Source organism: Bos indicus, chromosome 24 (assembly GCF_029378745.1).
Source record: "Bos indicus isolate NIAB-ARS_2022 breed Sahiwal x Tharparkar chromosome 24, NIAB-ARS_B.indTharparkar_mat_pri_1.0, whole genome shotgun sequence".
Classification (NCBI taxonomy): Eukaryota; Metazoa; Chordata; class Mammalia; order Artiodactyla; family Bovidae; genus Bos; species Bos indicus.
Window position 1 is genome coordinate 60,622,350 of NC_091783.1, and position 144,179 is coordinate 60,766,528.

At 47.2% G+C, this 144,179-nt stretch overlaps 1 protein-coding gene across 8 annotated transcripts; it reads right to left on the reverse strand.

Moving 5' to 3' along the window:
- Window positions 1–28,932: 28,932 nt before the first annotated feature.
- RNF152 (ring finger protein 152) lies at window positions 28,933–108,175 on the reverse strand. Of its 8 annotated transcripts, none has more exons than XM_070779136.1 (2): window positions 108,091–108,175; window positions 28,933–37,181 (listed from the first exon to the last, which is right to left on the reverse strand). In XM_070779136.1, the coding sequence occupies exon 2, from the start codon at window positions 37,034–37,036 to the stop codon at window positions 36,422–36,424; it is 615 nt and encodes a 204-aa protein (XP_070635237.1). In that variant the 5' UTR covers window positions 37,037–37,181; window positions 108,091–108,175; the 3' UTR covers window positions 28,933–36,421. The 8 variants fall into 8 exon arrangements, 7 of the variants coding, with proteins under 7 accessions (XP_070635237.1, XP_070635238.1, XP_070635234.1 ...); XM_070779137.1 differs by lacking the exon at window positions 108,091–108,175 and adding an exon at window positions 107,663–107,795; XM_070779133.1 differs by lacking the exon at window positions 108,091–108,175 and adding an exon at window positions 107,659–107,773.
- Between the last annotated feature and the right edge of the window lie 36,004 nt (window positions 108,176–144,179).

Below are 144,179 nucleotides of genomic sequence, written 5' to 3' on the forward strand. Positions count from 1 at the left end.
CATGACCTGATCACCTCCCAAAGGCCCCACCTCCTAATACCATTGCACTGGGAATTAGAGCTTCAGCAGATAAACTTGGGAGGACATAAACATTTAGTGTGTAGTAAGTTTATTATTTTCTAGTGACCTTTAGATGGTTTTATCTCAAACAGCTGCATGTGAAGCTTTAAGTTAAGAAAATGCAAAAGGTGAAAGTTCAAGTGTGCTCTCTTGTCATCTTGTCACTTTGAGTAAACTTTTGATAAGATGTCACATCCTATCCCTCAGCTTCACCCCATATCTATCCCTAGACAGAGGGACTGTTAAAATAGCTTCAGACATCTGAAGATGGATGGAATGACTGTAAATCTCTTTGCTTCTCAAGAGAGGAACCTACCCAGGAAAATATAAAAGATACTAGTCTAAACATCTTTTTCCACTCCCTGTTTCCCAACCCCACTAGTATAAGCATCTTTAGATGGCTTTTCAAGAAATCTGGCTAACTATATCGTCCTCATAAAGCCCCTTCAGGTTATGGAGTCATGGAGGTTTAGAGTTGGTGGTTGTCACTCCAACATCCCGTTCAATAGCTAAAGATGCTGAGGTCCCAATGCCTCAGCTGGCACTAAATCTGCCCCTTGTACATCGCCTTGCTCACAGGAAGCAACTCGGTGTGGTTCAAGTGGACTGAACCCCAGTCCATTCTCTTTCCTCCAAGCCCCATTGCAGATAGCACTATTTATACAACCCAAGACTTGCTCTCTGAAGCTATCATGAGGGCTTTGTAATACGAACATCCCTCAGAGAAACTTCTTTCCATTACCTAACAAAACACATAGAAATGTTGTTAATTTATGATTTAGAGTGAATTTCAGCTTCTATTTTAGCTCACATCTCTGATGTGGCCACTCATAATTTTTATGTGCTATTAGTGCACTTTATAGCCCATCGAGAGCCTGTTGTATAATGTGCACTGTGCATTTATGACCAATTTATAGGCACTGCTATTTTAATTAATTGTAGAGGTTAATAGTTTTGTATATTTGAGTTTATAGCACATATTTTGCCTAGCCATTATTTATTTGATATTACATTCTGGACCAAAGATGGAACCCCCAATTATAACATGGTTCCTGTGGGAAAATATAACTTGCTTTATGACAGTCACTTTATGACAACAATTTCTAAAAATGAATTATGGTCTATATATAATGTGTAGCATCAAGTTTATGAGTAATGGGATTGGAACATGTGGCCTCTGTGCTATAATTTGAGAGGCAGTGTCAATAGCAGCAGGATCTTGGCTGTTTTCACTGAAATAACTAAGATTTTGTGAGAGAGCTGCTCAGCTGATGCCTGGATATAGGCAACACCTGCCGAAAAAGAAGTGATTTTTTTTTTTTTTTAAACTTTACAAATTGTATTAGTTTTGCCAAATATCAAAATGAATCTGCCACAGGTATACATGTGTTCCCCATCCTGATCTTGTTGTTCAGTTGCTAAGTCATGTCTGACTCTTTGCAACCCCATGGACTGCAGCACACCAGGCTTCCCTGTCCTTCACTATCTCCTGGAGTTTGCTCAAATTCATGTCCATTGAGTTGTTGATGCTGTCTTACATCTTATATACCTTCTTATATACTCAAAATAACCAAAAGCAGGGACTCGAAGAGATATTTATACATCTGTGTTCATAGCAGCATTATTCACAATAGCCAAAAGCTAGAAACAACTCAAGTGTCCATTGAGAGATAGATGGATAAATATAATGTGGTATACACACACAGTTAGACATGGAAAAACAGACTGGTTCCAAATAGGAAAAGGAGTACATCAAGGCTATATACTGTCACCCTGCTTATTTAACTTATATGCAGAGTACATCATGGGAAACGCTGGGCTGGATGAAGCACAAGCTGAAATCAAGATTGCTGGGAGAAATATCAATAACCTCAGATATGTAGATGACACCACCCTTATGGCAGAAAGGGAAGAAGAACTAAAGAGCCTCTTGATGAAAGTGAAAGAGGAAAGTGAAAAACTTGGCTTAAAGCTCAACATTCAGAAAACGAAGATCATGGCATCTGGTCCCATCACTTCATGGCAAATAGATGGAGAAACAGTGGAAACAGTGGTAGACTTTATTTTTGGGGGGCTCCAAAATCATTGCAGATGGTGACTGCAGCCATGAAATAAAAAGACGCTTACTCCTTGGAAGAAAAGTTATGACCAACCTGCTGCTGCTGCTGCTAAACCTCTTCAGTCATGTCCGACTCCGTGCGACCCCATAGACGGCAGCCCGCCAGGCTCCCCTGTCCCTGGGATTCTCCAGGCAAAAACACAAGAGTGAGTTGCCATTTCCTTCTCCAATGCATGAAAGTGAAAAGTGAAAGTGAAGTCGCTCAGTCGTGTCCGACTCTTAGCGATCCTATGGACTGCAGTCTACCAGGCTCCTCCGTCCATGGGATTTTCCAGGCAAGAGTACTGGAGTGGGGTGCCATCACCTTCTCCGGACCAACCTAGACAGCATATTAAAAAGCAGAGACATTACTTTGCCAACAAAGGTCCATCTAGTCAAGGCTATGGTTTTTCCAGTAGTCATGTATGGATATGAGAGTTGGACTATAAAGAAAGCTGAGCGCTAAAGAATTGATGCTTTTGAACTGTGGTATTGGAGAAGATTCTTGAGAGTCCTTTGGATTGCAAGGAGATCCAACCAGTCCATTCTAAAGGAGATCAGTCCTGGGTGTTCATTGGAGACTGATGTTGAAGCTGAAACTCCAATACTTTGTCCACCTGATGTGAAGAGCTGACTGACTCACTTGAAAAGACCCTGATGCTGGAAAAGATTGGGGGCAGGAGGAGAAGGGGACAACAGAGGAAGAGATGGTTGGATGGCATCACCAACTCAATGGGCATGAGTTTGAGTAAACTCTGGGAGTTGGTGATGGACAAGGAGGCCTGCTGTGCTGCGGTTCATGCAATCACAGAGTCGGACATGACTGAGCGACTGAACTGAACTGAACTGATACACACAATGGAATTTTATTCAGCCTTAGAAAGGAAGGGAATTCTGACATACACTACAAATTGATGTACCTTGAGGACATTACGCAAAGTGAAGTAACCCAGTCTTAGAAGGATAAATATTGTATGATTTTATTTACATGAGGTACCTGAAATAGTCTAACTCATAGAGACAGAAAATAGAGTGGTGGTTTCTAGGGGCTGGGGAGAGGGGTAAGGAGGGAGTTATTGTTTAATAAGAAGAGTTTCAGTTTTGCAAGATGAAGAGAGTTCTAGGCATGGGTGATGGTGATGGTTGCCCAACAATGTGAATGTACTTACTGTCACTGAGCTGTATACTTTCAAATGGTTAAAATGGTAACTTTTATATTAAGCGTATTTCACCACTATTTTTTTTAAAAGCAAAACAAAAGAAAGAAAGAAAAAGACATGACCTTAGTCCAAGCCTCTGAATCCCAGTCTCTCATCTTCTCAGGCTTTAACTGCATTCATCATTCTGTCTCTTTCTTTCCTGGACGTTCAAGCCTGTTTTTTCTGTTTTTTTTTTTTTTGTTTTGTTTTTCTTTTCTTCCCCCAACTCTTTCTCTCCATTTCCAGTCAATATTCTTCAAATAGCTTTGTGCACTTTATAGAAGCTGTTTTTTCACTCCCCAAACACTGTCTTCAGACTCACATCTTCTCCACTCAATCAGCAACCGTCCCTTTCCTAAAATGCTTTTGAGTTCTCACTGGCTGGCCCACCGAGCAGCCGTCTCTCCCACCTCACCCCTCCTCCTCCTTTAGATTGTTTCTGCCCCTCTTCCGGTCACACCAGACCCCCGTTCATCTGCTACTGGAGGGCTCGCCCCACTACTCCTGTTCAAGGTCTTTGCAGCCGCTCCCCCTGTGTTCACGAGTGCTGGGTCCCCCACCCCAGTGCCACCCTGAGTTCTCTTTTATTCCCACTCTGCACACTTTCTGAGTGATTGCAACCATTCTGGCCTTTTCCATCACACACAGCAGAGATCTCACGCCAGATCTTGGCACCCAGAGCTCCTGGTCTTCTGGACTGCTCCCCTTAGATGTCCCAGATGAATTTCAAATTCAACATGCCTACATGTGAACTCATTTTGGCCCCTCCTCATCACGCATATACAAACTCCTCCTACGTACCGTTGGTTGAAATGTCAGAAAGACCATTAAATATTCCAGCCAGAAAGTCCACGTTATCTTCTACTTCTCCCTCTCTCTCATGCCCATTTCTCACCAGTTGTAATCAGGTCCATGTTACTGATCTGGGGAAAGAGGAAATCCTTAGGTAGGCCAGTGCCCCTGAGAAGAAACTTTATAGTGTTCTGCCTAGCTGGGAGGTCACTGATAAGTTTAATCGTGTGTCAAAAAGAAATATTTTAATAGTGCTCTTTTCTGTGTGTTTGGAAAAAAGTTCAAGTCAATTGCCAGTCGTTGGTAATGTGTGTTTCCGGAGGACATAGTAATCCTGGTGCTGAGGATGCTCTCTAAAGGCTGCTTTTGAAGCATTCGAACTGTATTTGTTGTAAAAGTGTGTATTTAATATCAGCAAGAGTGATAAGTTATTTCTAGAAGCCCCAGGAAAAACATCTGTGGTTAGATGATAAGACATCAGTTCTAATGGCCAGAAGCCCTGTTAAGTAGCAAGGAGGTAGTCAGCTGAAGTTTTCCAGGAAGGGCTGGTTGAGGAGTCCTTATCTCTTCCTCTGAAGCCTGTTGGAAGTTGACCCAAGTTTTCAGAGCCCTCTGAAGTTCAGGGCTTCCCTAGTGGCTCAGATGGTAAAGAGTCTCCCTGCAATGCGAGAGACCCGGGTTCGGTCCCTGGGTCGGTAAGATCCCCTGGAGAAGGGAATGGCTACCCACTCCAGTACTCTTGCCTGGAGAATTCCATGGACAGAGGAGCCTGGCGGGTTACAGTCTATGGGGTTGCAAAGAGTCGGACACGACTGAGTGACTGACACTATTTTTGAAGTTCAAACACTTGGCTCACTCGATTCCTGAGGGAATTACATCATCATGTGAGCTAAGATCCCCATCCCTTCCCACACTGCTTGGAGGGAAGAAGGCAATTAGGGGGTGGCCGCAGTAAGATTCATGAAGGTGAAAGGCTGCTGACCACTGAATTATCAGCACAGTGATCAGACCTCTTGGAGAGTGTTGGCATAGGCTCTTGTTTCCAGGCTCCATGCCTGTGAACGTAAGCCGACTTGGAAATAGGTCTTCGAAGATGTCATCAAATAAGATGACGCCATTGGATTAGATCCTAATCCAAGGACTGGTGTCCGAATAAGAGGAGAAATCTGGACACTGAGAGACACACAAGGAGGGTCATGCAAGACGGAGGCAGAGACTGGAGTGATGTGTGTGCAGACCAGGGAACGCCAGGGGTTGCCGGCAGCAACCGGAAGCCGGGAGGGAAGCAGGAAACAGATTCTTCTAGCCTCCAGAACTGTGAGAGAAATGCATTTCTGGTGTGTGAAGCCCCCAGTTTGAGGTACTTTGCAGCAGCGGACTTAGGAAATGAAAATACTGGGAAACCCGTGGATGGGACAGAACAGGAGCCGAAAGGCAGGCGGCCGAGACCCACACAGGTGCAAACGGGCGCCGGAGCAGCGCGCCGCCGCCCAAACAGCACTCAGGTCCACCCGCTTCTCAGGTCTAGGCCTTCAGGCCCCTTTGACTGGACTCCAGTGGGCTCCTAACCCCTCTCTCTACTCTATTCTCACACTGCCACCTCAGGGAAACCCTACCAGGCAGAGCAGTCCCATGTACGGAGAGCTGCGCTCTCGCCACTGTCTGCAGAGGGCACAAGTCCGCGCGGCGCACACGCACAGCATGCTGGCGAGCATCCCCTGCTCCACGTGTCCCCTCATCCCGGTCCTCTGCGTGGTGCTTACTGTAAACCCCATTTGGGGGCTTGGGCAGACTCCAGCCCAGGGAAGTTGAGTCATTAGCCTGAGGTCACACAGCTAGAAATTGAACTCTGATCTAGCCGACCCTTTACTCTATCCTCCATACTGGATTTGCTTGGGTGGGGTGGGGAGGGGTGGGAACCACACTTCAAGGTTGGAAGGAGCAAGCAGAGCCCCTGAAAAAGACAGATCGTCCATCTCAAACAGTCATTTGAAACCAGGAAGAAGACGCCTCATCTTCATTTGGCAGTGGAGACACTGAAAGCTGAGATTCGCTTTGAGCTTGAACCGGAAGCACCCAGTTTCTACACTTTGTTTCCTGCACCAATCCGCAGGCCTCCCGCCATCCTCCTCCACCCTCACCCACCCTGGACTGTGAGGAGAACCCGGAGGGTCCCCCCAGACCCCACCCTGCTGCCGCCAGCCAGATGTCCTGGAGAAAGCGAAGGCTAAGCTTAGCGGCTCGATCGCCGGCTTGTCATCAGTAACTTTCCCAAGACCGCAGTGAGAGTTAATGTTTATAAAGTGCTCTGAAAGCCTCCATAAAAGATGTTCTATGGCGTTAATAGGTTCTGCAGGCTCCGCGTTTCACTCGGCTTGATGGATACCCGTCCCTCTTACGCCGCAGTAGGTGGATTCTGCTTCCGATGAATGGAGCTCATTAATTAGGATCCTGTCCGCAGTTTATTGTGAAGGATGCTTGGTTATTAACGCAGTTAGGACCCTCAGCCAACCCCCGGACTAGCTCACTGTACACGAGTTGGGGGGAGGAGGTAGCCTCCTTGAACTCACTGTGCTTATAGTTGCTATATTCAAGCCCATTATCTTGTGCTGACAGGCAGCTGCAGCTCTAATGAAATAAGGAGATGGCTGATCGAAGCCAGGCTTTCTCTAGGCAATCGGCAGATACGCACAGCAGTGATCAGCGCATCGCTTAGCAGTCCTTCACTGTTTCCGGATGTGAGCTCCATTCTGGACCTGCAGCGCCTCCATATCTCATTTCCACTCAAGATCTCATAGACGTTTTAAAGCAAAATCAAGTTTCTTTACCCATTTGCAATCAAGGGGCTATTTACATTAGTCAGAAAAGCTGCCATCCTTTTAAGGCAATTCTTCACAATGCTGGTGGCACATTAGAAGCCTCTTCAATTCAGTTCAGTCGCTCAGTCGTCTCCGACTCTTTGCGACCCCATGAGTCACAGCACACCAGTCCTCCCTGTCCATCACCAACTCCCAGAGTTCACTCAGACTCACGTCCATCGAGTCGGTGATGCCATCCAGCCATCTCATCCTCTGTCGTCCCCTCCTCCTCCTGCCCCCAATCCCTCCCAGCATCAGGGACTTTTCCAATGAGTCAGCTCTTCGCATCAGGTGGCCAAAGTATTGGAGTTTCAGCTTCAGCATCAGTCCTTCCAATGAACACCCAGGACTGATCTCCTTTAGGATGGACTGATTGGATCTCCTTGCAGTCCAAGGGACTCTCAAGAGTCTTCTCCAACACCACAGTTCAAAAGCATCAATTCTTCTGCACTCAGCGTTCTTAGGGAACTTTTAAAAATCAGGTACCCAGGCCCCAACCTCAGAAATGCTGATTCACCTGCCCTGCGGATCAGCCGTCGGTACCCCAGTGTTTGTGAGTGTGTGTCTCTGTGTGTTTTCCTTCTTTTAATCAACAGACTGTTTGTTGAAGCAGTGTTAGGTTTACAGAAAAACTGAGCAGCGTCTCCATATATGTTTGTTAGTCACTCAGTCGTGTCTGACTCTTTGGGACCCCACGGACTGTAGCCCACCAGGCTCCTCTGTCCATGGAATTTTCCAGGCAAGAATACTGGAGTGGGTAACTATTCCCTTCTCCAGGGGATCTTCCCAACCCAGTGATGGAACCTGGGTCTCTTGCACTACGGGCAGATTCTTTACCATCTGCGCCACCAGGAAAGCTCCTAATATACACCTATTAGCATGGTTGTGCACCACCAGGGAAGCTGCTAATATACACCTATTAGCACGGTCGAAATCCAGAACACTGACAATATCAAACCATACCCATAAATCATATAGAATATTTGTCAATGCCCAGAGTGATTCAGATATGCAAGCAGGACCAAGGATTTAGTTGTGTTATCATTGCCCTCACCACTGGGACTCAACAGCCTTTTAAAAAATATTTTCTGATTAAACCACAGCCCAAACTCCTTCAGGTTTTCCCAATACCTTTCCTTAGTAAGAGCCCATGCTTGAGAACGGGACTGGCATTCACTCAGGTGAAGATGGCGCTGCTCACCACCATGCTTTGTGCTTCCAGATCGCAAACCAGTGGCCTTATCAGTTGTTACAGGTCTTGGAGGACTCTTCCTTGTTAGATTAGAAAGCATATAAAGAGATAATATAATAGGGATGATACAGTGGGTTTTCTAGAACTCTTTGAAAATGATTGATGATTTTCAGAACTGAAGAAAAATTAACATATTACTTCTAAAAACAAGTTACTTTAATATTTTAGCATAAGTAGTCTTGCTGGAAAGATAATTAAGTAGAGTGAAGGCAGAAATCCATTTGTTAGAGAATAGAAAATATGAAAAAATGTTTTACACCATCCAAAAGATAGCTACACACTTAACCAAGTCTTTTGGGTCCCTAATCATTCACTCATTTGTTTATTGAACAAATATTTATTGAGCACCTACTATATTCCAGGTTTTAGGTGCTATGGAGAATTAATGAACCGAATAGGCAATAGAACTGCTTTTATAGAGTTTATATTCTGGTGGCATATTAGAATACATATCCACTTTCAAAAAAATTATTGAAATTGTCTAACAACAGTTGGATATTTTTGGAAACGTGAAATACTATGTAAATTCTAAACATTATTGATATTTATATCACTGTGGCCTTTCATCACACTGACATCAAGATACAAAGGAAACTCTAAACTTCACTATGAAATTTGCTTAATTGTTGAAATTTTACTTTAGAGAAAGCTGCTATGCTTTGATATCAGTGTGTTGTAACAGTTGGCTTGTTGAAGCATAAATCATAAATCAGATAAAGTGTGAAAGTGTTAGTTGCTCAGTTGTGTCCAACTCTTTGTGACCCCATGGACTGTAACCCACTAGGCTCCTCTGTCCTTTGAATTCTCTGGGCAAGAATACTGGAATGAGTAGCCATTCCCTTCTCCAGGGGATCTTTCCAACCCAGGGATCGAACCTGCATTACAGGCAGATTCTTTACCATTTCTGAGCCACCAGGAAAGCCTATATAATAAAGTATAGAAAAGAAATGAATTCAGTTTCCTTTCATAAGGTTAACAGCTCATGCATATCTTGGGTCTATTGAAGCTAACAGACATGTTTATAAACTTGTGAAGAGGAAATGCTGTCTTTATTTATTGAAGGGCACTAGTATCTAGCAGTTAGCTTATGCTGCATAACAAATTTCCCTGAAAAGAAGGAGCTTAAGGCACCCCCATTTAGCTCACAATTCTGTGCATCAGCTGGGAGCGTCTTCTCAATCGGCTCAGCTGATCTTTGTTGGTTTCATCGTGATTCTCACATGCTGCAGTCAGCTGGCGAGAGGGCCTCACTCACAAGACTGGTGGTTGGAAGACTGGTTCGTCTAGGGCCCCCACAGCCGGAATGGCTCATCCCTTCTCCATGTGGCTCCTCATCCAGTAGGCTAACCTGGGCATCTTCACATGGTGGTCTCAGGGTTCCACAAAACAGAGAGCAAGTCCCGATGTTCAGTTACTTTTTGAGTCTGTGATTGTGTCCCATTGACCAAAGCAACTCACACAGCCAAGCCCAGAGTCAGTGTGAGAGGGCAGAAAAGGAAATTATTATGGCCCTTTGTGCAAACAACTACCCCAGTATCCCATTACAGGATATGGGTTTTTAGGTGAGAATCTCCCAGAAAATGCTGTAAGAGAAGTTCCCTTCTTTGGTCCTGGGCCCCAAATCCATAAACACTCAGATACACTCAATCTATTCACTGTCCCCAGTGAACAGAGTCTGGGGAAGATTGTACCTTCTTGCATCACTACCCTTCATGCAGTCTGGCACCTGGAGATCTTAAGCCACTTTAAAGTGGCCTCATAAATTTCATATACACCCCTAATCTCCATGGGAACCAAACCCCTGCACTTTTAAGAGAAGAGAATGATGTCTGTGATTCTGTTGTGAATCTCTCTCTCCCAGAACTCAAACCTACACTATCGTCCTCTCCCTTAAGTCAAAAGTATGAGGGAATCACTGTTAGAACCTCTTGTAGGGAGAGGGTTGCAGACCTGGCACACGCGGAGACCAGGATCAAGAAGGAGGTTCAGGAGAAAGGACAGTACGCCTCCTGGGCCGACTCAGACTAACACACGGAGACCAGGATCAAGAAGGAGGTTCAGGAGAAAGGACAGTACGCCTCCTGGGCCGACTCAGACTAGAACTGAGAGCAGGTTTCTGTGTTAGTTGCTAAGTTGTGTCCGATTCTTTGTGACCTCATGGTCTGTAGCCCGCCAGGCTCCTCCATCCATGGGATTCTCCAGGCAAGAATACTGGAGTGGGTTGTCATTTTCTTCTCTATGGGATCTTCCCGACCCAGGGATCAAACCCAAGTCTCCTGCATTGCAGGCTGATTCTTTACCATCTGAGACACAAGGGAAGCTCAAGAGCAAGTATAACGAGGTAAGTAAAAACCCAAAGAATCTCCTCTAGCGCCTGCATCTCTTTATTTGAAAAATACATTTAAGATTTTGTTTCATCTGGGCTTTGTTACTGAGTTTGAATATTTTTTTTTTACAAGTAACTCTCTATCCTTGGACAGGAGGAGTATAGTCCACTCATTAGGAGGGCAGACCTCACTTCCTTTCCCTCCCTGCTTCTCCCACTTAATACTTATCATCTGTGTAACCTTGAACAAGTTAGGCCATGTGAGCCTTAGTTTCTCCACCTATACTAGGGTTCTCCAGAGAAACAGAACCAATATGTATAGATATGCGGATATGGATATAGACACAGATATTTTAGAGAGAGAGATTGCAAGGGACTGGCTCACACCATTGTGGGAGCTTGCAAGTCTGAAATCTGTAGGACAGGTTGCAGGCTGGGTTCCGATGAGTCGATGTTGAAGTTAAGTCAGGGCTGTCCAGGGCAGCAGGCTGGAAACTCAAGCAAACTTTCTGCGTTGCATTCTTGAGGGTGATTTCTTCTTGGAGGGTGACCTCAGTTTTTGCTTGTCAGGCTTTCAACTGATTGGATGAGGCTCAATCAAATTATGGAAAATAATCCACTTTACTCAAAGTCTGCTGTTTTAAATGTTCAGGTCAGTTCAGTCGCTCAGTCGTGTCTGACTCTTTGCAACCCCATGAATCGCAGCACGCCAGGCCTCCCTGTCCATCACCAACTCCCGGAGTTCACTCAGACTCACGTCCATCGAGTCAGTGATGCCATCCAGCCTTCTCATCCTCTGTCGTCCCCTTCTCCTCCTGCCCCCAATCCCTCCCAGCATCAGAGTCTTTTCCAATGAGTCAACTCTTCGCATGAGGTGGCCAAAGTACTGGAGTTTTCAGCTTTAGCATCATTCCTTCCAAAGAAATCCCAGGGCTGATCTCCTTCAGAATGGACTGGTTGGATCTCCTTGCAGTCCAAGGGACTCTCAAGAGTCTTCTCCAACACCACAGTTCAAAAGCATCAATTCTTCCACGCTAAGCCTTCTTCACAGTCCTACTCTCACATCCATACATGACCACAGGAAAAACCATAGCCTTGACTAGACAGACCTTCGTTGGCAAAGTAATGTCTCTGCTTTTGAATATGCTATCTAGGTTGGTCATAACTTTCCTTCCAAGGAGTAAGCGTCTTTTAATTTCATGGCTGCAATCACCATCTGCAGTGATTTTGGAGCCCAAAAAAATAAAGTCTGACACTGTTTCCACTGTTTCTCCATCTATTTACCATGAAGTGATGGGACCAGATGCCATGATCTTTGTTTTCTGAATGTTGAGCTTTAAGCCAACTTTTTCACTCTCCACTTTCACTTTCATCAAGAAGCTTTTTAGTTCCGCTTCACTTTCTGCCATAAAGGTGGTGTCATCTGCATATCTGAGGTTATTGATATTTCTCCTGGCAATCTTGATTCCAGCTTGTGCTTCTTCCAGTCCAGCGTTTCTCATGATGTACTCTGCATATAAGTTAAATAAGCAGGGTGACAATATACAGCCTTGACGTACTCCTTTTCCTACTTGGAACCAGTCTGTTGTTCCATGCCCAGTTCTAACTGTTGCTTCCTGACCTGCATACAGACTTCTCAAGAGGCAGGTCAGGTGGTCTGGTATTCCCATCTCTTTCAGAGTTTTCCACAGTTCATTGTGATCCACACAGTCAAAGGCTTTGGCATAGTCAATAAAGCAGAAATAGATGTTTTTCTGGAACTCTCTTGCTTTTTCCATGATCCAGTGGATGTTGGCAATTTGATCTCTGGTTCCTCTGCCTTTTCTAAAACCAGCTTGAACATCAGGAAGTTCACGGTTCACGTATTGCTAAAGCCTGGCTTGGAGAATTTTGAGCATGACTTTACTAGCGTGTGAGATGAGTGCAATTGTGTGGTAGTTTGAGCATTCTTTGGCATTGCCTTTCTTTGGGATTGGAATGAAAAGTGACCTTTTCCAGTCCTGTGGCCACTGCTGAGTTTTCCAAATTTGCTGGCATATTGAGTGCAGCACTTTCACAGCATCATCTTTCAGGATTTGAAATAGCTCAACAGCACATCTAAGAAGGGATTCCCAGATGGTGCAGTGGTAAAGAATCCGCTTGCCAGTGCAGGAGACACTGGAGACCAGGGTTCGATCCCTGAGTCGGGAAGATCCCTTGGAGGAGGGCACGGCAACCACTTCAGTATTCTTGTCTGGAAAACCCCAGACAGAGGAGCCTGGTGGGCTACAGTCCATGGGGTCGCAGAGTTGGACATGACTGAGTACACACACACACATCTAAAACATACCTTCAGAGCAGTATCTGGATTCGTGTTTGACCAAAGTAATTATCACACCACCCATCAGAAGGGAGAAAAGTAGTACATACATCAGAGAATTGTGATGCAGTGAGGCATACAAAGCAGGGAGGATGACTCCTAGCACTGATCTTGGTCATCATTATTCCTGTCCATATCCTGTGTTTACAGGAAAGCTGGCCATTCATGTAAATCGGGGCTGTCTAGTTTGAGGAAGGGGTGAGCAGAAGGCTTGATGGATTTATGACAGGTTGTTTTATTCCTTACAGAACAAGAGCAGGGCCTTTGGGGTTGGTTTGAAATTGATGTTTGTTTTCAAAAGAAAAGGAATTTTAAAAGAGCTCTGATCCTCTAAGACTGAACGATTGCTTTAGAGACCCATCACCTAGCAACAGAAAGATAATACCTTCTCTCCTCCAACAGGTAAACTTCTGGCTTATCTAATTGAAATTTCAGGCTTCCTGCTACACTCCTAAAAAAACGATCACTTTAAAGGGTTCAAACCATACAAACCAAACAAAGTCAGATTTGAATGTACCACTTTTCAAATGGCAGGCTAATGAGATTTTCATTGGGAGAAGAGATTTGAAGCTTTACAGCTCATAATTTGAGCAGCTTTGTTCCACTGGCATTCATTGAATTTCACCAAAAGACTCTGCAGTAAAATTCCTTTTTTGACTCCTGTCTGGGGATCAAAGATAAGTGTTAGAAAAAGAAACAAAGTATAAATTGGAAGAAAATAAAGAATTATCTAGACTTTTCACCAGGTTGAGTTATCTGCTATTCTTTCCTCCCAATCCCCTCCTGTCCCCTCCCGTATTCATTACAAATATCATCCATTCTACCCCTAAAATGACTGCTCCTTCATGCTTTCCCATTCCACCGACACTGCCATTGTCAGAGCTCCTGATCCATCTTCCTGACCAGACCCCAGTCTCATCTGGTCTTCACACACTAGGCTGGTTTATTCTAAGACATGGACTTTCCTCTTTCTACTCTGCTTAAAAGTTTTATTGCTTTTTTCCCCAACGAGTTCAAACTCCTTTACCTAGCATTTAAGACCTCCTGTGACCTGACCTCAGATTTTCTTTCCAAGTTTATTTCTCTTCTTTCTATCCAGCAATTCTATCCAAACACAAATTTCTTGTCCTCCCCAAACAAATCCTATGCCTTTTGACTCCACACCTGCTTGTACTTGAACCTTCTCAAATGCCCTCTCCTTGAGTCCTAGTACAGTTGACCCTTAAAAAACACAGGTTTGAACTGCATGGGTCCCCCCTGTATGAGGATATTTTTCAAGAGTCGTTGCTACTGGTAACACTACCCAGTCTTCCCCTGGTTGAATCCACGGGTGTGGAGGAGCCTCCAATGGGGAGACCGACTATGAACTACACAGATCAACCCCCGCACTTCTCGAAGGTCAACTGTAATTCGTCTGGCCCAGGTCAGATGCCACGCCCTCCTTGACGTTCCTTCTCCTAAGTAGTAGACTCACCTCTTGGTTACAACTCTGTTGTGATATTATTACATTTAGAGAAGTCAATGGGGCCCCAGGGTTAAGAGCACAGCCTTGGAGGTAGAGAACTGGGTTTGAGCCCAGCTCCGCTGCCTCCTAGCTGTGTTAGCTTGGGCACACTGCTTACCTTCTCTGAGTCACACCTCCATGTTTGTCTATTTTGAGACCCAAGGAAGCCCACGATTGTGAATGTTGAATAAATTAAATTATGAAAAGTGCTTAGCACAAAGCCTGGCGTGTGGTTGATAGGCTGTAACATTAACTCCTACTGTATAAAAACACATTTAACCCTGATTATAGTCTGTATCTTCTCCATCTCCTTCATCTGCTGTAAAATCTCTGTGCAAACTATACAGTAATCACACTGAGTTCTACTGCCCACAGCGCCTACCCTGGACTGATACTCACAAACAATTTTATTCCAAATCATGCTCCCATCAGCCTTCCCTAGGTGAGAGAAAGGAAGGCCAAGACTTGCATGTGAGAGAGGAATTCACATTCCACGGGGCAGAGCAGAGAACGTGAGTTGAGTGACGCCAGTACGGGAGAGAAATATTAATGCCACATGCCCATCTGCTGTGTAGGTGTGCAGAGACCAGGTTAATGGACCTTCAGATTATTCAAGAAAAGTTAGAAACCCAGATGTTTGGAAGAAATAACCAGATTTTAAAATAATGACAAGATAAACAGCATTGCTGGTCAAACAGAACAGTTTCTGGGGACTTCCCTGGTGGTTCAGTTGTTAAGACGCCATGTTTCCAACGCAGGGGCCATGGGTTCGATAAAACAAACCCATGCGGCCGAAAAACAAACAAACAACAGTAGCAATTTCTGGCCGAGCGGGACGACGGACTGCAATCTGACCAGTCAGTGGGGCTGGCGACTGGAGGGAAGTCCATGCTTCTCCTGTCACCTGAGCCCCTGCCTTTCAAGTGGCTCTGGTTTGACTCCATGCAGAATGTATTTAACCCTGGTTAAACTGAGCCTAGATGTCACGCATTTACTTTGCATAATTCCTTACTGTTGAGAGGATTTTAAGATATGCATCCCCCCATTAATTTTGCTCTGTCAACAGTAATTGTCCCGAGCAGCCGCCAGGCTGGTCAGAGCTGTGGAAGGGGGTGGGCTGTGATTAATGAAACTCTGTTTGCTGAGAGCAAATGGCAGAGCCCTCAATCATGCCTGAGGCCTCTCCGGCTGCCTCTGGAGAAAGCTCTTGTCCAGGATTATGAAATTGGAACGGCATTCCTCCCCATTTACATTTTATTTCCTTTTTCAATTATGGTAAAATATACACCATATTTACCACTGGAACCAGTGTAAGGTGTACCGTCCAGGGGCATTAAGTACATTCACAGTGCTGTGCACCCACCAGCCTCCATTTCCAGAACTTTCTCATCATCCTAAAGAGAAACCAGTACCCATGAAACAGTGGCTCCCGATTCCTGCCCCCCATCCCTGTGAATCTCTGTTCAACCCCCGTCTCTATGAACTTGCTGCTCTGGATCCCTCGGGGGAGTGGCATCAGGCACCCCGGCCTCTGGTCCGCCCTGTAACACTCGGCATAACGGTCTCAAAGTCCACCTACGCTGTAGCAAGTGTCCCGTCTACTTTTAACTTTGCTGCTTTCCCGTGTTTCCTTCACCCCTTTCCCTATTTCAGTGGTAAATATATCCCTCACGGCTCAGATGGTAAAGAGTCCGCCTGCAGTGTGAGAGACCTGGCTTCAGTCCCTCTGTTGGGACGATCTCCTGGAGAAGGGCACAGCTACCCACTCCAGCATTCTGGTCTGGAGAATTCCATGGACTATGTAGTCTTTGGGGTCGCAAAGAGTTGGACGTGACTGAGTGACTTTCACTTTCATATACAAAAAAGGATATTGCTTTAGCATAAAAACCACTAAGGATATAACATTCAAAGCTTTAATTCTCTTAAAGATAAAGAATCTTGATTTGAACCCTGGCACCACCATTAACTGGGGTAGCACTACTGATAAAGAGCCCACCTCCCAATGCAAGAGCAGTGAGAGATTCGGGTTCCATCTCTGGGTCGGGAAGATCCCCTGGAGGAGGGCATGGCAACCCACTGCAGCATTCTTACGTGGAGAATCCCATGCACAGAGGGGCCTGGCGGGCTACAGTCTACAGGGTCGCAAGAGTCAGACATGACTGAAGTAACTTAGCGTGCACGCACCACCATTAACTACTTGTATGGCTCCGGGAATGTTATCTGACCTTTCTATTCTTTAGAATCCTCATCTGAAAAACCACAGTAATAATTTGTGTGTGTGGTAGTATCCGGTGTTATACACAAGCATACATGAACGTTGCACACCCATTTGTTCTGAAGACTTTTAGTAACTTCATTTTCTTGAAAATTGACTAGGGCTGGTCATATACACTATGCACGTTTTATATATATTCCAAATAATTTTTAAATAATCTAAATAATTTCCTTGAATAAGTCCTTGTTAGTCGGACAGGACTGAGTGACTTCACTTTCACTTTTCACTTTCAAGCATTGGAGAAGGAAATGGCAACCCACTCCAGTGTTCTTGCCTGGAGAATCCCAGGGACGGAGGAGCCTGGTGGGCTGCCGTGTATGGCGTCGCACAGAGTCGGACACGACTGGAGCGACTTAGCAGCAGCAGCAGTAGACACTGACTCTTTACTAAGCAGGGACACAGCGATCCAGGGCTACGAGAGGCAGAGAAAGAGCCCAGGCGACCCCTGTGAGGCAGACGGTGGTCCCGTCCGTCTTCACACTGAAGGTTGGGAGCCGAGAACACACCACTTGGCAGGATGGATCGCAGTGACAACCATCAGTAAGGAAGTTGAAAGGAAAACCTGGAAGGAACGAAGCAAGGGAGGGAGAGATGAGTAGAGGCAGTGGGGGGGAAAGGCGGGACGGCACCCCGGAGCGGGGCAGAAATCCTGAGTCCCTGTCCATGAAGCCCCAGGGGCACCAGCGGCCTCTAGCCAACCCTGAACAGGACGCCGGCGGGACGCAGGGCAGCGGCGAGCCGCTCTCCCCAGACCCCCACAGGCCGCCCGCCGTCCTCGGAGAGCGGCGTGGGGGCCGGGGGTCCTCCATGAGTGACGGCACCAGGGCCCTGGAGGAGGCTGACGGACCGCTGCCCTCAGCTAAGGGCCCTTCCTGCCATGCGCGCCGTCCACACCGCAAAACCGCGTGGGAGCCCCCGGGCAGAGCAGCGTGACGGGGAGGAGGAGGCGGCGTGTGCCGGCGTGTGCCAGCTGCACTCGGGAGCGCACAGCACCCCTTACCACCGCTGGGGCCTGCGAACCGACTGGAATGTCCTGAAAAGCTTCTGAACTGTGGCTTTAGTGGCAAGGATGTAGAAGAAATCTAAGCAAATGGAGTGCTGCTTTTATTTTATTATTCTTTCTGGCCTTCACAGTCTTTCCCTCAACAGGTGCTCGATGAGCATCCACTAGCAACCAAAGTATTTCATTCACATATGACCCGTGTTTAAGCTTTCTGAGTCATTTTCACAAACTTCAGTATCATGTTCGCTCCCCAGGGTACCTATGTGAAGTAGTAAATAAGTGTTATTAGCCCATCTGACAGATGAAGAAACTGAAGATCACGAGAGTGAACTTAATTCCCCCCAGGGCCTCACAGATACCAAGCTGCGAAGGCTCAGCTTAGACGCAAATCTTCTTACTCTGGCCCAGCTGTGCCTTCCAACCCACCCCAGGACATCATGTTGTCGTTCAGTTGCTCAGCCGTGTCTGACTCACTGTGACCCCCTGGACTGCAGTGTGCCAGGCTTCCCTATCCATGACATCTTAGTCCAAAACAATCTCCCTATTTGTGCATCCCCAGGAAGTGAAAGTCTGCCTGGCAGTGGGCTCTCTGTCAGGGGAATGGAAAATCTTAAGGAAAAATGTAGGTTTTAGCAGTTTGTGGAATTCTCTAAGTCATTGATCTAGACACAGATGGGAAGGAATGCAGAGCTGTTTCTGGTCTGTTTTTTCAACAAGCAGTGAATCCACTTATTTGCACACGGCTCTGGCACAGTTGAAGCTGTTTAGTTGCTCAGTCATGTCTGACCCTTTGCGACCCCATGGACGGTAGACCACCAGGCTCCTCTGTCCATGGGATTCTCCAGGCAAGAATACTGGAGTGGGTTGCCATTCCCTCCTCCAGGGGATCTTCCTGATCCAAGGATCAAATCCACATCTTCTGAGTCTCCTGCACTGGAAGGTGGATTCTTTACCACTGAGCCACCGGAGATGCCCCTGGCACAGTTAATAACAAGGATTTATGGGGCCTTCCGTGGTGGCCTGCAATGTGGGAGACCCAGGTTTGATCCCTGGGCTGGGAAGATCCCCTGGAGAAGGGAATAGCTACCCGCTCCAGCATTCGTGCTTGGAGAATCCCATGGACAGAGGAGCCTGGCGGGCTACAGTCCTTGAGGGTCACAAAGAGTAGGACACATGACTGAGCAACTGACATTTTGGCTTTTTTTTCAAGGGGTGACTTCTTTCCCTGCTGCAGGAGTAAATATCTATAAAATCTCCGCGTTAGATGGAAAGGCTGATTGGGCTATGAAGATCTGTCTTGATCACTAAGGGAAACCAAAAAGCACTTGGTGACCCCTTTAGGCTTCATTCTCTTTCAATCTCCTCTGCCGTCTGCAGCACTGGGAGGTGAGCTGGTGTTCAGCCCATTTACACTCTCGCTGTGTTTGGGGTCTCCACTCACCTGCATCCCCGACACGAATCCCTTCAAAAAGGCAAAGTCACCTCTTCCCCTCTTGCTCTGTTCATTATTTATTTGTGGCTCCCAGACCTACTGTGAATGTCAAAAGACATTTTCCATTCAGAATCAAATCTGGCTGGTTCCACCCCTGTATTTATATGAGCAGGTCTGTGTTTTCTTGCTGTAGAAAGGGGTATTTTCCATTTAGAGAGCTCTTTGGGCTGAGTGCCCCACTCAAAGCCACACTGTTCTGATGATGCTTTTCTAAAATCAGTCCCTTTATCCCAACAGACTTTGTGAAAGTCTGTTGGGATAAATGACTTCGAGACACAGTGAACCCCCGCCCCCCACCCCCTCCCACCCCCATAAGCTGGCAGAGCAAACAGCCTTAAGGAAGGTTGTTGTTCAGCTGCTAAGTCGTATCCAACTCTTTGTGACCCCAGGGACAGCAGCACGCCAGGCTTCCCTGTTCTTCAATATCTCCCAGAGTTTTTTCAAACTCATGTCCCTTGAGTCACTGATGCCATCCAACCATCTCATCCTTTGTCGTTCCCTCCTCCTCCCGCCTTCAATCTTTCCCAGCATCAGGGTCTTTTCGAATGAGTCAGCTCTTCACATCAGGTGGCCAGAGTATTGGAGCTTCAGCTTCAGCATCAGTCCTTCCAATGAATATTCAGGGTTGATTTCCTTTAGGATGGCTTGGTTGGATCTCCTTATGTTGGCAATTTGTTCCCTGAACCTTCATGGGAGAGACTGCTGAAATCTGGAACCTAGACCCAACTGCATCAGTGGGGAAAGCCTGGCTGGAGAAAAAGCAGCGCAAGACTGGAAAGCACCTTAGAAATCACCCAGGAGAGTAAACCCCGAGCTCACTTCCTCTAGCAGAACTCCTTTCAGCTGACAAAACTCTCACTTGCTGGCTGGCCTGGCCGTTCTTACCCCGGTCCTCCCCTGCGGCCTCCCAGGGCTTCACCCAGGGAAGACTCTTCACTGCAGGGCAACTTCCTCACTTTACAGATAGGAAAACAGAGGTGCGGAGAGAGGGCGAGGCCTGCTCCAGGGCCGACAGCCAGTGAGTGACGAGGACGGCGAGCTACCTCCCGAGTCGAGGAGGGACTTGAAAGGAGGACCAGGGCCGGCATCCTCGTCCTCTTCGCTGGCTCTGATGTCAGCACCTTTCTCCTGAGTGGGAACCCCTGGTGGATCTTCAAGCTGGGTTCCTCTCTGGTTTGTTCGTTTCTGATCCCCTCTTCGTGGAGACCAGCGTCTTTCTTTTTTTCCTCCTTGAAGCAGGTTGACATACTAGAGACCTTCCAAGGCAAACCGATTCATCCACCTCCCAGAGCCTTTCCCTTTGTGAATCATAACATACGTAGACAGCGGCCAGGGTTTTGTCGAGTGGTCAGGGGCACACGTCACCTCTGGGTCACCGCCTTGGCCCTTCGAGGGCCTGTTTCTGATGCCCTCCTCACCCAGGGATTCTTCCTGGTGTATGTCAAATAAAAAGCAAGCGGCTCGAACCTAAAATGTCAGGATCCAAGCAAACTGCAAGACTAACCTGCTTAACCAAGCATTTCTGGGACGGAAGAGCCCTTTTGACGAATGCTTTTAGACTGTCTGCTCGCTCTCCATCCATCACCAGCTCTTGTTTGCCAACCCCGAGCAGATCATTTATATGTGCTCAGAATCCCGGGGTAATGGGCATGCTGTCGAAGTAAATGGAATAAACAAATCAGTGCTTGAGCTTCTCAAATAAATCCAGTCGCATTAGACACACCTAAAGTCACTCAGTCTTGAAGAGAGCAAAGTGGAGACGGTCAGGAAACGAGAGGCAGGTTTTTGTTTCAGAAAAAGCAAGAAGAGCAGAAAAAAAAAAATCTCACTCAAAAGGCATGAAAATGTTCAAGAGATAAAGCGGGTCATGTTTTCACAGGGAGATAGTCATGATTATTTTTGAGGCCTTGTCTCCCAACTGCCTTTTTCCGTAGCCTCAACTCAGCTTATATTTCTAGAGCCTTCCACTGAGATTTGCATTTCAGGTCTTTTAAAAAGCGGCAGTGACAGTTACTTGACAATGACTGCACGTGCCCAAAGAGAAGATAAGGCTGTTACGCCTCCGAAAGTCACCCTTCGGAGAGGAGGAAGTAGAGCAAATTTTCACATCCTTATTGTCTTTCCTAATACACTTCGACTGGCTTAGACACACGAGCTAGGGACACGCACGCCCAGGCACGTAATCGCGCTCGGCTGAGACCCCGCAGCACACCAGGCGCTGTCCTAAGGCCGCTGTTCGTACTCACCGTTTTGGTTCTCACAACAGCACTATACATCGTCGTCATCACCCTCATTTTCATATAAGGAAACTGCCAGTGTTAGACTCTTACGAGGTCACCCTAGAGCACTGTTCTTTAAAGAGGCAAAAGAGGAAAATCAACAAAGACTTGAAACGCATTGTACGGTTAAGGTCAATTACATTCAAAGTAAACATTTAGGGGATTCTCTGGTGGCCCAGTGGTTAGCACTCCATGCTTCACTGCCGGGAGCCCAGGTTCAGTCCATGGTCAGGGAACTAAGATCCTGTAAGCTGTGCAGTGTGGCCTAAGAAAATAAATAAATAAAGTAAATATTTGACATCTAGGCCTTTAAAAGTTTATGTATTTAAGCTGGCCTAAACTGCATTTTTATTTTTTAGATCTTTCAACCGGGAGGATAAAATGTGACCTTGTAATTGGGATTATTTTCTACTTCAGCATATGCAGTCTTGACTGAGCATAAACCATGTTTGGAAGACCCCGCTGGCAACAGTGGGAAAGCTAGTGACGTCATATTTGGATGTTACCGCCAATCCAGTTACAGTCAGGACTCACACACACACACACACACACCCTCTCTTCCTCCCCCAGAGCTGCGACTACAGTGAGGAAAGGGAGGCCTCTCAGAGAGTGAGCATCTCCTTAAACAGTCCACCCTAGATGACTTACTCGTCTCATCCTTACCCAGACCAGGCCCCCTTCTCTTCACTACAGACCACATGCCGCAGTTTAATGCAGCAGAATGCAGTGCGGTCGTATATTCCGGTAAACGGACTATGAGGAGCACACACATCTGTAGGTGGTCAAAGGGAGAGGGCTGGTGTAGACTTGACATCAGTGAATTCTGATGAGCAAGCAAAGCTGCCAAGTCAGTCAGCCTTGAGCAGGAACATTTCGAGGAAGAGGAAATGACTTTATTGCAGGAAGACAGCTGAACAGGAACAACTCATTAAAATGGGTTTGATGGGCAGGAAGGAGAAAGCAAACGATTCTCCAGAGCAACAGCAAGACTCGAAGTGCAGAAAGTAATGAGCTCTGCAAAGAAGAGCACCCCACCCACCCCGGGTGTCCCAAAGATGAGGGTGCACGGAGCCTAGGGTTACCGAGTCATCTCAGCAGACAGGGGACACACCCCCTCCTCCATTCAGCGCCTCCTCGTGGAGCACCGATCGCTCCCCCAGGCGCTGGAAGCATGGCAAGTGCAGAGCATGGGCAGACCCCAGGCAGGGTCAGCGGGGTCTCCCGGGTCAGCGGCACCGGGGCCTGAATCCCTTTGTCCGGGGTACCACGCCTGCTAGCCGCTTAGGAGGCTTCTCGGTTATTGGATTGACTCTCGCCGTATCAAATTGCTTGTGATCAGGTAACTCTTATTTTACTTAACAATGACCCCAAAGGCCAAGAGTCGCGATGCTGGCAATTCACATATGCCAAAGACAAGCCATAAAGTGCTCTAAGTGAAAAGGTGAAAACCTTCAACTTCACAGGCAAAGGTATGCTGAGGTCTCTAGACCTACAGTAAGAATAAATCTCTGTCCATGAGATCGTGAAGAAGGAAGAAAATCTGTGAGTCTTCCTGTTGTATCTCCAACTGCAAAAGTTATGGCCACAGCGCTTGATGAATGTTTCGTGAAGTTGGAAAAGGCACTGACTTTGTGCAACAAGGTATTTTGAGACAGAGAGAGAGGAGAGACCACACTCACATAACATTTCTTACAGTATGTAGTTGTAATTGTTCTGTATTATTGTATAATAATAATAGGATTGTTCTATTATTATTAGTTGCTGTTGTTAATCTCTTACTGTGCCGAATTTATAAATTAAATGTTACCACAGATGTGTATGTGCCAGAAAGTACACAGTCTCTGTACGGCCCAGTACCACCCGTGGTTTCAGGCTTTCACTGGGGGTCTGGAACGTACTGCTTCGCTGATAATCAGAGACTACTGTATTACAACTATTGATTTCATTCTGCGAAATTTGTATTTCTAATTAAAATAATATTCTATGAAATGGAAAAAAAAATTTTTAAGTGTTTTGTATATGTTTGTAAATTCCTTTGTTTGCCTACTTCTCTACCCAGTGGTTCTCAAAGTGTGGCCCTCTGCCCACTGTGCGGCCAAGAGGTCTTCCTCATGGGTGGCCTCCTCCAACCCCAAAACTTTTCCTTAAATGTCTGAATGAGAGCAACTCGTTAATAATTGCCTATATATGTTTCGATAAGTTCAGTATTTTTAAACTGAAATTAGCGCTTTTGCGAGTTGAGAGAGTTTATGCATGGCTCCAATTCAGTGTTTTACTAATTCTGTGTTTTATTAACGTCGCAAGGCTTCTACTGCACACGTGCATATGCAAATAGCTGAATTCCTGCAATTTGGGGGAAGGATGGGTGTTCATTATCAGCACTGCCTTGAATGATCATGTTTTTTAATTGCTGCTGTTCTTGCTTCTTAATAGCAAATTGTTGTTCGTTTTGCTCATCATTATCAATTTAGTTTGTTGTGTGTTGTTTTTAACCCCACAGTACGTAGTAATGAATATGTATGAATTTTTAGGCTGTAATTTTCCAAACTCTCTCTGCTCTCTAAGCACTGGTTGGAGTATGAATCATCCATACCCTTATCATTACAGCAGATGCATACATACTCCTCCCTGAGATTTGCTAACGTGAGAATATCTCATTGGTAATGTGGGCAGTACATGGAATCTTAGCATGCAGATTACTCACAATATACTATCAAGGTAAATCTAATACAAGTACTGGCTTATTTTACATTTGTATGTAAAGTAATTGTTTTAAAATTAAAGAAGCAAACATGAGTTACTGTTTTAAGTTTACTACATAACTAGTGCTCAGTCGTGTCCAACGAACTCTTGCAACCCCATGGACTGTAGCCTGCCAGGCTCCTCTGTCCATGGAATTTTTTCAGGCAAGAATACTGGAGTGGGTTGCCATTTTCTCCTTTGGGGATTTTCACAACCTAGGGATTGAACCTGTATCTCCTGCTTGTCAGGTGATTTCTTTATCACTCAGCCACCTGGAAAGCCTTATTACATAATAATAAACACTTAATGCATTTTTAAAACCAGATTTTGATGATGTGGGGTAAATCAAAATTGTGAATCATTTTCAAGGTCAGAATTCCCCAAAATGTGTTCTAACAGATGTTAATAGGTTTTCTGCAAATAATGAGTTTTTTACTCAGCTAAGTTGGGGCTAAGTGATGTGCACTGCGTTCCCCATTTACAGATTTGCAAGGCCCTTGAGCATCTTGTGATGGTTAATTTTACGAGTTAGCTGGGGTAGGTCACAGGATCCAGATATTTGATCCAACATCAGTTTTGATGTTACTGTGAAAGTATTTTTTGTAGGAGATTAACATTTAAATCAGTAAATTGATGAGAGTAAAGCAGACTGCTCTCTGTAGTGTGGGTGGAGTTGAGGGGTATTCAGTCAGTTGATGACTTTAAGAGAAAAAAGACTGGCTACCCTTCAGGAAGAGGGGATTCTGCCAGCAGGCCGCCTCTGGACTCAGTCTGCAGCATCAGCTCTTCTCTGGGTCTGCAGCCTGTTCCGAGCATTAGGGACCTGCCGCAGCCGCTGCAGTTCCTTAGAGTAAACCTCTCTCTGGATGATGCCTACAGACTTACAGATCTGTGTATACACATGTAGGTCTGGATGTATAATTGATACGCGTATCAGTTCAGTTCTGTCGCTCAGTCGTGTCCAATTCTTTGTGACCCCACGGACTGCAGCAGTCACATATGTGTATACAATACGTTGTGTGTGTGTGTGTGTGTGTGTGTGTGTGTGTGTGTGTAAATAGAGAGAGAGACCTCATATAGATACACATACACTTACATGTTTGAACAGCAAGGGTTTTGACTTATACACAGATTTTTCAATACATGTTTACTAGGGGACTATGTTGGAGAAGGAAGTGGCAACCCCCTCCAGTGTTCTTGCCTGGAGAATCCCATGGACAGAGGAGCCTGGTGGGCTGCCATCTAAGGGGTCGCACAGAGTCAGACACGACTGAAGCGACTTAGCAGCAGCAAAAGCAACAGCAGGGTACTATATGATCTGGTGATCCAGGGTTGGTTAAACCCACAGATGGGGAAACTGCAGATATGGAGGGCTGACTCTAAAGTTACAGACAGATTTTCAACCAAGTGGAGGGTCAGCCCCTAACCCCTGTGTCATTCAAGGGTCTATATCAAGAGAGACAGAATACACACACTCACACACACACACACACACACTCACACACTCACACATATTCTATTGGTTCTATTTCTCTAGAGAACTAATACATATGTTAAGTCTCTGAAAAGTTCTACAATTTTTTTTTTAAAAACCTATTTAACCTAGTATTTTCCCCATCTATTCAAATCATAGAACATTTTTCATATTACACCTGCTAATCTCGCAAGATACAACTTGGGGAATGCTTTTATCAGTCCTTACCGTAGGTTGGCAGCAGTACCTGACTCTGAATCCATTTGGTTCTGGAACAAATAACAGTGTCGGGACACAAGACCCCACGTCTTCTTCTGCACGTGGTGAAGGCAGCAGAAAATAACCGTGTGTCATGTGAGCACAAGGAGGTGAGATGTCCACGCGGTGAGGACAGGTGAAAATGCCTGCCCGTGGGATGGACCGCACGCCTGCGCTTTTGTCCAGGGTTCCTTTGAGGATGTTCTCGGGGACCGGGGAGTCATCCTTAAATACCATCAATCACGGTCCAGCAGGCACAGGGCGGTGCTCCCGCCGCGGGGGCCTAACAAGAAGAGCCAACTCTGTCTCCATACGAGCCTCCTGCCTCCTCTGTCTCCTATTGTCCCTTCCTGAAAGTGTTTCCACATACGGTCCTCACTGACCCCCATTTATGCTTCAGATCTGCCTTTTCGGGACTACATCTCCTCCCCGAACCCACCAGGTCAGCCCACCCACCTTCCGGCTTCAGCGCATACCTTTGCTTTGGAGGTAAACATTGTTTGTTAATACCTGTCTTCGCTACTAGGCTGTGAGGTTCAGGAGGACTGGGGCCCGTTCCCATCCCGTTTGTTTTCAGCAGCCCCAGTGCTCGGGGACTGTCAGTGGGAGCTCTTAGCGAAGGAAGGGCGGTTGCAGGGGCGGTTCCCTCTCCTCACTTCTCTCCTGACTCTACCCACGCTAGCCTTTCTTTGCAGCCAAACCTGAGTGCTTTTCTCTCCTCTTTCTCTAAACATCTTCACTTTTTCAACCTTAAGAAAAAATCTATACCAAGAGTCTATGAACTGTTCATACATGTGCGTGTGTGCACACACATTCAGAGGCATGCTTGCACAACATGCATCTGTACACCCAGTTACTCCAGCGAATAATAATAAAATAACAAAGCTTCCCCAGTGGCTCCAGGGTTAAGAACCCGCCTGCAGATGCAGGGGACACGGGCTCGACCCGGGATCCAGGAGGATCCCCGGGGCTGCGGAGCAACTGAGCCCACGCGCCACAGCTGCCGAGCCTCTGCCCGAGAGCCCAAGAGCCGCAGCGCTTGGAACCCCTGTGCCGCACGGGGGGACCACCGCCAGGAGGACCCGCGCCCCGCGCCTGCAGAGGAGCCCTGCCCAGTGCAACCGGAGAAGAACCCCCACAGCAGCAAAGCCCAGCACAGGCAGAAATAAAACAAAAAGTAAAATTTTAAAATAATAATACCAACTATCATTTGGCAAGTATAACTGTGAAGAGAGATGGGGAGTGCAGGGAGCAGTACGTCTGGGGAATGAGAGAGGCCAAATCCGATTTACAGCTGCGTCACTTTCTGGGTCAAGTAAAATTGTGCAGAAGTTTTCAAACCTACAGAAAGAAAAGCAGCGGCTCGTCTGGTTCCCGGTCAGTCCCTTCCCCACCCCCACCACTGTGGCCGTGAGCTCCACCGCGGACGCTGGACACGGTATCCTCCTGCAAGGATCATCCCTGGAAACAAAAGTATTGAGAAAACCAATGCAGTGGCAAATGGACAGGCCCTCATTTCAGGAAATGTGGCTGATAGCTGGAGGGGTGACGTACGTGAGGACTGAAGGTGAGGCTGGCTGTGCTGGACACCGGCCCGGCCCCGCTCCCGCCGTGCCCCTGGGACCTCGGGCTTCTCACACTCAGTCCCCTCGAGTCACAACGGGAGGGTGAGGACGGCAAGGGTCTTGGAGCCGACGCAGGCCCACCCTGTCCTTCCAGTCCTGCCCCTGCAGGCAGGCCACCCGGGCCGCCCAAACCGTGTCATCAGAAGAGGTTGCCGGCGTGGGCTATCCCCAGATGAGGCGCACATGTAGGGCTCTCCCGTGATCCCCTCTGCCTTGCCCTGGACCCCATCAAGTCTGCGGAGAAGTCTAGATCAGACTCCAGATGGGACCCAGTCCTGGCCAAACTCCTGGAGGAGCTAAGAGCATTTATATGCCTTCAATGCCCTCTTCGAGTCAACTCTTTCTCTAGCTGATACAAAAGCTCAAGCAAGAGCAAGCGGCTCTAACAACAATAAGCAATCTCTCGCTGGCCCCAGCACGCACGCTCACGCACGCGCGCGTGTGCGCGCACGCTCACACCCTCTGTTTGAGATCAGGGAGCTCCACACCAGAAATTCTAAAATATGTTAATTCAACTTTTATACTTTCAAACATCTGGACTCTCTAAAAATCTTGCTTTTTTGGTACAAGAAATGGACATTGAAGCCCAGTAATCTCTCAAGTTTAAACTTAATAAGGATCACTTTTTAAATTTCCCAGAGAGCCAGGGCATACCAACACTAGCATTCATGCATACCTGATCATTGATAATCCCTTAATTAGGTCACCTGTTCAACTGAACTGCAGTTCACTGATAGGATACTGAGTTATTCAAAGTCAGAATGCTTTTTACCAAAAAAAAAAAAGGCTCTTCAAACACCGTCTGTCCCGCTGAAGAAAACATTTGTTTTGTTTTGTTTTGTTTTTTGGTGGCTTGTGGGATCCTATTTCCCCAAGCAAAGATTTAACCTGAACCTTCGACAGTGAAGGTGCAGGGTCCTGATCTCTGGGAAAATGTGTTAAAAGGTGCTTTTCCAGACACAGAGCCAAGAGACCAGGTCGTGGCACTTTTCACTACACAGGGACCTGCACGAAATTGTTCTGCACAAGGTACATAAAGATGGTCCAAACAGCATCATTTCTAAATGGTACAGGATGAAGGTGGGGCCACCAGAAGTCACAAAAACCCCAACTGCACAAAAACACACTTGGACTTACTCATTAAAATGCATTCTTTAGCTTCTCAGAGGAGCCACTTAAAGGTCACCTCCACTTAAAATCCTTGGCTCAGGAGCTCCTTGTTGCTTTATGACCCAAGTCTATTAAAATTCTTAGAGTCTCTGATGATGAAAATTCCAGCCAGCTTTTTTTTCTCTCTCCGTGAGGTTGGGGGGAAGAAAACCAACACATGAGTCTATTTGAAATCATTTCATGAATTTTAATCATAGCAAATGTGTTTTAACAGTAGTCATAAAATCAACATTACCGCATATACAAAGGACAAGACACCAGATCGGCGTACAAAAATACCACATATTAAAATCGGGTTCATTGGAAAACTCAGGACTTGCTAAGACACCACCTACCACAGAGAGAGCAAGCAAGAATGCTTTTAAGACATTCAGATTGATAAACAGCAGCTTGATATCCCCCTTATGAAGTCAGTATTTGGCAACATTTGGACAATATTCTCTACACAGCCCAGCAGCTCACTTATCTGTAGGGCTGTTTGGCCCCTGAAAAAAGATTCTAAAATAAATAATCCATGGAACTGTAAATGAAACAGGTAAAGGACTTGCGTTAACAGCCTCTGAGCAGCATTCATCTAGCCATTTGACTGGAGTACTAGTTATCAAGAAGGCCAGGAACCCCACCAGCGGAGCCGTCCAAGGGGCTGTGTGGCTTATGCTGGGAGCGTGTAACCATCCCAGGCTGAAACCAGCCTCCTGCAACTGCCAATGGAGCGAAACGGGAACTAGTGGTAGAATAAAAATATGATAAATGACCACAACCAGGAGAGAAACCGAAATGTTCTTGAATGAGCCTTCCCAATAGTATCAACCTCCTCAAGTCAGGTTACACCCACAGGTGTGGGCACCGCACTCCTCAGGTAAGAGGACGTCACTGGAGTTTGTCCGTCATGACTGAACCGCCATCCCGAAAGCAGGTCCTGAAACTGTATGGTGTGCCGCCTGACACCCAGTAGGGCCTCCTCCGACGCTCCCATCAGCTGAGCACCTTCCCATGTCTTCAGTTGACACATCCTGAATTGAGTTCGCTGGGCTGTACTGGAACGACACATTGTGCTTGGCTAAGTTAATTCCCACTCTTCTGTATTCTTCCTTCAGCTGGTTTCTGCCACGACTGACCTTCAGCTTCTGTTTGGCTTAGGAGCTATAGTCTCACTAGGGCTTCCTCCCTTTGTGCCACTGTCTTCTCACTTCCTGGGCGTGCCTGCCTCTCTTTTGCTACAGACTCAAGGTCACATCCCCACCGCCACCACATAGGGCCTGCCTAAGAGTCCTCTTGTCTCTCAGCCAGGAAAATGCAACTGGGAGTTTTCTGCAGCACAGTGAAAGACACCAGCTCTTGTGTCCTCCCACTCTCGAAAGAGAGGTGACATAGTTGCCTCAACTTGTTCCCCTTAAGGGGCACCTGCCTCATCTATTTCCTCCTTTTTCAGCCCATGCTCCTTCACTGCCATCATATCCAAATGTCTACTTCTGGATTCTCAAAATGCAAATGTCAAATTAAAAACTGAGCTTCCCTTTGGAACACTCTCATTAGAATAATCCAGTAACACAGCCCACGGAGATCACAGAAGACCTTCACAGGGGCTACCAGCCCTGCACCCCATGATGAGCTTACAGCAGTGTTCTAGAAGAACCAGGCCAGCTATAAGAGAACATACCTCAGAAAAACAAACAGAAATACATGCTGTTGCAGACTTCAAGAGACCCCTCAGTACTTTTGCCCCAAATATTACTGATTGTCTCTAAAAAAGATCATAATATGAATAGTATCAAAAACCTTAGACTAGAATAATAAAGTCCAGCTAACGAGATGAGTGTTTTCAAGCACCACGACATCATAAGTGAGATATAGACAGGGGGATACCCCAGGCAGTGAATCCTGAAAAAAAAATCATTGGCCCAACTGTGCAAGGAAACTTGTGCAGAAAAATGGAGCCACATTGCAAGAGTTCAAGAATGATGGTGCTCTACTCACGACCACCTGCGCAGAGCCAAAAAATACGTCATTCGGAAGACAGAAATTAAATGTCCCACCCACTAATGTTCTTCATATGGTAGAACTCACCTCTTCATATATATGAAGTCTCGAGAGCTTAGTTATATAGACACTCCAAAGATAGCTGGTTTGACAAAATGGATGTGGCCTATAGCGTTTGTTGGAAAATTAATACCTAAATTCAACATTATATAACCCACATTGGAAAACATGACAAACATTTTACTTGACTTTTTAAGCTTCAGTTACAGCTAAATCGTGTGCCTATGTATACGCATATATTTATACCTGTATGTATAGACATATATCTTTATACAGTGAATCAATTGTGTCAGCAAAGTCAATGGCTTGAATTTCCACTTATTTTTTTTAGAAATGTTTCATGTTTAACAAAATTCCGCAACTGGTCATCATCTCTTGAAATAGACTATCACTTTCAAACAGTTACTGAATTATCTTGACTGCCTCATTCTTCTCTGCAGTTCCCGTTCTGGTAAGGATTGCTTTGTGGGTAACGTTTTCCTGAGAATGATGAAAACGGTAAGGGACAGCTTCGCCTTCTGGGTCCAGGATGACAGACTAACTGACTGATGACACGCCTCGTGTGGAAACAAAATGCTGACTAGCTGGCAGCATCACTTTTCTAAGAGAAGACAGAAATTCAAACCACTGGCATCTCACTCCTCCCATACCAATAATCTTTGGACCTCTAATTTCCTCATGAGTCTAAAGAAAATCTATTATTGGGCAAAAAATGTAATCATTTTTCAGGACAAACTAAAGAGTCTTGCTCATTGACAAGTTCTATATTTAAAAAATCTGCTAAATTGAAACAAATGCATTTGATTAACATTATTTTGGACAGTAAAAAGCAGACTAACCACTTTAGACATAGTGCAAGTTTTCAAATAAAACTATGAGAGCTCTTTAAATCAAAACCTAGACTGGAATAAATACTCTACTATCAGGAAGAGTCTGATCAATGAAAATATATCTCAAATTGAATTTTCTGCTTCCCTTTACTCACTTAAAAAGCAATTTTAGTAACTTTAATAACCTTCAGGTTTTTACATTCCATGGACGATGTTTTCCTAATGTCAAACAAAGTGTCATTGTGCAAGGATTCAAATCTTCAATTATTTCAGTGATGATGAAAAAAAAAGACTAAAACAATGTCAAATCTCACTCTAAAAATAGTACCTACATTTTAGTCTGGCATCTGAAAAACGATGCCCACCTATGCCCCCCTCAAATACAAGGACGAGCTGGCAGACTTCAAGGGCAAACAAAAACACTGCCTGTGAACATTGCAAAACAGGCTTGCTCTTATATTTCACACCTTACTAATGCAGTGATGAAGTTTGAGTAAGATGTTGAAAGTGAAGAGGGATTTCATTAGGCTTTCTTCTTTTTTTCTGTAACATTTACTTTTTGGCCACAAGACCCTAAACACAGTTTCCCAGTACAGGTCATGCAGGTCAAACATTTCACAGCTACTGTCTAACTACTTACTATTTTTGGACAATAGATTCCCATGCAGCTAATGATCCCAGAAAAGGGGCTTTATCAAGCACTCTTTTAAGCTTCACTGAGTTTTCCTTGGCCCAGAGTATCTAAGTAATGACCCCAAAGGGCAATCAATGCAGTTTTACTGTCATACTTGAGATCATTTATTTTTAAGCCCAGAAAGGAAAAAAAAAATTTAAGCCAACTGCATGTCACTAAACCACAAATTGTCTTCTCCACCTGCTGTTACTCCACTAACACCCTGACGCTAGATCCCACGGCACAGCCCTCCAGAACTCCGCTGTCCGATAATGGTGCCCACTTGCCACACGTGAGTGGCAGCAATTTAATTAACTTAAAATACAAAATCCAGTTCCTCATTCAGACTAATTTCATTTCAGTTGCCCAGTAACCAGTGTGGCTACTGTATTGGACAGCATACCTTCTAGAACATTTCCAGCATCACAGAACATTCTATTGAGCAGCGCCAATCATGAAGATCCCAAGGGCTGCACCAGTACAAGGTTTAACCATCAAGGGAACCACTCTTAAGTCACGTGCAAGATTAAACTTAACTATATTTTTAAAGGAAATATCTTATAGGTTTCTGATCATAAAGTATGACTGGAACAGAGAACCTCTTGCCTTTTCATCACAACCTATGCCCCAGGTCATTGTACAAAATTTTCCAAAACAATGCTTTTTGATAGCATACTTCACTCTACTTAGCATATTCAGCATTCTCTTGGTTATGTCAAGATCATTAATAAAGAAAAATCCATGCTTCTTATAGTTTACTATTTATACAACACTTACTGTCCTTTACAGGTAAAGTGGGAGGCAGGGGGGAAATCAATGTTTTGCAACTCAAAAAATTCAGATCACATGTTCTCTTTGTCTATACTCATCCCTAAATCAACCCTCCTTTCATTTCCCAGAGAGGTAGATGCTAACTAAAACGAATATATAAATCTACAAAAACAAAGACCTTAAACAGTAGTTGAGTTAGTAAAGGGTATTCATCCACCCTGAAAGGAGATCGTAGCCCAGCAGAGATGGCGACAGGTCTAGGAAGGAGCAGGAGGAAACCGTCGTGCAAAGTCCTGGTCCCCCTTTTGCTGCAGAACAAACCGTCTTGCAGCTCTGTGGGTCTGAGGGGAGTCATCTAAAAAATCAAGCCACCAGAGGTTGCTTTCAGATCCGACTTGCTGTGCTTTCCATTGTGAGTTTTTTCACTGATGTGAACTGTGAGTTCTGGCTGATGGTGTCACTGGGCTTGCGTCACATGGGGTAGACGTGTTCTCAGGGTCACGAGTAAGTGCCAGAGGCCAGAGCAGTGGATGCCAAATAACATTAAACAACACTAAGCCTATAAGATTCTATCCAGCAGGCTGAGACGTCGCATACATGCGCACACTCACACACAGGATTGCACGCTGATACACAGGTACACAAATAAATAACTAGCAGGCAGAATCCACAATGGCTTTACATCAGTAAGACTCACACAAAAATTCTGATTTGGGTTGCTATTGTACCTTAAATTGTAATGTCAAGAATCTATCATAGAGCCGATTAATTTTGCACTGCTAAACTGCAATTGGGATTTTAAGTAAAAAGTATGTGGACATTTGTACTATACGGGTTTGTGCTAAGAAACACAGGGCACTGCATCATCACATATGTCAGTGTCTATATATAACCTACAGACCATGTAGAATTCTATCACACTACACTCCAGGGCTAGTCATTTCATATAGGACATAAACATATGTAGATATCATTCACAAAAAATAATTTGAATATGGCATGACTTAACATTACAAGGGTAAAGTCCATTTGAAATGCAGAATCCTTAGTGTAACATTTCTGTGGGTTTTTTTCCCCAAGAGGAATAGAAATTAGGTCAGACATGCATCACAGCAGCCTGGGAGAGTTTGAGAAATTGAAACTAACCCAACAGTATATTAGGTTACGTAATAGAGGATAGTATTCAGCTAATATGATACCTAAATTATTAATACCAAACAAATCCTAGATTATTTGTTGTATAATGCCCAATAGCTTACACAATAAAATGGCATTTTAACCTAATTTCTAGTTTGAGATTTCAAATACATTTCCTAAAGGGCTAATGACGAATTTGAAAGATCTGAAAAACCCGAGTTCATATTTTTATATCAAATTCTCATGTCAATGAATATTAGCTTGGGATTCATTCATTATACTGTCATTTTATCTCAGTTAATGCCATAACTTTAATGTGCATATTTTGTGCTGCTTGAAGGTAAAGGTTGCTAAGTCACTTCAGTCGTGTCCGACTCTGTGCAACCCCACAGACGGCAGCCACCAGGCTCCCCCGTCCCTGGGATTCTCCAGGCAAGAACACTGGAGTGGGTTGCCATTTCCTTCTCCAGCGCATGACAGTGAAAAGTGAAAGTGAAGTCGCTCAGTCTCGACCGACCCTCAGCGACCCCATGGGCTGCAGCCCACCAGGCTCCTCCGTCCATGGGATTTTCCAGGCAAGAGTATTGGATTGGGGTGCCATTGCCTTCTCCGAGGTGAAAGTTAGCATGTAGGTAATTAAATTACCTCAGTCTTAAGGATTATTTCTAGCCTTACTTTTTGGAGGCAGTCACTGCTTATCTTTGTGTCCCATTTTCAGGAATTCAGTGGAACATGGACATATCTGTGAATGGGGGCGGGGGGGGCTTGGCACGCACCACTTGCTTCATGAATTCCATAAAAGAAACTAGAACTGTAAAGCGCACAGCTATGTCTGAATGCACACATATTCAGGCATAGAATGTATCATTTAAAACCAGCAGATCTTTCTTCATGAGCAACTGTAGGCCATTAAACATTTAAGAACGTTTCAGAATTTATGATGAACTGGTCCACTTAAACTGGGAATGTGAATTGCTAGTTCACCTTGCCATTTTTCTCAATAAAAACACATCTTGAAATACAAGAGAAGATCTCACTTCTGCCCACAAGAAGAAACTGGAGTGTGGAATGGATGAACTCCCGTGGAGCCATCTCTTTCAGGAAGTAACAATGGACTGTCTTAAAATGCCAGTGTAGGTTTGTTAGCAGTTACCTACACTCAAGGCTGTGAGAACACATCAAAACTGGGAGAAAAGACAGAATCTTCTGTATTCTCCGTTTGTGCCTTACAGAATACAGGACTTGAACACGCAGAAGAGGAGCAAGTATGGAAGCGACACGTCTGTGACACCTCGTGGGGGGCCCAGGCGGCCGCCGCTTCGGACTCTGGACCCGCTCACGCCTACAAGTCTCAGTCCTGGGATTCTTCTGAAAAGACTCAAGACCTGAGGTAAATCAAATGACACACACACACAAATACACAATATTTACATTTAAAATTCTTATTTGTGAGATGGCTTGAGAAAAATTGGCATGTGGGTTTCCTGTGGGATTAGGCATTTCTCATTATTACTCAGTTTATTGCTCCCCTGTCGGGCCTTCGGTTTAATAAGCACAATCGAGTTCTAATTGCAAGGGAAGAAAAGCGAAGGTACGTGACAAACACAGCACATTGGAAACGCTCGCTCAGACGTGTTCCTGAAAAGATAACTGTCCGCTTAACTTATTTTACTTTGGGTGCCATTCAAAACGGTATAAAAAGTCATACAACTAAATGGAGACAGGGTCTCATTTTCTCAAAAAAAGGAAAGAAACCAGCACTTCATGTTGCAGTTGAATTTTTACATGGATTTTCAGGTTTAATTCTACTTGTATGCAGAGCATCTTTGTTTTAATCTACCACATTTAGAGAAGATCACATGGTATGCACTTCCAACAGTTTAACGTCTAAGTAGAATAGGTCTATCTTGTAACATGATTTGGAGAAATGATAAATTACAGTCCGTTTAATAGGTGATTATGAGGATGCATGCAACCGTCTTCGAAGCTGTCGCCACCAGGGATCCGAGGGCTCCGCCTGCTTTCGGGCTGGGACCGCGGGTCTGCCCTTCGTGTCTGACTTCGGGTAATCAAATGGCGGCCCAGGGCCCGGGGGCCAGCACCGGGCCCCCCGGGGTCAGCGGCCCCCGCCTTCTCACCGCGATCCCCCCACCAACAGCTGCTCAGCCCCGAGCGGGCCCCCACGGAGCCCTGCCCGCGGCCCTTCAGCCGCAGGATATCACGGTGAAGCGCTTAGAAATGCAAGACATGTTGTGAAGCACGATGCCCAGGAGGAAGACCAGGACGCAGGCCACCAGAATGACGGTGCACACGCCGGACCAGGTGGAGCTCTTGGCCGCGCCCCGCCGCTCCGGCTCCTCGGCCGCCGCCTCGCCCGGGGCCGCGGGCTGCAGGGGCTGCTGCTCGGCCGCGGGGACGCTCACCATGGCCACCGCCTTCGGCTGGCCCCCGGGCAGCAGGCGGCAGCCCGCGTCGCCGGGCAGCAGCGCGCGCTCCTTGGAGACGGGCAGGGGCAGCATGTAGCACCCGTTGCTCGGGAGTCTGATGAAGACCGGCGTGTGCTCGGAGGCGTGTGGGATGGCAATGACCCCCAGCACCTCGGGGTCGTCCGGCAGCTGCGACACCGAGAAGCCCGGGGGCAGCCTGGTGGTGCCCCGGCACCAGGGGCACCGCACGTCCTTCTGGCTCGTCCGCATCTGCTGCAGGCACACGGAGCAGCAGGTGTGCCTGCAGTCCAGCAGCTTGGGCCTCCGCCGGGGGCTGTAGTAATTGAAACAGATCTGGCACTCCAGCAGCGAGTCCTGCGAGAGCGTCTCCATGGCGAGCGCCGGGCGCCGAGGGCAGGGCAGGGCCGGTCCCGAGTCAGAGTCCGCCGCTCAGCGCGCTTCCTCCGGAGGGCCTCGCCGCAGTCGCCGGGGGGTCGGGGCGCTCACGGGCTTCCAGCATACTCAGGCTCGCGCATGTCTGAAGGAGACAAAAACGCACACAAAGTGAATTACTTCCAGCAAGCCGAGATGGATGTATTTCACTGCTCGAAAGTCTGGATGTCGGGTTAAACGAGTACAAGTTTCCCGCTCCCGAGACTGAAAGAGTCCTGGGATGTCCAGTGGACAATGAGTGAGCAAGTCCTCTCCTCGAATACTTTTCTTATTTCTAAAGAAACAAGTATCTCTACAGGGTATGCAATGCCCCCCAAATGTTCTACAGAGGGAGCCTGCTGTTTCTGTTTTATTGTTCTTCTGAACTGTTCTTCTAAACATACTGCAGAAATTCTTTCATTTCCAATAAGCTTCTAGCATTTCCTAAATTTCTTTCCTGTGCGCCTCTGACCTTTTCCTGACTCTGCTCACCATCCTGTAAGTGCTCATTGCCAGATACAGGCACCTCTACAAATCTAGGTATGTCACATAACCAGCTCACTGGATGGATGTGGGTTAGGACTATTCCTCTCTCACGGGTTATTAAAATGGTGCCACCAAATAAGCACACACAGGTATTGGTTATCTTTCCCACCAAATCTCCTGAACCAAAGCAATTTTTGTCAAATGGCTCTAAAAAGAGTCAAAACAACCGCCAAATAACAACAATGAATCTTTAGGCAGTAAGGGTCACAAAAATACACAGGATCACTAGTATGTTTCAGTCAGTTCTTTTAATTTCATGATTATTTGGGACTGCATCAACAGGACCAAAAGCAATTATCATTAATTCACTGATTATAATCAAGTATTATTGTCAAAGAAAACTGGCAAACAGCCTTCACCAAAAAAAAAAAAGAGGAGAAGAAGAATGTTAGCCTTCTGGTATTGACAGGAGGCAGGATAACTTAGTTCAACTTAACTGGAGTTTAAGGAATCCATCAAATGTTTTAATAAATGCTGCCCAACACCATTTCCTATTGAAAGCATCCGAATTATGTGTTCTGAATGGAACCATGATGACTCTGGAAAAAACTGTTCAACCATTGTTGTAGAAATAATTGCTAGTCCTAGAACCCCACCTACACCTAGAAGCAGGAGCTAATAATATAGATAACCTCCTTCACATTTTTCTTAAAAAGAGAACCTTCTTTTTCATTCTGATTTCCTTTGTGAAATTATGAATACACCCCTCCACGGTGATTACGTTTTAAGATAAAAATCAAAATGTAGAAAAAGTTTAAAGTCAGAAATAATCACTGATAAAAATTAATGCTGACAATCAAAAGAGAAACATTTTAAAATATTTGCTGTAGTTCAGATCAGATCAGTTGCTCAGTTGTGTCCGACTTTTTGCGACCCCATGGACTACAGCATGCCAGGCCTCCCTGTCCATCACCAACTCCCAGAATCCACCCAAACTCATGTCCATTGAATCGGTGATGCCATCCGGCCATCTCATCCTCTGTCGTCCCCTTCTCCTCCTGCCCACAATCTTTCCCAGCGTCAGGGTCTTTTCAAATGAGTCAGCTCTCTGCATCAGGTGGCCAAAGTATTGGAGTTTCAGTTTCAACATCAGTTCCTCCAGTGAATACCCAGAACTGATCTCCTTTAGGATGGACTGGTTTTGCTGTAGTAAGAGGACTTAAATTATTGAAAATAAAATATAGTAACATAGCATTCAGAAGGTGCATATTATAATCAACTGCTCGTCTATCCGGAGAAGGCAGTGGCACCCCATTCCAGTACTCTTGCCTGGAAAATCCCATGGACGGAGGAACCTGGTGGGCCGCAGTCCATGGGTTCACTAAGAGTCGGACACGACTGAGCGACTTCACTTTCACTTTTCACTTTCATGCATTGGAGAAGGAAATGGCAACCCACTCCAGTGTTCTTGCCTGGAGAATCCCAGGGATGGGGGAGCCTGGTGGGCTGCCCTCTATGGGGTCGCACAGAGTCAGACACGACTGAAGCGACTTAGCAGCAGCTCATCTATCCACTACTTCAAGAAATAGTTGTGGAGTAATTGAAATCTGCTAAGTGTAGAACTTAAAATATTCTCACCAAAAGAAAAAAAAGATTAAGATGTGAGATGATGGATGTGTTAATCAATGAGATGTGGGGAGTCCTTTCACAATGCATACTTATTTCCGTACTTTAAAGCGTCCATTTTAAATGTCTTACAATCTATTTTGTCAATTATACCTCAATAAAACTGAAACAAGAAATTAAAAAAATAAATATCTACTGAGTATCTATCATGCAAAAAACACAATACTAGCCATGATAGATTAATAAGATGAATCAGACCCAAAAAGCACTCCTAAGCTATTTAAAGTTAGGCAAGAATGAACTCATGAACGTATTTTCTCTTCCATTCATTTATTCATTCAAATTCTCATTGAATATTTACCATGTGTCAAGCATTATGGTAGTTATTTTTGTCCTTTGTAACAAAAGACATTGTCACCACCCATAAGAAACTCCCAGACTAGAGGTACTTAAACAGCTATCCAATTAAATAGTTATAAATATAGTGATGCTTGCCTTACTGGAGCTGGATGGAGCAATCAAAGAGGCTCAGTGAAAAGTCTGGATTATGGAGAGGATTTAGACAGGTAAAATCAGGGGCAGGCTACTTTCAAGTTCAGAAACCAGCATGAGCAAAGGAAAAGGGGTGAACAATTAATTACAGAGTTACTTTTGTACTCTAGCTGTGACACTGGCTAGGTTTTCTCTAACACAAGAGTAACTTACAGATGCCATCTCTAAGAAAGAGCTTCACAGTTTTAGGCTAGAAGCGTAGTCTTTGATACAGACACCTTTGACTTTTTATTTTTTTAAAGCCTTTATTGCTTCTGTTTTTGGATTCTTGGCTTCGAGGCATGTGGATCTGAGCTCCCTGACCAGGCATCGAGCCCACACCCTCTGCATTGCAAGGCGAGGTCTTAATCACTGATCCACCAGGAAGTCCCTGGATGCCTTTTAAAGAAACAAAATTCACACAGAACCTGCACACACCCTCCCGCAGGTCCAGCTGGGGAGAGCAGAGCCCACAGGGAGGGGAGAGGTGAGTGGACCCAGGCCCAGGCCACAGGCCCCAGACCACAAACTGTGGACAGCCCCAAGTGCCAAAGACGCGGGATTCATCAGGGAGCCACGGTCAATAGACTGGAAAGAACTGCTGGGAAGCTACTGTAATATTAGACAAGAGATGAGGCGTGTGTGCATGTGTGTGTGTGTCTGAAGTCAACAGTGGTGATGAGGATGAAGAGATCAAAAGTGCTGACAGCTCGTACAGGAGTCAGGTGGGATCTGGCCACGTTGACAACGAGGTTGTAAGGGGAAGAGGCAAAGGCTGAGAGAGAGGAGGGTGAAACAGACACGAGAGAAACAGGAAAGGTGGAGAGAAACACAATGAGTCCTGTTTGGGATGGACTCCATTTGAGGTGTGGGGACGGTATAAGAAATCAGACACTCAGGAAGATGCTAAAGAATCAAAAGGAAGCTGAAAACATGGGTCTGATGTTGCAGAGCAAAGTCAGGACCGGGCCTGAGAGAGCTAGATGGCACCTCCAGAGAAGGGATCTCAACCAGAGACAGACACAGCAGACTGCAGCCAGGCACTTAGGGAGCACTTATTGTTAAGCCTGGCTGAACGGAAGAACAGGGGTGGCGAGGGAGGAAACCCAGGGACCCCTCCCAGCACGTCCCTCAGACGACAACGTTCCAGGCAGCCTGAGACTGTGAGGAGTGTGTGAGTGCTCGGTTGCTCAGTCGATTCCGACTCTGCGACCCCATGGACTGTAGCCCACCAGGCTCCTCTGTTCATGGGATCCTCCAGGCAAGAATCCTGGAGTTGGTTGCTATTCCCTTCTCCAGGGGATCTTCCTGACCTAGGGATTGAAACTGGGTGTCCTGCATTGCAGGCAGATTCTTTACAGTCTGAGCCACCAGGATACATACACACACACACACACACACACACACACACACACACACACATGGCTGAAGGTTTGTGGCTGAAGGGCGAGTTCAGGCATGGCCAGGCAGTGAAGGGCTAAGGTAGCCCTGGTGCCAATGCCTCCTTCCTTCCAACTTGGACACTGCCAGGTGTGGGCACAATCTGCCCAGGGCACTCCTGGCCCCTGAAGGGCAGCCGTGAGCCACAGCCCAGGGAGGAGGAAGGCTCGGAGTCCCCTGGCTCTGCCCCAAGACCTGCCACACGACCGTTTTTCAACAAAACCAACATGCACTTTATTCATGAATTTATGTTCCAAGTAACATTCACTTAATTGGTGTCGAGCTCCCTTAAGATTAGATTATATGACTCAATTTCCAACATATCCAAGTTAAAATTTCCAACTTTATCCAACAGTAGGCCTTAAAACAGAGGCCAAACACAAAAGCAGAGGGGAAACAGTTCCTCCCCTCTCTGCTCAGCTCTTCAAGTCTTTCTGATGACAGGACAGCCTCTTGATTTATAGGCTGATTTGCTCTATGTGAAGCCAGCCCGAACTGAATTCCAGTTTATTTCCTGTCTCATAATTAGTAATGATGATGATTAGTTAGGTAAAGAGTAGAAGATTTATGAGGCTCTGGACCAAAGCTAAAGATGAATCATTCTTTCTCTCTTTCATCTCCCTTTCTTCCTTTCATAAACCCAAAAGATGTGAGTCAACTATAAAAAAAATAAGGTCCACATCAGCTACACAAGAAACTCAAAATCCCCAGTCGAGCACAGGAGACACGAGCACCACAGGCAGCCTGTCTTGGCCATTACCGTCCTTACAGGAGCGAGACGCGACGCTCAAAGCAAACACTCAGAGTCCAGAGGAAAGAGTGTTTGGGCAGAATGCATGAGCACAGGTGCAAGCTGAAATACGCTGGGATGAGTTTTAAATGTCACTACAGTTTATTTTGAAAGAATGCAAAGGTTAAAAATAAAATAGAAACCAACCAGACAGACCACAAAAAGAGGAATAACAGCTAAGGGAGGGCCTTCTCAAACTAATATGTTTTACAAGATACAACTCATAGTCAAACATATCTTCATAAAACAGTAGTTTTGACACTTCCCTGGCAGCCCGTGGTTGGGGCTTTGAGCTTCCACTACAGGGGACATAGGTTCAATCCCCGGTCAGGGAACTTAGATCCCTGTGTGTTGCACACAGCAGCTAACAAGAAAAAGTATACGCCTTAATTTTAAAATACTTAAAAACAGTCTCATAAATAATGTCAATTGCACAATATACAAATGAAAGGCCCTGAATCATCATTGAACTCAAAGCTAATTCATGCCCTGGTTTTAAAACCGCTTAAAAAACTGGGATGCGTATAAACGGAGGAAGGTGTGACTTGGAGGGAAAATGCCAGAACCAGAGGGAGTGTACACCGTCCTTGTTGCTCAGGGTCAACCAACATGCGGTGCTTTACGATACCAGTGTATCTTCACAAAAGAAAATTTCTTCTTGTTAAAAAACTACATAATTTTAAGCATCTTTATTAAAGTGTGGGTGTGATCAAGTGCTCCCATGAATTTAGTGGGTGGTCTTCTACACTGAGTTTTTATAGTTTAGTGGCTTTCAGAAGTCCAGGCACATAAGGATAAAAAAAGCTGATAAAATATATCCATCCCTCGGTGTCTGTGGGGGACTGGTTCCAGAATCCCCTCTGCTGCTGCTTCTGCTGCTAAGTCGCTTCAGTCGCAAAATCCAAGAATGAAAGAAGAAAAAAAAATCCAAGAATGTTCAAGGTCCTTATTTAAAATGGCCTAGGATGCTGGCCCGGAGAAGGCAATGGCACCCAACTCCAGTACTCTTGCCTGGAGAATCCAAGGGACGGGGAGCCTGGTGGGCTGCCGTCTCTGGGGTCGCACAGAGTCAGACATGACTGAATCGACTTAGCAGCAGCAGCAGCAGCAGGATGCTGGCCCTCTGTATCCTCAGATATGAAACCCTCAAATATGAAACTCTGGGATACGGAAGCTGCCAGCTACAATCCAGGCAGTTTTTCCCTGCTTACACTTTCACGATTCTTCGTACACTGTGACTTAGGTTTGCGACCGTGACATCAAGTATGAAGCCTCTCCCCAGCACTGTGACATGAGCTGATACGGATTACATCTGACTGGCCTTGATGGTTCCATCTGCAGTCCACATGAGGATCTTAAATTCAGTGGTCGCACTGAAAAAAACCTCAAGGTCAGAGATTAAACTAGTCACTGTATGCTGCTGGGAGCCAGTGTGAGGAACTCCGCCCGTGGCAAAGGTCATGAGGAAGGAGGCTCGGCATTCGCAAAGGCGGGATCGAGCCTCAGGAGTCCCCCTGGAAATTCTCGAGCATCTACCCCCAAAACCAGAGTCTGCCTACTTTACTGCTTTGTGCTCTCACCTACACCTCTGACTTTACGGGGGGCTGTCCCCCACCACCATCTCTCTCCTGAATAGGTTCTTCCGGCCACATGTGATTGTTCAGAGCCTCCCAACTGTGAGAGGCATAAGATGTTCTAAACTGTCTAAATACAGATTCCTTTGAGCAGTTAAAAGATTGATTAGAAATTGTATTGGGGAAGGGTTTTTCACTTGTTGGGCCAATGTTTGCTGCTAAGTTTCCATATCCCTTACCTACTGTGTCCCTGGCAGTGTACTGATTACATTCAGGAATGTAAGTAGTAGCTTTAATATTTGTAACCTTGGACCCTTGAGTTAATTCTTTTTCTTGTTGTAGCCCACCACACCTTTGCCCTGTAGGAATGCAACTTTATCTAATGCTTTTGGAGGGTGGCGCCTGACTAATCACCTTTAGAGAAAAATAAGTTTTCTGAAGAAAGGGTCTTAAAATGTTAACAGGCCTCCGGGCCAGAAGATGATGCAAATCACCTAAACTTTATCATATGATAAGTTTGCAGGAAGGAAGCCTGGCTTGCTGCATGACTCTACCCCTTCCCCCATTATCCTCTATGCATAACTTAAGGTATAAAAACTACTTTGGAAAATAAAGTGCGGGCCTTGTTCACCGAAACTTGGTCTCACCATGTCGTTCTTTCTCTCACCTTCTGGCTGAATTATTCAGCCTCTTTTCTCCACTGAACTTCCTCACTGAGCTATCCTTATTTAACCACTCTTTATATCTTTAATTAACATTTAAATAAGCTGTTGTTTCCTGATCGCCGATGCCATCTCCCCTTCGAATTCCCTGGATCCACCGGGGCTGGACCCCGCAGTATGCTTTTCTTACTGTCTTAAAGTAGCATGTCTTTTTGATACAGGTCATTTACTTATTCAAGAAAATGTAAATATTTGAAATGAGATTAGAGAAAATAATTACAATTCCATTTAATCTGGCATTTTGACTGGCAAGACCATTTAGTTATACTGGATCTTGGCAAACACTCTGATTAATGGCAAGAATGGGAATGGCTTGGCGGTGGCAGGTGTGTGGCTGACGTTTGCTCCTCTGGTAGCAGAGAGCAACCCTTTCAGGACACAATTGCCTAATGCGTGTAAAGTCCAATTTGTGTAACAACTGTCTGTCTTCATGGAGAAGGCAGTAGATCCCAGGGCTCTAACAAATCTCAAATGAGAATTCTATCAGCCCAAACTTTAAAAAAAAAGTTGTCCTGTTTTCTCCCATGAGCATCATGGTTTGCAGTATTTGATGATACAGAAAACCTGGAGAGTAAGAATGGTTATTCAAAGTCTTGAGCAGGGACGTCTCTGGCGGTTCAGTGGTTAAGACTCTGAACTTCCACTTCAGGGGGCACAGGTTCAATCCCTGGTCAGGGAACTCTGATCTCACAAACAATGTGGTGTGGCAAAAAAACAAGTCTTGAGTGACCAGGGGGTACAGGGCAAAGGATGGTGCCAGTGGTGGAGGCAGATTGGCCGCAGTAGCAGAGGCAGGCGGGGTAGGACAGAGGTCACTGGCTAAACGGGCAGAGCAGCAGACCCAGCAGAAGGCAGTGGTCACCTGGGGACTCGCCACACAGCCGTGGGACTAGCACTGCCTAATGGGGTAACCACGAGCCCGAGGGGCACAGCCACAGCCTAGGTGCCGCACCCTCCACGTGTCAAAGCTTCTGCTGCAAAAGTGCAACTAACCAAGCAGCTGAAACGGAACCACAGCCTCCAGAGATGTATTTACTCAGGAGCATTTCATTTAGGCCAAGGTAGGGAAAAGAGGGATGAATCGGACCCATCCACAACTTGGTGATGAACATTTAAAATCAAAGCATATTGGAATCAAGACATTTTTAGGAATTAAAGCCAGATTTCAGGATAATAAGCACTGGGTTTTGTTGGTTTGTTTGCTTTAGTATCTATCAGACAATCACTACTATTAGGAATCGGGAGAGAAAGCGTTTAGCTCCAGTTCTGCCCTTAAGTAGATGGGTTACCTGAAGCAAGTCACCTCTCGGTGAGTGCAGGGTCCTCTCCTCCACGACACTGGACTCGATGGACCCTCGTGTCCCTTCTAGTGAAGAGAGTTCCTTGACCTGAGTAACTGCTAACCACACGTGGGTTTTCAGCAAATGACAGAGCTGTCAGGCTGCGTGTTCTACAGTCACTCTCATTATACCTGACAGATCATCTATGCATATTAACTGTCAGGGATCTCATGCACATATACACAAGACATCTAAAATGCCATCTGCAGTGGGCGTCTAAAATAAACAGGAACCGCTGGAAGCTTCTTCCCTACTGTACGGTATAGGGAACTCTGCTCACTTTTACACGGCAGCCTGGATAGGAGGGGTCTTGGGGAGAATGGATCCAGGTAGATGTATGGCTGAGTCACTCTGTTGTCCACCTGAAACTGTCACGACATTGTTAATCGCCTATATTCCCAATATAAAATAAAACGTTTTTTAAAAAAGAAGCTTCTTCCTTTATGCCTTGAATTTAATGAATGAGTATAAACAGAGCTAACACCCTAACAGAAAATAGCCACAACTTTGATTTGTAGCAATAATCAAAGGAATAACTATTTTATGTCTGATCAATAACCATCTCAGCTCAAGCAAGATATCCCTGTTATCCAAGCTTGCTACCAGGTGAGGGTGAGGTTCCAACTGTCCCCTGAGGAGACGCCTGCATACCTGTCTGGCTCATACAGAAGCCAAGGTTAACACTGGCTTCAGACATACAGTTGCACCTTCACTTGCTCTGATCACCCAAGGATGGTGAAGAAAGAAAGGTGCAGATGGTCACAAAGATAGAGAAGAGATATAAAGGACTGTCTGTGGATCCCCAGGCTCCCTGGAGAGATGCAATGATAAAAGATGCCATGAGACAGACAGGTAGAGCAGAGGGGAAAAGGTCAGTTACTTCAACTCCTAGAATCTGAGGAGAGCTGAAGGAGCTGGGAACCAAAGCCAAGGGGAAGGGTCGACACAGCACTAGAGGGAGACTCTTCTCCAAGTGATCATACAAATTCAGTTGATCATGCACAGGGCTTAGACAGAACGGCTAAGCAAAGAGCTATCATTGCCTCTTAGGGGCAGAGAGGATATCGGAGCCCAAGGAATCTAAGCTGGCCCACTATTCTTTTGACTCCAGACACTGGGGAGTAAGAGTCAGAGAGAAGGACACAGAAATATTCTTTATTTGATTAAGCACCCCATCCGACCCGTGCCAGCATTATCTCAGATAGCAAAGGCGGCTCTGAGCTCACAAGGCTCAAGAGATGCCGGAGTTTAAGGTGGTATCGCAAGGCGAAATCTAAAGATAGCCCAGTGCCAAGGAAGCACATTAAGTCACCTTCGGGGCAAATGGCTTGAGGGCCAAGACTGTGTGTTAAGGATTGAGGGGCTGTCAGAGGGGCAAGCGTCTTGGAGAGTGGAGGCCTCTCTCTGCCAAGGGCCCCCACGGCCCCTGCTCTTCACGTGCAGGGGACAGAGAACCTCTGAAGGCCCCGACAACAGCCAATGTAAATATCTGCATTTTCTTAAAACGAATCACACACGCACATCCCCACGCCTATTTCTTACCAAACCACAAATTCCAGCACAAATTGAAACCTTGAGGCAATTTGTTTTTTTAATGTTTTCCCATGATATGTCATCTACTTCAGGGCCCACAACCTTCCTCTGTAGGGCAAATGAGGCGTTTTTAGGCTTTGGGGTTCATGCAGGCTTTTTTGCAAATATTCAGCTCCGCCATCAAAGTGTCAAAACAGTCAGATCGAACGTCAAAGAGCAGCTGAGGCTGCGTTCCAATAAGACTCCCTTTACAGAAACAGGCCACAGATGGGATCCGGCCAACAGGACGTCATCTGCTGACCTCAGGCCTACATCGTTTCTCATCAGCTCTGCCCTTAATCCCTGAATTCAGTATATTACTCCGGAGACACCCATCCTCAAATCAGCTTATTGCTCTAACATGAGCTATCTCACCTGAGTTTTCTGTCAAGCCACAGAATGCAAAATATTTTCATAATTATTTGAGGAAGACATTAAGGGAGTATCAGCTTTACAACTGCGTTGTCCTTTTAAATGACTATTCCCAGACAACAGGAGGAAAGAGCTGAGCAAAGAACATTGGCAACGGCCAACACCTGTAGGGCCCACCCACAGCAAATATTCACTAAGACCCTTAGTGAGAACTTACAGTTAGGGCTCCAAACATTCTTCACACTGAAATACATGGTTCTACCGCTTCATCAAATAAGTGATGGTTCTAGAATTCCTTATGACAGCTCCAGACTAAAGACAACCCTCCATCTGATGGAACTTCACAAAGACCACGATAATGCCTCCTGATGGTCTGAACTTTGGATACAATGCTTGTTTTTCATCGGCATCGTCCTGCAGTAGCTCAACAAATTTAAACTTGGCCAGGTGAATCCTAGCCCTATACAGAAGCATCTTCTGATGGTTCAACTTTTGGATACATTTCCCAAATACATGGGCATCCCTTCAAAGTGAGATAGAACATGTGTGATTTACAATGAGAGAGCCATTCATCTGAGGCCTCTAAAGGCTGGAAGGAGATACAGGGCAAGAAAGTCTTGGCTCAATTTTTTAAAAACCATGTAATTGTTAAGACTCTCCCATTTTCACACATGAAAAAATTTAATAGGTATAGTTCTTTTTTAATTAATTTTTATTGGAGTATAATTGCTTTCCAGGCAGCTTAGTGGTAAAGAACGTGCCTGCAATGCAGGCGACTCAGGAGACAAAGGTTCAGTCGCTGGGTGGGGAAGGTCCCCTGCAGAAAGGAAAGGCAGCCCACTCCAGTGTTCTCGCCCAGAAAATCCCATGAACAGAGGAGCCTGGTGGGCTACAGTCGATGAGGTCGCTAAGAGTTGGACGCGTCTTAGTGACTGACACACGCACACTCACAGCTGCTTTGTGATGTTGTGTTAGCTTCCGTTGCACAGAAACGCGAACAGCTGTATGTATACATGCGTGCTGTGTCGTCTCAGGCGTGTCCAACTCTTTGTGACCCCATGGACTGTAGCCCGCCAGGCTCCTCCGTCCATGGGATTCTCCAGGCCAGAATGCTGGAGTGGGTTGCCATGCCCTCCTCCAGGGGATCTTCTCCACCCAGGGATGGAATCTGCAGCCCTGTGTATTGCAGGCAGACTCTTGACCACTGAGCCACCAGGGAAGCCCCATAATGTATACATATATCCCCTCTATTTTGAATTCCTTTATTTCTTCAGAGTTGCTTCAAGTTACCTGGAGAACATTCTATATTAAACATTTGAAAAAAGGATGGCATATTAAAAACCTGGTGGGCTTTATGGCCGTCACTTTAAATAAGTCTATTCAAAAACCATTCACGAGATGATTTTCTTTGAGCAGAGAGTGTTTATTGCTTCAGTCTCCCTACCTACCCTCAATATCGATGATTCATCGCATGAATTAAGCCTCAAACTGAAGTTTCAAAGAATTCCTGAAGGCATCAGTACTAAAATTAAGCGCCACAGGGAGTCAGCTGTCAGTCTGTTCATTACTTCTGCTTTTTCTTACTTCCAGCTGCAGTAACTCAATGAGCGTTGATTTTCCATTTAGGCAAGGTAAGAAAAAAAAGAAAAACGTACAAACCCCTAAACTAGATATTGAACGCTGCTGCAACCAAAGGCTATCAATCACTAATTCATCTTTCCAAACCAAACGATAAATCCAAAAGATTTTTCCTCTTGCTTTCTGATATTTTTAAGTCACTTTGAGGTAAAATTTATCAGTGATAAAATGCACATGTTTTAAGAGTACAGTTCAATGAGTTCTGAGCAGTGAGAAGCTGTGAAACCACTGTGCCAATCAAGCTATTTCCACCACCCAAAGCGGCCCTTGCCCTCACCCAGCCTGTCCCTCCTACCCCCACCCGGACCTCCAGCCCCTAAAGTCACTGCTCTGCTTTCTATCTTTGAATCTGTTTGTGTATTTAAAGCACTACCTGTGGGTTTTGACTTAGGGGAAAGTAGCGATATTTTGAGGGTACTTTCAGATTGTCCCAGGACCATGATTTCTGAAAACAAGGTGTTTATTCAACTTCACAGAGAAAACCCTAGAGTGACAAGCACTGCTATAAACGCATGCATTCAAACATGTACAGAGTAAGAGGCACTGCTCTCCGTTTGCGGGGTGGAAAAGGAAAAACACGGGGCTCATCCTTGCAAAGAAGCCATGCTCCTAGCTACAGGACCGTGTGACCTGGGCTTAAGGCAGGCGGGGTAGGGGATCGGGTAGACACGGAGAAGGAGCCCCTGTCCGTCTGGGGAGCCAGGACAGACGTTTACAGGAAAAGACAGCATCTCGACTCCAAGCTGAGGACACAGCATAGGCAAGAGGCAGAGTTCCACGCGGGGCAGATGGGGGTGGATAGGAACGGGGCCAGCGCCTGGGTGCCAGCACGCAGCTCCAGGACTCCTGTAAGAGGGGACGGGGACAGCCCACCGGCCGTCCAGAATGAGCTCTGCCAGCACCCGACAAGCCCTCGGTGCCCGCAGCTGGTGTGACCGCGTCCCGGGAGGCGCTCAGGAGAAGGCGGGGCCTGCGCAGGGCGGCGGGCTGGGGGCAGCGCTAGCTAACCACCCACCCCGGGCTCCCAGCTCAGCGGAGAAGCGGATGACGAAGCGGGGGTAAGACACAACCTTGGCCACACGGTTCTAAAGCACGACAGGAGGAAACAGCTGGGCCCCGAGCCGAGGCCACTTCCTCTCCCGGTCCTAACGACTGAGCACCTGTCCCCTCGGGGAGACGCGAGGTCACCGGGCGGCGAGACGCAGGCAGTGGCACAGACCCCACGGAGGCAGGGCCGAGACGGGGGAGGGGGGTCGGGGGGCAGGGGCCCCTCCTTCCTCCTACACAGAGCCTGGATTTTATCTGGGAGGTGAGGGGGCTTGTGAAGACTTCATAGGAGAGTTGTTATCCAGTCGCTCAGTTGTGTCCGACTCTATGACCCCATGGACTGCAGCACGCCAGGCCTCCCTGTCCATCACCAATTCCCGGAGCTTACGCAAACTCATGTCCATTGAGTCGGTGATGCCATCCAACCATCTCATCCTCTGTCATCCTCTTCTCCTCCTGCCTTTAGTCTTTCCCCAATAGAGTCTTTTCAAGTGAGTCAGCTCTTCCCATAAGGTGGCCAAAGTATTGGAGCTTCAGCTTCAGGGAGAGAGGTTTCCCAACCATAACTGCATTATTATTATGTTGAGCTAGTCTAAAGAATATAGCATGAAGTACATTCATAAGATTGAGTACATTCATAGAAGTGATTCATCTCCATGATCTATTTCCAGAACTTGTTCATTATCCCAAATAGAAACCCTATAGCCATTAAACAGGAACTCCCTACCTTCCTATTCCCCAAGTGCCTGGGAGCCTCTCTTCTGCATTTTGTTCCAAGGAACTACCTATCTAGGTAGGACCTCACGTAAGGGGAATCAGGTAATGCTTGTCTTTGGGTCTGGTCTGTTTCACTAAGCATGTGTTCAAGGTCCATCCAAGTTAAATTAAAGCAAGTTTCAGAATTTGTCCTTTTTATGGCTGAGTACTATTCCACTGTGTGTGTGTGTGTGTGTGTGTGTGTGTGTGTTTAAAGCTTCCCAGCAGTGGGGATGAATTGGCAGGAGTTCAGCTGAAAGAAAAGGATGGGTAAGGCTGGAATGAAAGCTGTGGGGATGGAAGAAAAGGGAACAGCGAATGAAGAGGACTTGGAGATAGGATAGCAGTACAGTGCGAGAGGAGAGCAAGGGAGAGAGCGAAGGAGGGACGAGCGAAAGATGCCCAGTTTCTGGTTCAGACCACTGAATGGAGGTAGCAACTTTGAGGAGCATGGCTCTGCTGGAATGCAGCGAGTGGGGGGCATGGTGCTGCTGAAATGCAATGGGTGAGGAGCGTGGCGCTGCTGAAATGCAGTGAGTGGGGGGCATGGTGCTGCTGAAATGCAGTGGGTGGGGGGCACGGCGCTGCTGAAATGCAATGGGTGGGGGGCACGGCTCTGCTGAAATGCAATGGGTGAGGAGCGTGGCACTGCTGAAATGCAGTGAGTGGGGGGCGTGGCACTGCTGAAATGCAATGGGTGGGGGGCATGGTGCTGCTGAAATGCAATGGGTGAGGGGCGTGGCTCTGCTGAAATGCAATGGGTGGGGGGCACGGCGCTGCTGAAATGCAATGGGTGGGGGGCACGGCTCTGCTGAAATGCAATGGGTGGGGTGCGGCTGGAGGTGGGGGGTATGGCTGGAGGCCACAGAGATGGCCAGTATACTCTACATTTTGAAACTGTCTAAGCACTGGAGTCCTGACTTCCACGGGGCGCTTAGACAACGATTGAGAAACTAGCTTTACCACATACTTTTATTTATATGAAGTTATATTTCACCAAGTCAATTATTAGACAACAAGGAAATACGTATTTTCATTAATAGGCCCTCTAGAAAAAATGGAGGCAAGGGAGGAGAACAGTGAATCACAGATGTTTAAGTTTATAGAGATTAAACCTTAACAGTATTCCCATTCTTTTCACCTTTGAAAAGCTACAGTCAAATACCCGTAAGGGGGTGTGCGGGGCCAAAATGATCACTAGGGCATCACATTGTCAAATAAGGACTGTCTCTGGGCCCACAGCCATTCCTTGCCTCGTAAATTCCTTTCTCACTCAACACCAGGCTGTGATCATAAAATCGACGCAGGGAAACGCTGGATTCAGCTTCTCTCCCTTTCTTATTTACTCATCAGAGCTCCTTGCTCCTCTGTGAACAGACACGTCTCTAAATGGTACAACCTTAGATGGTGGGCACTTCTTTATAATGACACAGCATTAAAGGCCACACCTACTCTCACTCATTCTTGTTTTATCTCAACTAAAACAATTCAACTTTCCAAGGAGGGGCAAACTGAAATGTGAAGTTATGAATGAGCCAAACCTTTATACCCAAGACCGTGCACAAAGCATTTAAGCTGGCTGGGAGGAAAAAAATTTAGCAATTTAGGACACAGTGTTCACCACCTACTCTCACAAAGTACCTTCAAAGCAAAAAACACTGTAAAAATACAATCTCTGTGTCAAATAAAAGTAATAACTCATTTTATTTTAAAACGACATGTAAATGACTTCTGTAATTAACAAAAATTCTTGTTAAATATTAAAGCTTAGAGGTCTCGTCATCAAATAAAGAACAATTTACTTCCAAAACTTTGAAAATTATGTAACCTTTTTAGAATATAAATACATATTCTAAATATAGCATGTATGTGTGGCAATATATATGTGTCATGATCTGTTAGGATATTTATATATATATATAGGTCACATAAGATCCAATCCATTTTGTGGAAACTAACAGAGACAGACAATTCTTAAGTCAAACTGGTTTTGTTACAGAATTACTGCAATTTTTCTCCATCACATCAAATACATTCAATTCTAGAGGAAGTAAAATATTTAAGCCAGGTTTTTAAACAACTGATAGTCACAACATCTGAGTTAATCAGTAATGGCCAAAACTTAAAAACAATTTCTACCAATGCCTTTTGCAATATCCTTTTCATACTTTTTTGGTTTGAATAAAGTCATCCTAGAGTATTTTGGACTTGAGTAAGTAGGGAAGTTGGTATTGTTAGTCACAATATTTGGATTTTTTTGTGTTAAGTACATCTGTATAGACATAATACTTAACTAAAACTACTTAAAACATAAAACTGTGTATCTTTATAGGATAGAATACTTATTTTCCAAAGCTAGCTTCCCTGTTGGCTCAGATGGTAAAAAATCTGCCTACAATGCAAGAGAGACCTGGGTTTGATCCTTGGGTCAGGAAGATCCCTAGAAAAGAGCACGGCAACCCACTCCAGTGTTCTTGCCTGGAGAATCCCATGGACAGAGGAGCCTGGTGGGCTACATCCATGGGGTCACAAAGAGTCGGACCTGATTAAGCAACTAACACATTCATTTTTCACACATGTATACACATATTACCTAATCAAAACTACTTAAAACATAAAACTATGAACCTTTATAGTACAGAATACTTATTTTCCAAAGCTAGCAGCTCAGTTAAATAAAGTAATTGATAAGTCTTATTTGGTGAAAACGACTAGCCCAGTTCACTAAGGCAAATATTACATTTACCAAATAGTCATGGACTGATACTACCCTGTTTCCTCAAGTCTATTTAACCTACCAATAACTTACTATAAGAGTTCCAGTTTCATTTAAGAAAAAAATCTCTATAACTTATCTTTCTTAGAATATTCATAAAATGTATCTAAAACCAGGAAGCTAATATTTTGTAAATTACCCAAACTCTGAGTTTCAAACAGTCTGATTTAATAAGCATTCATTTAGTAAGTAGAAAGCAAATTAAAATAGAGTCTTTCAGGCCAGAAAATAAAACCGATAGGATTTTAGAAGCCAACTCTCGATGGAGCCCACCTATGCTAGGTCCTGCCTGGTTTTCAAGCATTCATTTTCAACTACGAAGTGGTAATTTTCTATGCTTCACATTGCTGAGCTTTTGTCATTCTGCTCTTATTTTACGAGTACCTTTAATAACACAGTAAATCTATATCTGCTTAATTCAAGATACTCTTTCAAAGCAGAAGAAATGGTTAAGCATATTTCAAATCTTTATGCCAGTTACACAGTGGCAGCCAGCTTCCTCTGTTTCTGGTTCTATGCTTCTTCTAGTAAACTCAATGACTTTTACCAACAGAGAAAATAGCTGTTTCCTTGCTTCATGCATATTATGACATTTTTCATAGAGACATAATAATAATAGGAATAAAACAACAAATACAGATTTAAATGAAAATGGACGTCTCACTGGCCATTAGCTGATGTAGGTCATGGGAATCAGATTACATTGGTTTATTGAGACAGCCAGTCTATTTCAGAAAATAATTCTCTAATGCTCTCAAAACACCGAGTAAGTTAAAAGAAGGTCAAATTTAACCTACATCAAAAGGAGGGAAGAGGGAGCAAAGCCTTAAGGAAATTCAACTGTAAGGTGATTCACAGGGACCCACTGCTATAGCTGCAAACTCAATCCAACTTCCACCAGAACTCCTGTCCTTCACATGCTCGCTTGAACTGTTGCAACTGCTCGTTTCCAATCTAGTGGAATGTCAGTGAGACTGCAGATCCAGACTCGCACACAACACGGTTTCCTGAGGAAGCCATCCCACAGCTGACACCACTCAACCCGAGCACTGTCTGTGAGTCTAGCCCGTTTGTTTTTCTTTAGCTGATGGGCTCTCGGGGCCAAAAGGACTATGCATGTTTAAAATGCCATCTATCCCCGAAGCTGGATTATAATAAGCAGATAAAGAGACAGGAACATTGTGAAAACAATTTGAAGAGATTTTTCTTTCTGTCCATCAATCCAGAATAGGGCAATACATCATCCAGGTGACCCTTTCCAATCATGGCTACTTTCAAAATCTGATTGCCATCTGCATTAAAAAAAACAACTTTATTCATAAGATAAAGTATCAAATACACTGGGAACACCAACTCTGTTCATCTTGAATGTGGTTAGCAAAACACTCATGCAAAACTGCTCCGTTCCACAAATCAGCAAGTCTTCATTCGTGCGATCAGCCATCCAGTGACTTAACACCCACTATGCACCAGGCACCGGAGCAGATGATACGGCCTGTGGGTACGTATACAATCTTCTTTCTGTCGTGCCTGGCTTGAAGCCCACGCTCCAGCCACTCGGAGGCACTTGCGTTTCTCTAAAAGCTAATTCCTCTCTCACTGCTGAGCTTTTGCACACACATCATTCTTCTAGCTTGGGGTGCTGTCCCTCCCTCTTTCAGTAGGGCAACACTCAGCCCAAATGCCCACCACCAACTCCAAGAAGCCTCCCCCCATCTTTCCACCTGGGTTAGATGCTCCTGCCATGTGCTCTAAGGAGCCCTTTCTATAATGATCATATTTCATTTACTTGTGTCTGCCCCACTGGAAAGGGAGCTCGTCAAGGGCAAGAACCTACACGCAGCCCGTATTTGGCCAAGTGAGGGGCTCAGTGGCCTCTCCTCCACCGGAATGAATGCCCTAAGACACGACCTGTCTTGTATTCGTTCCTTAGTATCTCGGCAACGGCTGGCATTCAGTGAGTGCTCAATAAATGCTTGGAGAATGAATGAAACCTAATTGAAATCAGGTCATTTTTGAAAAATTGAGGATACATGGTCACCAGTGTGTGTAGGCAGTTACGAAACCATGAACATGACTGGATTCACCCATTAACAGTATGCTTGATTTTCTCTTCCCAGAATGGTGAGAATGGTGAGTTCACTGAAGAAGACAGTTACTATGTTGGTAACTAAACTTAGATGTTAAACTTGTACTTCGACAAAATAATTTAAATCTACGCCTCATAATGTCCACCGGAGGCTGAACAAATGAATTTCTGGGGTATGTGGTTCTGAGGCAAATATCTGCAAAAGCTCCCTGGGTGATTGTGTTGCCAAATAAGGGCCGAGAGCCACTGAAAACTCCTCACTCTACCTGAAAAAGGGCTCTAATCATCTACCCCCAACAGGCACTCCTTAACACTGCTCTTGAGAGAACAAATCAGGAGGGAAGTGTGTCATTCTCTATAAAGCTACTTATGACTTTACCTTCAACCCAGTATTTCTACTTTTAAATATTCAGTCTGAAAATATACCTCCAAAATACAAAATAACATGTTCACATGGTAGTTCCTTCCTTTCATCATTATCTGCAGCACCAGTATGCTGGGGAAAGTCATCCAAATCCCCATTCATGGAAACTAATTGTGTCTGTTCCCCAGTGAGTACCACGTGGCCATGCAGAAGGGGAAAGACGCTATGAGCTGCTCTGGACGAGGAGAGAAGACAGCAAGGTGAAAGATCAAGAAGGAGAGTAAAAATATTTTTTATTGCTTATTTATTTGCTTATTTCTATGCAAATAAACAAAAGAATAAATTCATTAATGTAAATGGTCATCAGTAAGTGGACAGATGGCAACGGAGAGAAAGGATACGGGGCTGCAGCCTCTCAGTGTATCTTTTGTACAGCTGTGACTCTTAGGTCATGTAAACATTTTACACATCCCTCAAAATAATTAAAGAAGACGGGGGGTAAAAGTCAACCCTAAAATCAAATATAAACAGAAACAAGGGAAGTGATCTCAGATGGACAGCACAGCTACATTCAGTAGGTACTGAACATAAACGCCTGGCAACTCTTAGTCGGGTGCATTCTTTACTAGTAATAATAATGATGATGATGATGATACCTGTCAAGCAATTTTGAACCTTACTTAATTGGTTTGTTGTTGGTATTGGTGCCAGTGTAGTAGTAATTCTGAAACTATTTTGTACATACTACCTGCTAAAATAAGCAATTATATTGCTGTTGTTAGGAAAGAAGGTTTTCACACGGTAGGAAAAGGGGATATAAAAAAAATACTGAAACCAGGGAAGGTAAAAAGGAATCAGTTGTGCTGAATACAAACTGGAACCACAGGCATACAATCACAATTTAAAATAGTACATATGTATTTCTAAGTTTTGTCCACTGTAAAAGTCTAGAAAAAATGACAGTCCAGTAACAATAAGCATGCTTCAACCCTAGATCGTGGTTTCTCAATACTATTTCTCACTAAAAAGAACCTGAAATCCTTGGGAAATGGCTGATTTCAGGTCCGGAGCAGAGAAAATACAAAGTGAGAGCCGGGATCATCCCACAGTGCCATCAAGTAAGAGTGATGGGGGTGTGTCAGAAGCCACAAGGGTTAGCCTGAAGGTGCTCAAACTGCCGCAAACCTGGCAACCTCTGAACATGGGGAAGAACGACCGTCTGAATGTTGGTGTCTCCCTGAAACTGAAGCTCTAAGCCCAAGGTGATGGTGCTTGAAGGTGGGGCTGCTGGGGGCAATTGGGTTGAGTGAGGCGGTAGGGTGGAGCCCTCATGATGGGATCAGTCCTTTCTAAGAAGAGGAAGATGGTAGAGCATTCTCTCCACAAAGCGCGGATGGTGAGAGAGCAGACGTCGGAGAACCAGGAAGCGAGCACTCACCGGGAACTGAACCTGCCCAGCCCTTGACCTTGAACTTCCCTGCGTCCAGACTGACCTTGAACTTCCCTGCGTCCAGACTGGGGGAAATAATTATTTGCTGTTCACGCCACCCAGTCATCCAAGATGACTAAGACAAAGCAACAGTTTACAAGACACTGGATTATAAAACGATCCGTGACTCCACAGTGATACTCAAACGGAAAAAAAACAGAAAGAGGAGTTAGGGAGGAAGAGTGTTGTTTTATAACTAACAAGTGCTAGTTTATAGATGAAAAAACCACCGATTAAACCTAAAGAACACCATTTTCCCATCTCCAGCACAGTGACTGATTTAGCCAAAGTCCATCAACAGATACTAAAATCACTGGTGGGAAGGTTTTTCAAAGACAGGGTATTTACTTGCCTCAAAGAATCAGTGCTCGGATTGCTTATTAAATGGTAAAAAGTCATCTTTACGATGCACAGATTGGGCAGACAGCACCTTTAACCAAAGATCTAATTCACCACACGTGTCACCGTCCTTCAGTGGTGACGCAAAGGAATATCGTTAATATCAAAATGTCACCAACTCCCAGAGTTCACTCAAACTCATGTCCATTGAGTCGGTGATGCCATCCAACCATCTCATCCTCTGTCGTACCCTTCTCCTCCCGCCTTCAATCCCGCGTCAGGGTCTTGATGGACAGGGAGGCCTGGCGTGTTACAGTCCATGGGGTCACAAAGAGTTGGACACAACTGAACGACTGAACTGAACTGAATCAAAATGTCATCTTGATTTCACCACAAGGGTGCAAGATATGTAGGGCTGGTATGGGCTCCTCAGAACGGTCAATGCCGTGGAAAGGCAGAAAAAGGGGGGGAGGGGGCAAGGAGACCATTCTGTAACAGATTACAAGAGACTAAGAAGATGCGTAATTAAATACAATGCCTGAACCCTGGTGTGATCCAGGATTGAGGTGGGTGTGGGGGGGAATGCTACGGTGATAAAGGATATTGTTGAATATGGACTGTATATTTAATGACATTACCAAATTAATGGAGAATTCCTTGAGTGTGGTGAGTGTGATTTTGCGGGAGCATGTCCTTACACATGCTGGGTTGAAGTGTCACGATGCTGCAAAGGTGGTGAAGCCTTAAACTCGTCCCATTCCACCTGTTTAGTTGGTCCTTTTATGTCTAAGATTATAGGTGAGAGGAAGCCTCGATATAGCTACAGCAAGTCTCTCACACTTCTAGAAAAACTGCCAATCACCCTTTAGAAATTAGCATGGTGATCCACAAAAATAAAACTCCCTGACTGAACTCTACTAAGATTCAAACATTCAAGTCTTGACCCTCAGCACCTCAGAGTGTGGCTGTATTCAGAGAGTCTTCAAAGAGGTGATTCAGGTAAAATGAGCCCACTAGGGTGGCCCTAATCCAGGGTGATGATGCCCTTATAAGACGGGGGAATTGGGGACGGGCAGGTATTTTGGAGACCACGTGAAAACACAGGGGAAAGACGGTCATCTACAAGCCAAGGAGAGAATCCTCCAAAGCAACCCACCCTGTGGACACCTTGGCTTGGCCTCCCGAACTGTGAGAAAATAAATTTCAATCTGTGCTTCTCACTGCGGCATCCAGAGCAAACTCACCCACTGAACGTGGTGCCTGTCTCGATTAAGCTTCTATTTTGCCAGGCAAAGGGTCTAGAGCAGCTCCTAGCTCACAGCGCCCAAACGCACTCTTTCCCTCGAGACTCCTCAGGGCTGGCCCGCAGGGTCCTTCCATGCAGGCGCGTTAATCACATCTCCCCTCATCCCCAGGCTCCGGGACGCCCTCCAACTCCTGGTTCCCACCTCTGTGCCTCTCTGAGGAAACATACAGGATGGTCCTCCTGCCTTGAAGGTGTCCCTTCACAACCTCTGCAAAATTGGAGGCTCTCTCCTCCTCAGCCCCTCAGCTCTTTGTCAGCACCTAGTAAGATCCTTCCCGTGAAGCATTAAAACTACATGTTCACTCACAACTCTTCCCCAAACTCTGGGGCCTCTAGAGCAGGAGGTGCATGTTCTTCATGCATAGACCACAGCATTTAAGCACACGCCAGGCATCTATATCTTCAGCAAATTAAGTTAACATGAAATACAAACAATCCTATACCGTCCATTTCAGCCTCGTCTGGCTTTTCACTTACTCAGCATGTTCAAGGGTCCGGAGCAGCAATCACCAAAAGGACTCTAAAGATCAGCCCCCTAACCAAAGGCAGAGGAGTAACACTTAAATCCCCCCATTTCAGCCTGTACTTGGAGCCAGCCAGATTTTCATTAGCATTAACAGAAATGAACCTCAGAGAACTGAGATTAAATGAAACATATCTCAGAGTGAGCTTAAACCAACCTCTCTTTCCAGAATAAACTGCTGTAATCCTTCTGAAGTGCCCGGCCAACCACTTCTCCTGTCCAACCTGGCTGCAGAGCATCTACGCACAGCCAGAGAGCGTCCCCGACGGCTGTACCACTGCGGAAAGCACGAGCTGGAAGAGCCACCACCGACGAGGCCGGCCCTGGAGGGCGCAGGGAGGGCAACATGCAGACTGGCGCCCAGACTCTGTTCAAAGCCCCCCGAGGCCCCTGCTCTCACTCCACATCCAGATCCATCAGCGTCTTAACCCACCCTTTCCTCGTGTCTCAACTCTTCGCCTCCCAACGACTCCCTCCTGGAGGACACTTGCCGTGTTAGAGCCTTTTATAGGTTGATGCTCCTTGATCCTCCACTGACAATTTTTCCCATTTACTCTTTCGTTCTTGTCCCCACTGGAATATGCCTTTGTGATAAAGACAACTGCTGCTGCTGCTGCTGCTGCTAAGTCACTTCAGTCGTGTCTGACTCTGTGCAACCCCATAGACGGCACCCTAACCCTGGGATTCTCCAGGCAAGAGCACTGGAGTAGGTTGCCATTTCCTTCTCCAATGCATGAAAGTGAAAAGGGAAAGTGAAGTTGCTCGGTCGTGTCTGACTCTTAGTGACCCCATGGACTGCAACCTACCAGGCTCCTCCGTCCATGGAATTTTCCAGGCAAGAGTACTGGAGTGGGTTACCATCGCCTTCTCTGGATAAAGACAATACAAGCTGCCAGTTCACCTTCAACCTCTTCACCCATCTGCAATCCAAGCTGACCTTTGCCATCTTACACAACTTCAATAAACATAATGATTATCCACCTTGTTGCAGAATACCAAATAACTTCCCCCTCCCCTAAATCACTTGCAAGTTTCATGCCAGAGGTCCCATGACCCTCGTGTACTCAACGTGTTTCCTAATTCACTGCAGTAGGACCACTGACATGAGGAAATTTACACTGATACGCTACCACAGACCACACGCACATTTAATCAAATGTCCTAATACACAAGGGTAGGACCCAGAGTCACAGGCTGTATTTACTTGCCATGTTTCTTTATTCTTCTTCCATCTGGAAGAGGTCTTCAGTCTTCCCTTTCCTTTATAACCTTGACAATCTGAAGATTACCATCAATTATATTTTGGAGCACAACACAAAAGTCGTGTCCGATTCTTTGAGACCCATGGACTGTAGCCCACCAGGCTCCTCTGTCCATGGGATTTTCCAGGCCAGAATACTGGAGTGGTTGCCATGTCCTTCTCCAGGGAATCTTCCTGACCTAAGGATCGAACCCGTGTCTCCTATGTCTCCTGCACTGGCCAGCGGGTTCTGTATCACTGGGGCCCACCTGGGAGTTTGTCTGATGTTTTCTCAGGAAGAGATTCAGGTTATACATTTTTGGTGGGGAGAGGGGAGATATTACAGAAGCAATGCTATCATCTTCCCCTTCTATCTTAGCACGTGATTGTATTATAGCTACTTGATCACTCGTGTCTCCAAGATTTCTCCAAAGTAAAGTTCCTCTTTAATCCCTCCTTTTGTATTTAACAAGTATTTTGTGGAGAGATAGCCTGAAGCTATGTAAATCCTATTCCTTATCAAGCTTTAACTCCCTGATTTTGTTTTTACTTTAACATTTCTTTCCTGAATTAACCATTACATGATGATTACCAATGATGACTGTTAATTCTACCTTTTATTCTACATTTATTAGTATTATCTATCTTTGATAGAATGTCTTATTTTCCTTATTTATTTTATTCATACTAGTATGGATTCACCGACTTTATATTACTCAATGAATTGTGATTCATTACTGCTATATTTATTTTGATGCTGAAAACGACCCAGGTTGGGCTACTGGGAGCTTCTTCAACCTGACTGCTATGTCCTTCTGAAATGACCCCACCATTCTTTGAGCACTTCTTACTTTCTGGCACAAAAAGGTGTTTTAGGCTCATCTTATATTTCCCCTCCCCCAGGCCCAGAATGGCGTTTAGAAACCAAGACTTGGCTAATAGGTGTGCTCATGGCCACTGGATATCTCTGCTCTGGGGCCTGTAAGTAGACACATCTAGAAAATACATGTAACCTCGGCGCTCTCCTGGAATGTTCAGAGTTTTGCTCCTATGAAGCAGAAAATCCTCAGCATCAGTCAAGCCTCCTGGAACCCTGCAGCCTGAACTGGCCTGTCTTTTCTCTGTAGCCCACAACCCTGAGGACCTGAGCCTGCAAAATGGGGTCCATCCCTCACAGCTCCCCCTCTTCCACAGCCTCACACTCTGGGGTCTGGAGCCGCCTAGTTCCACCTGATGAGTCGGCCTTGGTCTCGCTCCTAGGCATAGGAGCTCCTGCTTCTAACTCCTTGACTTCACAGGCAAACTTTCAGAGTCCCTGGGTCCCAGGCAGCCCAAGAGCCAGGCTTGCACTGAACACAACTCCATTTCAGCTCCCAGAATCCAGCATCTCAGCTACCTGTTTGCTTCAACCCTCGTTGAAAATCAGCACCAAAAAGTATTTAAATTCTTAATTGTAATCCACCTTAAACCTACATTAGGGGCTTCCCTGGTGGCTCAGAAGGTAAAGAATCTGCCTGCAATGCAGGAGACCCAGGCTCGATCCCTGGGTCAGGAGGATTCCCCTGAAGAAGGGAATGGCTACCCAGTCTAGTATTCTTGCCTGGAGAACTTCACGGACAGAGGAGCCTGGCGGGCTACAGTCCCTGTGGTAGCAAAGAGTCAGACACGACTGAGTGCCTAACACTTAACCTACATTAATCTCTAATGGATAAAAAAAAATTCAGTTGTGAAGCAAAGTATCTTTCTGGTTTGTGAGGGTGATATTTTGGATCCAAGGTCAGTGCTCCTCGACAGTTCTGAGCTTCTTTTCTTCTTCTACCTCTGACACCCCATTTTCTAAATCACTGTTATTCCTCCCTCTACTGATCTGCACAGCTTGTATCCCCGGAAGCACGTGTCTGTCCAGGTAACCTTGAGATGACCTGTAAGTCTTCTGGCCCTAATACCTACTGCAGGAGCCTGATTATGGGTGAGGAAGACAGGAGAAGCAGCCATTCATAGGAAAGGCGATCAGCAGTCAGCCTCAGTCCATTTTAGATTCCATCTTCTGCCTTTTAGAAATTCCTACAGGGTTCTCTACATGATGGATGTTTAATAACATTGTCAGGCTAACTAGCAGTGATTTCTAGTGGGTATCCATAAAAAGTCACTACGAAGGCCTATAATTTTGGCCCTTAGAGTTTTCATTTTTCCAAGGTGGGAGAGTCAGGTAATAAATATCTTCAGAACCACAATGTGATACGACAATAGCTATTAGGGCTCAAGGAACCAATATCCATGAAATAATCCCTTACCCATTAATAACAGTTACACAGTGTCATAGCCCAGAACTAGGCTGGGCTGCAAACCTTCCATCTTTACTGAAGAATAAATAAACAAAGAAGCACCAGCTGCGCCTGACTTTTCTTAGTGTGAAGTAGTAAGATCTTTGTTTCCATCACTGCAAACATGAATCCATGAATTCTGAGTCAAGGCCTCCCTTTTCTAGCCTAATGATTCTCAATTTTGGAGGGTTACAGATGGTTTTGAAAAAGTGAGGAAGGGTACATATCCCTCCATGTCTGAGAAGGTAGAGGTGCAGAAAAATACACATAAGCACACAAACAGAACTGTGTCTATAACTTCACGGAGTCTGATCACTGAAGCCCCGATAAAGAATGCCCTAGGCCATTGCTTCTCAGACTTCAATGTGCCAATGAATCACCAAGGCTGTTTTGAGTGGCTATATTCTAGAATAGAAATGAACATACTTTTTTCTGTACAGGGAGAGATGGTAAATTCTTTAGGTCCTGTGGATCTTACTGTGTCTGTTGCAACTATTCAGCTCTGCCGCTGTAGCAGGAAGCAGCCATATACAATAAGCAGCCATACACAACACGGTGCCTGTGTTCTAATAAAACTTTATTTATAGAAACCGGAGTCAGGCTGGATTTGGCCCAAGGGCTACACTGGAAGGTATTATTTTAAAGTCAGAACAAGGACAATAACAGCAAATCATAAAACTCAACTCAGTTATTTTTTTTAAGGATTCGCATTTATTTTTACCACAAATCTTGTCATAGTCACCCTGCTATGTACTTACCCAGCAATTCCCATCACTACATTTCTTCCTATTGAACAATGTGTTATGAACAAGCCATTGTTCCTTCTTCAGCCGACACAATAAGGATCAGAATAATTCCACATTATGAACATTTCCTGAAAGACCTCTTGCGGCCCAGCTCTCTGACTCGCAGCGAAGTTCTGTTAACTGACGGCTGACCGCGCGCACGATGTGGAAGCAGAGCGCAGCCTCTCGTGTTCCCAGCCGCCCGCTGCTTCTCTGCTGTCATTTCGTTAATAAGCCTGGCAGCTGTCAGACTCAGGCCAAGAGTCACAGGGCTGTTTCCCCGGAGACTTGTTTCCATAAAAATTAGGGCCCACAGGCAGCTCCTCTCTGGCAGACCCTTCCTTCGTGGCCAAAGGTTAAACGCGCGACTACGGAGTGCCTTCCCGGGCGACCGCCACCCAGTCACTTGGTTTCCTCATAGGCTCTGGACAGACCCGAACGGGCGTCCGGAACATCCATCAGGCACAGCCACCCGACTCCTCAGAACGGGAGAGGGTTAGGTGGGGTTTCCTCCCAAGTGTCCTGCATCGTAAAGCTCAGACCCGGCTAGGTGCCAGCCGACCAGCTCCGGAGAGGCTGATAGAATGGCTCACGCGGGCTTGTACCAGGGGAATGTGGATAACCACTTCTGAGCGATTGGTAAGACTGTTTTCTTTAGGACTCATGCACACTCCCACAGAAAAACCAGCTCCGGCTAGAAATGACTTAGGTTCCCAGTGTTATTTCTAGCCATTTCTATTGGTTTCTCAAGTCAAGCCTCCCCAAATTAGATATCAACTTCCCTTAGGAATGGCGCTCTGGTATAAAAAGCCCTGACGGTATTCCAGTAAGACTCTACAGAGCACAGATCAGGTTATCATTTTGTATGAGAGCCAAAGTCAAATTCATGAGCAAATGTCTTCCATAAAATCCCAAATAATTCAAAGAGTTATCAGGAACAGAACGCTGGAAATAATAAAAATGACCCCGTAATGCCCCCCTTCACATGGCAAAGGCCGGTGGTCGGCACAGCCTGGCGTGATGAGCCACACCTGCGCTGGTGGGCTCTGTGCGCTCGTTCTGCTATTCAGTGTCAGAAGCCTGTTTGGGTCTGCTGTGTTCACAGCAGAACGTTTTACCTGGAAGGGAAGCTCCCTTTCCTACACTCCCAGCACACACACACATCTCGCATCTACCCAGTGACTCTGGAGGGTGATGAGGAGTTAGAGGAATAAAGCAGCTCCAATACTATATATACATATTTTTAAGGCGTGTTGAAAGCATGGGTCTGTGGGTCGTTTGTGCTTAAAACTTTCACCTCCAAGGAGAGCAGTAAGATGCAGTGGAATTCGTTCTCTCAAAGGAATTCGCAAAATGCATGTTATCCTAGTTTTTAAAGCGCTGACGACCACTTTAGATATTCACAATGGCCTTGCAAAAAGGTATTTTATTCACCTACTCACCCTAGTGATGCACAATTTATGCAGGGCAAGTAACAAAGGGCCTATTTCATTCATTTTCTCTATTCCTCCCAGGGGCCAGAAGTGGATCTGAGGGCAGAACGATGCTGGTGACACTGTAGGATTTTTATGCCAGGAGAGAGGCTGGGTTAAGAAGATTTTCTTGTTCATTTACAGGGGTGACAGCTCTGGCCGTGCTGTGGAGGAAGGGAAATGCTAGGGATGTGAGATAAAACTCGGTGAACAATGAAGTCAGCTCAGGGTGCCAGCTATCTCGCCAAGCCCACACGCCAGCCCCATGCCAGCGGGGCATACAGAGCGTGCCCTTCAAGCCGCCACTCAAACCAGCCACCTGGGAGCGTCTGTGCTAGAAAACATCAACCTTTCATCTAATTAGGCGCTGAAATTTAACGTTTATCGTCAAAAAGTTTTCTTCCCTTACAACAGGTTCCGACAGCTTTTCTATCAGCTCACCTTACGTGGGTAGATACATTTATCTGTACTTGCCGCACTGCCCCGTTTGGGTGACTACCCTCCAAGCACTCACACACCCTACTCTTCGAGACACTGGCTTCCTACTGCAGAGGCAGAGGCAGCTGGGCTGACAGTCTTCCCAATTAAAACCATCTCCTAATAATCTCTGCATATGGTGAACCTGACCATGGTTGTCTAGTCCCGTGAAAAGTGCAAAGTGTTAGTCGCTGAGTCATGTCCAAGTGTTTGCAACCCCACGGAAATGGGTAGCCATTCCCTTCTCCAGGGAATCTTCCCAACCCAGGAATCAAACTGGGGTCTCCTGAATTACAGGCTGATTCTTTACCATCTGAGCCACCAGGGTAGCCCGTTTAGCCTTGAAAGCCTGCTCAAAAAATTTAGCCAATGCGCACTTTATAATTCTCAGTCCAGCAACGTTGGCTCAACGTGGGCTTTTTCCTAAGCCTTTTTTTTAAAATCCCCAAAGACTATCTTGAAAAGTGGCGACACTTTCCACTTCTCACGGAAAACCGAAACAACCAAAAAGGCACAAGGGTCAGTCTTCTCCACCTCTCCCACCGCTGTGCCCACACGATCTCATCGAATCCAGTCTCAGCCCAACCTCAGGCCTCGCTTGGTGCTGCTCCTACTGCAAAGAGCCTTTTCACCATCTCCTTGGCTGGACAACTCTTTGGCCGAGAGGTTGAGGTGGGGTGAAAGGTGGTCCCAGAACACACGCACCTTCTCGGAGCACAGCCTTCCCCTGCCCGCCACGTTCTCCCACGTCTTTCCTTACACGACGTTTGCTGGAATGGAAGTCCCAAGGACTCGTAACATCACCTCATCAGTAGGAAGGCAGACAAAGCGGTACACTGACATCCAGGAGCACTGAACTGTCCAAAGAGAGGACTCAGCTTGGCCCGAGCCGGGGCTCCTGCACCTTGGAAATTCACTGTTCAGAATCGGAAACTCAACTTTGGCGGCTAATCAGTTTCAGGCCTCCTGCAAGTCATTCGCCCTCACTGATTTCAGATGTCTGATAAGCAAAAACACTTACACCTATCTCAGAATGTTGCTCTGAGGATTGAACGGGTTAGGAAGGTACCCGCTGGGCAGCCTGTAACAGCTGCTCGAGAAACACTGGCGCTTCTCCCCGACGCATCGTCTAACTTCACTTTAGGAGTAACGGTGACATTGCCAACAAGAAAACAGAACTTTCAGAAATAAATAGAAAGAAAGAAGTGAGTGGGCGGGCACAAGGAAGACCTAACAGAATAGCACTAAAGAGAAAAAAACACCTCACAGGGCAGCAAAACCTCTAACACACCAGCAAACCGGCTTCGCTAAAAGAATGCTTTCCATTTGCAGAAGGTCTGCTTTTGTGGCTGGCCTGAAACCCTCTGCTTGATGGCATAACATGCAGCGTTGCTCTAAAAAGGTTTGGTGTCGTTATAGTCAAGCTGCTAAAAGTGCCCAAAGTCTCTTGGCTCAGAACAAATTCCTACAAGTGTCCTGAATCTGTTAACGACGCAAAGATGGTTTTCCATCAACGGAAAATACCGGCATTGCATATTCTGCCTTGAGGCTTACTCTCGAAATCACAACAGCCATGGTGTAAACATTTCTTTTTCTAAAACATACCTCAGAGGAAGCCAGCCAGCAAGGGTGATATAATTTGAAATGAAAAACTGCCATTCAAACATGGACAACAGTCACATCTGACTTCACCACTGGGGTTTCTCATAGACTTCTCATGGAATGGAATTCTTGCCCCCGCCCCCAGCCTCCCACAGACCTGCTCTCCCCACAATCCTCCCCATTTCAGTTACTGACTCTGCGTCCCCAGAACAGCTCCATCCTTCCAGCAGCTCAAGCCAAACCCCTCAGCATCCTCTGGGTTACCTCTCTCAGACACACCTCATATTCCATCTACCCCCCTCAGCTTCATCTTTTTAAGAAGGTCCTAAATCTACTCTCTGCTCCACTGACCCCACCTTGGTCCAAGCTCCCACCCCTCTCACCTGGCATATTGGTCCTGTCTCTCTGGCCCTGTCCCCTTCTTCACTCCTGCTGCCTGCTCCCAGTATCGCATCCAGAGGAATGTTAGCTGCTCGGTTGTGTTAGCTGCTTAGTCGTGTTCCACTCTTTGCAGCCCCACCGGCTGTAGCCCGCTAGGCTCCTCTGTCCATAGGATTCTCCAGGCAAGAAGATTGGAGTGGGTTTCCATGCCCTTCTTCAGGGGATCTTCCCCACTCAGGGATCAAACCTGGGTCTCCTGAGTTGCAGGTGGATTCTTTACCATCTGACCCACCAGCAAAGCCCACAGGGCATGACAACAAAAGTCAGAGCAAGGGCTTCCCCGGTGGCTCAGTGTCTGCCTGCCGATGCAGGAGACACAGGTTCAATCCCTAGTCAGGGAAGATCCCACATGCCTTGGAGCAACTAAGCCCAGGCGCCACAACTATTAAGCCTGTGCTCCAGAGTCTGGGAACTGCAATCACCGAGCCCACACACCGCAACCACAAAAGCCTGAACGCTCTGGAGCCCGAGCTCCTCGAGAAGAGCATATAGATCCACCCTCTGCAGCAGAGAAAAGAAGATCCAGCACAGCCAAAAATAAATAAATAAAAATTTAAAAAGTCAGAGGAAGCTGCAATAATCACCTTCCAGAAGCCCCACAACGGCCACTCGTGTGAAAAGTAAAACCCAAGCCCTTGCAGGGCCCGCAGGACGCCTGCCGTCCAACCTCACCGTGCGCCAGGGACCGCCCCCGCCCCGCCCACCCTGCTCCCTCCATCCCGGCCCCTGCCTTCGACCCCACCCACCCTGCTCCTTCCGTCCCGGTGACCCTGCCCTCTGCGTAGACTTCCCTAGATGCACGTGTGTCTTCCCGCCTGGGCTCCGGCAGGTCTGTGCTCAGCCCCCTTCTTAGACAGCCTCTCTGCCGGCCTGTGCACAGATTCCAACGCTCCCAGCATCCCCTCTCCCCCTTTGGCTATTTTTCCCCAGACAGGTACCACTTTCTAACACTTTATGTAAGCGATTTATTCGGTTTTGCATGGAGTCTAAGCCCCCAGAACACGAGTTCCCTGTACATCTTACTTGGTACCCCAGCATCCAGCACACCTAGACACTTGACTGAAAAACTGCTTCGGGGCTTCTGTTACATTAGCCAACTAAAGTCCGAGGAGACGGCAGGAAAAACAGGTTCCCATTGACTTTGTCCCAAGTCTCTCTCTGTCCCATGACACTAGTTAGTTTTGAAATTTTTCAACACTTGGCAAGAAATATCATTGCTTCCACAATTTTTCTGGCCACTAATAACGACACCGTGTTTGAAGGACCTATACCTTCTATGTCACATATGGGCAAAGAAAAAAGTTAATACCACTCCTTGACCATCATCTTCCCACATAGGAAGCTGGAAGTCAGTGACCGAACAGTGAGTCACATCCATGTTCACTGAACACACAGGGACCTACCTGTCTGTGTGTGGCTGAAGCTGGGCACGGCTGCGTTTTCCTAAGGAGGAGAGAGTTAAGGAAGGGGCTGTGTAGGGTGGAGGGTTCTATCAAAACCCCCAGGGATCAGCCTCCGTGGGAGACCCCACCACCTCCGGGGCTGAAGGGCGAAAGAAGCGTGTTGTCAGCAGTCTCAGCAAACGCTTGTCCTGTAGCCCCCAGCAGCAGGCGAGAGAGAGGCAGGGACACCGGGCTCGGGCAGGGTTAGTCCCCATCGAACGAGGTGGAGGAGCACCGGGCTTTTGGATTAAGTTCTATCAATGAATTCACTTTGAGGCCTCAGGTAATCCACAGTTTCTCAGCAGCTCTGTGTCCCTAACTCCGAGATAAATATGATGCTTCCTCATTCAAACCTGCCAGGGACAAACTGAGGTGAGTTAGCTAATATATCCTTCCTGTCTCCTTCAGAGGATCTTCGTTCCCAGCCTCCTAACTGTGGATTTTGTCCCCAGGCAATAATACAGCAGGATGGAAAGCAAGTCTGAGTCAGACTCCTCTGGAAATAAAATGCTAGACCCTTCCCTGACGAGCCATTTGAACTTGAACATCACTTGGGCTTAAACAGTACATCTAGCCCTGCTGTGCCTCAGTGCCCCTTCTCCGTAAAAAGTGAAAACCAAGAAAGCACGACCTCACACGACTGCTGGGTGACCACGTGAGAGCATGCGTGCAGAGCCCACGGGACACTGTCTGGCATGGAGTAACCACTCGAACGCAAACGTAATCATCGCAATCATTACCATCATTATCATTCTCTGTATCATTTTTCATAAGCAGCCTAAGTGGGTCTGGTGAAAGGACAGACTTTCCTTGCGCACGCTCTAGAATTCTTCTGTCTTTAAAATGATTCTCTTCTGGAAAAGTAGAGTTGAAAATAACACACACGGTTGCCATGATCCCACCAAACTTGTAGCTCTAATCGCTAACGAAACCCAAGTTGCTGAAAAGCAGGACCAAGCTCCGTAGGCTTGATTACAGCACAAGAAATGCATACCAAGGAAAATCTTGGGAAAAGAAGACTTCGTTTCAGACCACTTTCTATGAAAAAAAGATAGAACTCATGTCAGTAAGGGAAATCTGTTTGTGAATGGCACCTAAAAAGATAAGTTATAAAATAAACAATTCCATGAATCATAAAATAACCAAGTGCTTCTCTGAGCTCAGGGGTCTGGTGCAAGCTTCCTGAAGCTCCCACGTGGCTTCCGCACCCCACCTCTCACCCGTGAGGTCTCCTGGCTCTCAGGAATCTCCATCTGGGCAAGGACCAGGGACCCCAACAGCTGGCGCGGCACCTCGCAAATGGAGATGCCCAATCACCCGTCTGCTTTGACGCACGATTGACCATACAGCCAATCAGATCAGAGAACCACTTCCACTCCAGGGGACCACTTGGCCCCCAGCAATGGGCCAACAATCTTCCTCTGCCCTGTTCCCCAAGTCTCTCGATGGCCACCCGTGATTACAAGAAACAGCCCTTCCTCAGATCTCAGCTGCCTCCCTCTCTCCCTCCTATAAGGAAGCTGGTTAGTTGCTAACTCGTATACAACTCTTTTTCGACCCCATGGACTGTAGCCCGCCAGGCTCCTCTGTCCATGGGATTTCCCAGGCGAGCATACTGGAGTGCGTTACCAGGGGATCTTCCCAACACAGGAACCGAACCCATATCTCCAGGACTGGCGGGGAGGCTCTTTACCACTGAGCCACCAGGGAAGCCTTGTGAGGACCCTGTGGTCGTGCCCAACAGTTACTCAGATAACGCAGGGTAACCTTTCCATTTCCATACCCTTAATTGCCTCCACAGAGTCCCTCTTACAATGTAAGGCAACACTCGGGGATTTCAGGGATTAGAACAAGGACGTCTCTGGGGCCCACGTTCATTCTGTCAGAGTCAGGCCCGTGGAACCGCCATCACCACGATGCTCGCCCCTCTGCCCACCATCGTCACCTTTCAGTGGAAACTGAGGCTCAAGGCTGCATGCCTTACCCGGGTTCCCCGTCTGGAATGGGGCTGAATTCAAACCTGATCTCGTAATTTCAAGCCCTACTTCTTTCAGCCAGCCCTGCTGCCTCCCCAGATAAGGCAATGTTTGCGATATTATTTTCTTTTCCAGGCTCTCACCGCCCTGTTAACAAGAAGCGTTTCAACTCTGCCCCAGTCATTATCACTGCTCCTCAGCCATAAGTGCCAAGTGGAAATTTCCAGTTCTGTGCACCCTCGCTGGTAAGCCTGCCTCGAGCCTGGCACTTCCCTTTGGTCCAGGACAACCAACAGGGCACGGAGGCAGCGATTCATTGCACAGACTCCACCATAACCACCCTGGGAGAGATCGGCTTCACAAGAGAGTCTGTGCGGGAGGAGGACTTCGCTGGTGGCCCAATGGTTAAGACTTCGCCTTCCAGCGCAGAGGGTGTGGGTTCGATCCCTGGTTGGGGAACGGACTACCAAAACATAAAACGGAAGCAAGAGCATAATAAATTCAGTAAAACTCAAAGGAAGCAAAGAACGTGTATGGGCGAGGGAGCCGGCTCTCAGTTTTAAAGGAGGCGAGCGATCCAAACTTGCTGAAGCTGAAGCCCCAGCACTTTGGCCCCCTGACGCGAAGAGCCGACTCACTGGAAAAGACCCTGATGCCGGGAAAGACTGAGGGCAGAGGGGCGAAAGCGGATGAGGTGGTTGGATAGCGTCAGACTCAATGGACATGAGCTTGAGCAAACTCCAGGAAATACTGAAGGACAGGGAAGCCTGGCATGCTGCAGCCCATGGGGTCGCAAAGAGTCGGACACGACTGAGCGACTGAACAACAGCAAGGAGACCTACACATACCAGGAACAGTCTCAAGTAAAACTCATAGCGAAGGACTTCCATTTCTATCCTCCAGGTTTGAAACAATCTATTTAGAAAATGTGACCCCATGGACTATACAGTCCATGGATTCTCCAGGCCAGAATACTGGAGTGGGTAGCCTTTCCTTTCTCCAGGGGATCTTCCTGACCCGGAAATCAAACCGGGGTCTCCTGCATTGCAGGCGGATTCTTTACCAGCTGAGCTCTCAGGGAAGCCATCAGAGAGGGCTGAGGGGGTGGTATTTAAAGCCTCATGGCTGGTCCCCTGGTGTGCAGTGTGACTGCAGCTGGGTCATCAGGATATTCTAACACCGTGAAGCCTGGGATCTCCCATCCCCTCCTCTCACTCACACATCATGGAGGAGAGAACCTGATGCTGAATCACAGGCACTTTAACAATGGGAGAAAGTAAGAAGCCAAGCAAATCTCACCGCCAAGCTTATACCTCGCCTGTGTCTGTGTTCAATCTAATGTGAAAACGGCGGTGAAGAAAAAAAAAAATCAATGTTGCATTGCATCAGAATGCAACTGGTATAGTATCAGCAACCTACACGATTTTCCTGACTAAGAACTCATTGTCTCTGTCCCCAAAACTATAACACAGCAGCAAAACAGGGCTTGTAAAGGTCATGTGGAAGAATTCAAACCGCAGAGGTAAAGAATCCTCCTGCCAAAGCAGGAGACGCGAGAAGCTCGGGTTCGATCCCTGGGTCAGGAAGATGCCCTAGAGGAGGAAATGGCAACCCTCTCCAGTATTCTTGCCTGGAAAATTCCATGGACAGAGGAAGCTGGCGGGCTACAGTCCATGGGGTCACAAAGAGTTGGACACAACTGAGTGACTGAGCACACACACCCCTCCCAGGGATCCCTACTCCATACTTTATATGACCACACAGTGTTTCCAGGCCGTTAAAGAGCCCTGGGCCCTCGTCCTGACTCTGATCACTGACTCACTGTAGAACCTGGACCCATCATCTCTCAATTTCTCTGAATCTCAGAGTTCTCATCTGTACGGTGAAGAGGGCTGGTTAAGATGACCTCCAAGGGCTCCTCTAATTCCAACTCTAAAAGCTTCCAAAGATCCATTAACAAAATTCACCACTGGCTGACTTCTATCTGAAATTAGATTCTGATTGAGCTGGTGAGTAAAAAGAAGACAATGAAGCTGACGTCCGAGACTCTTTAACAACTAAAAGCTGGAGAACACAAGCAAGCTGGTGAGCAAACACAGTGAAATCCACATCAGGTCCCTCTGCTGGGAAAGCTACGAAGCCTGGAGGTCCTGAGAGTTTATCCGCAGGAGGGTCTTCATTCCTGCTGCCTCTTGCACTCAGAGCCCCCCAAGCACCAACTCGGAAGGGATGGGTGGAGGGGGCGGTTATTCTCGGGACTCAGATCCCACACGGACATCGTCACCAGGGCCCTTCTGGCCACTGAACACAACTTTCAGGGTCACCCTGATCCAGGGGTTCACTGGCCCCGGAGAAAGGGCATCACTTGGCTACTTTCCACGGAGAGGGGAGGCGACCTCTGTCCTCTCGAGAGCCCGGAAAGCAGCCACAGAAAAAAGAAAGCTGATTCAAAGAGCTGTTGAGCTCTCTCAGGACTTAGCTCCCTGAGCTGCTAGCTCCATGGAACAAATACACCAGCTTAAGTGGGAAAGCTCACGGGGGAAAAAAAAGTGACAGGAAAATTGAGGACTTGCTATAAAACTCATCTTCAAAAAGCCATGATTATCACAATAGTGTGTCACCTAAGCATTATTTACAAACATCCTTCTGCACAATCCCCGTCTTTGAACCGCCCTCATCTAGAGACACCGCTATTACTCAGGATAGCGTTTTAAATTAAGTAGTAAAACGAGGAGAAACCAGGATTTTTCAATCAAAACTCTGCCATGAATATAATTAAAACTGACACAGGGAAACAGGTATCAAAGAGAAGGAATCTGGCTTTTTACCTTCATGCTGGTAATTCCTACTCATCAGTTGTACAATTCAGCTTTCAAAGACTGTTTTGTGCATGACTCGTTGGATAACCCTCAAAACTGGAAGGGGAAGGCGGTGTATTAGAAATGGAAATTCTTATATTTTGCTGAAGAGAAAAAGGAGACTTAAGGATATTGAAAGGTGAGCGCAGTTGAGTCACAATGAACCCAGATCGCCAAACTCCTTATTTCAAACGCTCCTCCGGGACGCCACCCAGTAAGTCTCGTTGATTTCATTTCCGTGGTGAAACCTAAATAACTTTTATATCAAACGCTGTTATATATTTTGCCCGGGCTTCGCCTTTCAACTTCAGGGCCTCAGAACACTCTGATTTGAATCCGGGCAAAATGAAGTAAACAGCAAAAGACTTCCCTCATGGCTCAGCCAGTAAGGAGTCTGCCTGCAGGAGACCCGGGTTCGATCCCTGGGTTGGGAAGATCCCCTGGACAAGGAAATGGCACCCCACTCCAGGACTCTTGCCTGGAAAATCCCATAGACAGAGGAGCCTGACAGGCTACAATTCACGGGGTCTCAAAGAGTCAGACACGACTGAGTGACTTGACTTCATTTCAAAATGTATTTCCAACTGCCACGTAAATGGGATTTTTCTCTCCAAGTAGCCGCAGGTCCCTCGCAGTCCGTCGTCGTTCCTGCAGTCAGTCCGCCTCCTAACCCACTGTTACTTTGTATAAAGGACCACGCCTACCCTTCCAGGCAAGTTCTAATCACACCGAGGCACAAAAGCAGCAATCACCCCACTCTCCACTTCCAGGCCCTGGCCAGCAATCAAAAATCTGACTGTGGGTCTCTGTTCATTCTATTTCTGGGTGATACCATATCGCAAAACACCTCTCAGCCTCAGCCCTGTTGATCAATAGTCGTTTAAAAGTAAATTTGTCATGGAAGTGTATAAACATCTACATTCAATAGTGTTTGCCAAAGTAATGCATTTGCCCCGTGATTATAAATGATCAAATAAGTGAAACAACACAGCAGCAGCAAAAACTGCGCCAGTCTGATAGAGAACAGGCTTCTGGACACGGGGCGGGACTGGGGAGGAGGGGGGGTGCGGTGGACAGGGAGAGGAGCGTGGACACGTACACCCTGCCGAATGTGAGACCGCCACCGCTGGGAGCTCGCCGTCTGTCGACAGGGGAACTCAAACAGGGCCCTGTAACAGCCTAGAGGGGCGGGATGGGGAGGAGGGTGGGAGGGAGGTTCCAGCGGGAGGCGCCATGGGTGCACCTGCGGCTGATTCATGCTGATGTTTGGCAGAAACCACAATATTGTAAAGCAGTTATCCTTCAGTTAAAAACATATATATTTTTCAAACTGTTCTAGTCTGTGCTGAGGTGGTGGGTATGAGCCTGGCTTTATTTCTGCGATCTTCACTGTTACTAAATCTACTGAAATAAATGAAGCAGGGCTAGAACCCAGAGTGGAGCCGGGTAGGCAAATGCTCTGTCCCAGACATGGTCTGTCCCAACCCTCCTTTCTCACAGCCAGAATCCCCTCCCCCGAGCCAGCCACCCCAGTTTCCAGGACCAGCCCCACCCTCCGTGGAGACACCGGGGTGGTGTTGGTAAAGCCCCCCGGGACCACCCCCTCCCAGCCCCTCCGAGTGCTGGCTCCGCTGTGACCTCCTGCCCCGGCTCCACTGCCTATACCTGAACCCTCTCTTGGTTCCTTAGCCCTCGGCTCCGAAGCTCACTGGACTCCTGGCTGCCTCTCTGTCCCTTAAGCCACCTGGACCTGCTGTCCCTACAACCATGTGACTCTGAAACGAAATCAACTCCAAATACTCATTGGAAGGACGGGTGCTGAGACTGAAGCTCCACTACTGTGGCCACCTGATGCAAGACCCGACTCACTGGAAAAGACCCTGATGCTGGAAAGACTGAAGCAGGAGGAGAAGGGGACGACAGAGGATGAGGTGGGTGGATGGCATCACTGACTCAGTGGACATGAGTTTGAGCGAGCTCCGGGAGTTGGTGATGGACGGGGAGGCCTGGCTTGCTGCAGTCCATGGGGTCGCAAAGAGTCAGACATGACTGAGCGACTGAACAACAACCATGTACCCCAGCTCAGGGAGCCTGTCCTGAGATGCTGGAGACTCTAGAAATAGTCTCCAATTCTGTCTCCCTCAGCCTCCTATTGCAACCCCTGCCACGCCCTCCCCCTTACCTCCCACCCCCACCCCTGGTCCCAACCTCCTGCAGCTCCTCCAGTTTATCTGGAAGTGGACTTCCGCCCATGGCCCTCACCAGGCACTCCTTCCAGGCCGGGCCTGACTCTAAGAAAAGATCAGCGGCTTCTTCTCAACCAACGCTCTGCACTTCAGACCTTGTTCCTGCTTAAGTGCCTCTGTCTGAGCCTAACTATTGACTCGTGGAGACAGAGCTCTTGAAGGCTGTCCTCCTCCTCATCCTCGCTGTTTACCTGGGATCGGCCAGGGGCCTGCACACGGCCGTCTATTAATTGCCTGTAGACACCATGATGCAGCAGATTGCACTCTTTTCACACAGAGACGAGGAACCTGGGATCCCATTTTAATAAGAAATGTGCTCAGGTTCGGCTGGCAAGACTGGGGCAAAAGCAGGACCAGATGAGGCTGACCTGGCCTCCTTCTTAACGTATGAATCCTATCTGGGGAAACCCTATGCTGGGTCAGTTACCGAGTGCAAGAGGACGGGGAGGCACTTTCTAAGCCACGCGGGCTGCTCCGATGCCCCTCGGACACGAGCCCATTACTGAGGGGGGCTGGGGCTCCCCGGCGTCCGAGTCACCTGCGTGCCCCGTTCAGAAGCCGTCTCGAGCTCACTCCACCTCGCAGAGCAGGACAGGGTAGGCATTTGCTCAAATTCCCACTTGAGTACTTCTGATAAAACCAACTGTTTCAAATAAAACTGGAAGGGCTTTTGTATTTCGCACTGGTACCATCTAAGTTCTGGGTTTCAGGCTTAGTTGACTTAAGTGAAATCAGCAACAGAGCAGGAGAGGGCTGTCTGGGTGCTGATCCAAACCCTAAGCTGCTTCCAAAGCGCTGCATGACTCTCAGAGACCGCGTTCCCAGGGGCTCCATGACGCAGTCATCAGAGACGCTCCATCACAGCTCCCAGTTCTGGAAAGCTGAGCTGCATCCCTGTCCAGCGGGAGCATATGCCACCCTCTGAAACGCACTTGAAGCTGTGGCCTCAATGAGCATCAAGCTGTCTGCTGGGGAAGAAGGCAATGTTATGGGTTGAACTGTGTCTCCAAAAAAGATGTCCAACGCCCGGGAGCTCAGAATGCAGCTGGAGTGGGGAACAGGGCTGCTGCTTGTGTCATCAGCTAAGATGAGGTCACACTGCATTAGGGGGACCCCCTAATCTAATAGCACCAATGTGTTTAAGAGAAGAAACACGAGGAAAGAAGGCGGTGTAACGACAGAGGAAGAAGACATCAGTGATGTATCTATGAGCCAAGGTTGCTGGCAATAGCAGACGATGAAGAGGCAAGAAAAGATCCTTCTTTACAGGTTTCAGATGAAGTGTGGCCCTGCCCACACCTTCAACCTGGACTCCCAGCCCCCAGAAATGCGAGACAAGATTCTCTTGTGTGAAGCCACCCAGCGTGTATGACTTCGTTACAACAGCCCTGGGAAAGGAGAGCACAGGGTAACCGAACAACCGGGGGATCACAAAGACCTCTTGACTGAGAAGCAGCACCAAGGAGGAAGGAGGAAATACAGACGGTCTCCAGCTGAGGATGGTTCGATTTAGGATTTTTTGACTTTACAACGGAGTGAAAGCAATGAGCACTTGGGAGAAACCAAACTTTGGATTTTGGATTTGCTCTTTCCCCAAGCGAGCAATTCCAGGTCCGCTCTCGTGGTGCCAGGCAGTGACGCTGAGCATGGCTGCACGTCAGCCACGTGACCAAGGGCAAGCAGTCACTCTGTACCCAGACAGCCATTCTGCTTTTCACTCTCAGTACAGCATTCAATAAATCATATGAGACAGTCAAAACTTTATTACAAAATAGGTTTTGTGGGGGGCTCCCCTGGTGGCTCAGATGGTAAAGAGTCTGCCGTCCATGCAGGAGACCCAGGTTCCATCCCTGGGTCAGGGAGATGCTCTGGAGAAGGGAGAGGCTCTGTGTGCAACGGTTTTGCCCAACGGTGGGCTCGTGGAAGTGTTCTGAGCATGTCTAAGGTGGGCGAGGCTGAGCTACGGTGTTCAGCAGGTTGGGTGCAGTCAAACCACTTTTTACTATGATATTTCTGACGTACGATGGGTTGATTGGGATATAACCTGGCTGTACGTGTTTGTGACCAGGAACGCCTTTCATAGTGTGGCCGCCTACCTGGCTGAACTGGAGGGAGACAGACAAGGCCCAGCATCCCTGGAAGGAGCCTTCCTTCCCCTAAGAACCTAGACCATCTAACTCAGGCCCCGAGGAGGGGAAGGAGCAGGGCAGGGGTGGGAGCTCAGAAATGAAAGGTTTCATTCCTCCCCAGTTAAGCCAAAACCCTGCCTCCTGCATCCCGGCCCCCAGTCCCTTCCCTGCTCACATGCTTACAGAAGGACCCTAATGGGTGTTTTCACAGCCATGATCTGGTGTAATCTTCATACGACAGGGAAGGAGGGAAAGTATTATCACTCCCATTTTATATGCAAGGAAACTGAGGCTCACACAAGATCACAAATGCAATGACCACCCTGCAAAGAGGGTCAGTTAACAAAGCAAAAGGCATGGGAGTGGGCATGGGGAGTGGGGGTAGGAAAAAAGCTCTAAATTTCATCTTAAAAAAAAAAAAAAAGACGGGGTCAAACGAAAGTTCCAAAGGGAATCAGATCTGTTGGCCTTGGAAAGCGGACCTTCATCTGTTCAGTCGTTCCGACAGCGCTGCTGCGGACACGACCCGCTGATTCTTTGACCAGATTGGTCGAGGGTCTCTGAGGAGAAAGCCCAAGCACGTAAGAACCCTGGCCTTCTGTCTCATTCGGGGCTTCGCTGTCTTCAGAAGCGTCTGCGCAAGCAGAGGGCCCTTCCCCGACCATCACCCTGAGCAAGCCAGGCCTCAGGGAGTGAGAGGCCGGGGGACCACAGACCCGCGTCCAACAGCCCGTGATGACTGACGGGCCAGCCCCTTCCCCGAAGTATCACCCTGCACAAGCCAGGCCTCAGGGAGTGAGAGGCCGGGGGACCACAGACCCGCGTCCAACAGCCTGTGATGACTGACGGGCCAGCCCCTTCCCCGAAGTATCACCCTGCACAAGCCAGGCCTCAGGGAGTGAGAGGCCGGGGGACCACAGACCCGCGTCCAACAGCCCGTGATGACTGACGGGCCAGCCCCTTCCCCGAAGTATCACCCTGCACAAGCCAGGCCTCAGGGAGTGAGAGGCCGGGGGACCACAGACCCGCGTCCAACAGCCCGTGATGACTGACGGGCCGGCCCCTTCCCCAAAGCATCACGGAACAAGAGCAGAGATGGCAGGGATGCAGCGGGCTGGCAGGCACCCCAGGAAACGAGAGGGTTATGCCACAAAGCACTGGGCAGAAGAGCTGGGTGGAGAGCTCTGACTCCAATCAGCGGACTCTTCCATGTAGTATAATCCTCCCCCTCTGGAAAACACCCGTCACTGGTCACCGAGAAAACGTGCCTTTCCCACCCCCAAACCCGTGGCCAAGATGTCAGGCACAGAGACCTCAGGAGTCACCACTCACCACCCCGAGAAATTTCCTCTGCGAAGTGCCCTCACTCCCCATCTTGTCAGCTTGAAAATATTAAACACCACTGAAGGAAATTTAAGGTTTCTTTTTCAGATTTAAATGTCTACTTATTTCAAAATGAATTAGTAGTTCTCTGGGTTTCATAATGTTTAATTCATTAATGATAACTACAGCTCGAGAATTTGAAAGGGAAATTGCTTTCAGGATAAAATTAAATCTGAAACGCTGAGCGGTGATTCACGGCTGTTCCTATCTAAATTACTAATCCATGTGACAGACCTGGTTGGCAGCACAAAAAAGCAATACTCTTTTCCCCCACTGCCTCAGAGACTTTGCCGAATTGTTTTGCAAACCGTCTAAACCCAAGTCCTAAATAATCCCCTGCCAGCAGCCTCCATTTCATTGCAGAATCTAGTTCTTAGCATCTCTATTGCCTCAGAGAGGTTCAGGATGGACTAATACTTCGGTGCCTCAGAAAAAAGAGTTTTCTCCACATTCGAGTCTAGATGTACAGTCCGATGAATTTCCAAGGCAACTCATTTTAAATTTAAGGCAAGTATCTAGGTGGTATCTGTCCTCCTGAAAGAAACCTCCATAAAACTCTAAAAATGAGAGCTTTCTTTTAGTTTGCAAGGAAGGCTGGCTAGCTGAGAGTCAATTACGTATACCCCTGCTGGAACAACTGGGAGCTGGAACAAACCCTGTGGTCCAAAAGACAAGATAATATGAAGCTTCCAAAGCTTCCTGCAGCCCAGGTTATGCTGCCTCCTAGAACGTCACCTAGGTCTGCTCCTGCGCCAGCAACAGGGTTCACACCCTGACCAGGGTGGAGAAGCAGGGATGCTTCTGACCATGTGCCCCCAAAGGAACTCAGAGACCAAGGTCCCACAGGGCACATCTCCCTGGGAACTGTGGTCCAGACCACCCTGAAAGCCCAAAAACTGGATTCCCCCATCTCCAATCTCCCCCTCACTCCCCCCCACCCTGCATGCTGGTCCTCAGTGGCAAGTCAGACCCCAGGCAGCCCTCAGGAGTGCTCCTCCACGCCAAAGCTTTAATATGATGCTGCCTTAACCCTGGGGACAATCCACGGAAGGCGCCCTCAGGGTCCCCATACTGCAGGACAAGGCGAGTCAGCAGACATGCGATGCACTTGCCCAAGTTACAGGCCAAGAACATAGCAGAGCCAGGACACACACCACACTTTCTGCCCCGTTGCCCATGCTGTGGACTCTCTGAGCACGCCACCCTCAGCTTTGAATATCCGACTTACTCCTTACGACCGGGCAGTAGGCCCACATGCCTTCCGAGGTCTGCAGGCCCTCGGGCGGCTTGGTTCACTTCCAGCTTCTCCATCTTCCGCACACTCTGGCTTCTCCAGACTACGCACCTGTTGTTCTCCACCTCTCCTCCCAGGAGGGCTCCCGAGACCCCCTTGGGTATCCCTCCCCTCCCCCACTTTCTGCTCCTGCAGTGCTACGTTCATTCCCGTCGTCAACCACTCACGGCTTACTGTTGACACTGGGGCTTCCCTGGTGGCTCAGCTGGGAAAGAATCCGCCTGCAATGCGGGAGACCTGGGTTCAATCCCTCGTTGGGAAGATGCCCTGGAGAAGCGAAAGGCTCCCCACTCCAGTATTCTGGCCTGGAGAATCCCACGGACTGTACAGTCAATGGGGTCACAGAGTCGGACACGACTGAGCAACTCCACTCTCACTGACACTGAGGGCACATGTGGGTCTCCCCGTCAAATCCACGAACTGCTTCTCCAGGGCAGCGGCTCTGGCTCTTCCATGACCGGCCCCCGCACCCACAGCAGGGCCGCAGAGAGGCAGTCCCTAACCTTTGCAACTGACGAATGTGCCATGACAAACGTGTTCAAAGCCAAAGCAGACCACAGACCCAGGGGCTTGTGCCACATTGACTCAGGACCCTTACAAGTGGAGAGGAAGAGACGGGCAAGGGGTTTTGTGCACTTTTTCAAAGCTCTGACTGTCAGGGAGCTTTTTTTCTCCATCAAGCATTCAAACATGGCAACCACGTGCTGGAGAGAACACCTAGCTGTCTGCTCACTAGCTAATGGGTTTATGAAGCAAGCCTGTTTCCGATTTTAAATCAGCAAGGGATAATCTTTAGAGGGGGAACTCAAGAGTCACCCATGTGTTACAAAAGCAAAGAGATGACAAACAATCCCAGCTCCAACTGGCTTTTATTGTTGCTTCCTGGCAGCAGAAGCGAGGGCAAAGAGATACTTGGAAGCAAGAGGTTTTGTAGCTGTCGGCGTTTTTCATTTTAAGGAGAGAGTGTGTCCACTCCCCACAGCTCTTCTGTCGACCCTTCTGCAGGGATGAGTTCATGCAAAGCAGCCGGGACTCCCCACAGCACCAGTCCCGACCATTCAGGTGTCCATTCCTGACCACGAACTTGGCTCAAATAAACCCCGATGCCACTGACATACAAAAATAACAACAAAAAAAAACAATAAAAAAACAAAAAAAAATAACAATTGCAACTCATGGTAATCGCTTAAATTATAAGATAATGTTCCTAAATGTTCCTCAACCCCTTAGAATAGTTGCGAATGTCCAGTGAATGCGATTTCTCTGCTGCTGCTGCTGCTGCTGCTAAGTCACTTTAGTCATGTCCGACTCTGTGTGACCCCATAGACGGCAGCCCACCAGGCTCCCCCGTCCCTGGGATTCTCCAGGCAAGAACACTGGAGTGGGTTGCCATTTCCCTCTCCAATGCATGAAAGTGAAAAGTGAAAGTGAAGTCGCTCAGTCGTGCCCGACTCTTAGTGACCCCATGGACTGGAGCCCACCAGGCTCCTCCATCCATGGGAATTTCCAGGCAAGAGGACTGGAGTGGGGTGCCATTGCCTTCTCCGGTGATTTCTCCTAGGTACTGTGAAAACACACAAAAATACACTCTATTGTTATGTAAATTTAACCTTCAGGTCATACCCTAGCTAAAACAAACACTACATTAAATCATTTTCCCTCACCTACTCAGAACTTAACGAGCCCCTGGGGGGCATTCTGGATGCCCAGGACTCTCTTTCATAAACTCTTCCAAGGAGACTCCTGGTAACAGGATCACGCGCCATGCTGGGTGTCCTTTCCCTCCACCTCACCTGCAGCCAGCACAGGCCCTCAGAGCAAGCTCCTGACCCTAGAGGTTGGCCTTCACCCAAGTGTTGCCTTCGGTTCACAGCAACTATCTTTGCTATGTTCAGGGGTGTTGCTCCCAGGGAGAAGCATTTGCCAAATATTTTCTAACTTGTCTCTTTTCTTCCCCGTTTATTCAATGTCTCGAGAGCAGCCATGCCTGCTCAGTGTCAGCTTGGAGACCTCAGGACAGAGGGCAGTCCAGCCCAGACACCCTTAGCTGACCCTGCAGGGCACCCACTGCCCTGGGCATCCAGAGAGGCCACCTCAGGTGACCAGGATAAGCATGGGCTTTAGAAGCACCTTCCAAGTTGTCTGCTAAATGGATGAGATGCATGCAGCGTATTTTGCCTTGCGGTTACGCAGAGGAACGGTGCGGGGCAGGACAGTCAGGACCAGGCGCTCCGGGCGGCTCCACAGAAAGGGCACGCAGCCCTCTTCCCAAGGGACTGAAAAGCAGGCAAAGAGTTGCCCATTCTTGAGTTTCTTAGGGTTCCCACTTTAATGATTAAACAGAAAAACTGAAAAGCATCCATTGTTCATAAAAACAACCTTTCATAAGCATGTCAGGTTCTCAGAAAAGGTTTTTAGAACATTCTAACATCTTGGTTTTCTTTGGAAGGAATGATGCTAAAGCTGAAACTCCAGTACTTTGGCCACCTCATGTGAAGAGTTGACTCAATGGAAAAGACTCTGATGCTGGGAGGGATTGGGGGCAGGAGGAGAAGGGGATGACAGAGGATGAGATGGCTGGATGGCATCACTGACTCAATGGACGTGAGACTAAGTGTTCGAACTCCGGGAGTTGGTGATGGACAGGGAGGCCTGGCGTGCTGCAAGTCATGGGGTCACAAAGAGTTGGACACGACTGAGCGACTGAACTGAACATCTTGGTTAAGCTTGTGTGTTCTAGGAATATTCTAAGTTCTCCATTTCTTTGTAGGAAGGACTAGTTCAAGGAACTCCAGTCTTAACCATTTCCATCACCACAAAATTCTAATGAGGGAAATCCACAGAAACGCGAAATTTCTCTCAAATTTTCAACTGCTAACAATACAAGGAACCATGAAATAAAGACAAAACGGGAAAGTGTATAAGCAGAAGCACCTTTGGACAGGAAGCCACGACAGCAGTCGCGTAACTGGGCTTCATGGCAAGCATCTGTGTTCCGTGATACAGACTTACACGCTGAGCTTGTGCCTTCTCAGTTCAACTCAGGAGGGAAAAGGTGGGCACGTTCGCCAGCTCGAGTCCTGCATCGCCATCTGTCCTTCCTACCACATCCTTCCACCCCTCTCAAGCCTGTCCTGGAAAGAAAGAACTGAAAATACGGAAATAGCACCTTACTGGACCCGCAGCTAACACGAGTCCCCTGCTTTCAGGATTATACAGCTGGGGTGGGGTGGGGTGTAGACAGCACAGCAGGAAGCCTTCAGGGGCCAGACTTCACTGCAGCTGCAGCGTGGCCTGTGCACTCCAAACAAGCTTTACCGATCACAGCCTCTGAGGATGGGATTTATTCTTGCAAACACACACAAGCAACGGCAGTTTAAAAAATCTTCCTGTCCACGTCTGCTCACCTCCCACAGAGCCCGTCTCCACCAAGTGCTCTCACCTGCTCTGGTCTCTTCTACCCAAGGATGAGAACAAACTCCCTCCTCAACCCAGCTGTTCCTTACCACTGCTTCTTCACCACTGGCGCGGCCCCTTCACACCCCTGCCATCCCCCCAAAGTCACGCCCCGTGTGTCTCCTCAGAGCCACTGCCTGGAGATTCTGCTTCAGGACATCACTCATCTCTCCTTTCTTTCAAGGATGTGGAGAGAAGAAGACTTCTTTTAAGTTTAACCAAGAAATGGAAAGGATCAAAGTCCTATCTTCCCATCAGAAAGTTTGCAGGCCTCACTTACTCAGTTCCAAGAGAGAAACAAGTCAGGCCAAAGTAAGGGACCAGCTCCACCCCAGGAAAAGGCCCAGCTGGAACTGAGCACCCCCCACCTTTCTGGATCCTTTCTGGATCTGCCTTGCTTTGAAGCTCCCCTTACTCCACCACCCATCCTCAAGTCTCAGCAGAGCCTGTACCAGCCCGACCACATTACTCCCTGCATCCTCTTTCTCACCTTCCCTCCGTCTGACCCCTCCACTCTCCTCCCCCAAGCCCTGCACCTGCTTCTCAGAGGGGTTGGTAGAAGCCTGAATCACAGGGTTAGCTACTACACCCTTATGGAGGTGAATGTGTAACCCTACCCAAGGGCACTCACGTTTTAGCAAAGGATTTTGTGGCTCAGCTGGTAAAGAATCTGCCTGCAATGCAGGAGACCTGGGTTTGATCCCTGAGTTGGGAAGATTCCCTGGAGAAGGGAAAGGCTACCCACTCCGGTTTTCTGGCCTGGAGAATTCCATGGACTGTATAGTCTATGGGGTCACAAAGAGAGACGACTGAGCAACTTTCACTTTCATGGGCATAAAACCCACAAGGAACAAACAACTAATTTATACTGATTGTCGGTCTCAAACACATCATTAAATTTCTCTGCCCGCTTCCGATTCCTCCCTCGGCCTTATTGGGAGAATGGGTGAGCTAACACGTCCATAACACTGAGAACAGCACCCAGCACCTTACGTGGGTCATGCACTGGGTTATCAGTATGAACCTGCACAGAAGCGCCCCGGAGAGATGAGAACGTGGAGTGACCTGCTGGGATCACAAGGCTGATCACAAGGAGCGGAGCAGGGATACAGCTCCGAGTCCACAGGAACCAGCTCATGCCGTCTTCTCCACACCACAAGGAATGAATCTCTAATGGTAAACCAAGGCCGGCAGGTGGCGGGGCGAGAGTGCGCCCGCAGGGGGTCTGTGGTACGCCGACAGCAGAAGGTCAGAAGGAAGGGCTGGACGGCCGGAGCAGGCATCAGGTGATTCCTGCAGCGCGGCCTGAGCCGCACAGGCTCAATGTCCCATCGGAGCTCACTCAGCCGTCTCTGAATCGCAGTGACCTCAGGCTATCAACTCACCCCATGTAGACCCAGATTCTCCTGAGTATAAAATGGAAACCGTTTACTCGGGAGGGCGTAAGCCCCTTTCACCGTGAAGTGTTCGTGGCAAAAGGCAAAAGTTTTCATGAGGGAGCTTCCAGAAAAGGGTCTTGAGGTCAGGAGGGCAGCAAATCAGTCGGTGTCCCCCGACATTCAGAAGGGGGATTCATAGAACAGCATGCTAGATATGAACATTTATTTTAAAAAAAACTTAATACCAGAGCCAAGAAATATTGCTAATGACCTTGATACATATGGTTAACATTTCTGAATGAATTCTGAGCAGTCTGACTTTTAATCGCCAAAACACTGCTGAAAACCTACTCATTTCCATCATATGTTACAAATCCATAATCAGGCCTCCTTTCTCTCTAGCTTGTCCTACGTCGGGAAAGCATTGACTATTCCACCAGAGGAGACTTCCCTCGAGATAACCTCAATATCCTCAACTGTCACATAATTCAGCAGCTACTCACTGCACTATAAGCCTGGGATGAATTTCTGGTATAGAAACAAAATGGCAATAATAAGATAAATTCTATCATAATAAGATAAATTATAATTCTATCCTGACCAGAGCACAGGGTAACTGAAATGAAAACTAGATTTTTAGCATTTCATATTTAATATTATGTCCATTGAAGATGCTTGTTTTCAGTATATTTTGCTTCTAATAGCAGTTATTTTTTCTTTTTTTAGATTTTTTTTTATGTGGACCATTTTTAAGGTTTCTATTGAATTTGTTACAATATTGCTTCTGTTTCATGTTTCGGGTTTTTTGGCATGTGGGATTTTTACTTCCCTGACCAGGGATTGAGCTGCCTGCACTGGAAGGCAAAGTCTTAACCTGGGAGACTTAAATAACACCGGACCAGCAGGAAGTCCCGGCAGCAATTGCTTTTTATTTGTACTTTTCAATACTGTGAAGTTTTGCAAGATCAGTGTATTATCATGGACTGGCACACTGATGCTACTGGCTGAGTTTCCATTCTGTACTTGATACACAGCTTTGAGCAAGATGCTAAATCTCTCTGTGCCTCAGTTTGGTCATCCAAAAAATGGGGACAAAACCTGCTCCTATATTACTGTGAGGATCACACTGGGTGACTTGAGTTTGACAAGACACTAGATTCAGTGACTGCCAAGTACATAGTCAGACCACCTGACCTGCCTCCTGAGAAACCTGTGTGCAGGTCAAGAAGCAAGAGTTAGACCAGGACATCGAGCAACAGACTGCTTCCAAACAGGGAAAGGAGTAGTCAAGGCTGTATATTGTCACCCTGCTTATTTAACTTATATGCAGAGTACATCATGAGAAACGCTTGGCTGGAAGAAGCACAAGCTGGAATCAAGATTGCGGGGAGAAATATCAATCACCTCAGATATGCAGATGACACCACCCTTATGGCAGAAAGTGAAGAGGAACTAAAGAGCCTCTTGATGAAAGTGAAAGAGGAGAGTGAAAAAGTTGGCTTAAAACTCAACATTCAGAAAACTAAGATCATGGCATCCGGTCCCATCATTTCATGGCAAATAGATGGGGAAACAGTGGAAACAGTGGCTGACTTTGTTTTTCTGGGCTCCAAAATCACTGCAGATGGTGACTGCAGCCATGAAATTAAAAGACGCTTACTCCTTGGAAGAAAAACTATGACCAACCTAGACAGTATATTAAAAAGCAGAGAGATTACTTTGCCAACAAAGGTCCGTCTAGTCAAAGCTATGGTTTTTCCAGTAGTCATGTATGGATGTGAGAGTTGGACTATAAAAAAAGCTGAGCACCAAAGAATTGATGCTTTTGAACCGTGGTATTGGAGAAGATTCTTGAGAGTCCCTTGGGTTGCAAGGAGATCCAACCAGTCCATCCTAAAGGAAATCAGTCCAAATTCATTGGAAGGACTGATGCTGAAGCTGAAACTCCAATACTTTGGCCACCTGATGCAAAGAACTGACTCATCTGAAAAGACCCTGATGCTGGGAAAGACTGAAGTCGAGAGGAGAAGGGGACGAAAGAGGATGAGATGGTTGGATGGCATCACTGACTCAATGGACATGAGTTTGAGTGAACTCCGGGAGTTGGTGATGGACAGGGAGGCCTGGCGTGCTGCAGTCCATGGAGCTGCAAAGAGTTGGACATGACTGAGCGACTGAATTTAACTGAAGTACATAGTAGCAATTTTTTCACTTATAAAAGCACAAATCCAATTCAAAGATATTTAATTACCCAAAATTTTGCAATCTCCATACTTAAAGACTGGCAGGCCTTAGCTCTCACAGCACTGGGGCCAGCGCCCCCACTCGCTCCTCCTCTTCCAACATACTAAACTCTCACTATTCAGAAGTGAGTTATGCGCATCAGCCCACTGAACATTCTCTGAAGGAGTAAAAATGCTTTCTCCATAACCCAGAGAAAGTGGGCTTGTTTTCTGAGAAAATGAAATAGGCCAGAGCCTGAACCAGCAGATTCCAGTTAATCAGTACTACCTGCTAGGAGTTTTTTGAGACTGATGGAGCCAAGATTCTATTAGTAAACAAACCTCAGGAAAGGAAAATTAAAGCTGCTTTACTCCCCAAAGTATTTTCCTAATCTATCTTAATAAGCATAGTTTCATTCTGTTTATTCACAACCATTTTTCATACCATACTAAATGAATTTTGTCTGATTAAGTTAATTTTAGAAATATAAATATGAATTTCATGCTTCTACTACTATTTGCACGCACTTGGGCTCTAAGTCTATTTTGTTCCCTGAAAACCTAACTCAACATCTTACCTTAAACCCAAAGGGAAAACCCCTGGGTTGAACAAAAAGTTCGTGGCAATGTGCCCTGAGACTGTCCTTGCAGCCACAACATAACAGCACATCAGGAGAAGACTCTATCAAGACAGTCACCACGTCTTTCCAACAGTAGACAAGTATAAACGAAGTCAAAGGTAGTAACCAACACATTACACTTCTGAGTGCAGACACAAGATGGGCTGTCAAGATGCAGTGTCCCCAAAGAGTGCACTGCCCTTAATCAACCAGCGTCCATGAAGACATCCAAAAGGGCACGGGAAATACAAAAAAAGTTAGAGCTCTGCAATCCCTAAGGAGACTGAGGACTAGTTAAAGGCGCAACAGTTCACACTCATATTTACTGGTCAAAAAAAGAGTAAGTTAGGTCATCAGAATGCAAAGAAGAATAAGGTGGACCCAGCCCTCAGAGAGCCCGCAGCTGGCCATGCCCAGGACCTGCACTAGGTCTGACAGACACAGAAGGCAGTAAAGGTCATTTTTAGGGGCCATGACCAAGGCTTCCAGGGGTGCAGTCAGTAAAGAACCCACCTGCCAATGCAAGAGAGGCAAGAGACACGAGTTCGATCTCTGGATTGGGAAGATGCCCTGGAGAAGGAAATGGCAACTCACTCCAGTGCTCTTGCCTGGAGAATCCCATGGACCAAAGAGCCTGGAGACCTACCGTCCATGGGGCCACAAAGAGTCAGACACAACTGAGCACACAGACTTAAATAATAACTGGGGATTCAGTGAAGGGATCTGAGCAGGGAACTAAAGGTAGAGTTATAGTTTGAATGACAGGGTGGAGTAGAATAGAGGAACAGAAAGTGTGTGCACACAGCTGTGTCCGACTCCTCGTGGCCCCAGGGACGGCAGCCCACCAGGCTCCTCTGTCCCTGGGATTCTCCAGGCAAGAATACTGGAGTGGGCTGCCATTTCCTTCTCCAGAGGATCATCCCGCGTCTCTGGCATCTCCTGCGTTGGCAAGTGGGTTCTTTACCACTAGTGCCACCTGGGAAGCCCAGAAGAATAGAACAGAAGGACAGGATTGAACACAAGAGCAAGCAGGTTGGCTGGCCGCAAGCCAGGGGTTGGTGAGGTTCCCAACCGGGGCAGTGGTAAAGAATCCACCTGCCAACGCAGGATCCCTGTGTTGGAAAGATCCCCTGGAGGACGAAATGGCAACCCACTCCAGGATTCTTGCCCAGAAAATCCCATGGACAGAAGCCTGGTGGGCTACAGTCCATGGGGTCCCAGAGAGTCAGACGCGACTGAGCACACACACATGCTGGCCAGAGTGACCCGGCTCAGATGAGGAAAGGGTCTTCCAACCAGGTTCCCCGTATTCCAGGCAGGGTCCCATAGATAGCAACCCTCATGCACAGTCTGTAAAACATTTTAAATCTAGAGGAGATCGTAACCAGTCTGGGAGTAACACACAGAAACCAAGCTGTGTGACGACCTGAAGTCCTGCACTGCAGGCGGATGCTTTACCACCGAGCCACCAGGGAAGCGCCAACATGGAGTCACAAACCACTTCCGTTTTCAACACATTCAAGCGCCCTCTGCTCAGGAAACGTTTCCCTTGTTCCCACCACTCTTTTGACCTCTGTCCTCTCGCAGCCAGCCCTCGAGAGGGTCTCTCTCCCACTGGCGACACGGTTCAGCCTCAGACTCGTGATGACCACGCGGATGTGGGTTACCCTCCAAGTGGCGGGTCTGACCTCGCTGCTAAATTTCCAAAGTGGACTCCTGATGTGTCCCACGTCGGTGCTTCCCCTGCAGTTTGACATTTGTTACCACCCTTCTTCACCCAGGACCTCAGACTTGAGAACCTGTTTCCCTCTCACCCCTCATTCAATCGGTCTTTGAAATCCCACTGGTTCTGGCTCTGGAACGCCTCCTGTGCTCATGCGCAGCCCCCACTCCCGCGGCCCCTCTCCTGGAGTCCATCTCCCCGCCTGTGCTCTGGCCCCCACTGGCCTCCCCACCTTCGTCCTCCCACCAATCCACACTCATTGCAGCCAGATTAAGCTTCTGAGAGCACAACTCCACACCTCGTCCTCCCCGGCCCCCACGTCATCAGTGGCTTCCTGCCAAATAAATTCCAAAGCCCCTCTCCACCAACCACTCTAATCCTCCCCCCTACAAGTCCTGCTTACTCCATACTTCAGTCAGAAAGCATCTTTTGTTGTCCAGAAGAGAAGATCCACCCTCCCTTACACCTTGTTCCTGCAGAAACGCCACTGCACCTGCCCGCCTGTCCAGATGACTACCCACCTTTCCAGGGACTGTTAAATGCCACTTCTTCCAGGAAGCCATTCTCTAGCAGGAAGCCATCTGTCCCCCTCTGAATTCCAAGGCCACTTCATCCAGTTATCACCTGGCATTTGAGTCCCGTGCATACACACTGCTCTTCCTCCTACAGAGGTAACCTCCTATATGTGTGTGTTAGTCACTCAGTCGTGTCCGACTCTTTGTGACCTTAGGGACTGTAGCCCATCAGGCTCCTCTGTCCATGGGATTCTCCAGGCAGGAATACTGAAGTGGGCTGCCATTTCCTTCTCTGGGATCTTCCCAACCCAGGAATCGAACCTGTGTCTCTTACATCTCCTGCATTGGCAGGTGGGTTCTTTACTGTCGGAGCCATCAGGGAAGCCCCACCTCCTATATGAAAATAATCAAAACAATGCACTAAATTAGCACTTTCTTACAAGGAAGTATTTGTGCCAAGAGTTATGGAAGACACAAGACCATCAGCTGACAGCTTAGCAAAGAAATGATGCTCAACCCATGCAAAAAATAATGCAATAACATCAATAACTCTTTTTAATTATCATATACAGATGTTAGTTGAAGTCATAAAAATACAGGACATCTCAGAGAAAGTGAGTCATCTTAACAGAATGGAAAGTCTGCAGCAGCACGCCGCAGTGGCTTACAGCATAAACCCTGGAGCCACTGATGGCGGGGTTCTAATCCCAGCTCTGGCGCTGACTCCTCTCGTGACCCTGGGTAAATCACTTAGCCTTTCTGCGCCCCAATTTCTTGAAAATGGAGAAATTAAATTAGAGATATTAATAGTAGCTTCCCCTTAAGACTACTGTAATAATGATGCCCGTACTGTATGCAAAACACTTAGGAGCCCAGCACAGAATTAGTGCCAGCTGTATCAGCTTGTGGTTCAGTCGCCCAGTCGTGTCCAACTCTTTGCAACCACATGGACTGCAGCACGCCAGGCCTCCCTGTCCTTCAGCATCTCCAGGAGTTTGTCCAAGTTCATGTTCACTGCCTCTCATCCTCTGGGCCCTCTTCTCCTGCCCTCAATCTTTCCCAGCATCAGCGACTTTTCCAATGAGTCGTCTATTGGCGTCAGATGACCAAAACACTGTATTAGCTACTCTTAGTCTTATTATTGTGAAAATGTTTTGTATGGGATGAAAAACAGAAGAATCAAAAATATTTGGTTCTTAAGATTTCTTCTAGAAAAAAGAGAGACTTTACCATCTTAAAGTCATCAAGCCAAATCTGCTCTGTCTGCTGAGTGGGAGTGTTTGCTTGACAGGACAGGTGACCTTCACCGGGGTGGCTCTTTGTACAGTGGACTGAACCCTGCGAACAGGGCAGGCTCGGAGACCACTGACTCCAAACAAAGGCTTCAGCCAACGAAGGGCTCACCCACAATCTGCCGTTGTGTCCTGCAAACAAGCCCGCTGTTGTCATCCAGACGGGTGCCAAAGGAAACCGTCTGACTTACGCATTCCGGACAGCGGCTCGACGTAGACACACCACAAATACAGTCAGCGGCTTCAGAGGAAATCTGGTACGGGGCGCCGACTCTGGTCTGATAAGCGAGCCTTTGGGTTCAGCTTTTTAAAGAACACTACTCCACCGCATTCAGCAGCGCAGAAGCATATGTGAGTCCATTTTCAAAGTCCATCACACCATATAGAGATTTACTTACTAACGGTGGGGAACAGCTGTGACTACGGGGTATCAACATCTGTCATTTCCCCCCCAAATAGGAAGATGTAGTAAACATAAATTGCCACAAATATTTGAACTTGAACTTGTGTTGCAGACACATATTCCTACCTGGGGAAATGAGAACTGCTGGGACATCTGATGTTTTATTACTTTTTACTGAAAATATTTATAGCTCAGGGCTGCTTGTTATTCACAGGTCAGAATTATTAGACTGGTAGAGTAATAAATCCACGTTTATCACCCTCTTGTTTTCTGATAAATTTTAGAAAGCAAAAGAATTTTAGCAGTAAGACTGATGTTACCTTCACAAGAACAAATAAACAAACTCTCATTGTCCACGGTTAGAGTGTCTGCTTTTACTCACTACCTGGAATACTGGCGCGGCTGCCCCACACAATCCCAAGCGTCAGGGAAGGTTAGGGAGGCAGTGGGTACGGCTGTTTAGTGGCTAAGCCTGTCTGACTCTTTCCACCCCACACACTGCAGCCCACCAGGCTCCTCTAGCCATGGGCTTTCCCAGTGAGGATACTGGAGTGGTTGGCCATTTCCTTCTCCGGGGGATCTTCCTGACCCAAGGACTGAACCCACGGCTCCTGCATCGCAGGCCGACTGTTCTACCCCTGAGCCGCCGGGGAAGTTCCCCTGGGAAGGTAGACTGACTGCCGAAACACATGCCCCAGGCCTCCCTGGCTAATGCCGTGTGGTTCAACGTCTTCACACTGCAGCCCAGCGCAGCCTGGCACACGAGGCTCTGCTCCACATGGTCATTCAGGACCCAGGCTCCTTCCCCCTGTGACTCCCCCGTACCCCAGGGCTTCCCGGTTCTCCCCGGCCCCCTGCAGCTGGCCAGCAGGCCAGGAAGAGAGTCGAGGGGCAGGAACACCCCGCCTCTCGACACCTCTCATTCCTACATACACCCTCTTGGTGAGAACCAGTCACGTGGCCCCGCCTCCATGCAGAAAGTAACCCAGGACCGCGGGTGTCAACTGGGGCAATTCTGACTCTCAAGGGGCACGCAAAAACGTCTGGAGACATCCGTGGTTGCTATAACTGGGCAACAGGCACCTAGTGGGCAGAGTCCAGGGATGCGTCCCCCAGGGCACAGGACGGTCTCCCCACAACAGAGTGAACCAGCCCCAAACGGCAATAATGCTGTTTTGGTAAGCATCGAGCCAGTTGTCAGAACTGCATGCACATCAGTGCTTGGATCTCCCGCCATTTCCCACTACCACACACTCTCACCAATCCCAGCAAATCCACATATCGATAGTCTGTTCATCTGCTGCTTGTTGGTTCCTCCATTCACTCACCCAAGCTCTTAAACAAGACAAAGTCCTACAGTCAAAGAATTCACAGTGGAGCAGGTGAGTCAAGCATATATAGAATTATCAGATATGGGGATAAGTGGGATTTAAGGGGGAAAATGGAAGGAAAATTTAATTTTGCTTGAGAGAGTTGGAGGAGAATCCATAGGACAAATGGAACAGGAAAGATGTCTTGAAGGAAGCATATACTCATGGTTTTCCATCAGAAAGCTGTGTTTTTATTGGCAGGGAGGAGTGGACAAAAAAAGTGGTTCCAGGAAAAAGGGAACCGAAAAAACAAAGGAATGCCAAGACGAACGGATATGATTTATTCCCTTTTTGTTTGGGGGGGAAATAAGAACTAGGAGAGGAAGGTGACCAAAAACTGCCCTTTGTTCCATGCTTTTTAGCAATGTATTCATGAAAGTCTCAAGTTCCCAGCCACACACACGGGCTGTCAGTCAAGTGGTCTCTAGAGAAACACTTCCCACCGTCAGACTCCATAGGAACTTGTTAGCACAGGGCAAAGTCAGGTAATAGCCAGAAACCTCACTGCAAATTTCCCAACAGGACCTGTCGGGGAGTCCTCCAAACCACGCTGCCGCCAAGCCAACATGCAACTGACTCAGGCAGATGGCTGACCAAACGCGTCCATCCTTGTTCCCAAGGACAGGACAGGGCAGAAGGCAGATCTCCTCCTAAATTACACTGCACTGAGCCCGTTGGGTTAAAACAGGAAAGTGTTGCTTCTTCCCGTCTTGAATCCCAGGAGCGAGAGTGGCTCCCAGCTCCCCAGAACAGTCCTCCTGGGTTTATACCCCGGCTCTGGCGTAAATTCACTGTGTGGCCTTGAAGAAGTTACAGAAGTTTCCAGAATCTTAGGAAACTTCCCTCCCAAATAATATACTTAAAGCTCTTAGCACTTCACCCGAAACAGATAATAAACATGTGTACCATAGCCATCTCCTCCACCCCCCAAAACTGTCTTTCAATTGTCGTAAAACGCACTGTAGAAGCCACCCAAGCTTGGGAAGAAAAGCACCTGATGGGCTGTCATGTTGTTTTGTAGATTATTAACAGCAACTTCAATTTTCTTGGGCAAGATGCTATTAATCACAAACCAATCCCACCATGTGAACAACCGTGGCTCTTATTTTTAAAGCTAAAATTAAAATTTTAAGACTACCACAGTCCAACACAATTATTTACCTCATTGTTCTTTTCACTCACATTCTTCCTCCCTCAAACTGTTGTCTCTTATTTTTCTCCGCGACCAGCTTTGGGAAAACAAAGTGTATCTAACTGTACCATAGGTTACACTGAACGACACTAGTCACCTAGCACTAAAAAGCCTCATAAAAGGAAGATACCTGCTTCTTTTCAAGTCAGAATCTCTAAAGAGAAGTTAAAATGGGAAGGAAGCAGACTGCAGAACCCGGAGGCAAGTCAGCCCGTGCAGAACCGCGTCCTCCTACGGTGAGGGGAGGCACCTAGGGTCCTGGCGAAGTTGATGCTGACCACGTTCACGAAACGTGGAAACCAACGTGCATGGCGACGCCTTCTGCAGTCAGTCAAGCTGCTAAGTCACTTTAGTCGTGTCCAACTCTGTATGACCCCACGGACTGCAGCCCTCCAGGCTCCCCCGTCCATGGGATTCTCCAGGCAAGAGTACTGGAGTAGGGTGCCACTGCCTTCTCCGAGTCAGTCAAGAACAAGGAATAAAACAAAAGCTGAATCAACCAGAAGACCGAGGCTGAATCACGCCTAGACTTCAAAATTGATTATCACTGCCCTCCTAATTTACAAGGAATTCTAAATTGTCTGGACAGCATCTTCTTCAATTTCCACTGCAGACTGGACTTGACCCCGAGAGGATGCTATTCTAAGGAGTACATTAAAGACAGGGCTTGGCATCTGCACGGACAGATTTCACAAACAAGGTATAATCAGTCTGGAGTCAAATCCAAAGTGTTCTTTTTAACTTCTTAGTAAAGACATTTTTCCTTGTACGTCAATGAACCTCTTGTAGGTAAGTATGACTGGCCTGAGATGCAATTCTCAAAGACTTTACTTATTATTCTGATATAAACTTAAGGTGTATGAACAATTAATTTTTGAGAGCTCTGAATCCACTGTTGGGAAAAAAAATAAACTATAGATTCTGCAAAGAAACACTAACTGTCTGAACTAATATTTAGCATTTTGTGTGTAGAAATAAACACAATTTTAGTAAATGAGTTCTGTTTCCCTAAAGATTCCTCTTCCATAGATAAACTGCTTACCTTCTTCTTAGGTGAAGTAAGAAACCATGAAGAAATCTGTCTTATCAGGCACATGAGGGAATATGAGTTCTCAGTGTACACAATGATGAAACGGGAGTCTGATGGGAAGGTGATGTAAACGTCTGACAACTGCCCTTGGGTGTTCTGTGCTTGAGATTTACAGAACTGGCAACCAGCAGACTAATTACTGTTTCTGGCAGTTTGTTGCAGGTCCTAACATCCCCAGATAAACAGTTAACACTTCTCAAGAAGAAACAGAAAACAAAGGATTACCACTTGAAGCCGCAGCTAAAGACTAGAAAAATCTACGGCTTATCTAAGAGCCTGATCTGGTTGCCACCAACCAACCCTCCAAATTAGTAATGAAGATTCCGAAAGACGAACACCGGCCAATGGAAGCCCAGTCCTGGACACTGCCACCCAGGATCACGGGGCCAGGTCTGGTCCCCTTCCCAACCCCCGCTTGGAATTAACAGACTCAGCAGGAAATCCCTCCCAATCTCTGGGAGGAAAGCACTGTGAACACAAATGCCCCCATCACAGCCCACCCCACCACCACATTTACACACGGGCACGTTCCAGAAGCATCCCGCTGCAACAGAAGACAAGGCAGCTCACCTGCTGGTGTCCGGTGTTTCCACCAAGAAGAAAAAGAGACAAATCGAGAAGCACCTACGCTCCTAGATATAACAAATGCACTCGGGATATCAGCGCGATAAGGAAGCCAGAGCGGATCTAGGCTTGCACATTTTCAAGTTAGGGCCCAGCCTCAAATCCAGCCTGAACTGGAACCCAGCTCTCAAAGCTGTTTCTGAAGATTACATTGATTGCAGCATTCCTTCAACAAATATTTATTGAACGTCGACTATGTACCAAGCTCTGGGCAACAGCCCTACCGGGCACAGCAAACACCACTGTCCAGGGGGAAATTTTTAAAGATTCCACTAACTTTACACTGTCCAGCTTTCGTGGCTTTATTAAAGCGCTCTCTTCTTTAAAGTAATACTAATGCTAATGAGATTCCATCCAAAGAGCAGATGCCTGGATAAAGAGGCTGGCCAGCCAGGCGGCTTTCTCCATCCTTCCCCCGTCCGGTTCTCTCCTGCCCACTCCCTTCCGACGGCCGTGTCTCTAACGACGTGAAAGACCTACAAAGCCTGCTTCAGGATGCAAACGACAACCACGGAGCAAGGACAGGACCCAGAAGTAGGGTGACCAACTGGTGCCAGGTTCCCTGGGACTATTCTGGTTTTTAAAGTATAAGTCCTTCCACCCAAGTACCCTCTTTGTCCTGGACAACCGAGTCGGTGGGTCTCCCTATCCCTAAGGAAGCACACCCCAGCAAAGGCAGGTGCGGATGTTACAGGAGGCCCTTCCCCTGCCTGAGTGAGGCCAGCGGGGAAAGGCGTTTAGCTGGTGCCCTGTAAGGAAAGCCCGTGGGCTACCTCAGATCCTCGTGGCCTCCTCAGCATCCTCCTGAGAAGGTCATTTTAAACACCACACCATTTAAGAAAGCTTTACAAAGACTATCCAATGACAGACTCCAATAACACGACGTACTCAAGAAATCCTCACCTAAGTGCCGTAGCTATAGGGATGGGGGTGCTTCCCTGGCTAGCTCCAGAGATCCTTGAGTTTATACCATAACTATTCATCCCAAGATTTCTGGAATCCAGCACCAAGACTGGGGGATGGTAAATACTGAATAGAACAGACCTTAACAGTAGCTCGGAGAAGGCAGTGGCACCCCACTCCAGTACTCTTGCCTGGAAAATCCCGGACGGAGAAGCCTGGTGGGCTGTAGTCCATGGGGTCGCTAAGAGTTGGACATGACTGAGCGACTTCACTTTCACTTTTCACTTTCCTGCACTGGAGAAGGAAATGGCAACCCACTCCAGTGTTCTTGCCTGGAGAATCCCAGGGACGGGGGAGCCTGGTGGGCTGCCGTCTATGGGGTCGCACAGAGTCGGACACGACTGGAGTGACTTAGCAGCAGCAACAGTAACAATAGCTGCCACACTGCAGTGCTCTGACGTGCAGGACGACACGCTGAGCATTTTACAGGAACGGCCTCGTGTACTCACGGTGACTCAGTGAGGTTGACTGACCTCTGTTTTCCAGGTGAAGAGACCAAGGCTCAAGGTCATCAGGCAGAGTTCATATTTGAACCCAAACTATTTTGCTTCAAAAGCTCCATGTTTTCAACACTGCAACTGAATTAAGTTCAAGTAAGGTGGCCATTGAGAAACCCATATGCAGGTCAGGAAGCAGCAGTCAGAGCTGGACAGGGAACAACAGACTGGCTCCAAACAGGGAAAGGAGCACGTCAGGGTTGTATATTGTCACTCTACTTATTTAACTTCCATGCAGAGTACATCATGAGAAACGCTGGGCTGGAAGAAGCACAAGCTGGAATCAAGATTGCTGGGAGAAATATCAATCACCTCAGATATGCAGATGACACCACCATTATGGCAGAAAGTGAAGAGGAACTAAAAAGCCTCTTGATGAAAGTGAAAGTGGAGAGTGAAAAAGTTGGCTTAAAGCTCAACATTCAGAAAACCAAGATCATGGCATCCGGTCCCATCACTTCATGGGAAATAGATGGGGAAACAGTGGAAACAGTGGCTGACTTTATTTTAGGGGGCTCCAAAAGCACTGCAGATGGTGACTGCAGCCATGAAATTAAAAGATGCTTACTCCTTGGAAGGAAAGTTATAACCAACCTAGATAGCATATTAAAAAGCAGAGATATTACTTTGCCAACAAAGGTCCGTCTAGTCAAGGCTATGGTTTTTCCAGTGGTCATGTATGGATGTGAGAGTTGGACTGTGAAGAAGGCTGAGCGCCGAAGATTGATACTTTTGAACTGTGGTGTTGGAGAAGACTCCTGAGAGTCCCTTGGACTGCAGGGAGATCTAACCAGTCCATTCTAAAGGAGACCAGTCCTGGATGTTCTTTGGAAGGAATGATGCTAAAGCTGAAACTCCAATACCTTGGCCACCTCATGAGAAGATCTGACTCATTGGAAAAGACTCTGATGCTGGGAGGGATTGGGGGCAGGAGGAGAAGGGGACAACAGAGGATGAGATGGCTGGATGGCGTCACTGACTCAATGGACGTGAGTCTGAGTGAACTCCGGGAGTTGGCGATGGACAGGGAGGCCTGGTGTGCTGCAATTCATGGGGTGGCAAAGAGTCGGACACGACTAAGCAACTGAACTGAACTGAAGGTGGGTGTATATGTATGTATATATATATGTATATATATACATATATATATATAAAATAACAGGCCAAGAACTGACAGAGGAGAGTACCAGATACATTTCTTTTATTCTCTCCACTTTCAGTTTTGCCATTGCAAGGGAAAAAAAGGCAGAAAAGCAGATCAGTTATGAGTTAAGCTCACACATGCAGCTAAGGCGAGGCAAGGATCTGAGTTAGAAGAGCAGCACTGTGCCTGGCAAGCAGCAGACACTCAGTATTTGGATAAATTTAAAACACAACCATGCCTAACATAAGGTTTCAGTTACTGATGCTCAGTGTTTCCAAGGCTACTTTACCCACCACCATAGGTGACTAGATGGAGCTTCTAAAGGGGAAGTGTGATGGAGCAGGAGGAGATGGACAGGCACTCATCCCAGTCACCGAGGGCTCCCTAATGCATGGCTGAATCAGCTGCTACTCACTTAAAATGATGGTTATCCTCATGGCTCACACAACACAGGGGCAAATTCTCTAAACAAAGTACAGAGATCTATCCTCATGATCGCCAACCACTTCCAATCTCATTTCACCTCAAAGGAAGCAATCTGCAAACCTACAGAGCAACACAACTGCAGAAGAATATCACACTAAGCACTTTGGTTTTGGGACATTTATCTCCATTCCATTCATTACCCGTCAAACGGAGAACACTATGTTAATGTATTCTTGGCCATTTTCTCCAAGCAGCTGAACACATTTCCTCTTTCAGAATAACATAATCCATAATGATCAAGCATTCCTATCATGTGAATGAGTATTCCAAAATCTAAAGAGGTGAGGGAAGCTAGATGTCTCTCCCAAAGGCACTTACAGCCACAAGTGAGCTAGGAGGCAGGTGAGTAGCCAGCTGTGGGCAAGGGCCACCCACTCATATCAAACTCAAACCCAGTCTCGTTGAGACTGTGGGCCGGCCTGCGAGGGTGTCGAGTTCTAATGCTTATGACTGTACGTCAACAAGAAGAGGGGTTTTTGGTTTGTTTTACTGTTGTTTTGGAAGAAACAGGCCAACTCACGTCAAAAACAGGCCACCAATGACAATTCATTTTGTTAGAATGATGACTCTCTGTGCGCATGTTCGCCTCCCGACCACTGGGATGCACACACTGCAGGCTGGCAGCTCTAATCCAGTTCAACACTTACTCATTATTAATGTAAGCTGGGGAAGCTCTTAAAAATTAGTTTCTCTCTTCTTAACTTCCTTTCATTCTACAGGCCAAAAGCATCTATAATTCCTTTATCCCAATAAGTCAAAGTCATTTCTCTGCTATCAATGATTTAATATTTATTGAGCCCTTACTTTCTGCAAACATGGTGAGCAATACAAAATAGGGTCAAACTTCATCTAGTCTTCATCTTCAAGGAAATTATAAGAGAACTGAGATTCTGCTGTCTCAGTCTCTATACCTGCCAGCCCACAGACCCCTTGGGAAGAACTGTACCCCTAACCCTCTCCCCCAGCTGAGCAATGACTTGTGATATGTGGTCGGATGACAAACGACATCCTGGGAAGTCTTTTCAACACTTCTCCCGTTATGTGCACGAGCTTGAGTGGGTCTCTGCTCTCTGCAACTAAACAGAAAGAAAAAGACACTGCAATCTCAGGTGATAATACAGGGCAATTGTGACAAGTGCCCTTGGTAGAATGAATGAGTGAATACTGAGTGAAGTGAGAGGGAATTTTGCCAAAGGACACTGTAGAAGTCAAGGATCACTATGAACCAAAATGATGGAGTTAAACTTTTTAGGAGAGTTAAGAGCTGAGTCACCTTTAATGATGGGGTATCATGTGGGAGAGGACACTGCAGGCCACAGAATATTCCAGAATTAAGAAATAGGCTATGGAAAGCATTTGGGGGGACTAGTAGGCTAACCACTCCAGCTAATGTGGTGCTTTCAAGCCAGGCACAGCAAAAGTCAAAGTTGGACAGGAAGTTGGGGGTGGGAAAGCCAGGCGTGAGAGTTCTCAGCTGGGAGGGAGAAATCAAGGAAGATGTGGGAATTGTCACTAAAGATGCCCAGTGCATCTATTAAAAAGCAGAACACCAGTGTCAGTAACCACGGTCCCCATTTGCACGGCATATGTTTCCACAGTATCTCTCAAAGCTTTTACCAAAAGCTCATCAGTTCTTACGGATCCTCAGTGAGGAGTACATGATGTGTGGTAATCTGGATTTACTAATGAAAGTGAGGCAGAAAAGTGACATTTCCTTTGGTAGGTGGGAATAAGATGGGGATGGGGGCACAGAAAGAGACAAGGCAAGCACAGAACACAGTGTCCATAGATTCCATTTCATCACGACTTCGCTCCCATCAGCAGCCCATCTGCATCTGATCATCCCATCCCTTGCCTGAAGCCTGCTCCCCCAGGAAGCCCATGTGATGTTAGAATAACCTTTACCACGCAGGATGTTGCAATGAGCTTAAGCCATGCAGGGATTTATAAGTCAAGTGGAAAATAAGGCATCCTTTCCACCCACCCCTGCACTCCCAGCAGACCACAGACATCCCCCAGCACTGCCCCCCCAACACACACATACACACACACACACACAAAACTCCACAAAGAATGTGCTCCAAGACCACAGCAGACACATCAGGGCTCCACCAGGAAATCCCAGGCCTCAATAACTACCCAAAGGAAATGCAAGTCCCATCTACAGAGGAGGACTCTGTCCTTAAAAATGGCAGTAAGTCAACTGGCAAAAGAAAACCCTAAACCATGTAACAAGTCCTTATTTCAACCTGGAATACACGGTGCAGCTCCCAAAGCCCTGAAGAAGGGTCTGGAACCCCAGCACCTCCTCCCTTCCAGCTTCCACGACACAGAGGCCCGCCGTGCCAGCAGTCACGTGCCCTCCACCAGCGTCTTCGACCTGGATGGCTGACTTCACGGTGAAGGTGAAACAGTAGGAACTCAGAGGCCAAACACGATCGAGACATGTATTTCAGAGCTTCCCAGAGACCCTTCCAGACGGGACCCCAGGGCTTCATTCCCCGCGGCTCACTCTGCGCCTCGCCCTTAGCTGGGTCCTGGGGGTCTCGGGTGAATCTGCACCAATCCCCCAGGGGTTTCTCACCTGCCCATCTCCACTTCTGAGCCCTGGTGGGTGCACTCCCTCAAGGGAGCTGGACTGGAGAGCAGCCTCTGGACTTTCAGTCAACACCGAGGTCCGAGGTCACTGTGACTCGGGGCCAGCGACCAGTTTACCATATCACTTGTCTGCAGAGTCGCTTTTGTTCAGTCACGTCCGACTCTTTGCAACTCACAGACAGCAGCACATCTACAGAGAGCCTTCTATAAAGACAACCTCAACCACCTGATTAGTGACCAGAAGCAGCACTATCTCACTCAGTTCCATACTTATGCCAAAGGGACATGTCAAACCCTAAACATTCTAACCGATGATTCATTCGGGCCCACTCTTGCTCTTTTTTGACCCTCAGCTGCTCCAAACAAGCTCAGGAAGGCTTAGACAAGAGGCAGATGGCGAGGGAGAGGGAGTCTGGGAGCTACACCTCTCTGTTACATAACGCTCAGCACAGAAACCTCCCAGAACCAGCCTTGGGAACACCTCCTGGCCCATCACTTCAGAATAAACCACGACTCAAAACGGGCAAAAAGAGAAAACAGTTGTCACTTTGGTATTTGATGACCAATGTGCAATCCTAGTAGCAAATAGAACATCAACATATTAGTAAAAACAGGTTTGGGTAGGATCAGATTCTTTAAGAGACATACCATTTGTTCATTCAATCTACACTTATGTAACTCTCAACGCACCAGCCTAGACCCTGTAGGAACACACAAGGCCACTTGTGGAAGGTTGTTGGTGCTGCTCACCTAGACCCCGTTTCCCCCTGTTCAGTGCAAGGAGCAGCAGGTTACCCTTAAATGGGGTCACAGGAGGAGTCCTCGAAGCAGCATCAAGTCACTTCCGGGTCAGACCGTGTCCTGGTCAGAGCAAGATCCTCAGGGCCCCCTGCCCCATCGCAGGGACCTTTCATCTAGGCCCCCGTCAGGATCACACCCCATGAAGCTGGGTCCTTGAGGGACTGTCAAGAGCAGGCCCAGCTGCTGACCGTGCTGGACACGGAGCGTGGGACGGAAAGAGCCGTGTTCAGCCACTGAGATCCGGAAGGCACGTGTCACGGCCGCGTGACCCAACCTATCTTGCTGACACCTCACTGCTTAAAAAAGACCGAAACCCGCCAAGGTCCCCCTCCCACCCCACCCCGTTTTCTAAGACAGAAAAGCAGAATTTACTTCAAAATTCAAGCGCAGCAGGGCCCAAATAACACCTTGAAATGTAAAGGGTGCCAACAGTGAAGACTGGCAACTAACAGTCTCTGAGAGACAGCTCTGAGAGAGCAAGGAATGAAAACAGAAGGGCCACCGACAAGGGGGAAATTCAACCATCCGCACGGGATTCAGCAGAGGAGCCGGGACACTATGAAGAAAAGGTCCCCTTCCGACCACAGGCCCAGTCACGTGTGAAGCAGTGAGCACCCTCGTGAAGAAACACTCAGGCAGAGGCTGCATGGCCGCACGAGCCGCCCCCTCAGAGGCCCAGGACCCCGCTCTGTCCCCGCCTCGCTAGCATCCCCGAGCCTCGAGTCAGGTCTGCAGCGCTCCGTCACCCGGAAGCTCCCTGGAGGGGGTTCGCTTTTTCGTCTCCACACCCCACCCCAGTCTGACCCTTGACAGTGCTGAGCCCAGCACCCACCAGGTCCTCGATAAACATCTCCCAAACGAAGTAAATGAGCACTGTAGGAAGAACTCAGCTCTGCAGGCCAAAGCCAGTCTCATAACCTCTAGGGCTCCTCCAACCTAAGAACTAAAATGCACCACGGCCCACATCTGGGAGTGGGGAGCCCGCCCTGAAAAGGACAAGTTAAGCATCAGTGTGAGGCTTGACCAGGAATATTACCAGACTCGCTTGAAAACCACCGTGAGAGCGAGCCCCGGGCCCCGAGCCGGGCGCTCTGCTCTTGGACGTGCGCTTACACGTACAGGCAGCTGCTTTCCCGTGTGGAATTCTATGTTGTGAGGTATTTATTTTTTCTATTAAAAAAAAGCCACACCCTTTGTTTCTATTGCATTATTACACTCCTTATTATCCCATCACGTGGCTTTTCCTCTTGGGCACACACCCTGCATTATTGCTGACATCAAAATCACTTGTCAAAATACCTCTACCCTAGCCCCACTACACCTCTGATCTTTCCAGAGCACAGGTCTCTGTTTCAGCTGGGACAGGGTGGAAACTCATCTGCTTTTCCCAGAGATACCTGAATACTCTGAGTAGAAGAAAAAAATGCCAGCATCACCGACATCTTTTGAGGTCACCTTTCCAAACAAAATTACCCTAGAGGGCAACGACAGATCTTTGAAGTTTTTAAATTATATTTTTTTAAGGGATTTGGGCGGGGGTGGGGGCAAGGTGAAGGGAGAATGTGCCACAGATGTCGAGCGGGGACTGCAGTGTAAGAGAGCACACGGGCCTCCAGTCCTCGCCACCCCTTCCACCTACAGAAGAAATCTTGATCCACTCCTATCCATTCTTCTTCCCTGCTTCTCCCGGAGGACGCCCAGACTCTGCCCTCCAGGACACAATACCCACACCAAGGTGTCCTGAGCCATCTGAAGGTGAGGCTTTCACAGAGCCTTATCAAGATAACCCCAGGTCTGGTTAGGTTGCCATCAAAACAGAACTATGCTTGGAAAGGAAAGAAGAGGCCACAGTTTTTGGAAAAGAACCAACAACCTAGAGATAAAAGCAGACTGAGGGCCTAGTGGTTCATGGCTACATAAATGGAAACTTCGCTGAAGCTCCATTTTCCCTTCTCTTCTGCTCTCCCAACAGCCCTCCCACCCACCTCCCAGTAACTTAACTGCTGGCACATCCCTCCTGCTGTTGCAAATATTACAATGAAGAGATGGGGGAAGAGACAGCATTTCATAAGAAGGTTACTACATGTGACCAATGCCCTAACAGAGCACTGGTCAAATTTATAATCAGCCTTACAATGATACCTTTTCAACACATGATATTCCATTTACAGACTGAAGCCAAAATGTATTTCTACCGATAGGAAAGTAGACATATTCAAACCCCACATTCCCAGACAACTGCCGATTACATCAAAACTGCCCTAAAGGAAAGCCAGTGGAATTCACACAACTCCAAAGGCAGCCTGCCCTCAATGACTTCTTCAAAAGGAAGGTTTAAAGTCATTTGCAATTTCTTTCTCTAGACCAGGAGTTTCGGCGGTGCCCTCTCCTCCACACAGACAGGAATGGATGGTGTGACGCGGAAACCATCAGAGCCGCCCCTTGCAGACACCGCTGACCCAAACGACCCGGGGACACCCAGGCGCCTACGCGGATTATCGGGGTTTACCTGCATCTGTCCCCGAGGCCCTTTCGCCCCCTTCTGCGTGATGACATCAAGTGGAAATGGCACGCGTTTGGGAGGCAAAAGGCTGACAAGCAGGAAGCACAGCTGAGCCCGAGCTTTGTTCAGCCTGCAGTGAAATACACGCAGTAAGGGTTAGACCCGCGCAGCAAAGAAACGCAAGCGTCCTCCCGGGCAGAGCGGCGGAGCGCGGCACCCGGCCGGTGCAGGCGGCGGGGGTGTGGCGGGCTGGGCCGCCGAGGCGCCGAAGCGCGTCCTAATTGTCTTTATAGGCTCAGTGACCACCGCCCCCAGTCCTCTGCAGTCTCCCCCGCCCCTAAGTTATCCTCCGGGGGTACAGCCTCAACTAGCAACGATAACCCCTCGGAAAGAAAAACAAGAGAAGGCGCAGGACGGCATCGCGGAGTATGAGCAAAACGCCCTAGGTAAACCCGGTTACGCCGGGGCGCGGGGCGCGCCGCCCCCGCCCAGGCCGACACTCCAGCGCCGCGGCCGCGAGCATCCTTCCCCGCGCCGGGTCCGCCGCCTCCCCAGCTCGCTGTCCCACTGCTCTGGGTCTCTCCTCTCTCCACCCTGGGCGGCGCTCCCCGCCCCACGCCCACCCTCGGCGGGAGGGGCGCCGGCCGCCTCCCGGGCAGCGCCCAGCGGGTCCGGCCGCCTTTGTCCTGCCGCTGCCCTTCCCGCAGCGAGTGCTCCGGGCGCGGGGTCGGCACAAAAGACCCCTAACATCTGGCCCTCTCCCGTCGCCTCTCCTCCCGGGAGGGGCCGGATCCGCAGGGACAACTTCAGGTGCCGGGCAAGGCGCTCGACAAAGGCGCCCCAGGGGCGCATCCCCGGGGGGCGCGGGGTCGGGGTGCAGCCGGGGCGCGCGCACACGCATGTGCACCCCAGGGGCGCGCGGCGCGGGCCCGAGACCAGCTCCCAGGACCAGGGCTCCAGAGGGCATCCGAGGACTCGGCGGAGCCGCCGGGCGCGCCGCTCCCCGCCCCGGCCGCCGGCCCGACTCCGCCCGCGCTCGGAGAAGCGCACTCCGGGGGCACCTCCCCCGCGCCCCGTGGCTCTGCCCCCCGCTCCAGGGTCCAGAAGACGCCCCCCGCCGCGTCCCCGTAGGCGCCTCCCGGCTCCCGCTGGCCCAGCTCGGGGACGGCCGCTGCGAGGGCGCAGACATCCCCTGGCGCTCCCCTCGCCGCCCGCGACCCCGGGGGGTTAGAACGGAGCAACAAACCGAAACTCACCGACCTCTCCCCGCGGCGGGCTCGGGCGCTCCCTCAGAGGCGGCGGCGGCGGCAGCATCGCCGGGTCCCCGCGCGCCCGACCCCCGCTCGGCCGGACGCGCGCCCCGGGTGCGGGGCGGGCGCGGGGGGCGCGGCGGCGGTGCCCGCAGCCCCCGCTCCCGGCGCGGCCCCTCGGGAGGCGCCCCACCTGCCCGGCCGCCCTCCGCGCTCCGGGCCGGACGCCGCCGCCAGCGCTCGGCTCCGAGCCTGAGCGTGTGGCGTCCCCGCCCGGGCTCCGGCACCAGGAGGCCGGCTCGCTCCCCGTGGCGCCGCCCCTCCCCGGCAGCCCCACCCCCCGCGGGTCCGCACTGTCCGTCTGTCTGTCCGGAATCGCCGACCACCCCCGGGCTGAAGAGCTGCCCGCCCTCCCCCGCCGCACCCCAGGGGCCCAACCTCGGCGGGGACGCGTCGTGGTCCCTTCTCTGCGCGCGCGGGACCCGGGCTGGCCCGAGTCAGGTGTGAAGGAGGCCGGGCTCCGCCGGCGGGGGCGGGCCGGGGCGGGGCGAGGCGGCGGGGGCCGGTCCGCGGCGCGGGCCCGGACCGCGCGGGGCGGGAGACCGTCACGTTTCCAGAAACTGCGCGTCCGGATCCGCGTCGGTGCTGGTCCTTTCTGGCCGCCCCTGCGGGTTCCTGTGGCCCAGGCAGGGCGGGCTCTTGCTTTGGTAGAGGAGAAGACGCGGCCACAGAAGCCGGAATGACACCCGCCACCTGGCTCCCCAGGATTCGGGGCGGGGATGGGGGGACGGGGCAGAGGGTAGCAGGGAGGGGCACGTCCTAGGGCCATGGGAACCAGCGGGACCTTGGACCTGGGGGTCCACCCTATTTCTCCACCTCGAAACATAACTCCTACCTTAGGGACAAGCTTTGCATGTCTAGTTCCTCTAAGAAAATCGAGGCGTGCCTCCGGTGTTGATTTCAGAATAGGAGAACCGAAGAGGAAGGTCGCTGGGAGAGATGTCTACACAGACTGGAAATCCCGAAGTCTATTCCGTGACTCTGGTAAAGTGAAGCCTGCCAGCTTTCCTAGATCTTCCTCACCAGGCTTCAGCTGAGTGTCCCTAGTCGCCCAGCGAAGCAGGCTCGCTGGGATTTGCTGGCTGCTGCAATGGAGATGTCTTTATGTCCTACTGTCTCGTCCAGGGGGCAAGGACCTCTTCCACATCTCATTGAAGTGCTTCTGCCAAGATGATGAAATGGACAGCCTGCGTAGCACCCTATGTAACCTACTAAAATTCACAATGTGCTCGACAGACCCTTCTTGTCTTGTCCCTTAAATAAAACCTGTTAATAGTGTTTCCAAATGTGCGGTCACTCAGCACATGCAGAAATCGGTCACCGAGAAGCATAAAGCTTCATGGATGTCAGGCCTCTCTAGGGTCCCAATTAAAACATTCTCCTGGCTGACCCACGTCCTTCTGTTCCCTGAAGTTATATCCTCTGTTGTACGCCTGGCAGGAGTGAAAGTGGTGGTCTGTTTTAAGAGCAGACGTATATCCTCGCAGTAGAGAGCTTCAGGAGTCTTTATTTCCAGGCTCAACTTTAGGAGCCTGAAAACAAATTTTTTGTCCTTTTTGTCGCTTTAATGAGAAGCTAATGAGCATATTGAAAGCTCTGATGTTAACCAGGAGCTTCGAATAGGATGGTGAGTGACAATACAGCAAGATTTTACTAGAAAAATTTAGCCTAGGAATATTGTTATTCAAAAGCGACATTAAAAGCTACGTTGAAGAAGCTACTTTCAGGGGTGGGTAATTCTTCCAAAATGTTTAAAATCTTTCTTTTCAGCTGCTTTCCAAACAATCTTTTGGGAGGATTCAAGCATTCAGCCCGTTGTACAGTAAACTCTTCCACCCTTACTCATTCATTCCCACTGGCTGGTCTTTGGATTCACGCCACATCATGGGTGTTCTGCCTTCTGTCCAACCTTGTAGAGCCGTCACACAGGGAGGGTTAATTAACCGTGGGCAGACTGGGTTAGGCCATTCTTAAGATTAGTTGGGGGCCAGCACCAGGGCAGGGGAGACACAGGCAACGACATGTCGGAGAGGATTCTTCATTGAGACCCTTGAGGGAGCAAACCAGCTTGGAGCAGGCAGGGTTCAGAGCCAGAGCCAGCAGGCAGTGTGGTCGGAGCTTCAGGAAGTCATGCACCCCAGACAGAGGCATTGCCCACGTGTGGGAGTGAGATGCGATCAGGGTCTTCAAGATCCCAGGCCTTGAAGATCCATGGTTATCAGGATGAGGCCCTGGCTCTGGGGAGTCAGGTAAGGATCAGATGTTCCCGAGTTCACTCAACAAATGTTCCTGGTGGCTGGCCTTTGTCCCCAGAGCCCAGCCCTCGCATCAGGACAGAGAAGGAAACACACCCAAACCCCCACCCTCACAGAACTGTCATGCTGATGGAGGAAGCCGAGAACACACTAGATAATAAACGAGTACGAGAAATTATGTGTTGGGGAGTGAAAAGCAGAAGGGGGCAAATCAAGCCAGAAGAGGGGCATGGAGATTTTGCGTTGGGTGAAAGCTGAAATTTTAGTTTGGTGGCCGCGAGGGCCCCTTGAGAAGATGCTTTTGAGGAGGGATCTGAGCAAAGATTTCCTGTTATCAGACAGGGTGCAGAAAGAGGGCTGTAACCTGCCCCCGAGCCCGCCACCCCACTCCCTGGGTGGAGGTTGAAATACTGGGACTGGGTTACAAGGTCAGTCAGACCAATAACACTGATGCTTAGTCACCTGAGGCTGAATTACCACTGCTAAAATCCAGGCAGGGATGAGTTATTCATCTTTGTACCCACAGCATCAAGCACAGATATCCAATAAATGTTTATTGAGCTGAACCCTTAAATCTCCGAGAACATGGGGTGGGGCTGAGATAACTATGGCCCTGTGATTCCCAGGACAGCCTTTCTATCAGGAAGATACTTCCACAGACAATGCGATAATCTTTTTTTATCCCTTTTCATGACTGTCTTCCTGATCTTCGAGGGCAGAGATTCTATTTCAGCTTGGTCCCTGAGTGCCTGACGCTCTAAGAAGGAGGCAGAGATGAAATAGCACAGGGAAACGAACAGACCCTCCCGGGTGCTGACGGCCCTAAAGATCCCAGTCCAGCCCATTAGTGAGGGTGAGGTTTTTGTCTAACATGTCTGAGTTTTACATTTTAAAACCGCATCTTGAAACTGAACTATGGTGATAGCTGTACACTTGAAACAAGCGGATTTTATGGTGCATAATTTATACCTAACGTTGTTTTAAAACGTTGAAGTAGGAGCCAGGTTCAGACAGCTTTCGCGTGCTGTAAATAACCCCAAGAGGCATGTTGCACCAAACACATCATCATCCTTCCTAATCACTGTTTAAACCAAGTTGACTTGGATGAAATACTAGGGAAAAGTATATATTGGTCTCCACCCCTAGTTCCTGGCACAGAGCTCCCAAGTGATACGAACACCGGGAGCATCTTGTGGTCTAACATTTGGTCTCTGGCACTGGTTCCTGACATCACGGTGATAGAAGTGTCTTTTGTTCTGGTGAGGTGACCCTGGGTGGGCTCCTGGATGAGGACTGGTCACCAGAAAGACCAAGACACGGTCAGAAGCCTGGAATTTTCAGCCCTACTCCTTGTACCCCAAACAACTTTGGGAGAGAGGCTGGAAATGCCGTTACTGATGGATCATGCCTGTGTGATGAATCCTCCGTACAATTGCCAAAGCGCAGGGTTCGGAGAGCTTTCGAGCGGTGAGCACGTGGAAAGGGGCGGGCCTGGAGGGGTCGTGGACGCTCCGCCCCCTTCCCACATGCCTTGTCCCCTTGCACGTCTTCCATTTCAATGTCCAACTGTCTCCTTTTCCATATTCTTTTATAATAAACTGGTAAACAGTGAGTAAACGGTGTCCCTGAGTTCTGTGAGTTGCTCTAGCAAACGAATCAAACCCGAGGAGGAATCTCTGATTTGTAGCCGCGGGGTCCGGTCGAAGCACAGGCAACAATCTATCTGGCCGCGAGATTGGCGTCTGAAGTTGGGAGGGGGTACAGTCCCCTAGGACTGAATCCCCTCAATTCTGGGATCTGACATCATCTCCAGGTAGATATGTCAGAACTGAGCTAAACTACAGGATGCTCAGCTGATGTCACAGAGAATTACTTGTCTTGGCAGAAAAAGCCCACACATTTGGCAACCAGAAGTGTCAGAAGTGAGGCGTTCTACGTGAGAGGGAAGGAGAAACACCCAGGAAAGTGAGTGTTTCCTCTGAATTTGCAAATTTACTTTTCCCTTGTGTGATTCTCGCCACCTTAGAGTATACATAGTCTTTTTAAAAGTGTAGAAAACAGTCTTCAAGTGCATATAGTCTAAGATAGTTTACCGTTAATGATTGTTAAAGATAGTGCACATTTCAGGACTGATTTTTATTTAGGGGCTCTACATAAACCAATCTCAACAGACTAATTACACCGTAAGGTATTCTCTGAGAGAGCTACTGTATCTGAAACTGTCTAATCTCTTACTTATGTAGAAGCAGGTATAATCTGTGTACTATGAGGCCTCATCTGGAATGAAATAACTGAAGTATTCTGAAAACTCCAAAGGATTTCATAGGAACCATATCCAGACTGCTTTTCTAACAGTGGCAATGGGTTAAACAATGCCATCCTTTTGCTTAACCTCATCTTTAATATGTACAATACACATTCCAAAACTGCTGGCTAGAATTACAGGGCCATTAGCAGGGGTGATATTCAACAGCTACAGGCAGCCGCCAATGTATCTGGATGGTGATTGAAGACAATACGGCCATTTCAGTGTGTCCTGGCTGAGTGGCAGCTGCCAGTAACAACACCGGCCTCTGCACCCCCTCCTCACCCGCAGTATCTGCTGCTTTTTCATCATATTTACAGGTTGTGTGTTAGTTGCTCAGTCGTGTCCGACTCTTTGCAAACCCATGGACTGTAGCCCACCAGGCTCCTCTGTCCATGGGATTCTCCAGGCAAGAATACTGGAGTGGGTTGCCGTTTCCTCCTCCAGGGGATCTTCCTGACCCAGGGACTGAACCCGGGTCTACTGCATTGCAGGCAGATTATTTACCGTTTGAGCTACGGGAAAGTCCTATTTACAGGCTGAGGTTGAGTAGGATCCTCACTCCCTCCAGGAAGTCAGCAATGTCTCTGCTGTAAGCACGGCAGAGGGAAGTCATTATATACTGAACCGCGTCCCTCGTGCCATCGACGTGAGACACCCCTCACTGACTGGCGGGTGGGAGCGGCTACAGTGGATCAGCCAGCAAAGGCACGGCGAGGGCAGCCCCTCTCTTCCCCATGCCCCCCACCCCCCCCCTCCCCACCCCCTCAGCCCCGGTCCTGTGCTCGCTCCCTCCAGGCGCGCCCTCCTCTCCACCATCCGGGCCGGTCCCATCTCCTTCCCTGTTTTTTCTTCCTTTGGCTGTAAGGTTCCTGGCCCTCATCTGGCTCCTCCTCTCATGTGGCCGCTAAACCTGCTGCCGCAGCTACACTTAGTGCGAAAGTGCCGCTGTGAGATGGAAGGAAGAAGAGGGCAGAGAAGGCCCCCGCCGCTTCTCAAGGCCCAGGTCTGGATCCAGGACCTTGCCCGTGGGCCCCGAGCGGGCCCAGACCCCCAGGACCCACTCCTCTGTCCTCGCCTGCGTCCCCCCAGGGCTGGCCTGGCGCCCCCACCCCCGCCGCAGGCCCAGACCCGGCCCCCCACCCTCTTCTTCCCGCAGGCTCTGGTCTCAGCTCCCTCCTGCCCCAACCATTCAAACTCAAAGAACCCAAACTGTTTCTCTGCTCCTGGAGCCGGAGGACCAAGTCGGAGCACCCTCTAGTGGTCAGGAGGAGCGATGGCACCTCTGACGTCTCCCAAGGTCAGCCCTTTAGAGGTCAGTGCAGGATGATGTCAAACAGGACGCTCTTCAGTACTTCCCACCTCTTCTTGCTTTCGTGTACTTCGTCTGCTGTTACCTCCCTCTCTTCCCACGGGTGGAGTGTGCTGGAACGGTTGCTGGAGTAAAGCATCCCTTTGTGGTTGCTCAGTCGCCAAGTCGTGTCTGACTCTTTGCGACGCTAGGGACTAGCCCTGCAGGCTCCTCTGTCCATGGGATTCTCCAGGCAGAGATTCTGGAGTGGGTTGCCGTGCCCTCCACCAATGGGATCTTTCCGACCCAAGGGTCAAATCCGCGTCCCTTTTGTCTCCTGCATTGCCAGGCAGGTTCTTTACCACTAGCGCCACCTGGGAAGCTTGTCAGCAACCGCACCCTTTTGAAACTTTACAGAAGAAATGGAGACTGTTACTGTCTTGATCCTTATCACATACCCCTGCCTGACTATATACCTGACTATATAAAGTCTTTCTACTCACCAGGGATAGGGCAAAGTTCTTGAGGTGCTAGCTAACTGTGTTTCCCCTTTGCCTGGCAAAGTAATAAAGCCACTCTTTCTCTGTATTTCTGCTTGGCATTGGTGCACAGAGAGCCAAGATCTGGGCAACATTCTGACACCCCCCCACCCTCCGCCTCACAGTGTCCACAGCAGTGTGACAAGGTCACATAATCACCTGTTTTAAAGTATGTCAAGGCTATATATTGTCACCCTGATTACTTAACTTCTAGGCAGAGTACATCATGTGAGATGCCCAGGCTGGGTGAAGCACAAGCTGGAATCAAGATTGCCGGGAGAAATATCAATAAGCCCAGATATGCAGATGACACCACTCTTATGGCAGAAAGGGAAGAAGAACTAAAAAGCTTCTTGATGAAAGTGAAAGAGGTGAGTGAAAAAGTTGCCTTAAAACTCAACATTCAGAAAACTAAGATCATGGCATCTGGTCTCATCCCTTCATGGCAAATTGATGGGGAAACAATGGAAAGAGTGTCAGACTTTATTTTTGGGGGCTCCAAAATCACTGCAGATGGTGACTACAGCCATGAAATTAAAAGACGCTTGCTCCTTGGAAGAAAAGTTATGACCAACCTAGAAAGCATATTAAAAAGCAGAGACATTACTTTGCCAACAAAGGTCCATCTAGTCAAGGCTATGGTTTTTCCAGTAATCATGTATGGATGTGAGAGTTGGACTATAAAGAAAGCTGAGCACAGAAGAATTGATGGTTTTGACCTGTGGTGTTGGAGAAGACTCTTGAGAGTCCCTTGGACTGCAAGGAGATCCAACCAGTCCATCCTAAAGGAGATCAGTCCTGGGTGTTCATTGGAAGGACTGATGCTGAAGCTGAAACTCCAATACTTTGGCCCCCTGGTGGAAAGAACTGACTCATTGGAAAAGACCCTGATGCTGGGAAAGATTGAAGGCAGGAGGAGAAGGGGACGACAGGATGAGATGGTTGGATGGCATCACTGACTTGATGGACATGAGTTTGAGCAAGCTCCAGGAGTTGGTAATGGACAGGGAAGCCTGGCCTGCTGCAGTCCATGGGGTCGCGAAGAGTCGGACACAACTGAGCGACTGAACTAAATTGAAGGGTGTTTACATTGCTGCTTCTCACCGTGACCCCCTGTCCCTTTAAAGCTCACTCAGATTTCTCCAACGAGACCCTTTTTTTACCTACTGCGCAGGAAACCCTGTGAAGCCCTCCAGGTACAAATCCTTTCCACATTCCCCTGCTTCCTGTTTATAAAAAACAGGCTTGCTTCCTTCAGCCTCCTACACCTTCCAGAATTCCAAAAGGCTGATTCAGGAAGCGAGGGAATGCAGAAACAAAGGAGGAACATCAAGAAACAATAGAGCAGCAGGGGGCAGGTCCTGGTTCCTCCAGAAGGCATATACACAACAACAGCCTTGAGCCGCCTGCAGGGACTCAGGCCCCCACCCAGTGGAGGCTGGTGACCTCAGGTGCCTGCCAATCAGAAGAAAGTCAGACACCCCACAGCCCTCACCCCAGGTTTTGCCTATAAGAACCTCCCCCCCAGCCCATCAGGGAGTTGGGATTTTGAGCATGAGCCATCGGTTCTCCTTCCTTGACCCTGCAATAAACCTTTTCTGCTCCAGACTCTGAGGTTTTGGTTTGTTTGGCCTCTGGGTCAGGCACGTGAACTTGGATTTGACAGCATGCACTCTGACGATAGTTCATGAGATTTTCACAGCAAGTATACCTGGGGTGGTTTCCATTCCCTCCTCCAGTGAGGGACAGGGAGGCCTGGCACACTGCAGACGTGGGCTCGCCAAGAGTTGGACCCGACTCTGCGGCTGAACAGCAACAACTCTTAAGACCCAGGCTTCCCAGGTGGCACTAGAGGTCAAGAACTTGCCAGCCAGTGCAGGAGATGTAAGAAAGGCAGGTTCGATCCCGGGGTTGGGAAGATCCCCTGGAGGGGGGCACACAGCCCACTCCAGTAAGAGGAGCGTGGCAGGCTACAGTCCGCGGGGTCGCAGACACAACCGAGGCTACTTAACACGCTCAACGTCGGTAGGTCCTCAATCCTGGAACTGCTGTTTGTTCACCTCGTCCGCCCCGTCATACATACATCCCACAGCATCGTGAGGAACAGAGAGCCCGAGCCGTGCACACAGGCAGCGCCTAATAAGTGTTCAAAAATGACCCAACAGGAGTTAATTTGTTCCTTGCAGAGTCTCATGCTCCCTACATCCCCTGTCAGGGGATTTTCTCTATGTTGTTTCTTTACAAATCTGTTACAACCTAGTTATTCCAGTTCAGTCAGACTGCGATTTAGGGTCATTTCCAAATCGATTAAAAAAAAAAAAAAAGACGTGTTTGGCTGCACAGGGTCTTAGCTGCAGGACTTGGATCTTCATGGCAGCGTTCAGGACCCTCAGCTGCAGCAGCAGGCCCTTTAGCTGTGGCTGGCGACGTCTCAGCGGCAGCACGTGGGATGGAGCTCCCCAGGTCCTCCACAGTCTCCTGTGAGTGTGAGAGTCGCTCAGGCATGTCCGACTCTGTGACCCCGTGGACTATAGCCCACCAGGCCCCTCTGTCCATGGGGTTCTCCAGGCAAGAATACTGGAGTGGAGAGCCTTTCCCTTCTCCAGGGGATCTTCCCAACCCAGGGATCGGACCCAGGTCTCCCACACTGCAGGCGGGTTCTTTACCAGCTGAGCCCCAGGGGACGCCCTCTGGTTTCCTCTCGGGGTGTCTGAGCTTCTTCCTGAGCCGCTGACCCTGAACACCATGCTCCTCACAACCTGTCACTCCTCCCTGCCCACAGTGGCTGCTAGAAAGTCTTAAAACCATATTCGTGAGCAACTTCTAGCAGCTGAATATTTATCTTGGTTTTAATGCAGTAAACAAAGTCCAGCTCCATTTTAACTTCCTAACTTTATTTTTCCTTTGCTTCATTAAAAAGACACTTATCTTCCTCCATTTGAGTCATCCTTTATGCTGCCTGAAATTCTTTTTTCAACAATAGAACGAAAATAACATAAACGAACAATCACACATTGTCACTCGCTATCGGTACTTCCTATGCAATTTGTAGGGCTCAGTAGTAAATGAAACATGGGCCCCCTGCCCCAGAATGATTAAGAGTTTTGAAATGGTGACAACAGAGCATTACACCAAGCATTGCACTCTGCAGAGTGTGGGGCACAGGTCAGGCGTCCCTGAAGCCAGCCGGGAAATAGACACCTTTTATTTTACCACTTAGTAATGACATTTATGTTCACTTATCTCTCAAAGTTTGTTCAAGAACCATTTAAGGCCCAATTTGCATCGTGTACACAGGTGCATTGGAGGAGGCAGAAGCAGAGAGTTGAGAAAATTAAAGGTGTCCTTGGAGATTACATTTAACTAAAACTAATTATCCTATGAAATTATTCTCAGCCAGCTTCTTGGTTCACCTATCTCTGATTCATCTTCGCATTTCCCCACAGGCTGATGCCACCGTGCTATAGGAACGCCAACATTTGCTGGCTGGCAGTTGGATACATATAGAAGGTTAGGAAAGCACTTTGGGGTTTGATCTGAGGATGTCTGGAGTTGTAGATTCAGTTTGGTAGGCAGTCAGTTAAGGAGGGTGGCGAGAGAGGAAGATAGATTTAAGAGTCAAAGATATTTGAGATGCTGGAAACATTTCATTTGGGTGGAAAAAATCAGCAAGCAATTGGAGATGTGAGATTGATTCACTAAGGGTTGGCCTGGTTAGATTTTAAAGCAACCTAGGTAGAAACTGGTGGAGAAGGCAATGGCACCCCACTCCAGTACTCTTGCCGGGAAAATTCCACAGACAGAGGAGCCTGGTAGGCTGCAGTCCATGGGGTCCCCAAGAGTCAGACACGACTGAAGTGACTTAGCAGCAGCAGCAGCAGGTAGACACTGGTGGGAATGAGATCACCAAGGAACTCCATAAAGAAAGAGAAGAGGTTCAAGGAGCAAACCACGCAAAATGTCCTTCAGGGTTCGGGTGAGAAAGAGGAACCACACAGGTGCTTTCTTTGTGGCCAGCACCCCTCCTGACTCATCTGCCACCAGGTTCTGGCTTTCATCAAAGATGCAGATCACTGACCCCATTCCTATTTCCGGAATACAACCTTGACTTTTCCAGCTCCTTGTTCTGTCTCCTGAAATATTATTTCTCTTCTCCTCCATGCCCAGTTATCTGCAAGGCCCGTCTCAGATGCCCCGCCCCTTCATCGGAGGCTCTGACCGTCCTCCCATGGGGACATGATCACTCCTTTCTTTAACCCTCATTGTGCCTCTTTGCAAAACCCTATTGCACTGTAATAGTTGTGAATTGCTGTAACAAATTAGTCCCAGATTTAGCAGCTTAAAAAAATACATTATCCCCAGTAGTTCCTGGGGGTCAGGAGTCCAGGAGTGGTCAAGTCAAGCAGTTCTGGTCCAGGACCTCTCATGTGGCTGCAAGGTATTAGTGGGGGCGGAGAGGGCCAAGATGGGGCCCCCAATATTATATCTGACACACACGAGGCCGGGGGTCCAGAGTGTATCAAAAAGGATGGCGTCCCTCACGCTGGGTGGAAGACCCGACAAATCATCAGCCAGACTTCTGACTCTCCTTCCCTGGGTGCCAACTACACCCCGCTGCAGACACAGATGTTTTCGGCACCTTCATGGATGGGCCCCCTTCCAGCTTCGTGGAGATGAGTCCTGCCCCACACGCTTCTGCCTTCGAGGCCAGAGTTGCTCAAAGCTGTCAGGCTTCCCCACCCCGACTCTCCTGGCAAAGATGAAAGAAGGGAAGGGTACAGTAACACCTCTGCTCAGAGAAGCCAATGCTCTGTCTTTGTGGTACAGCCTTCCTGACTGGCCTTGGTATGAAGCTGGCTTCTACCAAAGCACGTCAAAGGACTTTAATGTGAACTTGATGGGACTCAAACTCACTGCAAGCTCTTAGAGGACGTGGGCCTCACAGGTCACACCTCTACACCTGCCTCAGAGCCGGTCCTCCCCGAATGTTTAAAGGTCTGGCTTTTTTTACTTTCTTTCTTTTTAAATAAATAAATATATATATATATTTTTTTTTGGTCACACCAGGTAGCATGTGGGATCTTGGTTCTTTGACCAGGGATCGAAGCCATGACACTTGCTTTGGAAGCTCGATGTCTTAACCACTGGACCACCAGGGAAGCACTTTCTTTTTCTTAATTACAGCATTAGCTGATTTACAGTATTGTGCTAGTTGCAAGTGTATATCCAAGTGATTCGCTTACACACATGTATGTGTATATCTGTACTCTGTTTTTCCATTCTTTTGTATTACAGTTTATCACAACATATCAAATATAGTTCCCTGCACTATACAGTAAACACGTGTAGTTTATAAAGGTTTGAATTTTAAGAAAGTGAAGCGGGGCTCAGCAGTGAGATACTGGAGTCAGTAAGTGCAGCTGCCACTTCCGGACATCTATCAGTGCAGGTAAGGGTAAGCCAGGGCCACCTGGAAGGAGTGGCATTTTTGAGAGAAGTTTCAAAGGCTGGTGGAAACTTCAGTGTGTTTGTCCACTGAGAAGGAAGAGGACACTGTAGAGCTAAGGAAGATGTCTAGGAATTATTTATTTGACTGACGAATTTGCTTAAGGTTGACTTAAAAACTGAATCTGTTTAAAAATGTAAGTTCACGAGCATTCGTAGGACACACACACACATATGTGCGTATATATACACCTGTACATGTATGTATGTACACATGCACATACAAATAGCTAAATATGTAGTAAGAAAAAAGATAATTTCAATCAATTCCAGGTGCCACAAATTGTATAGGTCATATTCTCTTACAACAATTAATGCAAATAAGAGAAAAGTTTCAATGAAAAATACTCGACTGTCTGACAACAAATATACTTCTTGTTCTGTTAGCATAAAAATACAACTGTTGAGACAGAAATTTGAACCACACAAATTAAAACTTAAAATATTTCACCACAATTTTGCCCAAAAACAAACTCCAAAGTTTTAAAAACTCTTACTGTTAGTCAAGAAATGTTGAAAGAGAAAATATAACCATTTGAATTTGGAAGCTAGAAAAAGATTATATAATATCTATAATGAAGAAAAGGAAGAAAATAAGAGAGGCAGAAATCTCTAAAAAGATTAGCGATGGGTCAATAAATTCAAAAGCTTTATATTTGAGGAAAAAACAAGCAAAATGGGTTACTTACAAATTAAATGAAGAAAAAATAGAAATAGCACAAGTTTAGAAATGATAAAGTAAGCCACAATTAATGTGGAAGGAAATTTAAATAGATTAGCGTATACATGCATACACAATTCTCTTACCGTGTTCAACTCTATGCTGATAAATTTCAAAATCTCGCAATTTGCTGAAAAAACGTAGATTTCCAAAACTGATACCAGAGATAATAATGGACTAGAGTAATAAAAATAAAATAAACTGAAAAAAACTATTAACTACTTCTGCCCTAAAGTTCAGGACCAGATCATCTTACTAACAGACTCTTTCTCAAGGAGTGGAAATGCACGTCCCCCGTGATCTGTGTGTAAAAATGGGAATCACTCCGTTTGTTTTGTGAGCCTTCCCTTCGCTTTCTTTTACCCCATCTTTCAGCATTTATTTATTTTATTGGTCTTTTACACTCAGTTAACCTCATATTCTATCAAACTTGCTGCCTCACAAAAACTGTTTAAAAAGTCTTTCTGCTTCTGAGAAGCTTTTAATAGGCCATGAAACATGTTTATAGATAAGAAGTAAACAGGAAGATGTTTTCTCCTTCTTTCCAGAATCCAAACTTTCAATAATAAATATCTATAATGTGGGTGGCACCTACCTTGCTTTTTAAGAAAAGCAAATGGTTTGTGAATATTATCCTGTCTTTTTGTATTTTAACTTTAATATGTAATTTGTTTGGGTTTGTTTAGTTTAGTTAATGTCTTTCCTTTTTAAAATCTCTGCAGATACTCAAAGGGCTATGCCAAAGTCTCCACTTTCCAATTCTTCCACTTGCACTGAGATTTTCCCATGAATGTTGTGTCTTACCAGTATTTTCCTGAATACCAACTGTTTAATAGTCTAGATCAGCTCTTAATAAACAAGTCAGAGTTATGCGCAAGGGAAGAAAACTTGTGACTCCAAGAAGAAGATTGCCATCACGCTTGGCACACTTGTTGGAAATCTAAACAACCTGGAAACCTCAGAAATGTTTCCGATTTGCAGAGCTGTGTTCATCAAGTTCAAGGGCAAAACTCGTGGGAGGAAAAGTGTGCGCCCGCCCTTCTCTGCTGTGCCTCTTCTGTGGGGGCTGCAATAAGAGTATTTTCTCCACCCAGCCACAAAGATCTGAATCTCTCCAAAAGGAGAGGCTCTCGTGGCTAACTGAGTGCATCTGAAGTCATTCATCGTCCAACCTCACAGCGCCTGGACCACAGACGGGTATTCCCTTCCGTCTGCCGCCTTCGACTCCTGCTCTTCTTTCTCACGGACCTAACTGCATTCACGTTAACAGCCACGCACACACACACACACACTTGAACATACTTACATGTACTCTAGATGTTTGCTGGAAGGCGCGGCTCAGCCTTTTGTTCCTGGGGCCTCGCACAGTAAGTAGCACACAGTTTACACTTAGCAAATGTTCTTTCCAACTAAATCAAGTCAAACTGAACTGAGTGTAGCTACAATAGAAGAGTGGAGCAAAAGCAAAGGCAGCAGCAGAGGAAAGCGTTTCTACTTCCGCCTGGGGGAGTTAGGAAAAGCCCAAACAGAAATAACACAAAAACGTGTTCTGAGGAGCTATACCAACCGTTTCAACGCTGCAATTTAATTGCATGGAGCAAACATTTAATTTCAATAATAAATGCTCATACATTTTTTTTAACACAGCGTTTTAATCTTTGAAACCCTTCCAGGCACTAAATAATTGAATTTTCTAGATTACATTCTTCAAAATTCATGCACATTGATTTACTGTTCCCAGCAGAGCAGTGAAATGAAAATAGAAGCAAATTAAAGACAGCACAAAGCTCAGGACTCCCTTCCGCTTCATTCAGACCACCCACTTCTGAAGCGGTAGCTCCAAAGAGCGACAGATGGCCCTGCTTCTGTCTCAGAGAAGTGGGGAGCACTTGTGCCCACGTGGACACCAGCCTCACCTTCTGTGCCCGGGGAGATGGTCCAAGAAGACCTCAGCTCCCCTAGGCCGTAAGTGCAAAGGGGCAGCCTCAGAGCTTAGGGTGGGCTGTTCTTCTTAGCACTTACTTCTACAGTCATTTCTTTCTTTCCCAGTAAACTGAAGAACTTCCAAGAATGATGCGGGCCTTTGAAGAACTCTCTGATCCCAGACAGTGAAGTTTCTGCCCTGGTCTATCCCGGTGCTGCGGCCTATGTACTTGTGAACAGATGTTTAACGGGACTTTCCTTGTTGACATATATTGTGGGCAGCCCCGGGCTGAGAACAACCAGAGAGCAATCCCTTCATCCATCTGCAACTTAGGTGAGCAAGACTGGGAACAGGAAAGCGTAAATCAGAGAAAGTTTACCAAGTGGCAGAGGGAGGTCTTCCTTCCACTCCAGGCCGGAAGTGGGGGCCACTGAGAGACCCCGCACAGAGGCTGGGGGTCTTGAAGAAGATGGGACTTCCCTCGTGGTCCAGTGATTTAGTCCAGAGCTCCCAGTGAGGGGGCCCAGAATCAATCCCTAGTCGGGGAGCTAGACGCCGCGTGCCGCACAAAGATCAAACTCTCCAGAGGGGGCCCAGAATCAATCCCTAGTCGGGGAGCTAGACGCCGCGTGCCGCACAAAGATCAAACTCTCCAGTGCCCCAGCTGAGACCTGGGCAGGCAAAAAAAAAAAAAAAAATCAATTAACTAAGAAAGAAAACAAGAAGAAGAAGATGGTGGGAGGGCCAGGAAAGGGCAAAGAAGGGAAGGACCCAGCCCTTCATGACTGTCCCCGAGCAGAGGGTGAGGCCAGAGGTGTGGAAGGAAGAAGGTTGTGGTTGAACGGGAGGCTGAAGCTTTGAGTTAGACGAGAGAAGACATTTTAACTTTTGAAAAATGAGTCACCGCTTCCCAAGTGAGATGACTCTTGTAACTGAAAGCCACGAGACTTGCCCGTGGAGCTGAGAGAGCCGTAAAGGGAGACATGGATATTCCCACATCCTGGTTAATCCACTGAGATCATCCCCGTCAGCAAACTGGCTACGTTGCCTTAAAGCATCACCTCACGTGTCCTGATGTGGCCGAAATGAAGATGCTGCTACACGGCCGATTCTGTCCACTGTTGTGATGACCGCGTTGGCTTAACTACCGGGTATTCCAATAATTGCACGCACAGAAGGGTGACTGACTGACCACAGGGAGCTGCAGCTTTAGGCCTGTTTCCCCTTTTTCTTGTAATGTGGCTCTCAATAACACTGAATATTGAAATTTAGATCAAGCTGTCATTAACTTGACATTACGACTTGTCTGGATAATCAAAACCTGGCACACGCTCAGCGTAACTGTTGTTTCAAAACAGTTTCGGTTTTCCACTCGGAAACAGGCCAAGGGACTAACCTCCATGCTTAATAAGGACAAAGCTTAGCTGGAGAAACAAATTTCAGCCAAGCCTTCAAATGTCCTGAGCTTAAACTACTTTTTTTGGAAGCAGGTTTTTTTTTTTGCAAGGACAGGATGCTTGAGTGACATATTCCAAACCCCTAAGTGATGGTGGAAATGGACTTGATTTTGAATCACTGAGACATAAAATGCTCAGGTCTCATTCAACACCTGTGAGGAACCGGGAAGGAGTTTCTTTCACTGTGAACTGCTTTCATTTTCACCTCTTGGAAGAGTCAGCAATCTGACCAAAAGAAAAAACAAAACCCTAAACTGTCAGGGGACGGCTACATAAATTAACTAATAAAATCGGAAATGCTTTGTAATCGTATGGTAATGACAGAGTGTACAATAATAAAATGGCTCACAATTTGAATTTACAATCCCTACTTACTCCTTAAAGCCCCAGCATTTTAGAGAGGAGATTATCTATTCACAAGGCTTCTGCCCAACTCATGTAAGAGGATTCTATTATGGGTAAACTGGAGATAAAATGAGAGTTTTAATATGATAACAGGTCAGTGGTTTTTGAATTGTTAATGTATAAAAGACCCTAGAGGCATATGCTGAATATATAGTCCGTGAAAGACAAAATTAAATAAACAAAAAGCAATTTACAAGCTGGAAAACATTTTTTAGTTCTCATGGAGCGTTATAACACATGTCCTCTAGCATCCAACTTAACAGGGCTGAGCTGACAACCACAGCAAAGAGGCAAGTGAATTAATTTCTCTTCACAGGCCCAGAACCTGGAAGAAAATGGTCTGTGGGAAAACATTTCAGAATTGAAAATGTGAACCACAGGGCAGACACAGGATTCCTGGGGGCACAGAAGCTCCTGGGAATGAGATTCATCCTGGTGATATTACAAAACCATGAAGATGGGATGTACTTACTTATGCGTTCGTGTTTGCTGTACCCTACCCACTTCCAGAAGGGGGGTTTGTAGTGAATGCGAAAATTCTGGGGAGGAGAGGGCATCTTTTCAGTCTGGATCAGGCAGTATTTTGAACATACGCATGGCTGCAAGACTGTCATAATGAGTATGGTACCCACAAGATGTTACAGGCAGCTTCCCCTTTACCTGTGCAAGGATGACCGTGGCCGTGTAACTAACTTGCTTGTTTTCTGACTCTTGGGCCACAGATGCACATTTAGGCCGTTGACCTCTCACCCTGAAACGTCCGTGTGAAAACGGCATCCAGAGCAGGGAGACGCCCCCTTATCAGTGTTGCTGCATAGACGCCTCTCCAGGTCACTGCCTGGAAGCCTGAGAAAATCTGTCCCCACTCCTAGTGGGTGGTTTAGAAACAAGAGCTGCAGTGGTGGCTAGGGACAGGAGGATGGGGTTGAAAACGTACGAGAAATGGTCCTTATAGACTCCCCAATTCTCTGGTTTTCCAGCACCAACTGGGCATCCAACAATTCAATTCCATTCTGACACCAACTACCCAGAGTCAGTTCAGACCCCACAGGTGAAAGGGGTCAGTCCCACAAGGCCCCTTTCCCTTCTAATGCAGGCGGGATGCCAGGCTGTTTGCACTTCTGATTTGGCTGCAAATTCTAGGTTCCCACACTCTGCTCTCAGCTTTAGCCGTTTGCGAGAACAATTCACAGAACTCAGGGAAAATGCTGCACTTATCATCACACTTCATTATAGAGGGTGCAAGTGAACAGCCTGCTTATCACGAGGGACACGGGGCGAGATCCAGAAGACTCCTGAGCACACAGTTGGAGTCACTACCCTCCTGGCACACGGGTGTGTTCACCAACTCGGAAGATCCCAGAACTCTATCATCTGGAGGTTTTTATGGAGGTCTCCTTACACAGACATGATTGATTAAATCACTGGCCATCGGTGATGAACTCTAGCCCCTCTCCCCTTCTCAGAGGTTTAGGAGTGGGCCCCAAAGTGCCAACCTTCGAACAAGGACTTGATCTTTCTTGCCACCACCCCTCATCCTGAAGCTCACCGCCCCTAGGAGCTCACCAAAAGTCATCTCGTCTGCAAAAATTCAGGCTGAATGGTTGAAAGAAGCTTCTCACGGATGAACTCTTCTCATGGATGAACAGAAGCTTCTCTGTCCGACTCTCAAAGATGCTCCTAGGACTTCCCTGGTGGTCCAGTGGCTAAGACTCCGCGTTCCCAGTGCAGGGCCAGGCTGGGTCCCTGCTCAGGGAACTAGATCCCACCTGTGAAACCAAAGATTCTGCACGCTGCAACCGAGACCGGTGCAGCCAAACCAAAACGAAAAGGGTGATCCCATCACTTCTACACTCAGGAAATTCCAAGAGTTTTAGGAGCTTTGTCCAGGAATCACGGACAAAAAAAAGAGATATTTATTTCTTTTTATACCACCCAGGTGCTATAGCATTAAGCTTAGAAGGCTCTGCGAGACCCCCCTCCAAACCAGCCTCCCACAGTAAAATAAAGGGAGGCTCACTGCCTTCTTCCCTCCAGGAGCCCTGTGGCACACTTAGTGGGCATTTCAGCTTTGTTCCGTAAGCATTTCCCGTAAGCTGCCTGTGAATGTCGGTCACTGCAGGGGTGGTGGACATGACCTCAAGCTAGTCCATGCCACGGGCTGACATCTGTATGGTACACTGAAGGGCTCTGGCCCTGCTCTACCCCATTCAATCCTGTTAACTGTCCTACAAAGGAGGGCCTGTTCTACAGATGAGGAAACTGAGGCTTGGACAAGTTAAGGAAGGCCAAGGCCACATGCTAGAGTGCTGTGGAGATGTGATTTGCACTCAGCTCTGTCTGACTCCAGAGTTCGAGTTCTTCGCTCTGCACCACTCGGTCTCCAAATCATCAAAAGAAAGCAGACTGCTGTGGAAGGGACCACAGGCTTGGGATTAACACAGTCAGCAGCGATCCCAAATAATGTAAGAGAACACTACAATAGATACCCTGTAATGTAACGATGGCCCTGATAGTGAGACCCTCACCGTGAGCGTCTGGGGTCCTCTGACGAGGCGTTTTCAGTTACTGGTAACATGATGGATGCAACTACAGAAAATTTCATATAATCAAAACAAAATTTAAAGAATGTTTTTTAAATTTCTGGCCGTGCCATGCAGCATGTTGGATCCTCCTCAGCCAGGGCTGAACCTGCGCCCCTCCTCTAGGAGCTCAGACTCTTAACCCCTGGGTCACCAGGGCTGAACCTGCGCCCCTCCTCTAGGAGCTCAGACTCTTAACCCCTGGGTCACCAGGGCTGAACCTGCGCCCCTACTCTAGGAGCTCAGACTCTTAACCCCTGCGCCACCAGGGCTGAACCTGCACCCCTCCTCTAGGAGCTCAGACTCTTAACCCCTGCGCCACCAGGGCTGAACCTGCGCCCCTACTCTAGGAGCTCAGACTCTTAACCCCTGGGTCACCAGGGCTGAACCTGCGCCCCTCTTCTAGGAGCTCAGACTCTTAACCCCTGGGTCACCAGGGCTGAACCTGCGCCCCTACTCTAGGAGCTCAGACTCTCAACCCCTGCGCCACCAGGAAGTCCAAAACAATTTTTTTTCCCTTTCCATTATACTTTAATATTGTGTCCTTATACTTCTTACACTTCTTCTTGCTTTTCAAAAATTTTTTAAAAGGTAAAGTTTCGTTCACAATAAAACTTCACTAGTTCAGATGCCACTAATTCATAATCAGTGTTACCTTAATAGGAACTGAGCTGAATTTTACTTTTGCAGACACTTTCCTAATAAATCAAGAGATTAAATAGTTGTATGAGATTTATATTCATTATTGGGCTCTGGAGTACTTTATTATTCTCAATTAAAATTCTGCATTGCTATTTTGACTATTTTTATTATTATTAAGTCCTACTTGCAAAACTTAATAAAAAGCAAAATATAGTTCCTAGCATATATAATATAGAGTGTAGAAATTAGAAATATTTATGCAGTAAACATTTGTTTTCCAAAATTTGCATAATCAATTTAGCAAGTTTCTGTTTTTTAATGCATGCATTCAGAAAAATCTATTATTTCGTGGTGTAGTTAACATAATCCTTACAAAGAATGTAGTTAGGGTGGTTATTTCCTAGGTAATGCTATCTTTCATAGTAAAAATCACAACCTCTGAGACTGCAGTAGTATTGGGATTTAAAAGTTATTTAACAATAAATTTCTAGGGACACCCCAAGTGTTCTTTCAGGCTATAAAGTGTTCGGTTGCTTCATAAGAACAAAGCAAATAGTCTTCTTTATGGAATACTTGCTAGATTAAAGGACTCCTTTTTCCTTACTTCAGTTTCATGTCAGATGTGAATCTCTATTTTTAGCCAGGGAACCACGTGGACATCAGTGGTCCCTGCAGAAGAGCTGGGTGTCTAAAGAAGAGATAAATACAAATACCTTGGTAATCCCCTGAGTGGCTTCCCTCTCCATCCCACCACCACCCCCAAATCTGTGAGTCTTACACTTGCTCTCAGTAGTGTTCAGAAATTTCAATAGAAACGGAAATAAAGTTGGACCCTATAGCAGACCCTACTAAAATGAAGTTGGGTTTTATAGAAATAAAAATTAATATCAGTGGTTTAGCAGTGAAAGCAGGAGACAGTAGCAAATTTTCGCTGGGAAGGCTGCCCCCAGGGCACTGAGGAGGTGAGCTCAGCAAGTGAGCAAGGCCGCTGCCTTGGAGGCTGCCTGTGAGGGCTGACGCCATCCTTCCTTCAGCTATCACAGGCCCTGATTACAGAAAAATCTCCTGATTGAGGGTCGGCAAATCTGAAATTTGAGATGCTACATGACACGGTCACACGTAAAGGCTGAGGGGTCTGAGCAAGTCCATTATCCAATCTCCTCATCTCACAGATGGTGTCAATGAGAAACTGGCTTTCCAGGTGGGGCCAGTGGTAGAGAACCCGTCTGCCAATGCAGGAGACACAAGAGACGCACATTGGATCCCTGGGTCGGGAAGATCCCCTGGAGGAGGAATGGCAACCCGCTCCAATGTTTTTGCCAGGAGAATCCCAGGGACAGAGGAGCCTGGCGGGCTATGGTCCGTGGGGTTGCAAGAGAGTCAGACATGACTTAGAGACTAAACAAGAACCAACAAAGAAGAAGAAACGGAGGTTTGGAGAACTTTCAGGAATTTGAATATGGTCAAAAAACTGGTAAATGCTGAAAGGTGGGGATCAGATCTGGACCCGGAAACGTGTACCTCCAAATCCCCGTTCATAAGACCACCTCGGGCCAGCTGCATGCGGCAGGCCAGCCCATACCCTGAACACCCCAGAGGTGCGCAGCACGGAGGTCGTGCCCTGGACCGTGGGAATGCAGCCACGGCGCACAATGTCTAAGAGGAGCTGCCAGACACGGTGGGGGCTCCACGCCGCCAGAACACCGGATAACAATCTGACGACACTGGTTCGCCCTCCACCGAGCGTTCCTCCATGGCTACACGGCCTGGTTCACTTGTTCTTTGTCACAGAAAACGCACTACGTGCCTCCATAAACCTCAGTGGCCACTCAAACAATCAAACAGTGACTTTGCTCTAACAGAGCTTTTAGGGAAGTGGTGGTTGAAGTTGAAAACACTATAGTTCTTGCCTGAAAAAGTCAAGAAACTTCCTTGTGGTTTGTAGACACTAGCTCTGCATGAATTTAGGATTTTTCCTCTAAAGTATTAGAATTGTAGCTCAGAAGACCCAAGACAGTGACCACTAACTGAACCTTGTGAATTTTTTCTCATTTACCCGAAGGCTTGGGAACGAAAGCTCAGAAATGGGAGGCAGAGACAGAAGAGGACGTTTCTGAAGCACGCTCCACAGAGGAGAAAGAGAGTTTGGGTCCACATTCTTCACAGTTGCATTTTAGGGGCAAACGAGTGGTTTCAACGGCTACAGAGGCATGGGGATCACAAGAGCAGACACGGGAGGCAGGGAAGCTCATGGAGCATGTGAGAGCCATGAGGTCAGTGCAGCCAAAGCAGTGTGTGTGTGTGCGTGTGTGTGCGCGTGCACGTGTGTGCGTGTGTGCACACGCGTGTGCGTGTGTGTGTACACGTAGGTGTTCACCCACATCCAGATGTGTACACACGCGGGGTCATCAGGCAGTGCTGGTTGATGGCACAAGAACGGTAATGGGAGCAGCTGAGCTCAGGCCTTCACTGAAAGGGCTCCCACAACGCGCTGTTTGGAAGAAGCTGCTTAGAAGGCTGGTGGGGAAGAAGCCCTCAGATACAGACTAGTCCTGCATTTTAAACAGCCCCAGCCCTGGGGTCTAAGGGTAAGCTTTTCTATCTTAACTGAGGTTTAAATGAACAGGCTAGTAGAGGCTTTTCCAGTTATGCTAATATCTGATGCCAATTATCATTACAGCCTTAGTTTTAAACCTGATCTTTCTGCTCTTCTGCAGTCATCATTCATAACCTGACTCACATATAGAGAAGCTTCACAACTTTCATTGCCAAATACATATATATATGTTTCAATTTTTAAAGTTCTTCTATTACAAAATTAAGATGACTTTTATTGTGAATTTTTAATAGAAAAAGAATTTTCCCCTAAACATATTCATGTTATTAACTTCCACAGAGAGTAATTTTGTGCTATTCAGTAGTTATCTCTAGACTACAGGTTGGTGCTTTGCAGGCCCTACAGTCTCCATCATACCAACTCAAAGGTTGTAGCAAGAAAACAGCCATAGACAACATGCAAATAAGTGAGTGTGGTTGTGTTTCGATAAAATTTTATTTAGAAAACAAGTCAGAAGCAGATTTGGTCCTTGGGCCATAGATTGCTAACTCCTGCTCTAGACCGACAAAATTTTCTTTACAATCAAGAAACGCTTAACCCATTTTTGTAACCGGTCAATTTTAATTGTCTTACGGTTCCATTTTCTCTGTGCTGACCATCTGGATCAATCTTGTTATACGTATTTATGCAATCGTCACTTCCTCCGCTCCTGGATGAGTACTGTGTAGCTTAGAAAGCACTCAGAAGAGGGGTTCCTTCTTGGTCCAGCGGTTAAGAATCCACCTGCCAATACCAGGGACATGGATTCAAAGCTTGGTCCAGGAAGATCCCACATGCTGCAAAGCAGCTAAGCCAGTGAGCCGCAACCACGGAGCCCACGGGCCACAGCTTCTGAAGCCCGCGCGCCCTAGAGCCCCGTTCTGCAAGGAGAAGCCGCGGCGGTGAGAAGCCCTCGGACCACAAGAAGAGTAGCCCCCGCTCCCTGCAACGAGAGAAAGTCCGCACAGCAACGAACTCCGTGCAGAGTTCAAAAAATGATTAATCTTAAAAAAGAGCATTCAAAAGAATAGTTTTTACCATTTTACTTTCATTTTTAACAAGACATTTACAGAGTTCCTTTAGCTCATGAGAGTCTTGTAGAAAGTGTGGGTAGGCACCCACACTCATGGCCCCTATGGGGACAAATCCAGAGAGACGGTCTGGCCAGCCTTGGCTTTGTATTTTAAAATTTTGTTAAAAGCTTGACTGGGAATTTTCTCTGCACTTTTCAGTTAAAGGGCCAAATCCCATTATTCTACTATAAAAATAATCTTAATCAGGTAAGCCAAGAATATGGTGGCCATTTACCTTATAGAAGCAAGAGAATTCATGTCTCAGAATCAAAAGTATCTCGCCCATTATCTTGTAATAACCTGTAACAGAGTATAATTTGCAAAAAACATTGAGTCACTGTGGTGCACACTTGAGACGAACAGAACACTGTAAATCAACTAAACTTCAACTTTTCTAACAAGCGCCTCGGATATTGGCAGGTCCCAATTATCTGTAGACCCCTTGAAGTAAAAGAAAATGAGACGGGCACTCTATGGATGCAAAATTGGGCACAAGAGTGAGTTTTACTCTAGATGAGAAAAGAAATCTCAACAAATAATAGCTTTTAAACGTCTAAAAACTGAGAAATACTATACTCATTTTATTTCAGATTACCTTTAGGATTTCCACTTAAGATACTTCCTTCCTGTCATATTTAAAATTTTTGGCTGGTTAATAATTATGGAAAAATATTTTAATCAAGAATTTAAAAATGCCCCAAAGCAATTCAAATTGCTCTTGTGTCGTATGTTGTGTATTTGACACGTGTTATCGAATTATTCTCAGTGTAAGAGTTTTTTTTAACCTTTTACTCTTAAATAATTTTAGATTCACAGGAAGTCACCAGAGTTTTGTTGCTGGTGGTGATTTTGCTACTTCATCTGGAACCACCGAACTTCAGCAAGATAAGACGCATCAGATATTTTAAAATTACCCCAACTCAAATGCATTGGGATACATAAAAAAGGTGCAACTTTACACATAATTGTATGTGTCTCTAGCCCTGCTGCCACTGTGCTACCTACAACCACTGGGATTCACATAAACTTGGTTTCAAGAAATTCCCAGAAAATAATGAAGTTGCAGCAGAAGCAGTGGTCTTCATTCATTGCAACACAAAGCTCCGCACACTTAGAGAAATGTGTGGTCACGCAAGCACAGTGCTTGGGCTTGAAAGGGGCCTCGAAGCTTTCAGCTTCCTCCGCTTCGCGGTAAGCCCACCTCTGACCTTCAAAGTCACTTAGTTTAGGCCTGGCATCAATCACGCGTCCCCAGTGGTTAGCCAGCCTCTGCACAAACGTCCCCTGTGACACTGAGCTTATTACCTCCCAAGGCAACCCAGTCCACTTTCAGACAGTGTATTAGTCAGGGTTCTCCAGGGAACAGAGCCAGTGTATACGAAGAGATTTATCATAGATACTCGGCTCACACAGAATGGAGGCCAAGAAGTCCTGTGATCTGCTCTCTGTACACTGGGGACCCAGGAGAGTGGTGGAGTGACTCCCTCTGAGTCTGAAGGCTGGGGACCCAGGAGGGTGGCGGTGTGACTCCCTCTGAGTATGAAGGCTGGGGACCCAGAAAAGTGGTGGTGAGACTCCCTCTGAGTCTGAAGGCTGGGGACCCAGGAGGGCAGTGGTGTGACTCCCTCTGAGTATGAAGGCTGGGGACCCAGGAGGGCGGTGGTGAGACTCCCTCTGAGTCTGAAGGCTGGGGACCCAGGAGGGCGGTGGTGAGACTCCCTCTGAGTCTGAAGGCTGGGGACCCAGGAGGGCGGTGGTGTGACTCCCTCTGAGTCTGAAGGCTGGGGACCCAGAAAAGTGGTGGTGAGACTCCCTCTGAGTCTGAAGGCTGGGGACCCAGGAGGGCGGTGGTGAGACTTCCTCTGAGTCTGAAGGCTGGGGACCCAGGAGAGTGGTGGAGTGACTCCCTCTGAGTCTGAAGGCTGGGGACCCAGGAGGGCGGTGGTGTGACTCCCTCTGAGTATGAAGGCTGGGGACCCAGGAGGGCGGTGGTGAGACTCCCTCTGAGTCTGAAGGCTGGGGACCCAGGAGGGCAGTGGTGTGACTCCCTCTGAGTCTGAAGGCTGGGGACCCAGGAGGGCGGTGGTGTGACTCCCTCTGAGTCTGAAGGCTGGGGACCCAGGAGGGCGGTGGTGAGACTCCCTCTGAGTCTGAAGGCTGGGGACCCAGGAGGGCGGTGGTGTGACTCCCTCTGAGTCTGAAGGCTGGGGACCCAGGAGCAGGGTAGGAAGGATGATTCCACTCAGTTGGAGAGTGTGAACCCGCCCTCCGTCTGCCTTTTTGTTCGTTCCGGATTCGCGATGGATCGGCTAATGCCCACTCACCTTGGTTTGGGCGTCTCCTGTACTTGGTCTACTGATTCAGATGTGAATCTCTTCTGCAGACACCCTCACAGACACACCCAGAAATAATGTTTAACCAAATATCTGGTACCCTGTGACCCAAACAAGCTGACACATAAAATTATCATCACGGTCTTGAATTATTATAGAATTCTTCCTTATGCCAAACTAAAACCCACCTCCTAATATCCATTAGCTAGTGGTCCTAAGTCTTCCCTTTGAACAATAAATCTAAATCATTCTTCCGCATAACGGTCATCCAAATATCTGACAACTGTGTTGTGTCATCCACTGTCTTAATTTGAGATTCCTACTGACTCAAAGAACATGAGTTTGAACAAACTCTGGGATTTCATGAAGGACAGGGAAGCCTGGCATGCTGAAATCCATGGGGTTACAAAGAGTCAGGCACAACTTAGCGACTGAATAACAGAGAAGCTGACCCTGTTATAAAAATTTGCTTCGGTGCAATAGTTTATTTGGGACCTTTTCCTAGGAAACACCAGCAAGGGAGCAGGGAGTTAAGCCAATGGAGTGTCTGTTATCAAGCTACTTACCCTCTGAGCAACCTGGGCTCGTTCCTTCCAGGAGACTCTGGAAGTCAGGGTAGAACCTGGGCCTCAGAGTTATCCCATCTAAAGGGTGAGGGAGCCAGGGATTTATACACTAACCCTGGTCAGTTATCACCTGAGGGCTGTTCTTGAAAGAGATTAGACTCCGCTTCCAGAGAAAGCCCTTAAACAGGGCTATGCCTAGGCTGCCAGGCGGACCCCAGCCAGCCTGCCCTCCCCTACTGGAGGGGACATGGAGGCATGCTCTCCAGGCCATTCTGCCCTGCGGTCTCTGAGGGTTCTGCACACAGCACAGCTAGGGTCTCTTCAGTCCTGTTCCATCAGGTGGTCTTGGTTTTGCCATTTTTTTCTTCTTAGAACTGAACACAACACTCCCTGTATGGTCCCTCCCTCATTCACCCAACTCCTAGTCCTAGAAAGAAACACACCCAACACAGAATAGGCATCATCATTAATCGAAGATAGGAGAAAACATAGTCAGGTTCAGTCATGGAAGCAGCTTAAGTAGTATTTAAGCAAATTCGATGCCAATGGAGTAGGCCTGGTGTGGTCCTGATCCAGAGTGTCCACCGAGGTTCCTGAATGGCTTTTACTAGAACCATCTCCAAGTAAGCCAACTGGGAAATTCTATTTCCTTTAAAAATTCCAGACAGATTCACTCTCTCCTGGTCCCGTATTGCTGGAAAGGGTGTTCTTTAGTGCTCTGCTATATATGCAAAGAGAGCTCAGCCTAAGATTAAATTATGGAGAAGGCATGAAAATTGTTTATGCTGAATAATCAAACATAGTAAGCTTTTCGCCACAAAGTGACAGCTTTCTTCCCGATGACTCATTGCCGCAGCAGCTTCAAAATATATTCACACTTCTTCGCTGCTCCTGTCTTCAGAAAGTGGGGCCTAATTTCCCTCCCCTTGAGTGTGGGTTCTACTTTGATTCTAACAAAGAGAACGGAAGCAACCACAGGAGATTCCTGACGGTAGGTCCTAAAGCGATTAATAGCTTCCTCGAGGTCAATCTCTTTTACGAAGATGAGGGAGCCACGTGGTAAAGACGAGAGAGCAGTCCTCTGGAGATTCTGCCTGCCAAGAACCTGAAGCCTCCAGCCAAGAAGAGCAGTGGGAATGAGTCATCTTGAAAGCAGGTCAAACCTGCAGATGACTGCAGCTCTGGTTGACTTCTTGATGGCAGCCGCATGAGAGGTACTGACCAGATCCACGAGCTCAGCCACACCTGGGCTCCTGACTCTCAGAAACTGTGAGACCACATACATTTGAATTTTCTTTTTTAAGCTGCTATGTTTTGGGGTGATTTGGCTCACAGTAATCGATAAGCAATACTTGCAGAATGCATACGTGGGCAACTGGTCTTATTAGATAATGAAAAATTATCAGCTTTTTAGCTAAAAGTGACAGGATTCTTGAACCATGAACTTGAATACATGAACCGTGAACTTCCAGATGTTCAAGCTGGATTTAGAAAAGGCAGAGGAACCAGAAATTAAATTGCCAACATCTGCTGGACCATCAAAAAACAAGAGAATTCCAGAAAAACATCTATTTCTGCTTTATTAACTATGTCAAAGCCTTTGACTGTGTGGATCACAACAAACTGTGGAAAATTCTGAAAGAGATGGGAATACCAGACCACCTGACCTGCCTCTTGAGAAACCTATATGCAAGTCAGGAAGCAACAGTCAGAACTGGACATGGAACAACAGACTGGTTCCAAATAGGAAAAGGGGTACGTCAAGGCTGTATACTGTCACTGTGCTTATTTAACTTACATGCAGAGTACATCATGAGAAATGCTGGGCTGGATGAAGCACAAGCTGGAATCAAGATTGCCAGGAGAAACATCAATAACCTCATATATGCAGATGACACCACCCTTATGGCAGAAAGGGAAAAAGAACTAAAGAGACTCTTGATGGAAGTGAAAGAGGAGAGTGAAAAATCTGGCTTAAAACTCAACATTCAGAACACTAAGATCATGGCATCCGGTCCCATCACTTCATGGCAAATAGATGGGGAAACAGTGGAAACAGTGTCAGACTTTATTTTTTGGGGGGCTCCAAAATCACTGCAGATGGTGACTGCAGCCATGAAATTAAAAGACACTTACTCCTTGGAAGGAAAGTTATGACCAAACTAGACAGCATATTAAAAAGCAAAGACATTACCTTGCCAACAAAGGTCTGTCTAGTCAAGGCTATGGTTTTTCTCACAGTCATGTATGTATGTGAGAGTTGGACTATAAAGAAAGCTTAGTGCCAACGAACTGATGCTTTTGAACTGTGGTGTTGGAGAAGACTCTTGAGAGTCCCTTGGACGTCGAGGAGATCCAACCAGTCCGTCCTAAAGGAGATGAGTCCTGGGTGTTCATTGGAAGGACTATGCTGAGGCTGAACTCCAATACTTTGGCCATCTGATGCAAAGGGCTGACTCATTTGAAAAAACCCTGATGCTGGGAAAGATTGAAGGCAGGAGGAGAAGGGGACGACAGAGGATGAGCTGGTTGGATGGCATCACCAACTCAACGGACATGAGTTTGGGTGGACTCTGGGAGGCAGTGATGCACACAGAGGCCTGGTGTGGTGCGGTCCATGGGGTTGCAAAGGGTCGGACACGACTGGGTGACTGAACTGAACTGAACTGACAGGATTCTTTCTTGTGATCATTGTTATGAAATCTCCATTTCCCTCCAGTTCTTAATGAAATTTTAAGTCATTTATCAATAACTTTCATTACCCATTCTTGAATTGCACATGTCTTTACCTATCTCACCTCCCTCCCCTCAAATCTCAGTCATCTCAGTAAGGTTTCCCAAGCTGTGCTGTGCGTGCTCAGTCACTAAGTCGTGTCCAATGCTTTTGTAACCCCATGGACTGTAGCCCACCAGGCTCCTCTGTCCATGGGATTCTCCAGGCAATACTGGAGAAGTTGCCATTTCCTTCTCCAGGAGATCTTCCCAACCCAGGGATCAAACCCGAGTCTCCTGCGTCTCTTGCATTGCAGGCAGATTCTTTACCACTGAGCCACCTAGGAAGCCCCAGAGCTGCACTACCAGGACATAAATCCCATCAACGGTTGACCTCTGCCCCCTTGCCCTAAGGCGTACAGAATAAATTTCTTACTTGGAGTGGAGCAGGATCAGTGGGCATCAAAAAGGCTTTATTTCGATATGTTTCATTATCTTTTTATCTTTCTTTTCCTCATCTCTTTCCAAATTTTATAATCTTAACATCTGAAACTCTCAATCTGATTTTGACCTAGCCCATAAAAATGCCTTCCTGACTTTGGTGGCTTGTGAGCAAAACAAACAACCCAGCCAGCCCATGGACTCTGGCCAATTAGTGTTTCAGCAGAGTATTTCTACCTAAGGCAAGGGCTCCCTGTCCTTCCCTCACCATGGGGAGTGATAAGACGTAGATGGGGGCTCCCTGTCCTTCCCCTCACCACTGGGAGTGACAAGACAGTAGATGGGGGCTGGGAGAAGAACCCGACTGTCCTCTGGGATCCTGCTTCTCTGACCAGAACCAACAGGCTTCCCTATGTGGTGGGTTGAACTCACCTTGTTTCTTTTTTCCCCAAACAGCTGCAATTGCAAGTTATTGCTTGCCAGAACTTATTTTTCTCATACCTGTTCAAACATCTATGAGTGAGAAAAAGCTGATGAAAGCGAAAGGATACTCCACTGTCCTCAAATTATAGGTGATGAAAGAAATGAATGCATACTGATATCAGAATAGAATCAGGAATACTTTTTTTTCCCTACAGTTATGTCAGAACTAGAGAGTGAAATAGAATACTGGTTTGGGTATATTGCTCCATATTCTTTAAAAAAAAAATGTGTGCATTATTTGGAACTTCCAAGTCTATTAGAGCATGGCTCGTCACAGTCACTGCACTGTAATCATCCTTCAAAAGAAATGCATGTTCTACCTGGTAATCAAAATTCTCGGGGTGAGTCAGTGAATTAATGAGTATCTCAGCTGGTGGGTTTGCACCTCTGATCTTAGCCACTCAGTTCAGTCAGTTCAGTCACTCGGTCGTGTCTGACTCTTTGTGACCCCATGAATCGCAGCATGCCAGGCCTCCCTGTCCATCACCATCTCCTGAAGTCTACTCAAACTCATGTTCATAGAGTCCATGATGCCATCCAGCTAATGTCATCCTTTGTCGTCCCCTTCTCCTCCTGCCCCCAATCCCTCCCAGTACAGAGTCTTTTCCAATGAGTCAACTCTTCGCATCAGGTGGCCAAAGTATTGGAGTTTCAGCTTTAGCATCAGTCCTTCCAATGAACACCCACACTCAGGTGCCCAAAAGTCCAGATGCCACTGTCCCAGAGCCCACTTTGAGTCTCTTCCATCTGTGTGCTTTTATTTTTGGGTCTTTCTTACCTTCTCAATTCATACTTTAAATTGAGATTTCATAAGCCAAGCCAAATTGGTGCATTTCAAAGGTTTATTCTAATCTCTTCCATTGTTCTGTAATTATGAGTTGGGTCCAAGCAATTCAGAATTGTGTGCCAATCCTGAAGTTATTCCAAATTGCTGATTTTGGGAATTAGTATTAGAAAGTCTGGCACACAGTAGGCATACAATAAATGGTTATGGAATCCTGGTGTATATATACATGTATTTTTTTTTAATCTGAGATAAAATCTACTTTCAATAGACGGTAGAAGCAAGATGTTCCTGGCACATGACAGACTGACTCAAGGTATCTGTGATAAGAGGGAACACTGAACAGAATTCCTGGAAGAGGTGTGTTCTCTCAGCGTCCTTATTATCATGTCATCTCCCACTCGTCATTGATTTTCTCAAACATCCAAAGACATTAGAATAAATTATAGAGTCTTAACAGTTATTTAGTCCATGAAAATATAGAATTCAGGAATCTATCCAAGACTTGTCACTACCTGAGCTAGAAGGGCCTTTAAAATATATTCTGATGGACTCGAGTGCTAGTATGATAGATTGGCCCTAGGGGTTTTCTTTTGATAAAATGAAAGAGAAGGAAGAGAGAAAAAAGGGGGAGAAGTGACAGAGAAGGGGGTCATCCAAACCCCAAACTCAGCATATTCATATGAGCACATAAGACCAAAAAGATGCAATGTCAAAATTAAATTTGAAAATTCCATCTTAATTTTATGGATGAGGAATCCTGCCCCCTGTCCCCATAAGATGAAGGCTTCCTATCTCCTTATTCTGGTGAGGAAAAGAAATGAGAAAGATTGATGAAAGCACCTTTCTTTCAAAAGTCTTCTCTTTCAGTTCAGAGCAAGGAAAATTAAAATACCAAGCAAGTTCATCCATCATGGTACGCCTCTTGTCTCCTTTTCATCTTTCTTCTACTTTCTAGATTACTAATTTCTCAGTCACCTTGTTTTCACTCCCTGTCTGATGGTAAGCATGTTTATAATACTTAATATTTGTTATATCCATAGATGCTGGGACTTTAGCACTTAATATTTGCCATATACATAAGAACTCAAAGAATTCATGAATATTAATTTGGTGTCCCAAGCTATTTCAGAAATGAGTAAGGAAAACGAGGCTTAGAAAATCGAAAGGATAATTGCTATCTTGAGTGAAAACTTGAGGGCTTCATCTGGATGTGGGGCCTCCGACAGAGTTCATCGCCAGCTAAATGACTGTAGGCGAGGGTATCCATCAGTGTAAGTCAGGTTATGCTGTGGTAACAAAGAGCCCCCCAAACTCAATGGATTACAACGATTCAGGTTTACTTCCCTGAATTCCCACATCCATCACAGGGTGGTCACGGCTTGGTGACAGAGTGGAAAGAGCGTGCACACGGTAGATAACACGCTGGCTCCAGAATCTCTCTCCCGGAAGTGGCTCCTGTCACCTCCACTCACAGTCTGAAGGCCAGAGCAGGTCCAGTGACTCGCCAGTGGGGCAGGGACAGTCTTCTCACCAGGAGAGGCAGCAAGTCTTGTGAACGTAATACTATCGACCACAGTGAGAGATCTCACTTGCTCAGCTGTGAAAAGTTGGGTCTAAGGTACCCCCCAGATAAAACTTATAAAGTAGTAAGTCAGAATACTATTTGGCAATAAGGTAGGGCAGTATTGTCATTATTATTCATATCTGCCCACTACACCAACACTCTAAATTCAATGATTCCTCATAAAAGCAACAGAAAAACTTAGGAAAGGCTTCTTGCTCAGTCATGCTTGGCCCAGCTTTTCTGGAAGATGCTTCCCAGCGACAACCAATACAGGAGCCCCTCCCTATCCACAGTGTTACTTTCCACGGTTTCAGTTACCTACAGGGAACTGTGGTCCAAAAACGTGAAAAGGAAAATTCCAGAAATAAACAAATTGTCATTTTTAACTTGCACGCCCTTCCGAGGAACTGACGAGAGCTCTGGTTGTCCTTTTCTATCCTGCCCAGAACAAGAATCATCCATTTGTCCAGCACGTCCCCCCATTAGATACTTTGTAGCCACCCCAGTTATCAGAGGGACTGTCATGGTATCACACTTGTCCTGTTCCAGTAACTCTTACTTTACTCAGTAACGACCACAAAGCACAGAAGTCGTGATGCTGGCAGTTTGGATGCACCAAAGAAAAGCCATAGAGTGTTTCCTTTAAGTGAAAGGGTGAACCTTCTCCACTTCATAAAGAAAGAAAAAGTCACATGCTGAGGAGGCTAAAATCTACATTAAGAACGAACCTGTATCAATAAAATCGTGAGGAAGGAAAGAGAAACCTGTGCCCATTTTGCTGTCACAGCTCAGTCTGCAAAAGTTACGGCCACAGTGCGTGAGCAGCGCTCTGTTAAGACGGAAAAGGTATTAAACCTGTACAATAAGATATTCTGAGAAAGAGAGATCACATAATTTTATTATAATATATACTTATGCTGCCACTGCTGCTGCTAGGTCGCTTCAGTCGTGTCCGACTCTGTGCGACCCCATAGACGGCAGCCCACCAGGCTCCCCCATCCTTGGAATTCTCCAGACAAGAACACTGGAGTGGGTTGCCATTTCCTTCTCCAATGCATAAAAGTGAAAAGTGAAAGTGAAGTCGCTCAGTCATGTCAGACTCTTAGCGACCCCATGGACTGCAGCCTACCAGGCTCCTCCATCCATGGGATTTTCCAAGCAAGAGTACTGGAGTGGGGTGCCATTGCCTTCTCCAAATATATACTTATAACTGCTCTATTTTATTATTTGTTATTGTGCTTAACTTCTTACTGTGCCTAATTTATAAATTAAACTTTATCATAGGTAGGTACGCACGTATGTACAGGAAAAACATGGTGTACACAGGGTTTGGCACTATCCATGGTTCCAGGCATCCTCGGGTGGGAGGTCTTGAAATGTATCTGCTGAGGATAAGGCAGGACGGTGGTGGTCTTTCCAACCCCAATTCTATGATACTCTAACACAAAAGGGGTCAGCAAAGTGCCAGAATTCTGTTAAATCACTCTAGCCACGATTTTCTTTAAAATGTATCTGCTTCATAGTTATACCTAAAATCTCAAAACACTAATCTAGGGACTCAGGTGGTCCAGCAGTTAAGAATCCGCCTTCCAGTGCAGGGGCCGTGCTTAGCTTCTCAGTCATGTCCAACTTCGTGACCCCATGGGCCATAGCCCCCCAGGCTCCTCTGTCCATGGGATTCTCCAGGCAAGAACACTGCAGTGGGTTGCTGTTCCCTCCTCCAGGGGATCTTCCCAACCCAGGTCTCCCCGGCAGGCATTATAGGCAGATTCTTTACCATCTGAGCCACCAGGGAAGCCCATGATGGGGACTCAGATTTAATTTCTGGTCTGGAAACTAAGATCCCACATGCTTCAGGGCAGCTAAGCCCACGCACCCCAACTAAAGAGCCCGAGCTCCACCGTGACCCAGCGCAGGCAAAATTTTAAACACACACACACACACACACACACACACACACAAATACTAATCTAAGTCTGCTAAGCTTCTCACTGGAACTCTTTGCCCCTGAAGTTATCTTACCGAGAAGGAAGTCAGAGAGCCCCATCCAGGCTTGGCCTGTGCAAGGAAAACCCATGAGTTTCTGGTTCCCATTCAGTCTATAGCGAGAGAATCATATTCTTTACCTGATTATATAAAAATGGGAGGCTGATCCTAAATACTCACAATCCTTTATTAAATAAAATTCAAAAACAGGTGTTGGGAGAAGGAAAGGGACTAAAAGTTACCAAGTGATTTATATACTACAGGTTCAGAATGTCTTACTGGAAATCCTTGGAGTGTGATATGTTTCAGAATTCAAAATTTTCAGGTCTCAGGAAGGTAATAGAGTGCATATACCAGATATTAACACCATCAAGCTATATGAAACTGAACTCATATTTAAGTATTCTAGCATTGAATATGTATCAAATATAAATGCACATAAGTATAAAAAATAAAGACAAAGAATAACTTTATGTGTGTTCAGAGCTGATTTTTTTCCAATCAGTTTTCTGCAAGCTTATGATAAAATTATGGGTGTTCAGAACTTTCAGAATTTGGAAATTGTAGATAAAAATTTGGGGCTTTAATTTTATTTCACATTTCAGTTCAGTTCAGTCACTCAGTCATCTCTGACTCTTTGGGACCCCATGAACCACACGCAGCACGCCAGGCCTCCCTGTTCATCACCAACTCCCGGAGTTTACTCAAACTCATGTCCATCACGTCAGTGATGCCATCCAACCAGCTCATCCTCTGTCGTCCCCTTCTCCTCCTGCCTTCAATCTTTCCCCAAATCAGGGTCTTTTCAAATGAGTCAGTTCTTCACATCAGGTGGCCAAAGTATTCGAGTTTCAGCTTCAGCATCAGTCCTTCCAATGAACACCCAGGACTGATTTCCTTTAGGATGGACCAGTTGGATCTCCTTGAAGTCCAAGGGACTCTCAAGAGTCTTCTTCAACACCACAGTTCAAAAGCATCAATTCTTCAGCACTCAGCTTTCTTCACAGTCCAACTCTCACATCCATACATGACCACTGGAAAAACCATAGCCTTAACTAGATGGACCTTTGCTGGCAAAGTAATATCTCTGCTTTTCAATACACTATCTAGGTTGGTCATAACTTTTCTTCCAAGGAGCAAGCGTCTTTTAATGTCATGGCTGCAGTCACCATCTGCAGTGATTTTGGAGCCCCAAAAAATAAAGTCTGACACTGTTTCCACTGTTTCTCCATCTATTCGCCATGAAGTGATGGGACCAGATGCCATGATCTTTGTTTTCTGAATGGTGAGTTTTAAGCCAACTTTTTCACTCTCCTCTTTCACCTTCATCAAGAGGCTCTTTAGTTCTTTCCTTTCTGCCATAAGGGTGGTGATATCTGCATATCTGAAGTTATTGATATTTCTCCTGGCAATCTTGATTCCAGCTTGTGATTCATCCAGCCCAGCATTTCTCATTATGTACTCTGCATATAAGTTAAATAAACACGGTGACAATATACAGCTTTGACATACTCCTTTTCCTATTTGGAAGCAGTCTGTTGTTCCATGTTCAGTTCTAATTCTTGCTTTTTGACCTGCATACAGATTTCTCAAGAGGCAGGTCAGGTGGTCTGGTATTCCCATCTCTTTCAGAATTTTTCAGAGTTTATTGTGATCCACACAGTCAAATATATCACATTTAATATATTCCTATTTAGTGATCTGGATGGCACCTCACTCCAGTACTCTTGCCTGGAAAATCCCATGGACAGAGGAGCCTGGTGGGCTGCCGTCTATGGGGTCGCACAGAGTCAGACATGACTAAAGCGACTTAGCAGCAGCAGCAGCATATATTAAGTGGAGAAAAGCGTGAATAGTATACTACCTTTACCTTGGGCAGGGTAATGAATATTTGCTTATAATTTTAAAATTTACTCATATAAAAAAAAAAAAAAGAAGAAGAAGAAAATGTAAACCTAAAGCTGAACAGCAGAAGCCGGGGGACAGGATGGAGAACACAGGGATAAAAGCCAGGCTGCTCTGAATATACCTTGACTACAAAGAAGTTTTTAATTTAAGAATGTGTAATCCTTAGAAGTCTTAAAATGAAGCAATGAATGGGCTAGAGCAGAATCCAGCCGGCGGCATAACCACACCAAGAAGGATTACTTCAGTGACTCAAAAACACAGAATTTAAATGAAGATCCTTTAGTAGAATGTAACCTCAGTATGGCTTCCCAGGCGGTGCTCGTGGTAAAGAACCCGCCTGCCAATGCAGGAGAGGCAGGTTTGATCCCTGGATCAGGACAATCCTCTGGAAG

Excerpts from the sequence above, each read along its gene's own strand:
- RNF152 (XM_070779136.1), bottom strand. The coding sequence starts at position 37,036 with ATGGAGACGCTCTCGCAGGACTCGCTGCTGGAGTGCCAGATCTGTTTC.